The 144,179-nt window shown below is 35.4% G+C and overlaps 3 protein-coding genes and 1 pseudogene across 4 annotated transcripts; 2 read left to right on the top strand and 2 right to left on the bottom strand.

Annotated features, from left to right (window-relative positions):
• Positions 1 to 5,160: 5,160 nt before the first annotated feature.
• LOC122048216 (protein TRACHEARY ELEMENT DIFFERENTIATION-RELATED 7A-like) lies at positions 5,161 to 5,742 on the bottom strand. Its single transcript, XM_042609809.1, has one exon. The coding sequence runs from the start codon at positions 5,740 to 5,742 to the stop codon at positions 5,161 to 5,163; it is 582 nt and encodes a 193-aa protein (XP_042465743.1).
• Positions 5,743 to 41,778: 36,036 nt separating this feature from the next.
• On the top strand, positions 41,779 to 63,119 carry LOC122045523. Its single transcript, XM_042605772.1, has 12 exons — positions 41,779 to 42,776; positions 42,995 to 43,329; positions 52,975 to 53,052; positions 53,180 to 53,282; positions 53,817 to 53,905; positions 54,228 to 54,339; positions 61,068 to 61,121; positions 61,242 to 61,290; positions 61,958 to 62,076; positions 62,171 to 62,283; positions 62,361 to 62,734; positions 62,859 to 63,119. Exons 1-11 carry the CDS (start codon positions 42,396 to 42,398, stop codon positions 62,692 to 62,694), a joined length of 1,767 nt encoding a protein of 588 aa, XP_042461706.1. The 5' UTR covers positions 41,779 to 42,395; the 3' UTR covers positions 62,695 to 62,734; positions 62,859 to 63,119.
• Positions 63,120 to 69,233: 6,114 nt separating this feature from the next.
• On the top strand, positions 69,234 to 113,940 carry LOC122045524 (symplekin-like). 2 transcript variants are annotated; one of them, XM_042605774.1, is made up of 28 exons: positions 69,234 to 69,644; positions 70,769 to 70,928; positions 75,092 to 75,184; positions 75,524 to 75,623; positions 75,757 to 75,919; positions 79,395 to 79,569; positions 79,789 to 79,917; positions 80,004 to 80,606; positions 80,715 to 81,317; positions 82,352 to 82,420; positions 83,704 to 83,814; positions 83,915 to 84,160; positions 85,086 to 85,133; positions 85,343 to 85,483; positions 88,460 to 88,612; positions 88,723 to 88,785; positions 88,877 to 88,984; positions 89,081 to 89,164; positions 89,305 to 89,352; positions 89,761 to 89,835; positions 97,612 to 97,707; positions 97,804 to 97,884; positions 97,958 to 98,029; positions 99,714 to 99,758; positions 106,396 to 106,479; positions 106,555 to 106,658; positions 113,223 to 113,326; positions 113,426 to 113,940. In XM_042605774.1, the coding sequence occupies exons 1-28, from the start codon at positions 69,529 to 69,531 to the stop codon at positions 113,440 to 113,442; spliced, it is 3,891 nt and encodes a 1,296-aa protein (XP_042461708.1). In that variant the 5' UTR covers positions 69,234 to 69,528; the 3' UTR covers positions 113,443 to 113,940. The 2 variants fall into 2 exon arrangements, with proteins under 2 accessions (XP_042461708.1, XP_042461709.1); XM_042605775.1 differs by lacking the exons at positions 106,396 to 106,479; positions 106,555 to 106,658; positions 113,223 to 113,326; positions 113,426 to 113,940 and adding an exon at positions 101,793 to 101,984.
• LOC122045525 lies at positions 90,549 to 94,255 on the bottom strand (annotated as a pseudogene).
• Positions 113,941 to 144,179: the final 30,239 nt, after the last annotated feature.

Consider the following 144,179-nt stretch of genomic DNA (forward strand, 5'->3'; position numbering starts at 1 on the left):
CACCTCACCCGGCGGTCCGTCTGACTCAGCTTCCGGACGGGATAAAATAACATTCTCGAATAAAGTTTGTGAACTATGTTCATAATTAAAAAATCTCACTTCCACATGGTAAATAATTAAAAAAACTTTTAAAATGAACAAACAGTCTTATTTTATCCGGCCTAATAATTAATCAAACAAGTTTAGAATTAAAAAATTTTCAAATAATACAACAAACTTGAACTGAGAGTCTAATAATATCTAAACAAATTAAGTTAAAGTCAAACTTGAATAAAACTCAAGTTTATCCAAAAAAAAAAAAAATCAAACGAAACTTAAACATTCATTTTAATGACTTAATTTATTTTAGGCTCGGTGATCAATTTGGTTGGCTATTTTACCAAACAAACTTGAATACCATGAAACTTGACTCGACTTAGCTCATTTACAACCCTATCAATATTTCTAAATCTCTTAGAACATACACTTCAGCTCCCCTAATACATAATTTACCTTAAATTTTATGTAAAAAATCTTTACATCATCATTCCCTAAATATTAAAATATCATTTAATTTGGGAGAAAGAAAAAATAAAGGAAATGGATTGGGTAATGAAAAATAGATATTAGAAAAAAAAAATTTAAAAATGGAAGGGAGAGAAGAAAATAATAAAAAAAATAAAGACAATGGAAATTTTAAGATGATTGATGTAGTATGTATTGAAAAATGATTGTCTAAATTTAATAAAGTGGATGATTTATTGTAAATTTTAGAGATATTATAGAGAAATTGATATGGATTCTCTTATGCTCATAATTGTTAGACTCGTACAAATACAAGTCTAATACTTATGTGGATTTTGTGTGTGTGTGATTAAATCACTAGGCTAAATTAATGGTTTAAGGTTTTTGGTATACCAAACATTATGTGATCTAATTAAGAAAAGGCTTTTGGTATTCTTAACGGTATGAAATTAATGGGTAGAGACTCTTGGGCTCTTGGGTTTTAATGGGAACCCTATTGGAATAGTATATAAAGGGCTTTTGTGGTTATGGTCCCCAAGATATCAAACCGTATTGGCACCCTAACTCTTATCAATCCCATCATTGAAAGAGAACCATTAGAGTCGTCCGGTGGTTTGATTGAGGAAGACCAACAACCTCTCCTATAGTATAATTAATCGCTTTCACGATAAATTCAAGTATGTGTTATTGTTGTTTATTCTAACAATTTTGGCATGATTTAGATCTTGGTGTTGTTCTTGGTTTAGAACATATTAAACGCAGTTGGTTTAACAATTGGTATCAGAGTAATAAATCGTGCTTAGGTTGTTAGATTTATTCTACATATGTTGAATTCTTCGCCTATTCCGAATTTGGGTAATTAATATGTGTTGATTTAGGTTCATGTTTATATGAATATATTTGTGTATGTTCATTCATATTTATGTTGACGGTTGAAACAAAATGTTTTGATTCATAAAACACTTCAGAAATTTCATCCGTTGTGTTTCTGGATGACTTTATTTTGGGATCACGCACTAGCCAAGACGTTCAGGAAATGTTTACGCTGCGGCGCTGATTTATGCGTGTCTTGTATTTCAAATTATATTAATTACAATAACATGTTGCCAAAGTAGCCTCTGTTATATAAATTGATCTAATTTGAAATATGAAGATGTGTATATTTATTATTCATGCGGATAATAATCGACCCAAAGGAAGACTATTATTTGCCGAATAATACATATGCGAGTGGTAATGAGCGTGTGACAGTTGTAAAAGTTTTACTCATGTGGATAGTAGTCGATCCAAAGAAAGACTATTATTTGATCGAGATTATTGTCAATGCTTTGATTACTACGTGGAGAGTACTGCTCGCAAATTAATATTATTGCCCAAAGTTTAAATATTAATGTTGTGTTTAGTATCTTGTTTAATTGGGCCCACCTTTATGCTATTAGATTATGTCTAACATAATATATTAATTGTGAGTTTATATATTTTATTTTTGTTATGAATTCAGTTACTGCGGTTGCCTCACATATATCTACAAATTTGAACTCGATCCCTATGCTGAATGGGTCGAACTTTAAGGCTTGGAAAGAGAACGTGGAAATCGTTCTAGGATGCATAGATCTAGACCTTGCATTACGGACCGAAAACCCCACTGCAACTCCGGAAGACCCTAATACGGTCAATATAGAAAAGTGGGAACGGTCTAACCGCATGAGTCTTATGATCATTAGGCGTTCCATTCCAGAATCTTTTCGGGGCTCTATGACTGAGAACAGTGATGTCAAGAAGTTTCTCGCTCAAATTGAGACTTACTTTGCCAAAAATGATAAATCGAAAGCAAGTAGTTTTCTAAATTCACTCATTTCCATGAAGTATCAAGGCAAGGGGAATGTTAGGGAGTACATTATGGAAATGTCTCATCTCGCTGAAAACTTAAGGAATTTGAGATCGAGATTAAGGAAAATCTTCTCGTCCATTTGGTTCTTATCACTCTTCCTGCACAATTTAATCAGTTCAAAATAAGTTATAATACTCAGAAGGAAAAAATGGAGTATTAATGAGCTGATTTCTCAGTGTGTGCAAGAAGAAGATAGGCTTAAGCGAGAGAAGACTGAAAGTGCTTACTTGGCATCTACTTCTCATAATAAGAAGAGAAAGAAACTCGAGTATGTTGATAAATTTACATCTGACCAGAATAAGGGAAAGAAACAGGATAAGGAATTTCAATGTTTATTAGTAATGTTCACAATATATTTGATAGCCTCCGGACTATCCAGTCCTCACTTTGAGTTTCATTGAAATTCTTGGTCGGACCAACGCCTACTGTTCCCTCAATCAAGAACACGTTCTCACTGGATCTCTCCTCCAATTGCTTACCTCCATTTACCAATCGCAAACTTCCTTGTTGATGTCAGGTCCCTTGATCCACCATGACTTCCTATCATATCTCAATCAATATGAACTTTAGCTAGTTATCAACCCAATTGGACTTCCTTCTGCCATATCTCAACCAACCTGGACTTCCTTTTGCTAGATTTCAATTAATCTGGACTTCGTGCCAGCTATCAACCTAGCTGGACTTCAGTCTGGTGTTTCAGTCCTCTAGACCCATCAAGTCATGTACACTTGGTAAAAGTTTAGACAAGCAACACATCTAACTTTAGCCTATTTGTCATACATCAAAACTTGATTATTAGTGCAATCTGCACCAACACATGCTATGTGGCACTGCATCCGAACCTCAGGGGTATGACTAGGAAGTACTTTAACGATTACAAAGATGGGGATACGAGTAACCATGCTAAGGATGAAGAACTAGCAAAAAAAGTTTAGGGATTTAAGCAAGAAGATGGTTAAAGCCAATGAGTAAAGAATATTCAAGGCAAGAGGATAAGCAGTATCTACCAAGATCCTTTAAGTTCATGCAATAAAATATAGTCGAGAGAAGTAGTTTTGAATGTCTCCTAATTAAAATTTCTTTGTGTGCTAGCAATTATGTTTGTTTTGGAAGTGTAAGGATAATAATTTATATACTTATCGTTGTTTATTTAATCATATGTTGTTAATTGAAGTATATTTGATTTTCATTCATCTTCTATTTGTCTTTAGTATTAAAAGATAACAATTTAAAACCATTGCAAAAGTATTGTCTACTATGCTTAAAGACAACAATTTTTAAATGTTGCGAAATTGTTATCTTTGGTATTAAAAGATAACGGTTTAAAACTATTATTGTTGAGTGCACTTTTAACAATAGTGTTAATTACAACAGTTTTTAAATGGCAAAGATAACGAATTTTATTCGTTGTCTATGGTAGTTTTTGTTGTAGTATTTACTACAATGGGGTAGAGATCAATTTTTGATAGGCGCATGCCTTTAAGGAAAAAAACTCCTCCTACCTCCTAAGTTATTTGGTGGTTGGGTATAAGATAATCCTTTGATTTACCTCCTTTTACATAACCTGGAAATGGATTATGAGGGGCATCTAAGATGAGCATAATCACCTTTTGTTACCATGTAAATTATTTTATATATCTATATGTAAATTTTATAGATCCTCACAATTTTAAAAAGTTTTGGGATTTCAAATCTTACTATTTTATTTAGAATATGCACCTTTTACTAACTAATTTTAGTGAAGTCTAAAATAAAATTATGTTAATGTCCTTTTTTCACACCGAAAATAATTTCAATGTTTATTAGTAATGTTCACAGATGTATCAATCAGGGATCTAGAATTTAAGACTCAGTTGCGATGTATTATTAGAAATTTTTCTTATTAATCAATCAGTGATCTAGAGTTCGAGATTTAGCTTCGGCGTATTATTGAGAATTTTTCTTATTAATCAATCAAAGATTTAGAGTTCGAAATTCAGCTGTAGTATATTATTGAGAAATTTTCTTATTAATCAATTAAAAATCTAGAGTTCTCTTTAGTCTTATAACTTAGAATTTGTAACACTGAGAAACTTTTAAAAATACCGTGGGCCGACGATATTAAAAAAATATACTTTTTCTAGTTTTTTTTTTGCTAAGATTAAATATATTATTAAATTAATTTTTTATAAGGGGAGTTTATTATAGTAATTTATTACTGAGATTCTCGAGTGTCAATTGAGTATTGTATTATTGTATAAATTTAACGCACCCTTATTTAATTTACGGATGACCTTTTAATTAAAAAGTATATAAAGGGCTACCTTTTAGTTAAAGAATATAAAGGGCTAGCTCACTTAAGATCGTGGCGTTATTCGACTCCAATAACATCACAAAGAAGCTCTCCTTTCCAAATTCACTATACGAACAAAGCACGGACCTATTAAAGGTACTCAATTCCGAAAATTAATTCTGCACATGTCCGAAAAATCTTCTCCGCTCTTTAGTCATTTCACGGTCGAACAAATCTCCTCCATTTTCTAGTATTGACATCGATTGTAATCACTTCACATGATCCAAAATCCACGTTTATTGCTATTAAAGGAACTCAATTCTTTTAATAATACATAGTAGTATTGTTAAAACAGCACACACTTATTCTCATTATTCATTCCAATATTGGATCAAACACATGCACACAAACTCACTCAACTTATTAGAGGATCAACCATTCGCCGATAGATGTCTGTCTTGTAGCTTCAGCATCCACCGTTTCTGTCCTCCGACTAACCGATCGCACGGCTGGAACCGCGTGAAGTTTTACCAACGTCGGACGCCGCCTCCTTTTTGAACCTTTCGTGTAACTGCTGCCCATCCACATGACCCTCCACGTCCGCCGCCAGCCCTTCCCTCGTCGCCTTCTTCTTCTTCTTCTTCTTTCTGTTATGCAGGAAACAGAACACGGCCACCGCAAGGAACGCGAGGAGGAAGAGGCCGCCAAGGGTGGCCACCACCACGATGACCACGGTGTGGTTTGGGCTTGGCGGAGGCGGCGGAACTAGCAGTGCAACTGGAGCGGGCGGCGGGGGGCTTCGTCTTTGAGGCGGGGGCGTCTGTCGCGGAGGCGGTGGTGCCTTCACACTCGGAGGCGGTGGGGGGCTTGGTGGTGGCAGCGGCCATGGCTCTAAATCGGAGACGGCGGTGACAGTTTGGGAGTGGGAGCCTGAGGCGGCTGAGGGCTCCCTCTCGACGGAGGCGGTGGGTTCACGATGGGAGTGGGAGGCAGGGGGGTTTTTTTGACGGGGCGCTGGAGGCGGTGTCGTGGGTGGTTGCCTTGAGGAGGGTGGAGGAGGAAATCGGAAGGCCATAATATATATTGATCGTTTGGGAAGGGGCTTGCGATGAGGAGAGACGATTGCCCGAGGTGGTGTTTATAGTAGTAGCTAGGGTGGGTGATCAAATTGTTGGTGTTGACAAGAAGAATATTTTTATGGATCAGGAGATCAATTGTGACAAGATCGTTATCACAATCCAATCATAATTCTATATGATTCATTCCTTAATTCATAAAAATATGGATAGGAGATCTTTCTTGAGAAGGTGGTTTCATGCAGCTCATGACTTGGCTCCCATTCCAAGGCTTTTGAGCCATGCTATTGCTTCCATCAATGTACATACAACCAATATAATCATCACCATCGATTATCACTTTGTCACTTCTGAGTAAAGATAATTATTTGCTTGAGACTCTTCTCTTCTTCCTTTTACTCATTTGCCAAGCGACCACGTAGTATCTTCATCACTGACATTTTAGAGCTACATTTCACACGCAGTTTCATATTCTTCAAGTGCCACACTGCACTTGGAACTTGATGAATATTTTTTTTTCATTCATAAAGTTACTAAATTATTTTATCAAATTTCAAGTTAGAAACATTTCTTTTCATTGAAGCGACACTAACCAGTAGTGTATTCTATATGTTATTCATATATTATGAAAATAATTTATTTTTTATTAGAAAACATAAATATTAATTATTAAAATAAAATATATGTATATATTACTACAATACTTGCTCTGATTTGAGATAGTTGACTAATAAATTATCGGTGAGTTGGTGTCGATATTGACTTTGTCGTCATTCACCTTGATGCGACGAGGATTGATTGTATTCTCCATCAGAGCCTGAGAGAGAGCACTAGAAAGAGAGAGTTAGAATAATAATGATCGAAAGTTTTCTAGCATAGTCATTTCGATGTTTAATTAAGAGGCAGAAAGAAGGGGAAGATAAATAGTAATCTAGGGTTTGTGGATGTGTGCATGTGCGCCTGTGCACCCATAGAATCGAGCGACCTTAGTACTGCAGCAAATAGCTATCGAATTCGTTGATTCACACATGAATACCGAAAGCAACTATCGAATCCGTTAGTTCACATGAATACTGGAAGCAATCTTCTAAACATGTTGATTTATGCACGAATATCAAAAAATAAACATTTAAAAACTACTCCAAGTTTAGGAGAAAAGAACTGCGTGGTCGAATTAGTATTGATCAAAGCTATCTCTAACAATGACCCAAACAATTATTTATATAGATTTTAGACCTTAAGATTCAAATAAAAGAAAGAAATACCTTAATTCTTATCTTGTAAAGAAAGAAGATAAATTCTTTGAGAAAAAATTAACAGAAATTGAAATTAATATAACATCATGCTAATATAGATTTCAACCCTAAATATATAATGGAAAGAAATATTGATAGAAAAAAAACTCTAAACATACTAACAATAAAAAAAATCCTAAACAAGACTTAAAAATTTAAAAATATAAAGAAAATAAATTAAAAATATTCTTATGTTTCCGCATCATTCATCCTCAAATTTAGAATAGTATCATATGATAACCTAAGAGAAAAATCAACTGACACTAAATTGATAAAATTTACCAATAATTATTGCACTTTTACTGATCCTTTTTTAACAACTTGATAAAGAAAACTACCATGGGATGTCGCTCCAACTCCAATCCTCCTATCTTGTCCTACCAACAACCTCCTGTTCCTATTAGTTAGTCTTCCAGATTTATTATAATATTCAAAACTCAACCTTAATGCTCCAAGCTCAAGGAGGTGTGTCACTCCAGCCCCCCATAAAATCAACCAGAACTGCTAATTCCATGCGCGCTCTTTTAGGATCCGTTCTTTGTTCTGACAATGAACGAATCAGTTGGAAACCAGAAGAATGGCCTTCAACCCTATAGTTCAAGGCTGGTGCAGTTTCAGTTGCAACTGAAGTCAAAACCTTTTGCTCCAAATTACAAGAATTTGAGTTGATATGGTATACTGTGAGTAGCTCGAAAGGTAATATGGGATCAATAGTTAAAATGATATGGTAGTTAAAGTCAAAGTCTAGGTATACGTATCCGAACGAACTACCTCTCAAAAGTAAGATTCTGCATAAACCCGGGTAGCCACAGAGTCGGATGGGCATACAGGGCTCTTCTCGCCATGTTCTTATGCAAGTCTCTCAGTATACAGTCGGTCGGACTCTAGAGTCGGCCGGGCATACGGAGCTTAGCTCCCTACTTCTCCTATGTAAGTCTTGTTAGGATGTATACTAAAAATCTAGCTTTTGTATAAATATTTATAAGAATCATATTGGTCAAAGGTCTACATTTATATGCTAAGTGTAGTTGTTCAATTAATTTATATTGTAGATAACATGGTGTGTGGTGTCACACACAGAAGATCATGTTATCAGTTCCTTATAAGTTATAAATAGTAACTCACGACTAAAATGGATAGGAACAACCCATTGGAATAGTCGTAGTGTAATTTGATATTAGTTTATCTTGACTATAAAATTAACTAGTACACTCTGAGTATATTGAGCAGGACCATTTGAGGTAGTTTCTTTTTATACTGACTGAATAAAAGAACAAGACCTTTGTTATTATGGAAGTGTGTGTTCTTAATCCCGATATAATAACAAACACATATATTTAGTTTGACATTTACCTCGACCAAACCTATGGTCGGTCGATTGTGAGGTGAGTAAGACACCCCTTAAACTTAGTCGGTTATTGAATGATTGGACATGCTGGCTTCCCGATTCAAGAGTGAAGCATTAAACTCCCGATGTTAGACCGACTTAAAGGACCGTCACTCTTCTTCTGAACGGCTTGTAATCCGATCGGGTTGGCATTAAGAGCCTTAGCACTAAGCAAATAACAAAGCCAAATAGGGAATACCTACGTTATCTTAACTTTGGCCACCACATCATCCCCAAGATCTGTCCGTTACATCCCATATCAATATCATTTAAGAGAACCCAGCTAATAGTATCATTAAAACTCAAAGGAATTCGATATTTTTAATTGTATTTTGTATATCATAATAATAATTTTAATTTAGTTTAAATAATTTTAATTGATTTAATAAAATATATTTTTAATATAACCGTGTTGAATATATAATAATTTTAATAAAAAATAAAAAAAAATACTCTCTCCTCTGGGGTAATAATTTTTGTCTCATTAATCATTCTGCCTCTTTGCTTTTTCTTCTCTCCACAGTTTCTCCTGCTAGGGCATTTTCGACACTCCAACAAAGTTACGAGTTTTCCCCTCCCCGTCATTTCCTCCCTATCCAATTACTCTACCATCGTTCACCAATGCCCGGCGTACGTTTCCTATTCAATCTATTTACTAATGCTCATTTTATAATAATATATATTATTTATTAGATAAATAAAATTTTACTATTTAAATACACATTCTCTACGTATATAATTGAATCTTAAACTTGTTTATTAAATGTTCACAATATGATTCATAATATGAGAAAAGTTATCATTAAATTATAACTAGTGAGCATCTCTACACATGAATATATTAAAATAATCCCTAGTCGTTGAATTCATGAGTTCGGGCATCATCGATTTTGTGAAACTAGCACGTGTTATATTCTTTGATTTATCCAAACAGCTGTTTCTCACTAGTATGAGATATTGGGATGTCAAGAGTTAAACGTAATAATGCTAATTATGATAACTAGTTTATTGGAGTGACTTACTATGAGACTTCATAGAGTTCTCTACATATATGTCAATAAAGATCTCATTGATGCTCGAGTGCAAGTTTTCTTCGACTTGAGATATTCAAGTCACCTTTGTTATGAAAACTTATACTTTGACATCTTAAGCAAGCATCTCCTTGGAGGTGTGACCCCAGGATGATTGAGTATAAGTTAAAGTGCCCGAAGGTATTTAAATAACTAATAAAAGATTCACCGCTCTTTACAAGGATACGTATATCCTATGATTATTTATCAGAATTATTACTCAAAGTCTTTGACCAAAGCATTACATGTTAAGAGTTTGGACACGTGTATGAGTAATTTGAATCTGTATGACGAGGAAGTATTACTTAGGTTGATATGACTTAGTTACTCTAGTGGGGACTAACAAATAAACCATGTCCTAAACTAAATGGGTATAAGACAAGTAAAAGAAACGACATACGACTCATTGTAGCTGTTGAAAGGTTCAGAAATCAACCGTTAATTATTCGGTTAAATGAGAATTATGATATACTACTAGATGTCACTCATGATATTTTCATAATTAATGATTAATTATGGACGACTAATATAAATCGAGAACCTATTGGATCACATGCATAATAAATATATTCAAAAGAGTTAAATGAGTTTAATAATTAAATTATTAAATTAAGAGACATTAAGTTTGGTTGGGTAAATATAAAAGATATTTTAGAAGTATGGATGAATCATGTTTTTAAATATAAGATGAATTTTTTTAGTTTAATTATAAATTAAATTAGTTTAATTATAAATTAAAAAGACTTAATTATTGAACTAAGTGATTTAATTTATGAGATAGTGAATACGGATCCAAATCGAGTAGAGTAGATTGAATAAATGGATGGGTGAGATATAAGTTGAATTTTAGAATTAAATTGAGTTTTAGATTTAATATTTCTTTTTCCTGATTCTTTATCTCTCCTCCTTTTAATTATCTTCCGTCGTTTTCACGAAGAAAACAGGGCAATTTACCAAAGGATGTACATGGTATAATGTATTTACCAAAAGACGCATTACAGTTTTGTATTTACCAAAAGGCGCAGATAAGTGATGTGTAATACCCAATATACTCCTCCCGCCAATCTCCTTTGTTCAGCCGTCATTTCCCAAGCATCCGAACCACTTTTTGACTTTAATTTAAAAAAAATAATTTCGATCGTTTTTCTACCTCCCTCCAAATCGTGCATGGCTCGGTGTTGTTCGTAACACTGCAAGTGCAGCTCCAATTCTGTGGAGAAATCTTCCCTCTTGTGAAACCCTAGGTTAGTGACGTCGAGTCTTTCTCAAGCGGTGGCATCAAGCATTTCGGTGCTTAAAAACAGGACTGTTCGCGAGAAACCAGGGAAGGGTTCTAGGGTTTAGGTGAATCATCTTGTCTCATAATGGCGCAAAGAAGTTGATCGGGTGTATCATCATCCTCTCCACATCAATTAGCTGTAAAGGTATAAAGTTACAAACTCTGTGATTTTGAGAAGCTGAACGAGTCTGATAAAAAAATTTTAATTTGTATAAAATGTAGGGTTCAGTTGATGTTGGACAGAAACTGCATTGGAACAGTGCCCTAAGTCACTTTAAAAGTTTTTTTCAAACATCCACGAAGAAAGGAATGCATCAAGGGTCTGTTATTTTACATGACCGACATATTGCACTGATAAAACAGTTGTTGGAGCAATCTGGGTAGCCTAGGTTTTGATGTTTGGGCAAATGTTTAAGTTAGGTTTATTGTTGTATTTGATATGCATTGTGAGTGTGCAGGATACAGGTACAACAAGGAAAGTCCAAGGGTGAGTCTTGGCGGTGTAAGTCCAAGCATATAGTCTTGGCAACGTAAGTCCAAGTGTGATCTTGGCAAAGGAGGAAAGTCCAAGGATGAGTCTTGGCGGTGTAAGTCCAAGCATGTAGTCTTGGCAACGTAAGTCCAAGTGTGACTTGGCAATGGATGAAGTCCCGGAGGCACGACCTCTTGGCAAAGGAAGACCCGACAACAATGACAAGGCCGATGGAAGCTCCATAAGGCAAGAGGTGAAGGATGGGGAGGCATCCGAGGGGCGCAAGGCTGATGGAGGAGGCTAGAAGGCTAGGTCTAGGTTGGTCGGGCGAGAACGAGTGCTGAGTGAATGTACTCGGGGTAAAATCTCAAAATTAGGGTTTACTGTAGCAGTACTGTAGCGTACTGTAGCAGTACTATAGCAGTCGACTGGTGGTTTCATCAGTCGACTGGTGCAGTCGACTGGTGCAATCGACTGGTAGCGAACAGAGGGTTGGTATCGAGCCGTTGGGTTGCAACGGTCGAATTTCCACGAAGGGCAGTCGACTGCATGTTTTGGCAGTCGACTGGTAGGCGGGGTTTTCTAACCCGTGACCTATATAACCAAGCATTAGAAGCTTGGTTGAAGTTGACGAAATTAGTGGTGGTTAACCCTAATTAGAGTCTCCAAGTGCCCAAGTGATCTAGCGTGCTTGTACGAGGTTGTGGCGAGGTTTCTCCACCCACAAGGAGCTACGCGAGCTAGCCGGAAGTTCTCCGGGGAATCATCCACCGACGGATCGGGATCGTCCACCTTACGGATAGCCGTGGAGTAGGAGCTTTATCTCCGAACCACGTTAAATCAACGTGTTAGGTTTGCTTTCTATTGTTAGTGTTTATCTTGTATTTCCGCTGTGCACACTAACCATTGTAGGAAGCAACGATTTGGGTGAGACGCTATTCACCCCCCCCCCTCTAGTGGACGTCAAGGTCCCAACAAGTGGTATCAGAGCAAGGTGAGCTCTTGTTGGACTAATCGCCAAGAGAGCGGCTAGAGGAAGAAGATGGAGTCGGAGGGACCTCTCGGATGGGACATCCGAATCCCACCTCCATACGAGCACGAGGACTTCGACTATTGTAGGAAGTGCATGGAGATGTGGTTCCAAATGAATTGGGACCAATGGATTGCGTTGGAGGAACCGTTTAAAACTCCAACGGACAAGAAGGGAAAACATCTCCGACGTCGATATTGGACCAAGGAGCAAAGGGAGCAATCGGAGACGGACAAGGAGGTAATTAAAATTTTAATTAATTTATTACCTCTTAACGCGATATTGAATGTAGGTGAATACGAGAACGCGAGTGACCTTTGGAAAAAGGTAATTGCGCTTCATGAGAGTCCTACACCAATCCAAGGAGAGGAGGAGCCCAAGGAGAATGACTCATTGGTCCAAGAAGAGAAGGATCAATCGAATGTTGACACGAGCTCAACATCCAAGGAGGAGAAGGAAGATGAGGAGGTATCATCCACATCTTCAAGGGAGGAAGAAGTGGAGCCGTCCACATCTTCAAGTGAAGAGGAAGAAGAGCAATCCAAGGAAGAGGAGATCTTGGAAGCTCAACCCTCCACCTCAACTACCAATAAGAGCACAAAGGACCACATCAAATGTTTTGAGTGTGGTAAGATGGGACACTACAAGAGTAGGTGTCCTTCGCTCAAGAAGGTAAAGGAGGTAAACCCTAAACTCACTAAAGTTAATTTAGAAACTAATGTGAGTTGTAGGAAGAAGAAGAAGGAGAAGAAGCACATTAGGTGTTTCACGTGTGGTGAGTGGGGACACTACCACACAAAGTGCCCAAGGAGAGGAGAGCTCAAGAAATTGGCGCACTTGAAGAAGTGGGAGAAGAAGTGGAGGAAGAATGGAGGCTTATGTCAAGGGGAGCTCCAAAGGTAAAGGGTAAGGTAAACCCTAATTTGAATTTAAGTTCAAATTCAAATTCCTCCATGCATGTTAAAAATAATATGAATTATTTTCCCATGCATATTTATGGATTTAGATATAATGATAGGAATAGGGTTAATGTAGGTGATAACCCTAGGAAATCATTTTCAAATGATAGACCTAAAAGGAAACAACCTATCTTGCCTAAGGAGAAGAAGGTGGTTGAAAACCTAGGCATTAATCCCAAGAAAGGGAGACATATGCCTAGGAAGGTGGGTAGGTCTAGGGATGCCCAAGGTGGACATGTTGACTTTAGGGTTAGAACCCTAGAATTGGAAAATCAAGCCTTGAAGATAAAGCTTGAGGAAATGGAGAAAATCCTAGAGAGGTTCATTATTGGACCTAAAGGACTTGACATATATTTGGGTGGTCAAAGACCCAAAAATGTCAAATTAGGTCCCTCCAAGACCAAAAGGAGGTCAAGTGCTAAGGTAGCACATGACATTGGTAAGAGAGGTGTGACCAAAGACAAGGGAGAGTCATCCAAGGCCAATAAGAAGGAATATGCTAGGGTGACATATAATTATGGCAAGGATGGGATGCCCAAGGTTAAGGACAAGAAGAAATTAACCAAAGACAATGTGTCTAAGGTTAAGAATGTGAGTTTTGTAGGCCAAGTATCACCCGAGGTGCACCGAAGTGGCCTAGCCATAGTGGATGAGTCACCAAGGGATGTGACTAAGGTTAAGATTCCTAAGGTTAGGAAGAGCCTTTGGGACCCATGGTAGATGGGTTATCAAATGTGCCAAGTGGTTAGGAGACGAACTTAAGTCTTTAACATAGTGGGTTGGCACAATTGAGTTGAGTTTCATGCATAGAAATATGAATTGGGTTCATATTGCATGAAAATTAGTTTTTGATGTATAGATGCCATATAAACTAATGCTAGTGATGCATTATGGTTTAGTATGGGCAGATACATCAAGAGGAAGCCAAAACTAGGACTTTAGGTCAAGGTTTAATTGAACCATTTAGCTAGTTTTGAATTTTATGCCAATCTTGGGATCTGTGATAGATATATTTTTATATATTTTTTCCCAAATATATATTGATATAATAGACCTCTCCACAAAATTTAGAGATTTTTGGAGGTCTGTGGAATTTCTGGCGCATTTCTGAAGTTGGCCAGAAAAGGTTGATTTTTTCATGAATAGTGTACCAGTCGACTGGTAACACTGTTCACGAGCACAGAATGTCTCTGTAAGCTCGTTTTCATGGGGGCAGTCGACTGGTACTTCTTGCAGTCGACTGATACGGTCTGAAAATGTTTTTCAAGCATTAGAAAATGACCAAAAGAGTGGTGAACATATATGTAATCTTATGGGGGATTAATACATGATGTTTATGGTCATTAGAGGTCAAAGAGTCCAATAATTGGGATATTGTTGGAGCTCTTTTTGATGTATGGCAAAGGGGGAGAAGTTTAGGTTTAAGTGGGAAACTTACATACCTTTGCAAGAAATCCTAGCTCAAGGGGGAGCTTAGGTGAAGGGGGAGCGATTGCTCATTTATTAGCAAAGGGGGAGAAGTTTACTTTTGCAATAAATCCTAGTTCAAGGGGGAGCTTAGGTGAAGGGGGAGCCTAGGATTAGGTTCCATGATTTATGCATGTGTAGATTACATATATTTATTTGCATATGTATTGCTATATTGTTTCCCTAACTTAAACGGGTTGTCAAACATCAAAAAGGGGGAGATTGTTGGAGCAATCTGGGTAGCCTAGGTTTTGATGTTTGGGCAAATGTTTAAGTTATGTTTATTGTTGTATTTGATATGCATTGTGAGTGTGCAGGATACAGGTACAACAAGGAAAGTCCAAGGGTGAGTCTTGGCGGTGTAAGTCCAAGCATGTAGTCTTGGCAACGTAAGTCTAAGTGTGATCTTGGCAAAGGAGGAAAGTCCAAGGATGAGTCTTGGCGGTGTAAGTCCAAGCATGTAGTCTTGGCAACGTAAGTCCAAGTGTGACTTGGCAATGGATGAAGTCCCGGAGGCACGACCTCTTGGCAAAGGAAGACCCGACAACAATGACAAGGCCGATGGAAGCTCCATAAGGCAAGACGTGAAGGATGAGGAGGCATCCGAGGGACGCAAGGCTGATGGAGGAGGCTAGAAGGCTAGGTCTAGGTTGGTCGGGCGAGAACGAGTGCTGAGTGAATGTACTCAGGGTAAAATCTCAAAATTAGGATTTACTGTAGCAGTACTGTAGCAGTACTGTAGCAGTCGACTGGTGGTTTCATCAGTCGACTGGTGCAGTCGACTGGTAGCGAACAGAGGGTTGGTATAGAGCCGTTGGGTTGCAACGGTCGAATTTCCACGAAGGGCAGTCGACTGCATGTTTTGGCAGTCGACTGCATGTTTTGGCAGTCGACTGGTAGGCGGGGTTTTCTAACCCGTGGCCTATATAACCAAGCATTAGAAGTTTGGTTGAAGTTGACGAAATTAGTGGTGGTTAACCCTAATTAGAGTCTCCAAGTGCCCAAGTGATCTAGCGTGCTTGTACGAGGTTGTGGCGAGGTTTCTCCACCCACAAGGAGCTACGCGAGCTAGCCGGAAGTTCTCCGGGGAATCATCCACCGACGGATCGGGATCGTCCACCTTACGGACAGCCGTGGAGTAGGAGCTTTATCTCCGAACCACGTTAAATCAACGTGTTAGGTTTGCTTTCTATTGTTAGTGTTTATCTTGTATTTCCGCTGTGCACACTAACCATTGTAGGAAGCGACGATTTGGGTGAGACGCTATTCACCCCCCCTCTAGCGGACGTCAAGGTCCCAACAACAGTCACCCTTTAGTATTTTTTTGGGCATACAAGATATGCAGCACATCCATGAGATTTTGGTCAATATATTTCAAAATTGGGATTCAAGTAGTGAAACCTTTAGATTCTCAGGTACAATATATAATTTCGTATTTTAATCACAAAGTAGTTGTATGGTAAAATTAAATCTTTTGCTAAACGTGGGACTGATACGATATCACACCAAGGTCAACGTTGGGCCTGATACAATGTCATATCAGGCCCAACGTGGGCCTGTAACGATACAATAGCAGGCCTAACATGTGCTTTGTTAAAGTGTATACTAAAATCCTAGCTTTTGTATAAACATTTATTTAGAAATAAAGAATCACAGTGGTCAATATCTATATTTATTTGTTAAATGTAATTTGTTCAATTAATTTATATAGTAGACAACATGGTGTGTGGTGTCACACACAGAAGATCATGTTGTCGGTTCTTTATAAATTATAAACAGTTGCTCGCGACTAAGATGGAAAGGAACAAACTGTTGAAGTAGTCGTAGTGTAATTAAGTATTAGTTTTTCTTAACTAATAAATTACACTGATACACTCCAAGTGTATTGAGTAGGACCATTTTAGAAAAGTTCTTTATGTACTGACTTTATAAAAGAACTACACCTTAGTTGTTATGGAAGTGTGTGCTCTAGATCCTAATATAATAACAAACACATATATTTAGTATTTATTTCTTTGACTTGTCAATGGGTGAGATTTAACTCGATAAGTCAATAAGCCCGATAAGTTGGGAAATGATATTACTTATAGTGTGTGTTATTAATTATAGAAGGAATCTGTGTCTTAGTTATCTAGGTTGAGAATGTCCTCAAGAGGAGCTTATAAGGATTGTCATGTTAAACCCTGCAGGTGGACTTAGTCCGACATGACAATGAAGTTGAGTGGTACTACTCTTGGAGGTAGATATTAATTAAGTGAGTTGTCAGTAACTTACTTAATTAGTGGACATTCGTTATCTTAAACACAGGGAGACTAACACACTCATGATAAGAATGAGCCCATAATGTAATTTGGGATTGGTGCGGTAGTGCGATAATAACTCTCTAGTGGAATGAGTTATTATCGATGAACTTGAGTTGTGTGTTCGGGGCGAACACGGGATACTTGAGCTCATCGGAAGGCCAAAACCAATTTCTCCTCTAGGTCCCTGTTGTACCCTCATTAAAGTCTTAAGTCCATCCAAATATAAGCTCATCTTGGTGTCCAAGAAGGGGGTCGGCCCAATGCTTGGTGACCAAGCAAGGGTCGGCCACATTATCCTCTTAAGGGGTCAGCCCCTTGCTTGGTGCCCAAGCAAGAGGGGGCCGGTCACATTAATTCAAACAAGAAGGGGTATTTTGAATTTTTAAAATCTTCTCTTTGTAGAAAACTACAAGTTTTAAAAGAGAGATTTTAAATTTAAAAACATTTCTTATTTGAATTAGGTCACATGTTTTAAAAGAAAGTTTAAAAGTTTTAAAACTTTCCTTTTTTAACCATCCTCATGGTTTAGGAAAAAAAAAGAGAAGTTTTAAAATTTAAATTTTCTATCACCATGTTAAAAAAGGAAATATTATAAGAGAAGTTTTAAATTTTAAAACATGGTTTTAATTTTTAAAATTTTCCTTTTTTAACTCCTACTTTAGGAAATTGAAAGAGAGCTTGTAAAATTTTATAAAAAAAAATATATTTCCTTCCTTGTAGGGGTCGACCACCCTTGCTTGGTGCCCAAGCAAGGGGGCCTGCCAATAGGATTAAATCATCGTCCAATCAAATTAAAACTAATCCATGATTGGTGATTGATTCAATCAAGAGGAAAGAAAAGGAAAAATAAAAAGGAAAAAGGAAAAACATGAGGAAGATTTTAATTTTTTGTAAAAAGTTTTTCCTTATTTGCCTTGGGTAAGTATTATAAAAGAAGGGGAGGAGAGGCTTCATGGGTTAATGAATTTTTTTTTCTCTCTCTAGTCTCCTCCTTAGGGTCGGCCCCTAGCTCTTTATCATGCTAGGGCCGACCACATGTTGCTTGTGGTTCTTTTAAGTGGCCGAATACAAGAAGGAGGAGAAGGAGAAGGAGAAGAAGAAGAAGAAGAAGAAGAAGAAGAAGGAGGAGGAGGAGGCATCTAATTCTAGTCTCTTGCTTGTGCTCTCTCATGATGACTGGATCTCTCCCCTTCCCTTTCCCTTGCTCTCTTTGATTCCTAAATTGGTGATGGCGGCCGAATTTTAGAGGAGGAAGAAGAAAGCTTTTGGGTGGTGTTCATCTTGGAGGATTGTCTCCCACACGACATCCAAGGTGAGACGAGGAATACTGCAGAAGATCTCGAGGTCATTAACATACAAAGAGAATGTATAATTAGCAATTATTTTTCGCATCATGCTAGTTATTTCTTTTTGTAAGAATTCCAAACACAAGAGGCATTAGATCTAGTATTTCGAATTAGTTTTTCGAATTTGTATTTTCTTTGTTTTCAAATTTGTGATTCGATTGTTGTTTTTGGTTAACCTAGAGTTATTTAAGGAAATTAAATATTAGTTTTCCTTAAAAAGCTTTGTCTAGGCGGTGGTGGTTGCTCCCATATCCAAGGAGGCCATGTGCCTTGCCATGCAGTCCTAGAAGCCAATTTTGAAAATTAATATTTAATGGAATTAATAACATAGGTGGATTTGAATCAATAGTGTTAAGTTCCGCTTGCGATTCAAATCTAAACCATTAAGAACAGATAAATTAAATTTGGAATCAATGATGTTAAGTTACGTCTGCGATTCCTAATTTAACTTCTAAAGAATACAATAGGTTATTTAAGGAAAGGTTCGACACTTGTACAAAAAATTTTGTACAGTGGAATAGGTACGTTTTCCTAGGACTAACCAACAATTGGTATCAGAGCTAGGGTTTGCGTCTGTGTGTTTAGAATTCAAATAGGTTATGCACATGTCATACATAATTTAGGCAAGATAATAGTAGGATGTGCTAACATTTTGGTTGCAGGCTCCAACTATTATGGCTTATAGATGTTGTGTGCGATTGGACCCTTGGACATGTCAAGGGCATTATTGTGTGTGCGCGTGATTGTATGTATCAAATACAGCAGGAGCTGTATTATTTTTAAGATTTTATTTTTGTTCGATCTAGAATACATGTACATTCCTTTATGGAATATAGGATCGATATTTGTAAAATTCTATTTTTGTCGTGGATCGGATGCTTGCGAGGCGTGGTACTTTTGAAGCACCAGAGGCACAGCGGAATAAGAAGCAAGATGGATGCGACGTCTCGACCCGATGGCAGTGGCTAAAGATGGCAGCAACTAGGGTTGAAGCATACTGAAGACAGTGATGGAAAAGGCCATAATAATTGAAAAAATAATTTCCATATTTATTGCTTTTATTTACTGTGATGTGTATGTATGCATGTGATGTATGCTAGGATAGTTAAAATTCCTCACTTTAAATAACTAAGTGGGAGAGGGATTTATTTTAATAAATTTCACGGTCTCCATTACTGGTTTGTAAGTGATGCAAACAAACTTGCACGTTGGCTCTGAGTGCCTTCCTCCATATCAGATGAGTTTGTTTGCGGATCACTAGATCAAACTTCCATTTAGGATGACTATAGGAAATTAATTAAGAGAGGGTGATCTTCCCCATCGGAAGGGGCACAATCTTATTAATGGACTTAGTGTCAAGTAATGGTATACACTTAGGCACATCTAATAGTATCCTCCCCATCGGAGTCACTGTTATTATTTGTGTGACCAAAAGAAAACCAACTATTAATTTGTTAAAAAAATAAGTTGACAAGATAATAAAATTAAAACCCCTTCTTACAAATGTCGAGTTTTTGTATACGTCCACACTATCGTGACATACAAAATTCACAGTGTATGAGGTAATTTTATTTGTCAGGATGACAAGAAAATAAAATTAATGGGAAAAACTCTTCTTATAAATGTTTGGTTTTGTATACGTCCACACTATCGTGGCATACAAAATTCACGGTGTTTGAGGTAATTTTATTTGTCATAAAGATTTATTGACAAGATAATTAATGGGTAAAACCCTCCTCTTACAAATGTTCGAATTTGTATACGTCCACACTATCGTGGCATGTAAAATTTCCTGAGTTTGAGGTGTTGGTGAATTTAAATAATATTGTTTGAGGAATCAATATTAATTTAAATTCAAAGTTTTGACCAAAATATTTGATCAAAGATAGACCAACTATTAATTTTATTTGTCATGAAGTTAGGATGACGAGATAATAAAATTAATGGACAAAATCTCCTTTTTGAATTTGTATACGTCCACACTATCGTGGCATATAAAATTCACGGGGATTTTAAAGTGTTGGTCTTGACCAAATATTTTATGATTCTTAGGATGTTAATCCTCTAGTTGTTATACTATAGAAAAGACTTAGTAGTCCCAATTATAATGATAGGACTTGGACATTAAGGTAGACTGTCCTCTTAGAACTGAGAACAATATAGGTGTATTTAATTCATTAGTTATCGAAACATGTTTAGTGGTGTTATCTACCAGTACCTGGAGTGTAGATACAGATGCCACTAATCATGTCTGTAATTCATTGCAGGGTTCCAGGAAACCTGACAGCTATATGAAAAGGGGAACACCGTCTACATGGGCACTACTGCAAAAGTAGCAATTGTTGCAGTGAGAGATGTTTATCCTCTGATAGGAATAAAATATGGATTTTCAAAAATTGTCTTTACGTACTAAGTTTAGAAAGAACCTGATTTCGGTTTCTAAACTATTAAAGAATAGATATTCTATCTATTTTGATAACAAACTTGTTATCAAGAAAAATAAGGAAGTTATCTGTTCTGGTACGTTGGTTGACAATTTATAATCCAATAACTCCCACAATGTAATAAATGGAAATTAATAACACATTTTCTAACTTTAATAAGAGAAAGTAACCTTCGAAAATGAACCAATCATATTTTTGGCATCTAAGGCTAGGTTATATTAACTTGAGTAGGATTCAAAGGATAATAACCAATGAACTCTTGGGTTCATTGGTAGTGGAAATCTTTCCAACCTGCGAGTCTTACTTGGAAGGAAAAATAACCAAGAAGCTTTTAAGTCTAAGAGGTATGGAGCCAAAGATATATTGGAATTGGTTCATTCTGATTTGTGTAGACCTTTGACTATCCAGTCAAGAGATTGTTTCGAATATTTCGTCTCTTTTATAGATGGCTATTCGAGATAAGGATACATTTACTTGACGCGCCACAATTCTAAGTGCTTTGATTAATTCAAAGAGTACTAGGCTGATGTGGAGTAACGTCAAAGTAAAAGTATCAAAACATTACAGTGAAATCGCAATAACGAGTACCTCTTAGGGGAGTTTAGGAGTCACTTATCAGAAGACGGGATTTAATCCCAACTAACTGCACCTGGTACACCCCAACAGAATGGTGTAGTAGAAAGAAGGTATAAGGCTCTTATGGAATAATTAGATCGATGATGAGTTATTCAGAAAATTACCAAATTTGTTTTAAAGATATATACTGGAAACGGAAGTGAACATAGTACCTTCTAAGTCAGAACTCTCTACTCCCATTGAATTGCAGAATGAGCGTAAGTCTAGTCTGAAGCATATTCGGATTTGGGTGGTCTTGCACATGAGAGACACTAATAAGTTAGACATGAGTTCACTTGTTTGTGAGTTATCCTAGAAAAATGAAAAGAGGTTTATAGTCCTTAAAATCGGAAGGTCATTGTTGGCACCAATGCCCGATTTTAGAAAATGACTATACTATGAACCACAAGCCCATGAGTAAAAATTGTTCTTAAGAAAATTAAAGGACACGTCTAATCTAGTACCAACTATACAAGATGAAATATCACAAGAAACTGCAACACGTATCACAAATGATACACAATTGCAGAAAGTGCCTCTTCGTGGTGGGAGGGTTGTTAAGCAACCTAAAAGATTAATGTTTTGGGAGAGTCTTTGGACTTGATCCCTGGTGGACATGAACCTGATCTCCGAACATATGACGAAGCACTCCAAGATAAAGATGCAGCATCTTTGCAAAGAGCAATAAATACAGAATTAGAATATATGTATTCTAATAGAGTCTGGGAGCTTATAAAATCACCAAATGGTGTAAAAGCCATTGGGTGAAAATAAGTCTACAATAGGAAAAGAGGGATAGACAGAAAAGTAGAAACTTTCAAAGCAAGGCTTGTAGTCATGCTTAAGTCTATTTGGATTCTTTTATCTATTACTTCTCATATAGACTATGAGATTTGGCAAGTGGATGTCAAGACAGCTTTTCTTAATGGAAGTCGTGAAAAAAACATCAATATATAGCAACCAGAATGGTTCATTGCAAAGAGCAAAGAGCATTTTGTGTGCAAGCTCAATCAGTTTATGGACTGAAGTAAAGCTTCAAGGTCTTGGAACATCCGGTTTAATAAAGTAATCTAGACCTATGGATTTATTTAATAACCGAATGAGTCTTGTGAAGTGTGATGGAAACGTGGTGGTATTTCTTGTACTATACACAGATAACATTTTTGGTAGTTGGAAACAATATCAAAGTGTTGTCAGAAGTAAGGGTATGGTTGTCCAAATAATTCGATATGAAGGACTTGGGAGAATGTATATATTCTTGGGATCAAAGGGATCACAAGAAAAGAATATTTTACTTATCCCAAGCTTCATATATCGAAACAATTCTTGCTCGTTTTAAGCATGCAAAACTCCAAGAAAGGTTTCTTACTTTTTCAGCATGGAGTAGCTTTATCTAATGAGATGTCTCCGAAGACATCAAAGGAGATAGAGGAAATGAAGGCAGTTCTTTATGTTTCGGCTGTCGGAAGCCTAATGTATGTTATGCACGAGATCAGAAATCTATTTTGTCGAGGGCATAGTTAGCAGATATCAAAGTAACCCTGGACAAGGACATTGGACTGCGGTAAAGCATATGTTGAAGTACCTTAGAGGCACTTGAGATTATATGCTAGCTTACAAGGCAGTTAATTTGATCCCTGTGGGTTGCACGGATTTTGACTTCCAATCAGATAGGGACAATAATAAGTCGACCTCAGGGTTTTGTGTTTACTTTAGGAGGTGAAGTCATAACTATGGAAGAGTGATAAGCAAAGGTGTTTTTTCGGACTCCATCATAGAAGCTGAGTAAGTGGCAACCTCTGAGGTAGTCATAGAAGTTGTATGACTCAGATACTTTATGATGGACTTAGACATGTTTTCTGGTTTGCCCAAAAATTATTACAATTTATTGTAATAATAATGGTGCAGTAGCAAACTCGAAAAAACCATAAATCCATAAGGTAAGTAAACACAATAAAGCGCAAGTATCACCCAATACGAGAAATCGTATAAACGAGGAGAAGTTGTTGCCGCCTAGAATGCATCAGGTGATGACCTGTAGATCCTTTCACTAAGGTCCTTAAGGCAAAAGCTTTTGATGGACATGTTGAAGGGTTGGGAATCAGATGTATGACAACATTTATGACAGCATAGTCTTTTAGTATAAGTGGGAGATTGTTAGAGTGTATACTAAAAGCCTAGCTTTTGTATAAACATTTATTTAGAAATAAAGAATCACAGTGGTCAATATCTATATTTATTTGTTAAATGTAATTTGTTCAATTAATTTATATAGTATACAACATGGTGTGTGGTGTCACACACAGAAGATCATGTTGTCAGTTCTTTATAAATTATAAATAGTTGCTCGCGACTAAGATGGAAAGGAACAAACCGTTGAAGTAGTCGTAGTGTAATTAAGTATTAGTTTTTCTTAACTAATAAATTACATTGATACACTCCAAGTGTATTGAGTAGGACCATTTTAGGAAAGTTCTTTATGTACTGACTTTATAAAAGAACTACACCTTAGTTGTTATGGAAGTGTGTGCTCTTAATCCTAATATAATAACAAACACATATATTTAGTATCTATTTCTTTGACTTGTCAATGGGTGAGATTTAACTCGATAAGTCAATAAGCCCGATAAGTTGGGAAATGATATTACTTATAGTGTGTGTTGTTGATTATAGAAGGAATCTGTGTCCTAGTTATCTAGGTTGAGAATGTCCCCAAGAGGAGCTCATAAGGATTGTCATGTTAAACCCTGCAGGTGGACTTAGTCCGACATGACAATGAAGTTGAGTGGTACTACTCTTGGAGGTAGATATTAATTAAGTGAGTTGTCAGTAACTTACTTAATTAGTGGACATTCGTTATCTTAAACACAGGGAGACTAACACACTCATGATAAGAAAGTACCCATAATGTAATTTGGGATTGGTGCGGTAGTGCGATAATAACTCTCTAGTGGAATGAGTTATTATCGATGAACTTGAGTTGTGTGTTCGGGGCGAACACGGGATACTTGAGCTCATCGGAAGGCCAAAATTAATTTCTCCTCTAGGTCCCTGTCGTAGCCTCATTAAAGTCTTAAGTCCATCCAAATATAAGCTCATCTTGGTGTCCAAGAAGGAGGTCGGCCCAATGCTTGGTGACCAAGCAAGGGCCGGCCACATTATCTCTTAAGGGGTCGGCCCCTTGCTTAGTGCCCAAGCAAGAGGGGGTCGACCACATTAATTCAAATAAGGAGGGGTGTTTTGAATTTTTAAAATCTTCTCTTTGTAGAAAACTACAAGTTTTAAAAGAGAGATTTTAAATTTAAAAACTTTCCTTATTTGAATTAGGCCACATGTTTTAAAAGAAAGTTTAAAAGTTTTAAAACTTTCCTTTTTTAACCATCCTCATGGTTTAGGAAAAAAAGAAGAGAAGTTTTAAAATTTAAATTTTCTATCACCATGTTAAAAAAGGAAATATTATAAGAAAAATTTTAAATTTTAAAACATGGTTTTAATTTTTAAAACTTTCCTTTTTTAACTCCTACTTTAGGAAATTGAAAGAGAGCTTTTAAAATTTTATAAGAGGATTTCTTCTTGTAAAATTTTATAAAAAAAATTATATTTCCTTCCTTGTAGGGGCCGACCACCCTTGCTTGGTGCCCAAGCAAGGGGTCGGCCAATAGGATTAAATCATCATCAAATCAAATTAATACTAATCCATGATTGGTGATTGATTCAATCAAGAGGAAAGAAAAGGAAAAATAAAAAGGAAAAAGGAAAAACATGAGGAAGATTTTAATTTTTTGTAAAAAATTTTTCCTTATTTGCCTTGGGCAAGTATTATAAAAGAAGGGGAGGAGAGGCTTCATGGGTTAATGAATTTTTTTTTTCTTCTCTCTAGTCTCCTCCTTAGGGTCGACCCCTAGCTCTTTATCATGCTAGGGCCGGCCACATGTTGCTTGTGGTTCTTTTAAGTGGTCGGATACAAGAAGGAGGAGAAGGAGAAGAAGAAGGAGGAGGAGGAGGAGGAGGAGGCATCTAATTCTAGTCTCTTGCTTGTGCTATCTCATGATGGTCGGATCTCTCCCCTTCCCTTTCCCTTGCTCTCTTTGATTCCTAAATTGGTGATGGTGGCCAGATTTTAGAGGAGGAAGAAGAAAGCTTTTGGGTGGTGTTCATCTTAGAGGATCGTCGCCCACACGACGTCCAAGGCGAGGCGAGGAATACGGCAGAAGATCTCGAGGTCATTAGCATATAAAGAGAAGGTATAATTAGCAATTATTTTCCGCATCATGCTAGTTATTTCTTTTTGTAAGAATTCCAAACACAAGAGGCATTAGATCTAGTATTTCGAATTAGTTTTTCAAATTTGTGTTTTCTTTGTTTTCGAATTTATGATTCGATTGTTCTTTTTGGTTAACCTAGAGTTATTTAAGGAAATTAAATATTAGTTTTCCTTAAAAGGCTTTGTCTAGGCGGTGGTGGTTGCTCCCATATCCAAGGAGGCCATGTGCATTGCCATGCAGTCCTAGAAGCCAATTTTGGAAATTAATATTTAATGGAATTAATAACATAGGTGGATTTGAATCAATAGTGTTAAGTTCCGCTTGCGATTCAAATCTAAACCATTAAGAATAGATAAATTAAATTTGGAATCAATGATGTTAAGTTCCGTCTGCGATTCCTAATTTAACTTCTAAAGAACACAATAGGTTAGTTAAGGAAAGGTTCGACACTTGTACAAAAAATTTTGTACAGTGAAACCGGTACATTTTCCTAGGACTAACCAACATGCTTGATATGACATCGTATTATGTCCACGGTGTTCCTAATACTTTTGTATTTGTTCGTAGAAGTCAAATAATCATTTAACTTGGTCAGGGGTTCCGGTTGGCTTCACAAAAAGAGACGTTTCATTGCTGCTTGGTATTGCAGACCGAGGAGCTTCAATTCCGATGAATTCTACTAAAGCATCTGGTGATCTCTTTCTAACATACTTCTCCAGCAAAAAAGAAGCTACTAGATCAAGAATTAAGGAGTTACTTAAATTTTATGGCAATCGCGTTGAAGGAGAAGATGATGTTTTATTATTTTACAAATTCTATATTTTGTATATATTTGTTTGTGTTTTATTTTCTTCTAGTACATATAAGGTCCCTCTATGTCTCATAGATATAGTAGATGATTTTGAGAATCTTGCTAGATTCAACTGGGTTGAAGCCATCCATGAATTTATGGCTCCACAATTACCTAAGATTAGGAACATATTTTTATCAACTGCGACAAAACATTCTAACACTAACTTCCCTTACCTAAAGGGGTTTGCTGGTCTTTTAGCAGTAAGTGTATAATTTATGTGAAATTTATTAATATTTTGTGGACATTTATCAATAGTTAACACTTGTGATGGTGAATCAAGCATGGTTTTTGGAGCATGTTCCAATCTAAAAACCATACAAAATAAAAGGAGCAAGAATAAATAAGTGAAGGAATATTCCTTCACATATTAGTAAGGTGAGGGAATTGTTTGATCAAGTCTCATCTGAAGAGGTAAATTTTGAATACTTTGACACTATAGTTTGGTTAAAAACTCTTGTTTTAACATGTATTTTAATATTCTTACAGGTTGTCATAGACCTAATCCCTACCCAATATGAAAATTCATTGTTTGAGAACCTTGTTGGCTTTGATGACAGTCCACATGCAATGGAGACATCACAAATTGAAGTCACTGAAGGAAGCCAAATTATTAAGGGGTGTTGTAATTACATTATTCAAGCTAACAGAATTAAAGAGCTTACAAGGGAAAACATGCAATTGAACGAGAGGGTGAAAGAATTACTTAAAATAGTTGAAAGTAAAGGCATGGAATCTCAATATAGCAAGCCTATAAACGATCCTTAATTTGAACCTGTAGGTGTTACAACAAGAAGGAGGAGAGGACGTGACAGAAGTCGCTATGATTACAGGGATACTCCAATTGATAGTCCATTGTGGCTCAAAACTTTACCTAAGAGGCAGTGTAGAAATATACATATAAGTGAGCTTGCGGAGAAAGTTTCAAGTCAAGGAGAAGGGAAAAAAGTGGTAAAAGAACCTGATGTTGTGGGGAAGGGGAAAGGAAAAATTGATGTGGATGAAATGAAAGAAGAAAGAAATATTGTAGAATTGATGGAAGACAAATCTGATGAAGAGGCATAGAAGGATGCAGATATGTTTGTCAAATATGACAAAATGAGGAAACAAGCCATTGCTATAAGACGATATCTGCAAATTTAATTTTAATTGGTTAGATTTAATAGATTATATAAATGCCTTTTATGTTTATGCGCATAGTATGTAAAGAAGCAATTTAAGACTTCCAAGAAAAAAAACAAGGCCAAGAGGTGGCGTACTTGTTAAAAGCGTTGGAGAAACTAAAGTATGTGAATTACATAGTTGATAAGTCAAGACAATTATATGTTTCTCTAATTACATAGTTGATGTATGGTTCTCAAAATTAATTTTGTAAAAATAATCATTGATTTGTTTAATATGTAGGGTTACAAATGATTTAGTTTGGGATGAACGACCCTTTTGTTTAAATGTGTATTCCCTATTATCTGGTGTGAATGGAGAAATGTTAACAAGAGGGGGTGTAATCGACACGTATTGTAAAATTCTATTTAGGGGGGCAATCTCGTCTGGAAGGGCATACAACAAGTCTATATATTGTTCAACATTCTTCATAGTAAGGAATTCTCTAGTAAAAATTAGAATTTATTTTATATCTTGGTTATGTATGTATGACTTTGCATATTTGTAGTCATTAATGAAATCATCAAGTAAGTTTGCCTTCCAGCACCTGATAAAGACAGATAGAGGAGATGAAGAGGTTAGGTATATTTTTATACCTTTGTGCAGTGATAATGCACACTTCCACTTGCTAATGGTGGACACCAAATCAATGACGTTCAATCAGTACAATTCTCTAGCAAGTGGAAGTAAATACAAATATGAATTTGAAGCAGCGGTGAGCATCCAATATTTATGTGTATGTTTGTATTCTAATATAAATGCTAGTTGATGGAAAATGTAAATTTCCTGTTCAATCTTACATGTATCAGATTTTAAAATCTATAGTCGTGACCACATTGCTGCTATTGATTCAAAATTTGAAAGACATTATCCGTTCAATAAATGGGTGTCTCGTATAATAGAATGTCCACAACAACAAGCCAGATAAGTTGAGCACAGAGTGTGAATAGAACATATTGATAACAAATATTGACAATTAAAATGGTGTTGTTATTTACAGCGTTGACTATGACTTCTTTGTGATGCAATACATTCGATGTCTCCTATACGATATGAAGATAGACTTCACACAAGGAGACATGAAAAAGATTAGAATTGATGTAATGGTATCAATTTTGAGGGATAAATTTTTTAAAACATTAGATTAAATATTCATAGTCTTGTAAAGCAAAAACTTGTAGAGAATGTAAATGAAGTTACGCAGTGTAGGTAGTTTTATATGTTTGTATATAGTCTTTGTTGTTTAATACAGTGTTATGTATTATATGAGAAGAGTATAAACTGCCACTGGGATATTAATTATATTGCATAGAGATTAGTCAAATATAAGTCACAATATCCTGTGACATCCAAATTGCGATGCTGGTGCTTATCAGTGAAAAGAGAGATAATGTATATAAGTTGTACTGCACACTATATCTATCTTGTCAAAACTAAAAACATGGTAACTGTTGGGATTGTTTAGAAAATCAAATAGGCTCGGACTAACACTCGGTTTCAAGAGCATAAGGTAGGCTTTGAAATTTGAATTAGGCATGTAATTATGGAACAACAAAGAAAATTAAGTTATGAGAAAAAAAAATTGGTTCTTAGTCCTGAAACTGCAAGAAACACATGGTGTTCCAAATGATGGACCCACTGATGGACCTAAACACCTCTGATTGTACTCATTTCAGTTTGAGTGGGATTCTAGAATTCCAAGGACCCATCGGTGCTAGCCAATCATGGTTTAAAGCTCCATAAGTGTGGTGGCAAGTGATGGAAAAAAAAATCAGGCACCGTTGGGCCTGATATGCTTGAATATCAGGCCCAACGTGGGCCTGGTATGGTATCCTTTCTTAGAAATTGATACTATCTCCCCCTTTCTATAAACTTAAAATATGCTACCATGCTCCTTATCAAAAAATCAAAAAAATAAAATTAGAAGGTGCTACCATAGGGTTTAAGTCTATAGCATGGCCATGGCCATAAGTGGAATATGTGTCAAGTGGCACAGAGTCATACCTTCTAATCCATGGGGTATAAATTTTGTTTGACACCATATATACCATATCCCCACCAAGACCTTCACAGGGGACTTGATTTCATGTAATTCCAAGTAGGGGATGGTCATCAGTGGGTTTTGGTCAAAACCCACTTATGGGCCTAGACACATCTGATTGTACTCATTTCAATTGAAGTGGGATTCTGGAATTCCAAGGACTCCATCGGTGCTAGCAAATCAAGATTTAAAGCTCCATAGGTGTGGTGGCAAGTGATGGAAAAAAAATCAAGCACCGTTGGGTCTGATATGCTTGAATATCAGGCCCAACGTGGGCCTGATATGGTATCCTATCTTAAAAATTGATACTATCTCCCCCTTTCTGTAAACTCAAAATGTGCTACCATCCTCCTTATCAAAAAATCAAAAAATAAAATTAGAAGGTGCTACCATAGGGTTTAAGTCTATAGCATGGCCATGACCATAAGTGGATTGTGTGCCAATTGGCACAGAGTCATACCTTCTAATCCATGGTCTATAAATTCTGTTTGACACCATATATATCATCTCCCCACCAAGACCTTCACAGAGGACTTGATTTCAGGTAAATCCAAGTAGGGGAGGGCCATCAGTGGGTTTTGGTCAAAATCCACTGATGGACCTAGACACCTCTAATTGTACCCATTTCAGTTGGAGTGAGATTCTGGAATTCCAAGGACTCCATCGGTGCTAGTAAATCAAGGTTTAAAGCTCCATAGGTGTGGTGGCAAGTAATGGAAAAAAAATCAGGCACCGTTGGCCCTGGTATGCTTGAATATCAGGCCCAACGTGGGCCTGATATGAGAGCATATCAGGCCCAACGTGGTCTGGTATGGTATCCCTTCTTAAAAAATGATACTATCTCCCCCTTTCTATAAACTCAAAATGTGCTACCATGCTCCTTATCAAAAAATAAAAATAAAATAAAATTAGAAGGTGCTACCATAGGGTTTAAGTCTATAGTATGGTCATGTCCATAAGTGGAATATGTGTCAAGTGGCACGGAGCCATACCTTCTAATTCATAGGGTATAAATTTTGTTTGACATCATATATACCATCTCCCCACCAAGATCTTCACAGGGGACTTGATTTCATGTAATTCCAAGTAGGGGAGGGTCATCAGTGGGTTTCGGTCAAAACCCACTAATGGACCTAGACACCTCTGATTGTACCCATTTCAGTTAGAGTGGGATTCTGGAATTCTAAGGACTCCATCGGTGCTATCAAATCAAGGTTTAAAGCTCCATAGGTGTGGTGGCAAGTGATGGAAAAAAAAATCAGGCACTGTTGGGCCTGATATGAGAGCATATCAGGCCCAACGTGGGCCTGGTATGGTATCCTTTCTTAGAAATTGATACTATCTCCCCCTTTCTATAAACTCAAAATATGCTACCATGCTCCTTATCAAAAAATCAAAAAAATAAAATTAGAAGGCGCTACCATAGGGTTTAAGTCTATAGCATGGTCATGGCCATAAGTGGAATATGTGTCAAGTGGCACGGAGCCATACCTTCTAATCCATGGGGTATAAATTCTGTTTGACACCATATATACCATCTCCCCACCAAGACCTTCATAGGGGACTTGATTTCATGTAATTCCAAGTAGGGGATGGTCATCAGTGGGTTTTGGTCAAAAATCACTGATGGACCTAGACACCTCTAATTATACCCATTTCAGTTGAAGTGGGATTCTAAAATTCCAAGGACTCCATCGGTGCTAGCAAATCAAGGTTTAAAGCTCCATAGGTGTGGTGGCAAGTGATGGGAAAAAAATCAGGCACCGTTGGGCCTGATATGCTTGAATATCAGGCCCAACGTGGGCCTGGTATCATATCCTTTCTTAAAAATTGATACTATCTCCCCCTTTCTATAAACTCAAAATGTGCTACCATGCTCCTTATCAAAAAAAATTTTAAAAAAATTAGAAGGTGCTACCATAGGGTTTAAGTCTATAGCATGGCCATGGCCATAAGTGGAATATGTGTCAAGTGGCACGGAGCCATACCTTCTAATCCATGGGGTATAAATTCTGTTTGACACCATATATACCATCTCCCCACCAAGACCTTCACAGGGGACTTGATTTCATGTAATTCCAAGTAGGGGATGGCCATCAGTGGATTTTGGTCAAAACCCACTGATGGACCTAGACACCTCTGATTGTACCCATTTCAGTTGAAGTGGGATTCTGGAATTCCAAGGACTCCATCGGTGCTAGCAAATCAAGGTTTAAAGCTCCATAGGTGTGGTGGCAAGTGATGGGAAAAAAATCAGACACCGTTGGGCCTGATATGCTTGAATATCAGGCCCAACGTGGGCCTGGTATGGTATCCTTTCTTAAAAATTGATACTATCTCCCCCTTTCTATAAACTCAAAATGTGCTACCATGCTCCTTATCAAAAAATTTAAAAAAAAATTAGAAGGTGCTACCATAGGGTTTAAGTCTATAGCATGGCCATGGCCATAAGTGGAATATTTGCCAAGTGGCACGGAGTCATACCTTCTAATCCAAGGGGTATAAATTCTGTTTGACACCATATATATCATCTCCCCACCAAGACCTTCACAGGGGACTTGATTTCATGTAATTTCAAGTAGGGGATGGCCATCAATGGGCTTTGGTCAAAACCAACTGATGGACCTAGACACCTCTGATTGTACCCATTTCAGTTGGAGTGGGATTAGGGAATTCCAAGGACTCCATCAGTGCTAGCAAATCAAGGTTTAAAGCTCCATTGGTGTGGTGGCAAGTGATGGAAAAAAAATTAGGCACAGTTGGGCCTGATATGCTTGAATATCAGGCCCAACGTGGGCCTGATATGAGAGCATATCAGGCCCAACGTGGGCCTGGTATGGTATCCTTTCTTAAAAATTGATACTATCTCCCCCTTTCTATAAACTCAAAATGTGCTACCATGCTCCTTATCAAAAAATCAAAAAAATAAAATTATAAGGTGCTACCATAGGGTTTAAGTCTATAGCATAACCATGACCATAAGTGGAATATATGCCAACTGGCACGAAGCCATAACTTCTAATCCATGGTGTATAAATTCTGTTTGACACCGTATATACCATCTTCCCACCAAGACCTTCACAGGGGACTTGATTTCAGGTAAATCCAAGTAGGGGAGGGCCATCAATGGGTTTTGGTCAAAACCCACTGATGGACCTAGACACCTCTTATTGTACCCATTTTAGTTGGAGTGGGATTCTGGAATTCCAAGGACTCCATCGGTGCTAGCAAATTAAGGTTTAAAGCTCCATAGGTGTGGTGGCAAGTGATGGAAAAAAAATCAAGCACCGTTGGGCCTGATATGCTTGAATATCAGGCCCAACGTGGGCCTGGTATGGTATCATTTCTTAAAAATTGATACTATCTCCCCCTTTCTATAAACTCAAAATGTGCTACCATGCTCCTTATCAAAAAAATCAAAAAAAATAAAATTAGAAGGTACTACCATAGGGTTTAAGTCTATAGCATGACCATGGCCATAAGTGGAATATGTGCCAACTGGCACGGAGGCATAACTTCTAATCCATGGGGTATAAATTCTGTTTGACACCGTATATACCATCTCCCCACCAAGACCTTCACAGGGGACTTGATTTCTGCTAAATCCAAGTAGGGGAGGGCCATCAGTGGATTTTGGTTAAAATCCACTGATGGACTAGACACCTCTGATTGTACCCATTTCAGTTCAAGTGGGATTCTGGAATTCCAAGGACTCCATTGGTGCTAGTAAATCAAGGTTTAAAGCTTCATAAGTGTGGTAGCAAGTGATGGAAAAAAAATCAGGCACCGTTGGGCCTGATATGCTTGAATATCAGGCCCAACGTGGGGCCTGATATTAAAGAGTATTATTTCAAAATAATAATAATTAATCTTACAAATAAATCGAGTAGATTAAATTTAAAATAAAATAATGTGATATCAGGCCCTAGTTTCAATCTGCAAAAGCGCACACTCTCCTGCTTCGGTCGTCTTCTTCTTCTTGAAGTCATTCTACGCAGCTCCGTTCGAGGCGTGACTCTACCTTCACCGACGTTCGAGAAGCAGTTTCGTACGTAGCTCGGTTGCTCATTTAGCTAGTTATTCTTTCTATAACGGTTTAACCTAGGGTTTGTGTTACTGTTATGGGCATGTTAGAATAAAAGCATAGTCGTTATTACGGGATCTAAGAGTTATTTTTCTGGTGTGTTATACAGTAGCTTGGTTCGCAATGGCAACAAAAGAAGCGTCGACAAGTGTGAGTGCTAATCGACCAAAATATCCAAGTTATCTCAACAGAGGAAGAACTAAAAGAATGAACTGGAAAAGTACCACTTGTCACTTCAGAAAATTTATCTCTTCTGTTAACTCGACTACAGAACAAGAACAGAAGATTCGAGGCACACCTTTTTCGTGGATCCTCGACCTCCCTGATAGTTCTTTTGTAAGAGCTCAGGTACAAAATATGTTTGATAATTGGGATCATGAGGAAAAAAAAATTATCTTCCATGGGAAGAAGCTCAAATTTACAAAGGTAGATGTGAGACTAATTCTTGGTCTACCCGACAATGGAGAGATAGTTCGTCTCAATTTAAATGAGGCTTCCAGCGCACTATACATGGAGTTTTTTCGAGATTCGGATTGTTCTGCCAAACATTTGGAGAAACTGATTATGAAGTCAAGATCAAATGACAAGCTCTACTGTTAGCTGTATATCCTGTATTTTTTTGCAACTGTTCTGTTTTGTGGTAGTAGCAGTGTTCTCAGAATACCTGTGCTCTCCCTAATTGACTGTGTAGATGATTTTGACAACTTAGCTAGGTTTAATTTGTGCAATGTAGTATACAGTTTCATGCCTCAATAATTAGACTCCATTGGCTTGGAGCTTACATTAAGACCAAAACCACAGGTTGCTGATGCAATGCCCAAAGCCCCCTTTCTCAAGGGGTTTCCAAATATTTTGGATGTAAGTCCGATTACATATATCATGATATTTGTAAATATTATGAATTATTTTTATAATCATATTGTAGGTATGGGTGTGTGAGCACATCAGGATTATTGATCCAGACCATCCAGAAAAATGCCAAAAATACTATGGTGGAGGTGGCCTAACTATCATGTTGACACAGTAAAAAAAATGACAGACCGTGTAACTGCAGATAAAATTTTAATAGATTTAATTCTAACAGAATCAGAGTTGGATTTACTACCAAATCGGGCTCAGCCAACTAAGTCTCTTGAGATGGTTGCCCAAGGAACTTTACAGCAAGCTGAAGAAGGTCTACTACAGTGTGACGATACGGTAGATTGTATTTTGTGCAAGGAAAAGAGAGAAACAATTGAAAGTTTAAAGCAAGACTTACATAAAGCTACTAAGAGTTTGGAGGAAGCTAATAAAAATCTGGCAACGGTGATAAAAGAAAAGGATAGTCTAGTAGTAGCAAAGGATATTGTGATTGCTGATATGGAATCTATGCTTAAAGAAAAGGATCAACAAATAAGTGAACTGCGTAAGGAACGAGATACGAGTGGCACCAAGGCTGACACTATAAATTCTGACGTGGATAACAGAATTTTAAATGTAAAAGGCAAAATCATCGCCGATGCCGAAAATAAGATTAAAGAGCTCCAACAAGTCATAGAAAGCAAGGTATCAGGGGAGCCAAGAGCATCAGAAGGCATAGACCCTAATCTGCCTAGACTTCCAACTAATTTTCGGGTAGGCTCCAAAAGAAAGAGAACTCAGAGAAGTTTGATATCCGAATGTACAAAAAAAAAGGCAAACAGCTTGTTCTTACTATCGAACCGGATGCTCCTGCACCATCAAAGACCGAAGATACAAGTTCATCACAAATAGAACAAAAATGTTATGAACTTAATAAGGTCAAAACCAAAATATTGAAGGTACGGTCGAGAGTAGATAAGTTGTTATTTTATAATCCTTAATGACATAGTAGTATTTTAATTATCTCAGCAAGCGAAGACATTTTTTAAAAAGAGTAAAGATAGTGTGATACCCGATGCATTATTGAAGCTCACTCAGTTAAGGTAACGTAGTTGCCAGCCTAAATACTTAAACCACATGTCAACGAAGGATTATTATTGGAGTTTAATGATATTTATTATACTTTTAATTTATTAAATACCATTGACTGTATCCTTGTGTGTAGGGTGACAGTGCAATCAATATGGATAAATGATAATTTCTCTTTAGATATGCAATCTTTTTTGACAATATTTGATTTGACGCAATACACCAATGGGGATTGTATAAATATTTATTGGAATATTCTTGCTAATGAAGCCAAAAACTCTAACTCACCGTACCACCCATCCATATTTTGTAGGGTTGGATTCCGAGTATGTCCCTTATCTCATTGTAAATTGTTTATAATATATATTGGATGCAGTCACCTAAATAGCTCTATTATTTGCATAGGACTTGTTTGGAATGATGCACGTGGATGCATTTAAACAAACTGCAAAAACTGATGAGGACAAGGACATTAGATATATTTTTTGATCTCTAAATAACCAAGATGATCATTGGCATCTAATGGTCATGGACCTGGAGAAATATCAAATAATTCATTATAACTCTCTTGGCACCACAGAAAATTACACTGCTATTTTTAATCAAACTGTAAGTAACAAATTTCTTATATCCAATAATCATTGTTTATGTATTAATTACTATGGTTTGATATTTGTATGTGTTGTTTTTTAAGGAGCTAAACTGGTCATACTATCACATATTGCATAAAGGTTTAGCACCTTTCTTCGGGAGAGAGTATAAAACGATTCAAGTTAATGGCCTCACACAAAGCAAATCATAAGTATTTGTGTATGTTCTATAATAATTGGATTTGACTTTTTTATGATGGATTATGCTTTTGTTTTGTAGGTTGGATTGTGCTTTTTTTTATAATGTGCTACACAGAGAGTTTGATGTTCCAGAGATCTGCAGACTTTGTACAAGCTGATATGAGAGCTTATAGATTTAGACTTGGATATAAAATCATGTATGACAAAAACTTTAAACTGTAGATACTGAACAATTGTAATATACTATTCTTGTGTTTGTGTAAATTAAAATTATGGTGAATCAATTTATTTTATTTTAATTTCTTTTTTGATAAGGAGCATGGTAGCACATTTTGAGTTTATAGAAAGGGGGAGATAGTATCAATTTTTAAGAAAGGATAACATACCGGGCCCAACAGTGCCTGATTTTTTTTCCATCACTTGCCACCACACCTATGGAGCTTTAAACCTTGATTTGCTAGCACCGATGGAGTCCTTGGAATTCCAGAATCCCACTCCAACTGAAATGGGTACAATCAGAGGTGTCTAGGTCCATCAGTGGGTTTTGACCAAAACCCACTGATGGCCCTCCCCTACTTGGATTTACCTGAAATCAAGTCCCCTGTGAAGGTCTTGGTGGGGAGATGGTATATACAGTGTCAAACAGAATTTATACACCATGGATTAGAAGGTATGGCTCCGTGCCACTTGGCACATATTCCACTTATGGTCATGGTCATACTATAGACTTAAACCCTATGGTAGCACCTTCTAATTTTATTTTTTTTATTTTTTGATAAGGAGCATGATAGCACATTTTGAGTTTATAGAAAGGGGGAGATAGTATCAATTTTTAAGAAAGAATACCATACCAGACCCACGTTGGGTCTGATATGCTCTCATATCAAGCTCACGTTGGGCCTGATATTCAAGCATATCAGGCCCAACGGTGCCTGATTTTTTTTTCCCATCACTTGCCACCACACCTATGGAGCTTTAAACCTTGATTTGCTAGCACTGATGGAGTCCTTGGAATTCCATAATCCCACTCCAACTGAAATGGATACAATCAAAGGTGTCTAGGTCCATCAGTGGATTTTGACCAAAACTCACTTATGACCCTCCCCTACTTGGAATTACATGAAATCAAGTCCCCTGTGAAGGGCTTGGTGGGGAGATGATATATATGGTGTCAAACAAAATTTATACCCTATGGATTAGAAGTTATGCCTCCGTGCCACTTGGCACATATTCCACTTATGGCCATGGCCATGCTATAGACTTAAACCCTATGGTAGCACCTTCTAATTTTTTTTTTTTTATTTTTTGATAAGGAGCATGGTAGCACATTTTGAGTTTATATAAAGGGGGAGATAGTATCAATTTTTAAGAAAGGATACCATACCAGGCCCACGTTGGGCCTGATATTCAAGCATATCATGCCCAACGGTGCTTGATTTTTTTTTCCAACACTTGCCACCATACCTATGGAGCTTTAAACCATGATTGGCTAGCACCGATGGAGCCCTTGGAATTCCAGAATCCCACCTGAATGAAATGAGTACAATCAGAGTTGTCTAGGTCCATCAGTGGGTTTTGACCAAAACCCACTAATGGCCCTCCCCTACTTGGATTTACCTAAAATCAAGTCCCCTGTGAAAGTCTTGGTAGGGAGATGGTATATATGGTGTCAAACAGAATTTATACCCCATGGATTAGAAGTTATGCCTCCGTGCCAGTTGGCACGGAACAGTGTCCTGTTTTCTTTTTCAATGACCGAGAACCACTGTCCAATCTTATTTTTCAAGGATGACTGCAATCCCTTTGTCTGAGTTTTACCTCATTTAAATTTCAAGACATATTTACATGACTTTGATATTACAAACCCCTTCCTGTTAAATTGAAATGCAGAGAGATACTAAACCTATTATAATTCTGAATATTCACAACTGGTATCGCATTTTTTTTTACCCAATCGAGATATGGTGTGAAGTATTAATTCTGCCTTGCAGGTGATGGTTTACACTTCTCATACCTGCAATAACACTGTATCATAAAATAAATACTGCATAAAACGATATAACAGAAATATCCCTTTCCAAAACTGTTTTTCTTACATTCCTATGTATGTATTGCATACAAAATATATGGATCAACTCCTCCAATTTACAATTAAGTCAAGAACCAGGGGATGGCGACATTCTACAAGTCCTCCGATTATGACCCAATTGTTTGCACCTGCTGCATTTGACTTTTACCTTTCCATTATGTTTTGACTCGATCCTTGCCTTCTTTCACCTACCCGGCTGCACAAGGCTACGGGGACATAGAACTATAATGTTGTTTACTCCCCTAAGCCAAAATTCCTTGCTTCTACAGGGGTAAATACGATCCATGTATGTCGTATTCTAATTTTGTGAATGAAAATAATGTTCACAATATGGGAGTGTATCCATGTTCCGGTGAATGATGACGGTAATTACATGTGAGCAAGGCAATCTTGAAATTTGAAACTCCCTGCAGTTACAATATTTTCTCTCCAAATCAACAATGTATGAAGTGTCTCATGTCTCTACTTCCATTTCAGATTGAGAGTAGGGTTGGTCTTTATATCGTCTAGCTTTCTCCCTCCTTGATTCCATTTCTTTGGTAGCATGATGTGTCAATGCAACATACAATTTCGACACTTCCTCCCTACGGTTAAAGAACCATTGAGTAACCTTTCTTTTGGTATTATCAATTAACCTATTTATAGGAAGTTCACGCGTCTCCTTGAACAAAACATTTAAACTCTCTACATAATTGGTTGTTAGCATTGTGTACCTTCTGCCACTAAAGTGTGCATTATCCCATCTTTTAGGGTCAATGTTCTGAAGCCACTTATGAGCATCTGGATGTTTTTCAAGCATGGACTGCATTATGAGATCAAATTGGAGTATTGTGTTTGCTCGAGCTGCTGCCCAAAACAAGCCTAAACCTGACCTACTGCCAGTATCTGTTACCATATTGCAAGACATGTGGTGGCAACAAAAAGTATGATAGGCGGTAGGGTAGACTTTTCTATCTCCTGATATAATGTCGCGATGTCTATCTGATACTATACTCATTAACTCTGGATCAACATCAAGAATCTCTTCGTATGATCCAAAAACCACTCCTATGCAGACCCACATTCAACTTCAACAATTCCAAAGGCTACTGGGAGGACATTGTCATTAGCATCAATTGATGTAGCCATCAACAACACACCCGGATATTTGCCTCTTAGGTGTGTGACATCAATTCCAATCAATTTATGAAGATAAGACCTGAATACTCTTCTACAAGCTCCAAATCCCCAAAAACAACGTTGGAATTGATTATCCCCATTCCTGTGTAGTGCACATATGTTTCAGGATCCCTGACTCTTAACTCACGCAGATATAGTGGAAGATCTCTATATGCTTGGTCATAATCTTCAACGACTTTCTTCATCGCTTTCTCTCGAGCTATGTATGCTTTTCTGTATGATATGGTCACTCCAAACCTAGCTTTTATATCTGCTATAATCATACTTGGCTTGTATTGTTCATCAGCAAGAAATTGCTCTTCAACAAAAGAAGTTTCAAAGGATGAAGAGCATGCTTGATGATCAGCACTTTCCCTAATGGTGCCACATTGGTGTTCCTTTATATATTTCGTAACAATGAACTCTACATCCCCCCCGGGCAACTACTCTCCATTTACACGGTTGATTGAAGCAGACGACTTTTACTTTATTTTTCCGAGTGTCAACTGGGTTATATCTCATATGTTTAACCATGGCATGTTTCACAGGTGCATTCTTGAAAACCTTGTCGAAAAGGAAAAATTTGTCCAACAAAAAATTCATGCTCATCTGTTGCCTGTTCAATTGGCCTTTGGAGCAATCGAGAATTTAGAATATATGGATCATCAGCTATTGAGAACTCCTCCTCTAAGTCACTGTACTGCTCTGGAGATATTTCATATTGTTCAATCTGCATATCATCAGCTAAGAATTCTTGTACATCTGTATTACATTGCAATTCCTCTCCAATTCGGTTATAATACCCTTCCTCCTCACTCCAAGTAGGCTCAAAGTAATCAGCAAGTGTTGTACAGGGATTCAGAACTTCATCTTCTTGAATACTAGCTTCTTCATTTAGATCAAATGTGAAATTACTGCTTCTATTTCTATTTGTGTTAGACACACAACTATACTGCGAAGATGATGGAATATTTGTTCTGGACACTTCTACATTAGCTCCATTTCTAATGTTTGAATTTGTATCAAGTGTATTCCATATCTCAGAGAGAATTTCTTCGATTATATGATCACCCCTGATAAATAAATTCCAAACTAATTAAGTCAATTTTCAACTACATAATCAAGTGATGTAATAGGAAGGGTTGCGCGAGGAAAAGATCTATATGATGTAAAAGCAAACTTTTAACCAAAGATCGCGTTGGGCCTGATATAGATGATATCAGGCCCACGTCGATATCAGGCCTCTACTGAAGTAGACAATTCTTATAAATTAGGACCACCACTGACTAAACTTTTAACCCGAAATAAAAAATGGTTAGCCAAACTTAACTATCAACCTCAGAAACTAATAAGACTTAAATCGATTAAGTATTCTATTACATCATATTGCAGGTGTTGTTGAATATTTATTCCCCACACAACCTAAATAAACCATAGCAACCATTTTTTCCACCACCCTTTGTTACAATACTGTAATTACAATAATAAATCTATACATACATGTCTAAATCTTTAAATCATTTTATTTACCATCACTACCCTAATTTACAGTAATAAATCTATATATGCATGTCTAAATCTTTAAATGTATTCTTCTACTAATTTCCCTCTTGCAAGACATTTGTCCTTCTTGGCTGACGTTCTTAACTGCAGTTGTCCTTTGGTCTCCTCTTGAAACTCTTACGCCAATATCCCAAAAACCTAACTGGTCTATTGCAATCCTGCCAACCAGCACGAGCAGTAATGGTAAGTGCAGGGTTCATATTTCTTTCGTGTTTATAAAACCACGCAGAGGGATGGAGGGAGTGAGACGGTGAGATGATGTGTATCCGAACCACAAATTAATTTTCAATTCGATTTGTGTCTTGGATACTTGGAAAATGATGACTGAAACATGTGGTTGTCAGTAGTCAGAAAGATAATTTGATAATTGAATTTATTAAACTGTGCCTTTTGATAAATACGAATCGCTCCTTTTGATAAATACAAAAATGCAAGCAACCCTTTTGGTAAATTGCCGAAGAAAACAAGACAAAGAGAACAGAGAGAAGAAAGAAAGGGTTTCTTCTTTGCTACTGCCACCGACGCGAACCCAAACGGATTTCGCCGCCGCCGCCCTTACTCTCCGTCCAGTCTCTGCTCCGGTCAGAGGAGGCACCGCCGGCCATATCTGCTGCTCCGGCATCCTTCCTTGGCCGCTAGATCCGGCCAAAATCGTCACTGCCCAAAGGTGCCTGCCGCCTCTATTGTGCCGACGAAGCCCCGCGAATTTTCCTATCTCCTTCCACGGCCCTTGGTCCTCGAGCAGAGTTCGCATCTTCCTCGAATTTTCCTGGTTCGGAACAGGGATTGAAGCCCGAAGCGACAGCCTCCCATCGCGGGCTGAGAAGAAGCCTCAGAAGCACGGCCTGCTCTCCTCTCCGGTTCTCCAACAGCAATCTTGATTTCAGCGATCTCCCTTGGTTCGGAAAAGGGATTAAAGTTCACAGTGGCCTCCTCTCCTGTCGATTTGAGCAGAATCTGCAGCGTTTAGTTTGGCTCCCACATCGTCCCTTGTTCCGCTTCCACTACGCACGGAAAAATAACTGTATTCTTCATAGCTGAGCTCTGTCACGGAATGGGAAGAGCTCGCCGATCCTCCTCACGGTCGTTTTCATCTGACAGCGAGAGCGCCGATAAGACTGAGAAAAGAAGTAAGGAGAAAGAGACGAGTAGGTCAAGCCGTCACAAGGAGAGCAGTGGACAAAAAAAGAAAAGACACTCCAAGTCCGAGAGAAGGCGGGATCATGAGGAGCGTCGGGGAAAGCGAAGGGATAGGAAGAAGTTGGAGAAGAGGCATAAGAGTCGGAGGGAAAAGGATGGCAGTGACGATTCAGATTATTCTCATTTTTCATCTTCTTATTCCGGTGAGGATTCCGACTCTCAATCGTCCAGACCTGAAGCAATTGCTCGCCTCTTCCTTCAGAAATTTCCGAATGCTGCAGATGATCTAAAACAGGTGCGAACAAGTATTTTTTTTATGCAATTTTCATCTTCCCTATGAGCTGGGTACCTGGATTACCCAAAAAAACCAACTCGCCTGTTATCTTTTTAAAAGTAGAAAATCGCTATTTATACATTTCAAAATGAGAAAACATTTTTCTTATGTGTAAGATTGTTTTGCACTATGCTAAATATGTGCGTGTGTTGCAACTGTTTTCCTTCTTTTTGTTGTAGCTTCTTCACATGATCGACAGTGGACAAGGTGTTGATGTAGGAGGAATTTCAGATAAGTCACTGGTGAAACTTCTAAGACGTCTTTTCCAATCTTTAAATCTAAAAAAAAATGATTACGGTGTTTATTTGTTGCGTCGAAAAGGCATTCCAACTTTAGATATTGTTGGTCCAATACTATGCCCATATTTGAAAACTGGAGATAGTCTGCATCCTGTGTCCAAAGAACCACATACTCAAGTGTCTTCACCATCTGAACATTCACCTAAGGACCAAGCTGAAAATGACACAAACCTAAATGAGTTACAAGATGAAGGACCAACACCTGGAAGAAGAAGGTGAGATACTGTAGATTTTGAAGGTTTCATGTTTATAGCTTCTTATGAGTTGATTTTCTGCTTTTTCCCTAGTCGTTCCTTCTAGTTTCTAGTCATCTTGTATATTGAATTTTTTTTTCTTCCCAGTAACTGTGTGAACTGGTAATCTTCTTTGGCAGGTTCAATTATCATTGTATGCCTTGTCACTATCATTTTTTATAGCAACAAGGAGTTCAATGATAATTGAATTTGTTTATGCTCCATTGTTAAAGAAAAAAGAAAAAACTTCATTGTGCCTAGTTTATCTTGCTACTTTATATACTCGTCAATAATCTTTGGTTGACATGGTAAGAGAAAATATCACTATTTTGATAAACACTGTTTACAAAAAAAAAATCCAAAGATCAAGAATATAATATAGCTCTAGATTTAGGAAAACTAACTTGGAGATCCTAGACAGTAAAAAAAACATGGAAAAAGGATATTCACTGTTTAGATGCACCATTAGACAAATATGAAATTGAAAATGAACTTATGAGAAGCCATGTAATAAGATACCTAACATCATCTATATGCATAGGATCGTAACAACATTTTTCATATATTTACACTATCTATGGGGGCAAAGCATTCAGGATTATCATAAATAATGGAAGTTACACAAATGTAGCTTCTACAAAATCAGTCACCATAATGCAACTCAAATGAAAGCGTCATCTAAATCCTTATAAATTTGTGTTGGTAGATCAAATATAATTACTAATGTAAAAATAGAGAGATGTTTGGTCCCTATGTAATTACAGTTAGTATGGTGTTACATTATCCCTATGAATGCTGCCCATGTGATCCTCGGTAGATCATGGTTGTTTCCATCATATACGATGAAAGGGAAAATACAGACACGCTTAATCCTACCAAATGAAACTAAAGCCACAAATAACAAAGTAAATCTTTCATTTTGTCTCACTAAACAATACCGAAAAGGAAACAAAAGAATCTAGGTGGAATGCCAAGCCCCCAATTAACAACATAGGATGTTGTGCCCTCATGGAGTCATCTATCCCTTTACAATGATTTCAAAGTTATTAAAAAAGTCACTTCGTGACTTACCTTATCCTTAACCTGTGAGAGTGATGATGGGAATCTTAGCATCACAAGAGATAACTCTACCTTGCTTAATCATTTCTCTAGCGAGATCAAGGACCTCTTAAGCCTAGTACTTAACCCCTAAAACAGCCTACGAATAACATGTTCTCTTTATATAGAACACTAACTATATAATTGCAAAGAAAATTTTCATTTTAGTGATCCTGAGACTGATGTTTTTTAAGTGAGCCTCCTGAAGAGGTACCTGTGAATACACCACTTTTGGCCTTTGGGGCACGTTCAACATGCCATTAATCATGATTCCTTTGTCTACTTTTATCCACTACACTAAGAGCCCTAATATTGTGCATAAGAGAGATAAATGCAATACTAGGAGAAGAATTTCAATAATTAATGATTATTAAAAACTGCATGCTAAAGCACCCTGTAGGCTTAAAGAGCAGCACATAAATTATACCTATGTTCATTCCACTATTCCTTTGTGAGAAAAATTGGTTCAAATTCATATTTATTTAAAAAATTTTCATTTTTTTACAAAGTATTTGGTGCCTTGTTGGTAGACATTCTACCCTCAACTTTTACATGTTGACTTTTCCATGGACACTAGGGCTATATTGGAGATGTAGAGAGTGGTTTTGTATCATGGTTAGCTGCCGTGTTTCCTTATACATTAGAATGGACAATAAAAATGAAAGTAGAGGTCAGAAGCATAGTGAAGAGGCAATTATTCCTCACTCATTTGAAAGTTTGAGAAAAAATAAATAAACTTACTTCCTTAATATCAAAACTAAGATGGTACTACAATAACTTTTAACTGATTGGAAAAAACGTCTAAAGTGAAGATGTATACCACTCGCCGGTAGTTAAGATATCCTTGTTGGGGGAGAAAGATGCAAGTTAGAAAATTTATATTATTCTTTAAATTTATAGACTTCATAAGGATTTTTTTTTCTGTGTTGTTAAAGGCGCGTTCGAGGCGTGAGGCGCACAAGGCACGGAAAAGTGCATTTTTCCACGCAGGCGAGCGCTGTTTATTAGGTGCATGCCTGGGCGCGCCTAGGGCGTCTTTGAACCTCAACTGAGGCGCGATCGAGGTGCTTCTCGTGAACAATTTTTGGATTTTTAACCCAAAAAAACATTTCATTTGGTTTGGAATTAGGGCATGGAGAAGAAAAAGATAAAAGGAAAGAAGAAAAGAACGCAAGAAGAAGAAACCTGAACCTGAGCCTACCTGGAGCATTTTCGTCCACTGCCGTCATTGACTAAGTTGTGCCGCCGTACCCCGGTATGTGTTTTTTTCCTCTTTTTTTTTTTTTGTTTTTCTGTTCTTTTTCTTCTGTTATCTTCTTCTTATCTTCTTCTCTTATCTTCTTTTCTTCGTTTTCAGTTTTTCTTCTTTTCTTCTTCTTCTTCTTCGTCTTTTCTTCTTTTTTTTCTTCTTACTGAGTTGCTAGTTCGTGTTCTTGTTGTTGTCTGGTTTTGTTTTTTTCTTGTTTTTTCATTTTTTTTGTCTTGTTTTTCTATTACTGGTACAATGTTGATTTTATTTTATTTTTAATTTTTCAGACTATTTTTTTTGTTCAATTATCATGAAAGGTAATAGTGATGCTCCAACATATGCATCAAAAATCTGACATGGAATTATTTTCAAAGAGTTGATCCGGATAACAAAAATGATTTAATTTATAACTTTTGTCAAAAAGTTATAAAAGGGGGTATCTATCGTGCAAAACAACATTTTGTTGGGGGGTTTCAAAATACTATGACTTGCAAAAGATGTTCGCCTCATGTACGTGAAGAAATTAAAAATTTCATTGAGAAAAAGACAGAGAAATGTAATCCTTCTAAACTTGCGACATATGACTTTGAGGATGTAGACCCTCTTGTTGATATTGATATGAATGATATTGGAGTTAAAGCTATGCCGCCTATAAGTACAAGTATAAATTCTAGATCAGTGAATATACAAAAAAAAAAAAGTCAAGACAAATAAGTCCAATGGATACGTATTTTGCTCCTAATGTGCAAAAAATTGTTAAAAGTAGAAAGGGTAAAAAGAGGCAAACTACGATAAATGAGGCATACAAGAAATAAGTGAGGGAAAAAGCTTGTATGGTCATAACTGAGTGGATGTGTGATGCGGCAATTACTTTTAATGTCATTAACTATTCAAGCTTCAAAAGGATGTTGGACTTGGTTGGCTAATATGGTGTGGGTCTAAAAGGACCTAGTTATCATGAGGTGTGAGTTCCTTTTTTAAAAAAGGTTGTTGATAGTGTGACAAATGATTACATTAAGCCGTGTAAAACAGAATGAGCCAAGTATGGTTGTAGTTTGATGACAAAATGGGTGAACAGACAAAAGGCGGAGAACATTGATTAATTTTTTTAATGAATTCTCCTAAAGGTTCAGTTTTCATCGAATCGGTTGATGCTTCTGATTATGCAAAGGTCAATTGCTTGATCGATTTGTGGAACGTGTAGGAGAAGTAAATGTTGTTCAAGTTGTTACGGATAATGTAAGTAACAATGTGCTTGCTGGTAAGAATCTATTTAATTCTTTCTTATCAATATGCTTTTTCTTATATATTTTAAACTTATCTAGTTTTCTAGCTTCTTGTGTATGAAAATTATTAGAAGTAAAAAGGCCACACTTGTATTGGACTCCTTGTGCTCACTGCGTCGACTTGATCTTAGAAGATATTGGGAAATTGCCTGATTTTAAAGCAACATTGAAGAAGACAATGAGTATAAATACCTACATTTATGTTCACCTAGGCATGGTAAATATGTTGAGGCAATTCACAAGACAAAAAGAGCTTTGTCATGCAGGTGTCACAAGATTTGCTACTTCTTTTCTCACTCTTGAAAGGATGCCCTACAGAAGTAAAATTTAAAAAAAAATGTTCATTTCAAAGGATTAAACAAAAAGGAAATGGGCAAAAGAAGTTGCAGGGAAGAAGGTAGCTAAAATCATCATGACACTTAGATTTTGGAGCAGTGTTGTGCATATTTTAAAGATATATGATCCTTAAGTCCGTGTTCTGAGACTGGTTGATGGCAAAAGAAAATCTGCAATGGGCTATATTTATAAGGCTATGGATAGGGCAAAAGAAATAATTATAAAGGTCTTTGAGGAGAAAGAAGAGAAATACAAAGAAGTGTTTGAGATCATTGATAAGAGACAGGAATGCCAACTTCATCGGCCTCTGCATGCTGCAAGACATTATTTGAATCCAGAATATTTTTATTCATACATGGATTTAAATATCTGTGGAGAAGTGGTGAATAGTTTGTTTGAAACTATAGAGAGATTGGTTTCAAGCGTTGCTGAGCAAGATAAAATCACTACCCAACTCTCTATATATCGAAAGGCAGAAGGACTATTTTGGAGGAATGTGACAATTGGACATAGAAGAGCATTATCTCCAGCAGAATGATGGGGCTGTTACGGAGCAAATACCCCAAAATTGTAAAAGTTTGCTATTAAAGTGCTTACCTTCACTTGTAGTGCTTTCGGTTGTGAGCTCAATTAGAGTGTATTTGAGCAGGTATGTAATAAATATAAATGTATAATACTATTAGTATGTTACTTTTATAAGTAGAAAATATTCTTTGCTATTTTATTATACTTATTGTGATTTTTGACATTTTGTAGATTCACAGCAAAAAATGAATAGGTTAGCTCAGCAGCGTTTAAATATTTGGTATTTGTGAAATACAATCATGCTTTAAAACTTCGATATGAAACACGTGATCAGATTGACCCCATCTCTTTGACAGATATTGATGACAGTAATGAATGGTTGATGGATAGATGTATGGAGAAAGTGATAATAAAGAAGATGAGTTGATTTTTGAAGGTGATGATTTGACATGAGATCTCGTTGCTAGGGCTAGTGGAGCTGAAGAGCTTGAATATTGTACTAGAGGAAAAAACATTGCATCCATAACCTCTAGTTCACATGCTAGGCTTAAACAAGTCAAGAAGGGAAATACATCTTCCTCTATGAGACACTTATCTCTAAGACTTAGAGATAAAGAAGATGAAGAAGAAGAAGAAGAAATTGAATATGAAGAAGATGAAGATAAAGAAGAAGAAGAATACAATGAGGATGATCTTGAGCTTGATGATTAATCTGACTTATTACGTTTGTTTTGATGAACTTCGTTAGTTTAGATTAGAAAGTTGAAACTTGAAAGTTTGAAACTTTTATTAATTTTATCATAGTGTTGTTTTGCTTGTCATATTATGTGTCTTATGGCTAGTGGTTTGATATTTGTGTGTGGAATATTAATAGTTATCATATTTGATATATTATATGAGTGTGTTAATAGTTTAGTAATCAACCTTATGTTCAAGAGGCGCACGCCTCGGGGGTGCCTCGGGCTCGCCTCGCACCTCTAACACTGAATGTAGCAATGAAACTCAAGTTCAAAAAGAGAAATTTCTCGAGAAGTTAACATGAGGCATTGGATCTCGTAACAACTCCAACCCAAAGACACTTGGGAGAAAAGTCAAATAAATCGTATCCTAAATAAAGTTATCCCAAAAATATTCTCTTTTCCTAAACAAGACAATTCCCAATTTTAAAACTACCTTAAATAATATAAGGATCTACAAAAGCAAATCAGTATTGTTAGAGGTGCGAGGTGCAAAGAGCTCCTAGAGCCCAAGGTGTGAGGCGAACCCAAGGCGCGCGCCTCTTGAACATGAGGTTGATTACTAAACTATTAACACACTCATATAATATGTCAAATATGATAACTATTAATATTCCACATATACAAATATCAAACCACTAGCCATAAGACACATAATATGACAAGCAAAACAACATCATGATAAAATTAATAAAAGTTTCAAACTTTCAAGTTTCAACTTTCTAATCTAAACTAACAAAGTTCATCAAAACAAATATAATAAGTCAAATTAATCATCAAGCTCAAGATCATGCTCATTATATTCTTCTTTATCTTCATCTTCTTCAAATTTAATTTCTTCTTCTTCATCTCTAAGTCTTAGAGATGAGTGTCTCATAGAGGAAGATGTATTTCCCTTCTTGACTTGTTTAGTCCTAGCATGTGAACTAGAGTCCATAGATGCAATGTTTTTTCCTCTAGTACAATATTCAAGCTCTTCAACTCCATTAGCCCTAGCAACGACATCCCATGTCAAATCATCACCTTCAAAAATCAACTCATCTTCTTCATTATCACTTTCTCCATCCATTCTACCAATCAACTATTCATTATTGTCATCAATATCTATCAAAAAGATGAGGTCAATTTGATCACATGCATCATACCGAAGTTATAAGGCACGATTGTATTTCACAAATACCAAATCATTTAAGCACTGTTGAGCTAGCCTATTCCTTTTTTTATTTTTTTTGCTGTGAGTCTACAAAATGTCAAAAATCACAATAAGTATAATGAAATAGCGAAGGATATTTTCTACTTATAAAAGTAACATACTAATAGTATTATACATTTATATTTATTACATATCTGCTCAAATACACTCTAATTGCACTCATAGCCGGAAACACTACAAGTGAGGCTAAGCACTTTAATAGCAAGCTTTTGCAATTCTGGGGTATTTGCTCCGTAGCATTCCCACCATTCTGCTGGAGATAATGCTCTTCTATGTCTGATTGTCACATTCCTCCCAAATAGTCCTTTTGCCTTTGGATATATAGAGAGCTGGGTAGTGATTTTATCTTGCTCAACAACGCTTGAAACCAATCTCTCTATAGTTTCAAACAAACCATTCACCACTTCTCCATAGATATTTGAATTCGTGTATGAATAAAAATATTCTGGATTCAAATAATGTGTATGTAGAGGTCGATGAAGTTGGCATTCTCATCTCTTATCAATGATCTCAAACACTTCTTTATATTTCTCTTCTTTCTCCTCAAAGACCTTCATAATTGTTTCTTTTGCCCTATCCATAGCCTCGTAAATATAGTTTATTACAGGTTTTCTTTCGCTATCAACCAGTCTCAGAACATGGACTAAAGGGTCATATATCTTTAAAATATGCACAACATTGCTCCAAAATCTAGGTGTCATGATGATTTTAGCTATTTACTCTCTGTCCAATCCTTTAAAATGAATATTTTTTTTAAATTTTGCTTCTGTAGGTGCATCCTTTCAAGAGTGAGAAAAGTAGTAGCAAATCTTGTGACACTCATCCAACAAAGCTCTTTTTGTCTTGTGCATTGCCTCAACATATTTACCATGTCCGGGCAATCCAATATCTTCTAAGATCAAGTTGACGCAGTGAGCAACACAAGGAGTCCAATATAACTGTGGCTTTTTTTGCTTCTAATAATTTTCCTACAAAAGAAGTTAGAAAACTAGATAAGTTCAACATATATAAGAAAAAAAATATTGATAAGAAAGAATTAAATAGATTCTTACCAGCAAGCACATTGTTACTTGCATTATCCGTAATAACTTGAACAACATTTGCTTCTCCTAAACGTAGCACAAATTGATCGAGCAACTAAAATATTTTCTTTCCAATTTTTGCATAATTAGAAGCATCAACCGATTTGAAAAAAAACTGAACCTTTAGGAGAATTCACTAAAAAAATTAATTAATATCCCTTTTGTCTGTCTACCCATCTGCCATCAAATTACAATCATATTTGGCCCATTCCGTTTAACACGACTTAATGTAATCATTTGTCAAACTATCAACAATCTTTTTTAGAAAAGGAACCCGCACTTCATGATAACTAGGTCCTTTTAGACCTACACCATATTAGTTAACCAAGTCCAACATCCTTTTGAAGTTTGAATAGTTAACGACATTAAAAGGAATTGTCGCATCATACATCCACTCAGTTATGGCCATACAAGTTTTTTCCCTCAATTATTTCTTGTATGCCTCATTTATCATAGTTTACCTCTCTTTTCCCTTTCTACTTTCAATATTTTTTTTTTTGCACATTAGGAACAAAATATGAATCCATTGGACCTATTTGTTTTGACCCTTTTTTTTTTTTTTCATTTTCACTGATCTAGAACTTGTACTTGTATTTATAGGCAGCATAGTTTTAACTCCAATATCATTCATATCAATATCATCACCGAGAGGGTCTACATCTTCAAAGTCCAATGTCATAAATTTAGAAGGATTATTTTTCTACGTCTTTTTCTCTATGAAAATTTTAATTTCTTCACGTACATGAGGCGGACATCTTTTGCTAGTCGTAGTATTTTGAAGCCCTACAACAAGATGTTGTTTTGCACGATAGATACCCCCTTTTGTAACTTTTTGACAAAAGTTACAAATCAAATCATTTTTGTCATTCGGATTAACTCTTTAAAAATAATTTCATGTCGAATCGTTTGATGCATATGTTGAAGTGTCACTACTACCTTCCATGATAATTGAACAATAAAATAGCCTGAAAAATCAAAAACAAAATAAAATCAACACTGTATCCACAATAGAAAAACAGGATAAAAAAAAATGAAAAACAGGAAAAAAAAACAAAACCGGACAGCAACAAGAATATGAACCAGCAATTCAGCAAGAAGAAAAGAGGAAGATACTAGAACAAAAGAAGAAAAACTGAAAACGAAGAAAATAAGATAATAGAAGAAGAACATAACAGAAGAAAACGAAGAAGAGAAGAAGAAAAACGAAAAAAAACACATACTTGGGTACGACTGCGCGACTCAGGCAACGACGGCGGCAGACATAAATTCTCCGGGTAGGCTCGGGTTCAGGTTTCTTCTTCTTGCATTCTTTTCTTCTTACCTTTTACTTTTTCTTCTCCGTGCCCTAATTCCAAACCAAATGAAATATTTTTTTTTTATTTAAAAAATCCAGAAATTGTTCACGAGGCGTGCCTCGATCGTGCCTCAGTTGAGATGCAAAGGCGCCCAGGCATGCCTCGCATGGAAAAAGGCGCTTTTCCTAGCGCCTTGTGCGCCTCATGCCTCGGGTGCACCTCAGGCGCCCCTTTAACAACATAGGCTACATCACATATAGGTAGACTACAGTTCATTTTAATTGGACAGACTGCAATTTTTGGCTATCTTGACTAGCTCTACGTTGTACTATTGGTTGTTTCTAGTTTAATGTCACTTTTCTTTTCCATGTTTTATTTTAAATGTGTTTCTCCATTTGTATATCTATTGGCACGTATGCATTATGAACAATTCATAGTTATGTAACCTATATTTATACAGCATTTATCATATGGTGATATAGGAGTCAGTTGTGTTGACCTTTCTATGTTTTATCCTTCATAAACCGTCTTCTATTGTGAGAGTTTAACTAAATAGGGATAAGTAGCATGCTGTTGAAGAATGAGCATAATAAGGTTGTTCATTTAACATGCCTTCTATATGCAAAGTTATCATGGAAATTGGCATTTGCCAGGCATTTTGAGGAAGGTTACATGTTACATGCCACTCACATGTAATGCTAGCACTTGTTTCATATGTACAAAAGTCAAATTAAGTTGCATCAATATTTTTCCAATCCAAATTTTATGTTGTGTAATTTGATAATGGTGATGAGATCTGTTTGCAGATTGATTGGACCTGAAATGCCATCTCGAGAAGTATTGGCTGCTGCTGCTGAGTTGACAGAGGCAGAATGTTTGCTAAGGTTCTTTAACACTAGTCTCTAATTTCTGCAGCAGTTTCCTTTAGCTTGCCCTTGTGGGTAGCTAGTCTGTTGAAGAAAACCAACAATGTAATTGCAAGTTCGTTTGATACTTTTTTAAAATGCCCAGGGAAGCTGAGCTGGACATTGACAGTGAATTGCTCATTGGCCCCCCTCCTCCCGCCATAGTTTCGGAAGCTGCATCTGCAAATGAAGCTGAACGCTTTGAGGAGGTATACACATTTTATGCTATGTTCTGTTGATTCTGCTCATACTGCTTTACCAACATGCCATTGGTCAATGAATGCAAGTGTTTCAGCTGAGCTTCTTGAACATGAATCTGGTTTGATTTTTTAAAATGGGTTAAGTGAAATGACATGCTACTTGTCTTTGAATTTGGTTTATCATCTTTGCTGAGTTCTTTGTCAGGTAAATAAATTTTTAATTCTGCTTAAATTGATGAATATTGATGAATATGATCTCAAAATTCTTTGAAGCTATAGTCTATCACTAAACACTGTTTTACCTATGGAGATTTGTTTTAATATCCTGATTTTGTTTGAATAAGGTAATTCTCATAGTCTGGCTCTTGGACTTGCTAAGATGTTTCACAATTTGATAAGTGGTAGTCAACAATAGTTTTGTGTGTGAATGTTATTAGTTTACTTGTTTCATAAAGTATCAAAATTCTTCTTTTCTCTCAGAGAGTTAGCTTGCATAGTATCCTGAATTTGTGCAGTAACGCTGTGATAATGCGTGTTGTTCAGGTAGCTCGGATTGTCGGTGCTGATGTTGATAAACCATATGACATTCTTGGAGTCAATTGGAAGATGTCATCTGAAAATATCAAGAAAAGGTTAGAAACCTTGTTCAACGTCCACACATTCTTCAATGTTCTAAATGAGAAAAATTGTTGGATGTCTCTTTTGTCACTTTCAAGTTTACTACTTCTCTGAGATTCTCCCTTTGTGGACTTCATAAAAAGGAAGTTAAGATTGTTCTCTTATAACACATACTTATTACAAATTTTATAAGATCAATGACCAGTATTGTAAAAGTAAAATACAATATTCTCTCTGACGGCAACTTACCTGTCTATTTCCTTATTGGCTATGCTATCTTATTGTTGTCTAGACTGATTTTCAACCTCAGAAGCATCTAATGCATCTATTTTCTAGATACTGGAAGTTATCTCTTTTGGTGCATCCGGACAAATGTACTCACCCTCAAGCACACCAAGCATTTGTGTTATTGAACCAAGCATTCAAAGATTTACAGGATCCTGACAAGGTAGGTCTGATTATGTTACAGTAGCCATTGAAGAACTATTCCAAAGTCCAAACACCCTAAAGCAATTATTTTATCTGCAAAATGCACTGTATTAGGTTCTAGTTTGATGCAAGCCAAACGAAATACAATAGAACCGATTCAGAATCAAAATTGGATCAGTTTGGTTGAAGGTTTTATATTCAAACCATCTATTATTATGTCAAATATAGAAAAAAAAAATCACATTCGGTTTAGTTTACCATGTGATGACATTATTGCTGAACGAATTTGTAGAAATCAGGATCCACTTTCCTATTGTTGTTGCTGGTGGCAGTGGTCTAATACAATTATTCTGGATTGGATGGCATAATAGCAGGCTGACTTCGGCAAGGAATGAAGAGGTGTTCTACAGTTTTTAGACTAAGCATATGTTGGATATACTGGATATGCATTGATGATGGAAGAGCTTTCACCAGCAATGGTCTGTTATCAAGCACTGTAGGGTTTGAATATGTGCCCTAGAGTTTTACTTGGCCTCTATTTATCTGCCTCAAAAACAAGGGAATGGAATTTAATTCCATGTTGGAAGTCGTGGTTGGTTATTGTTTCAAACAAGTTGCATGGAATAGTAAGGGGGCGTTTGGTACGCGCGTTTTCCATTTTCATTTTCTGGAAAACGCGCGTTTTCTGAAAAACGGTGTTTGGTTTGCGTTTTTCGCGCGCGTTTTCTAAAAAATTGGCTATCGTTCTCTAGAAAAACAGAGAATGACAAAAAGTCGTTTTCTGTTTTCTAGAAAACGCGCGTTTTCCAGAAAATGAAAATGAAAACGGTGCAAACCAAACGCACCCTAATAATCTTCCATCTCCCATCAATTACCTAGAGGAAGAGGGAAAGAGAGAAATAAAAAGATAAGCAATTCACGAAGATTCTTATTTGATTGCCTTTCTTTCCTTGTTTGATCACTTCGCCAAAACCCACTTGAGCTTCCTCTCGTTGTTCTAGTCGGCAACTACATGGTATTGAACCTCCATTAAATCCACTCGACTCAAGTAATGCTTGACCTCCCTCATCATTGACAGCATGTTTTAAGCTCAACAAGGACTCTTGCAAGTTCCTTCTCATAGATGATGAGCTTCAAGCTCCATGAGGATTTTGGTGTGTTTCCTCCCATTAGTGACAAGCTTTGAGCTTCATGAGGACTCCCACAAGCTATTATATTCATTGGCAACAAGCTTCAAAATAGTGAGTACTATTGTGATCTTTACGACAATGAACTCCTTCAAGGACTCCTATGAGTTCCATCTTCACTCACAAGCTGTGAGCATAGGGTCATTTTTGCCTTTTGGTGGTTTGTTATCTCGTGATCGGTGGAATCATCTAGACAAAAGTAAAACACCTTATTTTTACCTACACGGAATCAATGAGCAAATCTCTTGTTGTAATTTCAATAAGGAATGAAATCTCGAGCCGTGCCGCCCGAAACGGACGGTTTTTACCATTCCGACTCGGGACCGACACCGCACGCACAACAATTTCGCGTGCGTCAGACGGGCGCAACAGAAGGAAGAAGAAGAAGAAGGAAGAAAGAAGAAAAATGAATCAATTTGGGGATGAAGACCTACCTCGAATCATCGGTGCGAAGCGGCAGCTGCAGCGGTTGCGGTGAGGCGGCGGCGGCGATGGCTGCGGTGAGGCGGCGGCGAGTGCAAAAATCGCGATGGGATAGGTTGAGAAAACATTAGGGTTTATTAAAACTTTTAAATAAAACTATTATATTTTATATATAATTTCTAATTTCTAATTAATTATTATATAAATTATAGTTTTATATTATATAAATTAATAATTAATTAAAGAAACGGTTAATTAATTGATCTAATTAAAATATATAATTTTATAATTTTATTATTTTATTTAAATTATAAAAAAAATTAAAGTAAAAAATAGATAATTTAAAATAATTTTAAAAACAAACTTTAAAATAATTTTGAAAATTTATAATAATTTTAAAATTTTATAAATAATTCTAAAAAAAATAATTGTTAAAAAAATATATATATAAATAAATGTTTTAAAATAAATTTGATTTTATGTATATATATATATATAATATTATTTAGAATATTTATAAACTATAATTATATAATTATTATATATATTATGATTTTTGTTAATTTATATAATTATTATAGATAATATTTTTTTTATCTTAGAATCAATTTGAGATTTGAAATAATAAATATTATAATACTTATCTTCTCTATTTTTAGATTCTTAGTTCCTAAACATATTTTTATTGATATAAATGTCTAATTTTATTTTAGAAGTTTTTACATATATGGTCAAGTTACATAACATTAATACAACAACCTCTATATATATATATATATATATATATATATATATATATATATATAATCAAGTATCGAAATCGTATTGGCACGGCACGATACGATACCGAAACCTCGGCACAGGTCGAGATTTTAAACCTTTATTTCAATATGAATAAACAAAGGAAAATGCCTCATAATTTATGCATTTTCATGGAATTAAGTTGCTTTTGTGCAAGTAAAAACAGCATTGGTTACCTAGGCCATTAAACCTCTTAATAATGCCTCTTGACGTGTTTTAAATTTTTTGAATATTTGTAAAAAAAATATGAAGGGGAGCCTTGGCGCAACGGTAAAGTTGTTGCCATGTGACCAAAAGGTCACGGATTCGAATCCTGGAAACAGTCTCTTGCAAAAAGCAGGGTAAGGTTGCATACTATGGATCCTTCCCCGTGACCTCGCATGACGGGAGCTTCGTGCACCGGGCTGCCCTTTGAATATTTGTAAAATATCTTCATTGTCAAAATTATAAATACAAAATCATTAAATACATCTCGGTATAGGTGATCAAATAATCATTCATGTGTTTATCTTCCAATTGGTTATGTTGTTAGGACTATAAGGCATATGTGGCTAGATAGTTAGAGGGGGTGAATAACATTTAACTTGCAAAATATGCTATGCTAATGCTTTAGCAAGGTCAACTACAAATTATTCATGCAATTGAAATAAAATAAGCAAGCATAAGAACGCTAACAACATGATTTAATGTTGTTTGAAAGAATCATTCCTACTCCACAACATATGACTCTTTGACGAGTCACTCTCTAAAGCTCACTAGTTTTTTTTCCTTTGCGGACTTCTTCTAGAGGTAGAGAAACATCTTATAATCTCTGCTACAAATAATTGAAACTTGGAAGTTTAAGGATAAGTAGGGGTGTCAATTTGGGTGGGTCGGGTTCAGGTCAGATTGAATTTTTTTTAAAAAAAATCTTAACCCGAACCTGAATCCGAATACAACCCGAAACTCCTAAACTCGAACTCGACCCGAATAACCTGATTCAAAACGACTTTTTTTAGTTATTTTCTCTATAATTCTTTACTTTTTATCTCAATACTCCATATTAAAATTGATATTAATATACATAAAAGCATCTTAATTTTCAAAATAAAATTTGATTTAACCTCAAAAAATCCACTAAACCCTAAATTTGGGTCAACCCGGGTCAATTTGAATCCGATTCAAAAATTTTCAACCTGAAACCCCTTCAACCCAAATTCGAAAATCCCTTATCCGAACTTGATTTTTTTTGGGTTGACTCGGGTTGGGTTTATTTTTGACACTCCTAAGAATAAGATTATATAAAGAGCTCTTAGAATAATAAGAACAATAAGCTTAAATGTCATCTATCGAACTCTCCGCGTGCTTCTCCTTTAATAGCCTTCAAACATATTCGACTTCACTTTCTGCTATAGTGTTCTGTTGTCAAGGATTAGTTGACTTTTGTCAACCGCTTGGGGATTCAATCTATCGGCTATTTCAATTAACTGGTTTCTACCATTAGTCGACTTCCACTATAAGTTGACTTGTTCCATAGAGCTTATAGGTTATTCGATCATTGTCTCACTGGATCATTTGAGTCATACAATTGAGCTCCCCTTGAATTGAGCTCTCTTATTCTTCTTCCTCGGATCTTGTTAAGACAACTCTATTATTGTTGACACTGAGGAGGGCTACAAGAGTTCTATTCTTGACTTCCTCTTCCTTTGATGAGGAGGTATCATCTAAGTTGCATTTTGCACCTTATTCTTCATCCTAAGTTGCTTAGCACTTTCTTTATCCCAAGTTGCTTCTAGCACTTTCTTCTTCTTCTCCCAAGTTGCTTTTAGCACATTTTTCTTCTGCTCAACCATAGACTTCTCCCTTTCCTTTCCTTCCATTAACTTTGGACATTGGTCTCTTATATAGCCTTTCTCTTGGCAATTATAGCATCTAACCTTCCCCTTGCTTCTCTTTGTCTGTCATTTTCCTTACATTGCTCTTGCCAAGATTCAATTTATGGAAATATTTACCTACTTATGTAGACTTTTTTATTGTTATCGGGTAAAGATGAGGATTCCAATAATAACATGAGCAGAGTATTTTCTTCTTCTTTTTCTTCCCCCTTTTGTTTCCAAGATTATGTTCATTGGTTATTTGTTTGAATCAACTAAGTAGTCGACTGAATCCATACATTCAACTTTAGTTGATTGGATTGTTGACTATGACCATCCTAATAGTCAAATGCCTAAGTTGAGAACTAGCTTCTCCTATATACAATCTCTCAACTCACACTTTAGAGTTTATCGTGCAGTTCCTCTTTGACCACAAGGTCGTTTCCCATTAAGTCACCAAATCCTTGGATGCACTAAACCAACCCTCATCTTGCTCTATGTGTCATCCTTCACTCTTCACTTGCGTAGTTTGAGACACCTGGCTGAGTTGCATTTCGATGCTCTTCGTTCTGTAGCCCTTGGATGTCCCATGACATGCTTCTTCGATCTCTAACGAACTTCGAGCCAATTTTCAAGCTTTGCCACACCAAGTCTCTATGTGTTTTTTCAATCAAGTCCCTACATGACTTTGTACACATATCAGATACAAATGCAATTTTAATTCAAACTATTTGCCCAAACATCAAAATCTATCATTGAGCCTCATCACTTAGGGCATGATTGCATAACTATGCATTAGTAGATTTTCACACTATTGTCAAAATACTCTTTCCACAGTTGCTATAACAATAGGTAAAATAATCAGTAAATTTATAAGTATATAAACTGAAAGGATCAAGAAAGTGTCTCTTTCTCCTAATCAATGAAAGATCACTTAGTTCTTTAAGAAGTAAGTATATTGCATGTGAAGAGTAACATTTTGAGTTAGCTGTTCAATGCCATGTAATAAAAGATCTCTTTAATAGAATTCAATAAGTCATTTGAGTTTCCGCTTATCAAAAGTTGAAAATGCATTTTACAAAAAAAAAAAAAAGTTGATTAAGAAAAGCTGAAAATTCAATGTTAATATAAACAAGCTATAACACAAGTAGCTTATTTTTGTTTTGGTGAACCTTCACAACAAAGATGAGATGCAATGAGCCATCCTTTGTGAAGACAAGCTGCAGTTGAGGCTTCCTCTGCAAAGATGAAACATGAGTCTTCCTTGAGGAATGGAGGCAAGGTTGTGATTCGGTGAGGTAGGTAGATCTTCTTCTTTTTCTCTTATGGCTTTGTCCATGGACCCATATTGGAGCTAGCATGGCTAGTATGCCACCAACATGTCTTGTTTCTGCCAAAGGTTTAATTGTTAGAGAGAATGGTTTGAATTAATGGGTAAGGATCAAGGTTCAAAATCTTGAGCTGTATTGAAGTTTCAATCTTTGACTGGGACGGTACTGTTTTGGTATTGTGCCGATGTTTTGATGCATGGTGCCGGTAATGGATTAGAGTTGAAGAAGGAAGAAGATGAAGTGTATGAAGGAGACATTGTTTGTGCGTGTATCATGCCGGATGAAACGGTCAAAATATATCATGTTGGTAAACTATTGAAACTTGATACCTCTCAACACAGACAATGTTTCCTTCTTTTGTTTCATCTTCTTTTAACCTTCAATTTGTTACCGGCACCATGCATTAGAACGTTGGCACGATATTGAAATAGTTTTTTTTCTAGTCAAAGGCCAAAACTACGGCATTGCTTGAGATTTTGAACCTTGGTGCCGAGTGATATCTAGTTTCGGTGATTTACTAGAACGATATATTTCAACCGTTTTGCCTTAGCATGATATGCAATTCAAACCGCAGTGAGGATGGCTAGTGTTTGTGTGAGCAATGCATTTGAAAATGCATGATCTCATTGGATTCAATAGAGAAAGAACCATATCATTATGAAAGAGGATAAGGAGAAGAAATTGTTAAGAATTAAACTGTCTAGCACATCTTGACGTGTCATGGCAGAAAGGTTCAGCTGTTGTAGTGCTTTGACATGGTTTTGGTAAATTCTCTCCCACATGCAAAATACCAAAATGCCATAAATTTAGAATGGTATCAACCTAGCACTGCACTGTAAAATGAATGTATAGTTAATTTATTGTTATGCCACATCTAAGCTTTATGCAATTATCTCCTAAATATCTGTTATGTTGCATGTAAATTTAATTTATTGTTCATCTGACATCTGTGTAAACATTTCGTTAAAACAGAATTACAATATCTATTTTGTTCATGCCTTATTGTTTTGCATGAGGTGAATATTAGAATGGCAATTTGTCACATATAAGTCTTTGTTTATTAAAGAAGCCTATACTTCTTAAGAATTGGACTTTCAGCAATTTCTTCTGAGATTATGAATATCATTATGTTACATCATTTATTCTTTGCAGCGTAAGAGCCTTGATGATAAGATTAAAAAGAGAGAGGAAGAAGAGGAGATGAAGGTATTTCTAATTTCTTATTCTCATTATGTTCTTGTTTGTTCATTATAAGATTGTATATTGTTCCGATGCTTAGGTTGATTAGGATGAATAATTTCTTGAATTTTCTATACATTGATGCAGGTGGAATTGCGAGCACTACGTGAAGCTGCTGAGTGGAGGAAATCACAAGGCTATTATCTTCTTTTTTTTACTTATCAATATCCATATCACTAAAGAAATTGTCCATTAAATGACAGCCTTTTTAGTTAATTAGTTTAATAATTTTTTCATCATAATTTTGTGCTCTATAATTGAGGCCGGATATATGCCTAGTTATTTGTTATAGAATCAATATTTTGCACTTGTTCTTTTTATGTTTCAGTTTTGTTTAGCATCTGACATGTTTGCAGATGTTTATTATTCTTCAACCATAGGCCTGTGCTGAAAATTAAGTCAACATAAATTTACCACCTGGTTTTGTGTTTGCTTTTCTTTGGAGTTTACTACAAACTGAATTGAACCGAATACCTTTAGAAACTGAGGAAAAAACTCAAACCAAAACCTTTTGGTTTAGTTTTGCTTAATTCAGTTTCAACTATTTCTTTTCAATATTAGCTTTTGTATCTTCCTAATTTTTTTTCTAGAAACACTATAATTATAAAATCAATTAAGAAATAGTAAAATTCATTCTTATAGTTTGGTTTGAATGTTTTTTTTGTGGTAGCTGTTGGTTTATAATTCACTTCCTTACAAGAGATATTCCTTGTCTTGACTATCTGGGTAGTTATCCATGATTATTTTGTACAATTGTCTTATTTGGCAATTCATAAAATCATCTCAATCATTTCTATTAGCAGGGATATCAATGGAAGGTGATGATGAACTTCTTGCTATGCCTATGGCACCCATAAATCAGGATGAGCGGGAACCATCAAAAAGGGAAGAATGGATGACAACATTACCTCCTGAAAGAAAAGTATGGACCTTATTTTTGATATCCTATGACTTATTGTGTTTCAATTGCCTGCTTCTTTAAAATGCATCTCTTTACTTGTTTGTTTCTTCAACAGCCAGGAATGACTATGCAATCAACTTCATTTAGTAGGACCACTAAAGAGGGCCGAGGTGATACTAGCGCTTGGACTGACAACCCCCTTGACAAGGCTCAAAAGGCAAAGCAGAAGTAAGTCATCCCACAAGATTGCCAAAGCCTTGATATTATTCATCATTCACAATTGCTAATGATATTCTTCATTTTAGTTATTTGGAAGCTTATAATAAAGCCAAGACTCTCGGCGATGTTGAGGGTGAAAAGGAAAGAAAGACGAAGGATGCTGACTTAGTTGACAAATATAATGCTTCAAAACGTTCGGTATCACTGGTGCAAAAACACAGAGAGGAGAGTTCTCGTCCAAAAAAGAAAGTAAAGCGTCCAGAGAAAGATGAATGGGAAGGTCAGCATCCTTGGAAACCTTGGGACCGTGAGAAAGATTTGACTGCTGGGCGGAAGAAGGTCAACTTTGATGCTGACAATATGTCACAAGGATTGTCTTCTCGCTTCTCATCTGGATCAGTGCAGAGGAATTTCTTATAAGGAGTCCCGTTAACCCCAAAAGGCTCATCTTATTATTCAGGTAATGCCTTAAGTTTAATAGGTTTTGTGAATTCTCTTGTAACGAGGTTTACAAGGCCCAGAAACTGCTTGATCTATGTTCGGCAAATGCAAAAGCTTTCATCTTGTGGACTCTTCCATTCCAGATTTTGAAGACATTTGGATGAGGAATTAGATCTCTGAACTGAAATTTTACTCGAGAGTTCTGCGTGTACTTGTTTCTCAGTATCCGGATTGCAAGAATACGAAGGCAAGATAAATTAATTCTCTGGTGTATATTTTTCAAGTTGAATCCTCCATGTCAGCAAGTTCAGATCATATGTTCTTTGTACTTGCACGATGCTTGTAACTACATAAATCTACATGTAAAATCATATTAATTAAAAAAAAAGTGAATTAAGATTTAATTTGGCAAGTGTTTCAGGATGATGGTCATCCAAATAAATTGAATTGGCAAACTCTAACTAGTGTCAGCATAAATTGATTCATATGCAAACTGATGAGATATATATAATTCATCGTTTTATAGATTTTTATTCCCCCCTAAAGCAGTAGTTAAAATTCTGATTACTACTAATTTCTTATTATAGATAAATTTAGAGTATTATACTTTAAATAATATCCTGAATCTAGGAATTTTTTATATTTACAAAACATACATATAACATGCACGCAAAAATATTATTGAAAAAATTTATCAAACAAAAAAATTATTTGTTTATGAGCATATGGATAACATGAAGTTGAAACAAATGAAGACATGGATGGGGTCATAGTCGAACATAGTTTTTATTGAGCTGAGGGTGCCTCTAACTTCAAACTTAATCTTATAAATCTCGATCTTTATCAACTCTGAAGCCCTCAGTTTTTATCTACACAAGGGTACCTTCAAACACTCTGAGGTGCCTCCAATATTCCGAGACGTCTCTAACGTTCTCCAGGGTACCTCTACGCCACGAAACTTTATTTATAAACTTTATCTCCTTAAGGACACCTTTGACCTATCCGGGGCGCCTCCACTTGAGCTTTGAGGCACCTCCCTGTAACTTCTAGGTGCCTCAGACATTGTTCATTTTAGGCTAATTTTTGTCATTCAATCCTGCAGGTTTATGTTAGTCTAATAACAAACAAATAACTTATAAAAAAAGTTAGTATATTTATAAAATAATTATTAATTAGATCATATCTTTCTAAGACCAGGATCTAGTTATAATCTCAGCTTAGACATCCAAAATGACTCTAAGCTAGATCACGCCTATAGCCCCACTGGGACTCATCCTCATTAAATCACTCTCTTCTAATAACTTACCTTCACTTAACATTTGCAGTCACTTGACTTGTCTCTTGATTCACCAGGACTTCCTGCCAATTGTCAAGTCCACAGATCCAACTGGACTTCAGCAACTGTTAGGTCATGCTGACCCAGTTAGACTTCTTGTCAGATATCAGGTCATACCTTGACCTATTTGAACTTTGTGTCAGTTATCAGGTCCTCTAGATCCGTCAATTTCTACACACTCGGTAATGAGGTTAGACAAACATAATATTTACTTTTAATCCATTTATTATTTATCAAAACCTAAGTTTGACCATTGGTGCTAACTGTATCAACAGTTTGAAAATTTTTGATATTAAGTAAGTTAATAACCTTTCATACTAGGCTCTAGGTACTTATTTTAATCCATATAATATCTTTTTCAATTTGAATACATGGTTAGGATATTCTAAGTCTTTAAATCCAAGTGATTTACCTACATATACTTTTTTTTTATAAAACCATTTAAGAATGTAAACTTAATGTCCATTTGATATAACTTGAATCGTTTATGTGTTGCATAAGCTTACAACAATTTAATAGATTCAAGTCTAGCTACTGATGTATAGATTTTATCATAATTTAGGTCTTCTACTTGACTAAAATCTCAAGCTACTAAATGAGCGCTTTATTTCTCATGACATTTCTTTTATCATCTAATTTATTTTAGAAAATTCTTTTAGTATCTATAATAGCTTTGTCTTTTGTTAGAGGTATTAGGTCTCAGACATGACTTTGTTTAAATTGAATTAGTTCTTTCTTGCGTTGCTATTATTCAATTAAGATCAAGCAATGCTTCATCTATAATTTTGGATTCAAGAGTTGATATTAGTGCAACTTGACTTGTATTTCTATAAAGTGATCTTGCTCTAACTCCTTGATTGAGATCACCCAATATTTGATCAGTTGGATAACTTGGGTTGATCCTAGATGTTTTTATAATTTGATTATAGTCTTCTTCTTCTTGTTAATTTTGTTTTTACCTTATTTCATCTAGATTGTTTCTTGTTTCCCTTAAGTCTCCCCCTAAGCTATTGGTTAGTTCATTAAAGCTTATTTCTTAATGTAATTCAGATTTTTTTTAGTGTTATTATCTTCATCAAAAGTCACATTAGTGGGTTTGCCAACTTTAAATGTATTTTTATTATATATTCTACTAGTTGTTGAATATCCAATAAAAATATCTTCATTTGACTTAGCTGTGAATTTTCCTAGATAATCCTTAATGTTTAATATATGTGCTTTACACAAAAAAATTAATAAATATTTTAATGATGGAATTTTATGATCATAAAATTCATATGGTGTTTTATTTTGAGTTTTATTAATTATAACTCTATTTTGTATATAACATAATGTACTTATTGTGTTGGTCCAAAATTAATTAGGTAATTGAACATTATTTAGCATGGTTCGTTCCACTTCCGATAATGTTTTATTTTTCTTTCTATAATTCCATTTTATTGATGTGCTTTTGGACTTAAAAACTCATGATGGTATCTATTTTTTAGACAATATTTATTAAACCTATATATAATTTTCAAATTCTCCTCCATGCTCACTTCTAATTCTTTTAATCTTTATGTCTTTTTCATTTTCTACTAATTTGCATAACTTAATAAATTAGTCAAATATTCCATCTTTATGTTTTAGAAATTTTACCCATATAAACCTAAAGAAGTCATTAATTATTACTAAACAATATTGATTACCATTTAATGGCTTAGTTCCATGTGTATCAATAATTCTAATTATAGTAGTTCATGAATTGAACTTGTTCAATGTTGATTAGTTAGTTTATTTGTTGATTTAGTTTGTTTTCCTTGTTGACAAATATTACAAACTTTGTTTTACGATTTTTTTAATGGCTAGTCATTCTTACTTAATCTTGATACATTTCTAAAGTGAGTGTAAGGTAGTCTATTGTACCACAACTAAATTTCCTCTTACTGTGTCAAAAGACACTTAAGTGAGGAGCTAAGCAGATTAATGGTATAGATGTTGTTTTGTCAATTTTTTTAAAGCTATATCAAAGCCTTTAATTAAACATTCGTTAAAGTGAAATTCTATTATATATCCAATATCACACAATTGACTAATATTAAGTAAATTGAAATCAAATTTATTAATAAGCAAATTTTATGAATAATAAAATTCAACTTAGGTTCAATATTACCTAACCTAATTACCTTTAAGTTTTCTATTGTTTTTGAAGGTTACTGATCTTAAGTAGTTCTTGAGTTTTAACTGTAGGGATCTAGTGCGCTAAACACACGAAAAGCACAGTGAAAATTTTACTAGATCCTCTTCAAAAGATCCATGCGAAGGAAAAACTATCATATACTAAGCTTAATTAGAGGGTTATACCTTTGCTGCATGCCCTTCACAATCCTGGCGGCAACGTTTCTTTAGATATAGATCTCAGTGTGATCAAGCGGTCACACCTCTACGGTATCCACACAAACAAGCCTTCATTTGTCTCATAAACTCACGAAGTGGAGAAGAAAACCACCTAAGGTTGTATAAGCAACCAAGAAAGGAGGTTTTGGTGGAGGAAGAAGAAGAGAAGAAGACCAAAAATGAACACCTTTGTTCACTTTAAGTTATGGCCGAAAATCAATGAATCACGCCTTTGGTACTCTCATGGAATATCAAAAGTCCTTGTGTCTTTTGATCTTCCTTCATGAATTCAATTTATGAAGAGCCTCTTAATCTCTTTCATGAATTGACTAGTTATCTTTCATGAAGAGTCTTTTTGTTTTCCTTCTAGAATTCAAATCAACATTTGAAATGATCATTTTCGAAATTAACCTTTCATCTTCCATGGTGAATTCAAGTTCACCCACTCATTGATTCTCATGGAATTTCAAATTCAATGAATCACTATTTCATTAATTCGAATTGACTCAATGAGTCTAGTTTGAATTATACTCAATCTAATAATTGGATCCAATTGAGTCTAACTCAATAAGTCAAATTCATATTAGACTTAATCCAATTAATATATCTCCAAATCTACTTGTTCTTTGTGTGTGACCCAATAGATTTTCATAATGTTGGAAATGTATCCAAATCAATATTTAAATACATAAGCAATGAATGACATCTAGTAAGACATCATTGTTACCCAAGTGACGAGAATGTCGAGATTCAATATAACATTTCCATATCTATTATCTTGTATGACTTGGCTATTCTATTCTTAATATCTAGATTGATCAATGAGACATAGAACGTGTCATTCTCTTATCAATCTTTGTGTTTCTTGATTTCTAAGTAGACACACTTAATTAAATAAGCTCAATATCACATATTGACTTATTTGAGCATGACTATGCTCTCTTGTGTCCTACAAATCAAGGGGTCTATAGATATCACTTCCGTCGTATGGAAGGGATAGATCTCATCTATATCACTCACATTCTTCCGCATAAGTTATTGCATACCCAGTGATCGGCTGTATAGTCCACCTTGTTGTATGTGACGTTTGCCGATACCAAAGTATATAACACCTTATGTAGAGAACCGTAGTTACTTTAAGTCTAAGGACTATTGATACTAATAGTCACATGAGAATGTTATAACACTCATATAATGATCCATGAAACATTCTCATGGTGGGTCATTCAGTATAAATTCTCTAATATATACCCATGTGTCAACCTGGTATCTCATATTCATGACTTGTGAGATTAAGTCATCCGTTGACCTACATACTAGTCTCATCGCATTAATATTATCCTTGTATATTAATACTTGACTAGGAATAATTAAGAATAGTGTTCTATGTATATCTACAATGTCTCACTATCAATTCAATAAATTGATATATTGTAGACTAGAACCTACTACCCTAGGACATTACTATACTTATTCATTCGACACTGAACTGAAATAAATATAATGACCAATTTTACCTTTTATTAGTAATGAAATATGATATAAAAGGAGTCCTTTACAATCATGTCATAATTAGTACTAGGGCTAATACTAACATTAACTTTGTAATTGTGGCAATCCTCTCAATGGTTATCCCATGTGATGTGGACTGGCGGCCGACATTCGCTTGCATGACGTAATCATGCAGCGTGGTGGCTGTCACACCCTATGTCGGTGGTTCGTACGAACTGTGACCTAATGCGCAGTGGCTGCCGCATGCCGCCTTGCTATTGCTTGCAGCCACTGCATTGGTCTCAGCTTTGATTGTCTTGGCCATTGCTGTAGTGTCGTGGCCATCGCAGTCTTGGATAAGTTTTTTTTTTTCACTGTAAGTTGCATATGTCCAATTAAACTTTATTATTTTTCAAAAAATATTTACTGTTTTATTAATAAAGTTATTTTTTAACATGATATTATTATTACAATATTATATATATATTTTTTCTGGACGTGCATACAACTTGATGTTTGATTGAAGTAGCAATAAAATCTGGTTGTCTAGGTTCTTAATTTTCGATATAGTTTCATCCCAATTAGTCTTTTAATATAATATATATTTTTGGAGAATGATTAACTCAAATTTGCATTATAAAAAATGTTGATATCTTTTCATAAAATACAGAAAATATGTTTATAAACCGTAGTTGAATGTGACATAAAAAATAATATGCAAACTGAACTTTAGTGTATTTATTATTTATAAACTGAACTTTATAATTATTTATCACAAAAAAAAGGTCATTTTTTAATTACTCGTTTCTGGCTTTGTCGAACATAGGTACAACTATGCATGAGATGAGGTAACATAAACAATTAGTTTATGAACTAATAGATATTGGTGAACAATAATGTCAAACATTGACCTCACACCGCCCAAGATGCCTTGCCAAAGATGTAGTACTAGAGCTCAGTAGCTAAAACTTCAATTAAGAAATTAAAAAAAAGAAACAATCTAAGAAAATCTAAAAACTATTTGGGATGAGTTACTTTTATATTTTATAGTATCTATTAAATTTATATAATTTGTAAGTCATATACTAGTTTTAAAAAATTTATATACTTTATTTTAAATTTCTTTTAATATTTTTTTAAAATTATAATTTATATGAAAATTATTATATGACTTTATTTAGGCATCTCCATTAAATAATGGTCTTATGTATCTATTTTTTTAAATTTTTTTTATAAAAAGACTGTTGCTTTAATTTTTTTTATAGATTTTACTTTATACAAAACGCAACTGGATAACTGGACGAGCCTGCAAGAATACCCACGGATTGAACCCAGTCCCAATCGCTCGGCCTCCGCCTCCGCCAATTTAAAGACCCGTCCCATCTTCGCCTTCCGCCATTCTCCCTCTCTTGCCTTCTCCTTCCCCACGCGATCCATATCTCCCTCGCTGGCCCTTCTTCTTCCTCCACGGGGGAAAGCCGAACCACCTTGACATCGATCGACGCGGCCAAACCCTAGAAGCCGCCCGACGAAGCGGCAGCCACACCGTGTCCCCTTCCGTCGGTGGAACCGTTTTAGGGTTCTATTTTGAGGCTCGGTGCGTACCACCCATGGCCACCGAAGACGGTGGTGGGATGGCCGAAGGTTTTGAGGCTTCAGTTGAGGGACGGGATGCCCTGCCCGAAATCGGTGTTGCGGTGGCCAGAGATTCCCTTAGAGCTATCGAGTAAGATGTCGCGGTTTCCCCTTTTGTTTATTTTTTGTCCACGGTACTCTGTGAGTGTCTATAATCGGATTTCGGTTTGAAGCCGTGGGTAATGATTAAATTGTTGAAAAAACTCTAGGGATTGTGGCCGAAATCTGGTTGTCATGATAGAAAAATATATTACTTTTGAACCCTTTCATACCTATTTATCCCCTAAAATAACTTCTTGATGTGATGCATATGTGTAGTTTTATTTGGTGTTTCCCTTCCCTAACAACCTAAGTTTTGCTCTAAAGTTACATTCAAGAAGTTTAGATCCATTTATTTTGATACACACACACACAAACGCCACGTCGAATTATATTTGCTGTGTTGCTGATCATGGGAGAATATTGGATATTGGATATGTCAACTTAAACATTTTCACAAATTGCCCAATTCTTCTACATTCTATTTATCCATTTTTTGTAATAAAATGGAATTATTTGAGGTGAATTTAGTGGCAAGGTCTTGGAAGGAAAGTCCTGGTGCATTAGCCATATCTAGACCTTGTCTTAATGAGGTTCTGATTCATAGGTTCAATAACAAGAATAACAACCCGTGAGTTCTAACTAATTGGAGTCTACATGAATCTTGTATCCTGAATCTGTGGCTATATGCTTTTACATAATTCAAATTTAACTGCTCAAGTGAAAATATATTGTTGGGACCTTAGTTGAACCAAATTCTGTTCCATGTATGTTTTTTGGGTTGCCCTAGAGTTTATTTTACTTGTTGAAACCATAGATTTGCTGCCTCTTATACATTGCTGGTTGATCGTGTGACTGATTTAGTAAAGGCTATACTGGTTGCAAGAAAATTTTCCAAGTTTCCATGATGTTTGTCAGCCAATTAATTAATTGCTTGTTTTGAAGTTGATGCAATTGAGAATTCTATTGTGGTTTGTTTAGCATGTCAAGTTTTGATATTTGATTTGCCAGCCAATGAATGTGTTGCCATTGCAACAAGAGTGGTATTGCAATCACCTTAATGTACTTTGTTTGTCTTTCAGTTTGACGTTTTGAAGAAATAGCAATTTACTATTTGAATTCTCAATTCAATTTTCTTACTCTTTTAGGTACTAACAAGTTAGTTGAATTTGACAGGCTGTTGAAGGATCTAGGTTCCAAAGTGTCAGAAGAGTTAACTGTTCTGATGCCAAACCTGTTGACAACTTTGAGACATCCAGATTTGTTTGTTGTTAAACAGTCAATTTCTAGTGGGACGGCTTTGTTTGGTGCTGTTTTAGAAGAAATTGCACTCCAGGTGCTATTTGTAGAACAATTATACTACTACTAGAATCTTACGAAATTGTTCATGTAAATTTGAACCATCTTTGTTGTTTTGGTAATAACACTTGATTATTAGATGGTCACTCCTTGTCTAATTTTATGCTTCCATCCAGTATGTGTTTGCTACCACATTTGTGATGAGATTATTTGTCTTGGAATTTGACTGAAGAAAGGTTGGCTGACCATCAAGTCTATGTGAGTGTTACATTTTAAAAAGATACATTGTTGTATCTCAACCACGACTTTTACAAGCAGTTTCAAGCAGTAGGCGTTTGACTCACTACATAGTGTCAAGGTGGAGGCCTAGGCTATCCTTATTTTAAATAATTTTAAAATAAAATAGATTGATATAATGAAGTGGATTAGTCAATCAAAATCGAAATAAGTTTACAATGACAAGTAAACAACGCCAATAAGTGAACGCATAACAACGAAACATATAATATTTCACATGGCTATGAACATAGTTACACAAAACATATAAGTATATAACAATGTGTATCCAATCAAACAAGTTATCATAAATATAAATTCATAATTCTATATTGGCACAATGCAAGAAAGCATATAACAATATGACAAAATAAACAAGAAAGTTAAATTAGTGTTATGCTATAATATGATAACAAGTGTCATGAATCTTTATCACAATCTAAGTCTAGTCTCTCTAGGTGGAGAAAAACTATCAAAAAAGTTAAAATAAACTTAATGAACCCTCATAAACTTCGCCTTTGTACTGCTTAGACTACTTTTTCGAACAACTGCTTAAAGGGGACTGCTTGTTCACTAGGCAAAGTTGTTCCCTACTTAGATGGCTCTTTAGAATCATAATCTTAGACTGTTCTTTGGAACCATGATTTGAACATTATTCTTGAAACAACGTTGTTGCTAGTTGACATATTTCTATATTCATTCTACACCAAATTCTTTGACCACTAAAAGCTGATGTTTTATCATGCCAATCCCACTAATCTTTTTGTTTTTTCCCTTTTATGCTTTTATGGGGCATTGCAAGTCATCATAAAGAGAAGTGAAATTGTGATTCTACAAATTATCCTATATACAACTTCAAAATGACTACACAATCATCTAATATTGATAGTCATTTACTGAGGGATACACCTAAATGATGTTGAGCATGAGAATCAATACATTTTGTCATTGAATACATGCATTACAAGTTTAGACTTCATAATGTCGTTGATTTTGTCATTGAACTTGTTATAAGATAAGACTATTTCCTAATATTAGTCGATAGTTGCTTCACCAGAAGAATCAGGGTTTCACTTTAATTCATAATGATAACAGTGAGGAGGGAGGGTATTAGATATAACTCTAGCATGCTTGCACTTTGAATCAGTGGCTTTGCGTGTGTGTAAATCTCCTTACACTTGATGTAGTGTTTTGCAATTTCCTGAATCCACAAAATGCAGTAATTCAATCTCTCAATAAATTTATATCTTCATGCAATTTGGAATTCAGATTCAAAAGAAAATTGAGGCCCTCTAGTTTTGTTGACTGGACAATAAAAAAGTATTGTTGTTGTTTGTTCCATGATTAGAATTTTCTGTTGATATTTTTTTTAGGTTTTATCACTTTAACTGCTTATGTTTTAGTTTTGTTACAAAAATTGAAGCTTTGCTCTCGCATGCCTAGAACATACCAGTTCCTTGATCTTTGTGCAGATCCTATAATTTGGGGCTGTCTTTTCTAATATGAAAGTTCTGTGCTTATTTACATATTCTGCAATCTCAATTTAGATTCCATTAGTTAAGTCATAAGAAACTATTTTTAATGGTTTGCAATTGCTTCTTGGATCCTTCTCAACTGTTGAGTTTCATAATGATTCTACTAGATTATTATCCTTTGAAAGTGTTGGACCTCTTACTACTATTAGATAAAGCCTGGAATAAGTGGCATCTGTTTTTTCATCTTATTTTCTTTTTAAATTGAATAAGTGCTTCTGTGCCATGAAAAAATATCAAGCATACTCTAATCATTGTGTGTTCTTGTTATTATGGTAAAAGGTTTGTGTTATAACTTCATCATGCTATTTAGTGCAAGAGTTCTTATTTTGGCTGTCTAGAATATATGTAATGTTGGACTTAGGCCAGTCTAAGTCACCCTATCACGCACAAGGGCGAGTGTCAGTATAGATTTATTTCCTTAACTGCTTAAACTTTTGAGCATAATGCAGGGTATATAGAAAGATACTCGAATTAATAACCTTATTGTTCTCCAAAGTTGCCTTCCTTATTGAAAGGAGAAACAACTTCGTGTTGATGTTGGTGTAGGTTACTTAGTAGAATGCTTTTGTCAATATTTGGAACTTAGGTTGAAAGTAATCTGTTTATCTAGTTTCTTATGACAGTAGTCACTGTTTTAAGACCTGGAAGTTTCAGCAATGCTGAACCAGCTGTAGGTTAAAATCTGTGATTTTGTGTGGAAAAGGATTGTTGGTACTGAGCAGTTTCTGATAATACAGTTTTTTTTTTTAAAAATGGAATACCAAATATTGTGTCATCAAATAGCTAGTGTTGTAATTCCTTTGTTAACCAATGTTGTTATGACTTTTTATTTACTTAAACCAAATGTGGAGTAAGTATATCTAATCTTGAGACAGAACATTGATTACAAGTTGAAATTGTCATGATCTAAAATGTCCCTGTTCAAGCCACATAAATGATCATGTAAGCAAATCAACCACATATAGATAGGCAATCAACACATGTAGTTTAAAATTTACTTGGTTTTTCTTAACACAAATTTAACTAAACCAAATTAACTTTAAAACTGGAGCTACCTTGTTAAGTAGTTTTTAACTTGTAAGCTAACTTAAAAGTTATTTTGTAAGAGGCAAATACTTTCAGATATCGATACAAATATTTTTTAATATTCTAATGTTGACTGCATATGCCTTCGCATATTGTGCATGTGCTATGTTGTGGGTCAACCACATACTGCTTCATCTAATGTTCTTTTGGGAGTCGATGACTATTTTGTTTCCATGATCAACACATATAATATGACTTCTTCCCTAGTACATCTACCTTTTTGATATTTAATAAATATTTCTGTTTATTCTGTGTTTTTGGTTGCAATTGTTAAATTCCTATTGATGCCACAAGGAATGAAACTGAGTCTGATCATAGTATGCAGTTATATTTCTTCTTCAATATGGATTATTGACTACTACAACTATGTGCCAATTCGTAACTTTTTTTTTCAATAAAAATTCTTGTGTTTCTGGCTCTTAAATCATTTTCTAGTGTACGTAGTATGTCAGTTTGGAGTAAATTACATAGGCTGTTTAGGTTATCAATAATGGCGTTTGGCAAGTGTGATTTACATCTACCCACTTGCATCTGATTGACCTACAGAATTGTGTTATTGGTACATGGCAGACATTGCTCTAGCATAGAAATGGATCATGACTATTACCTATCTTGTAGATGGGCTTTTACTTAGTTTTTCAATCCTTGATATTAGGAACAAATTACCAGATGCATTCCGTTGCACAAAGTGGGTGCCTATAACAAAATACAACAACAATAAACTGGGAGTCCAAAGTATTTAGGGTCTTGCTTGAAGTCTATGTGAGACTTTTGCTGGCGATATCTAGTACTGGCCTGGCTTTATGACAATTATAGTGAATAACATGTCAATGTTCATGAGATTGTTGACATAGTTTTACAATGCTCATGACATAGTTTTATATTTAGAGGCTAATGCATCCCTTCACCTTTTCCATTCATGCTGAAGGTTGACATTAACAGTGTTGAAATGTTGCTAGAGTGTATATTTACTAGCTGTTACCTTCTGATCGTTTTGCACTTATGGCATAATGCTATTCAACATATCAATTTTAACTGAAGGCATACATATCAACTACTGGAACAATCTTTTGCACCATTTGATTATACAATGGTGAAAGTTTTTTCTTTTTTATTATTCTTTAGTTTTTAATTGTGTTTTGAGTATTTGAGAACATCATTTACCATTTTTTGGAGGCTTTTGCTAGTTTTCATCTTCTTTCTCTGCTCTATTGCAATTTATGATAAATTTGTTAGTTTGTTTTTTATTTCCTATTTTCCTTATTCATACTTTTATCATTGACACTGTTTCACTACTTTCCAGTTGCATGGTTCTGGTAAAATTGAGCATTGGCTTGAAGAGCTATGGTCTTGGATGGTCAGATTCAAGGACTCAGTCTCTGCAATTTTGATGGAGGTATCCTTCTATTTCTGAACTCTCCTGAGCTATTCTTTTGAATTATGGAAGTCAATGTTTTTACATAATACTTGGCAATTTCCTTTTGATTCAATTTAAATGCACATGTTTACTAGCATCTAGATTTTTAAGATCATGTGAGTTTTCATTGAACTTAATTAATTTTGCTTCATCAAAGAATACATGTTACATTGCCTAATGCACCACTGAATTTGATAATTGGAATTAATACTCTTACTATTTCCCTTTTTTTCCCCATTCTTTCTTCTCTCCTTTTTGTGTGATAATATCCTACTGGAATTTCTTTTGATTGACACTTCTTGGTCATTTTTCTTGTAGCCTGGATCTATTGGAATCAAGATGCCTGCTCTAAAATTTATAGAAGCTTGTATTTTGTATTTTACACCTTGTGAGGATAATGGAGTATCTTCTACTGAAGGTAACTTGTCAGATTCTGCATTCATCTACATTCCATTTCCAACTTTTCTTGGTTCTCTTCTTTGTAAAAATTCACGAGGAAATCTGTAATGTTTGGTACTGATACAAGGATATTCTTTCAATATGTTTCTCAGGAAAATTCATGAGATTTAATGTTTCACATTTGTCAAGCAATAATTCAATTCTCAATCCAGCTGTTCTGGAAACTGAAGCAGATAGAGCTCTTGACTTTCTTCTTGATGTTTTGCTGTCGGCTAATACCTTCTGTGGTTCTTTTGTCATTGCTGTAATTAACATGTAAGAGTTATATCAGTATTGTATCCACACTGTCTTATGTTTATACCGACTGCTGTCACGAATGATATATTCAAATCCTGCAAAAATTATATTTCATTCTGTTTATGGAATTTGTATATTGGTGTGACAAGACATACTCATGATTGCTGGCAGTAAGTGTTTGTTGCTCATCTAAATTTTGAATTTAATTATTCTTTTTGTCCTTTTGATGCGAGTACATTTATGCTCGAACGATAATATAGTTTTGAATGAATGCTGGGTAAGTAGATAGACAACATAATACTTTAGACAATCAATGATATTATGGACAGTTGTGATGGATAATCATGGGTTTGAACTGAAGGATGAAAGATTGCGATGTAGTGTATTCCTTCTGCAATACATTGTTTAGTAATGTTGTAACTTGAGATATCTGACTTGACTTTCTGTATTGAATGAGTTTGCATTTACTTAAAGAGAACAGATCGTGAATTTTTTTGATAATGTATAAACCATTAATTTTTAATGTCCTTTGAATACCTGATTTATCAAACTGGTTGTATGCATGGTTTGAAATTTCATACCATGCCGAGTGAAATAGTTGCATCAATTACCACAATTCGATACAATTCGGCACAAACAATGTCTCCTGTGTCATTATGTTAATTATGTCAATCAATATTGTTTCATGTCAATACTTCACACCCCTTGACATGTTGAAACGTAGATTTAAATGAATTGAAATAATATTGTTATATTTTTTATAACTTATTTCCATATAAGATAATGTCAAAATGTACCACTTCAGAAAATAGAGTTTGAATTTAAGAATATAGTTGTCTTGTCTTCTTCTTTTTCTTTATCTCTTTCCTCCTTCCACATCTAATTTTCTACCGGCATCATATACTGAAATGTTGCTATGATATTAAAACAGTATGTTCCTCGTTCCAATTAAAGACCGAAATTTCGACATGGTTCGAGATTTTGAGCCTTGGTTGTATGAACCATGTGATTGATCAATGAACTTTCAACATGACATACAATGCTCCAATATGGCATTGCTACATGTATCCACCGAGTTTCATCAAATATTACCATTGGGTAGTAGTTTTCATAAAAACATTAGTTACCCAAACCAAATCATTTTTTTTATCTTTATAATTCAGTGAAGAGGGAGATATTAAAGAGTATATGAAATAGTCTACTTACATATACAACCACATAATATTTTTACTGCATGCTGTTTAAACCTAATTCCTTGATCTGTTTTCGAGAGCAAGTTTTTACATTTAATCATCAGTTATAACATTTGACCTTGAGATCACGGGTTTTGAGCGGAGAATATAATTGACTCAATGTGGTCCGACCCTTCTCTGGGACCCTGCATTTGTAGGAACTTCGTGCACCGGGCTGCCCTTTCTTAATCATCAGTTATAACATTTGGAAAACCCTAAAATGGTTTGTTTGCGACAATTAACTTATTCTGCCTATGTTCTGTAATCTGAATGCAAATTGCTTTCCTCTAATACATCTTCTTATCGCTAGCATCTTCTCTAGGCTTATTCAATCTAGGCTTATTCAATTGATATTCCAAACTCGATACATTTTTCTTGCTTTTGTCTAAATTCCAGCCACTCGATGAATACGGGTCCCTTTACTTTGGGAACAAGAAAAGAAGAAGCAAAGATGTATGGTTGGAATGGAATGCAACCTATAGTTTTGTTTCTCTTTGCATTAAGGGTCTCAACAACTATTCATTCTTACTTGTTAAGTAATGACTATACTCGTTAGGTGTTGGACATCATGTTTATTATGTTTTTCATTCTCAAGAATCATAATTTTTAAGTGTCTATTTTTTGTTGTCCAATGAAAAGTCAACTTGTGAAATTTGAGGCATAATTTTTTTGTGATTCTGCATTCTTTTCCATTAAAACTCTTTGACTTATTGACCATATGCGATAAAAGTTTGAGAAATATCATCTTTACTTTCTTTGTGGGAAAAGTTTGACCCTATGTTCTGCTTGTCCTGAGAAGTGAGAACTACTCCAGCCATCAAGGACTACCTCGGCAGTCATCTTGTCACCATCTTTTCATTCTATTTTAATGAGCTCTCCCAATTTTCAAAAGTTAATTAAGAAACTGCGTACATCCTATTTGTATAACTTGATATAATTGTTGTAGTTACAACAAACTTGCAACATCTTAGAAGAATTTAAGGGCAATGATGACTCATGAGAGGATAAACTTAGAATGCAAAAGTAGTGAAAACCTTGGTTTGAAATTTTGTATCGTGTTGGGCGATATGGTAGAATGTATCGTTTGGTAAGTTATTGAAATTCGATATTACATGAACTCGATACTACATGATAGTCACAACTCACAAATAATTTATCCCGTGTCGCTGTATCAATTATGCTCATGAGTATTGTGTCATTGTTACATTTAACAACTCTTTACATGCTACAGAACACATTAAGATGAATTAAAATAATATTTGTTATTTTTTGTAGCACTTATTATACAATACAACATCAAAATTGTATAATTTCAGATGAGACAAAAAGTTCGAGGTTAGGAATATAGTTGTGTTCTTTTCATCTCCTTTCTCCTTTATCTTTCAATTCTTTATCAATACCTTGTCGAAACATACTAAAGCAATATCGTTATAGTGAAAACCCGAAAGTTTGGAGTTTGAGATTTTGAACCTTGGTGATACCATAGTGGCATTTCATGCTAGGGCTTGATAAGTATTAATTACTAAGGTGTGTGGATGTGTTTAAAATTTGTGTGGTTATGGCATATTTGATTTTGTAGTCTTTATGTGATAGTGGGATAAAGCTTTGTTGTTGTTGTTGTTATGACATATTTGATTTGTGATTGGTTATGGACTTGCCTTCAGACAGCAATCACTCCAAGGCGACCTACAAATGGATCTAGATGATAAACATATCACATCATCAAGTGTGGAAACATAGGGTTAAAGAGTTCTAGATCGAGATATAACCTCCAGGGTCTTAAATGGTTTGGGAGGGATAACCAAAGAGCAACAGAAACACAGCTTCATTTGGGTCCTTGTACAGAGCTGACCATTTTCACATCCCTATTCATGAATTAACACTCATAAATCTCTGATCTCATTCCTATTCTCTCTGTTCCTGAAGACAAGTACCAATCTGTGACATGATGGGACAATCAAATGATTTAGTGAACCTAATTGTCCAGTGTTTAAATTTGTTTCTAAGTCTGCCGTCTAATACTTTTTGTAAGTCATCAAAGAGATTAACGATTTCAGTTTGCATCTAGAGACTTTTACTAATCAATTTTGTTTAATGGTCATTTTTACTCTTATTTAACCATGCTTTTAAAGTTTCATTTACGTCAGTGTATATATATTCCTTTATTGGTAGTTTTTTCCCCAAGTCTTCTTGTTTGTGCGATGCTAATGGAGTTCTGTACTTGAAATTTTTCTTGAACATTTTTTTTTAATGTTTGGCAGTCTTGCAACAATTGTAAAGAGAAGACCTCTTCGATACAAAGTTATTCTCTCTGCTTTGATTTCTTTGAATCCTAATTTTGAATCCCAAAAAGGAGGTCATGCTTCAAGTATACGATACTCTCTGAGGACTGCTTTTGTAGGATTTCTACGGTGCAATCACCCATTTTTCACTGAGGTAAAGTCCTGTGCTTATTCCTTGTGTATTGATGTGTTTTTTTTTCCCTTTTTATATTAAGGTACATCCTGTTCTAAGTTATTTATAGTCTTTCTTACCATACAGCTAAATAATTGGATAAGCGGATTTGTCCCTGGTTGATGTTCAGATTGTTATAGATCTTCATTTTACAAATATTCATTGAACTTTTCCATAATCTATTTATTCTGTTAAATTCAGTCAAAAGAGAAGATAATCAGAGCACTGCATGCAATAATCCCGGGTGAATCAGTTGATCAAATTGTACGTCAAGTTGAGCGAATGTCGAGAACTATGGACCGTGTATCCCATGAAATTCGATCCAATAAGGTAATGAAAATAGTTCTGCCTTCATCAACTAAATCATAATTGATATGGATATTAGAAAGATTTATTCTATTCTTTATTTGTTCTAGGGAGAGTCACCAGCTGTTCAAGATTTCCAAATTGGGGATCAGATTAGGAGCAAGATATCACGACTCCCTAGTGATGCTCCTTTTGAGGAGTTGCCTTCTAAGAGAATACGATTTGAGGTACCATCAAACATGGCACAGTCTACACAAATGACATCTGCTTTGCCAGATGATAATGATGATGGAAATGGTGATTATTCATCAAGCACTTCTCTAGTGGATGGTGACTCATCAGCTGCTGCAAAGATGATTTCAATGATTGGTGCTCTCCTGGCTGAGGGGAAAAGAGGGGCTGAATCTCTTGAGCTTCTTGTCTCTAATATTCATGCTGACCTTATGGCCGATATAGTTATAGAAACTATGAAGCATCTACCTAAGAACTTAATGGTAGTATCGGTCTGGCACAATAATGCACCATTAAATGAAGAGATTCCCTCTTCCAGTTTTTCTTCACAGGTCGTGCCAACCACAACAAGTGTTTCTGTGCCAATTCCTTCATTATCTCCTGAATTGGCATCCAATGCTGTTGGGGCAAATGGAGTTGGCACTCCTGATACGTCTCCGGTATCTAACCTTGCTGCTGAAGTTAGGAGGGATCCCAGGAGGGTATAATTATCTTCTATTCTTTGTATTGATATTTTCCTTGTTCTGTTTGTTGTTAGGCAAGATCTGGAAACTTGATAGTTGATTCACTAATATTCTATTCATCTATAGGATCCTCGTCGTCTTGATCCACGTCGGCCAGGGCCAGTTGGAAGTCTACACTCTGCACCCTTAAACTCAGAGAGTAGTAGTGATGTGCAGCCTGGGCCATCTCAGGACTCTAGTAAAGCTGTTCCTACTGCAGAAGCCATCATTGCTGAACAATCTTCTATGCCATTGGCTTCTAAAACTGAGGTGGAGCCTTTTGAAATACCGGATACTAAGGGAATGGGCAAAATGCAATCATTAGAAACTTCAGAGGATCAGGACATGGCTTTGGAGCAAACCTCAGATGTCCATACCCCAGCTAGCTCAACTAGTGAACAAGCTGTTGAAGAACAGCTGGCAGCATCTACGCCATCAGATGTTACTGCTAATGATGATGTTAATCTGCCAGAATCCGATGAATTTGTATCTGCTGATATTAACTCATTGGGTCCTGAAGAGAATTTTCATAATTTGATTGCACATCCACCTCTATTTGAATTGATAGATGAACAGAAAACCAATCTGCACAGGTTGGCAGTTACACGGATTATTGAAGATTATAAGAAAATCCATGTCACAGGATCTAGTCAAGCATGCCTTCCATTGCTTGCTCGTCTGATTGCACATGTAAGAACAATCCTGTCTAATTGTTTTGACTTTTGTGCATTTTTATGCAGTCTGTTAGTTGTTAAATTTTCTTCTGTTGGATGCAATCCATGTCAGAACAATCCTGTCAATTTTTCACTGTTCTTACTACTTTTGCTATTATATCAATTATAATCGATATATAGAATCTAGATCATGGATTACAAGCTTGTTCCTTGCTGGTTGGCATGGGTGAAACTTCTTGTTCCACTAATTGACTGGCATGCGAAACAGCTCAATACAACGGAACCATTCTCCAACATTGAATTGAACATGAGGCGAGCTTTATGGCTGAATCAAACATGAGGCGAGCTTTTGGAGAACACGAAGAGAGCTTCTACCATCTCTATGCTATCTATCAGCATTGATTCCAGCCTTCCTCTGTGCTGTCTCCGTGCTTTTTATCTTTGTGCCTGTCTTCCAATATGGATTCAGGTTTCCTCTAGGACATTTCCAATGTTGACTTGACATGTTGTCCTTCTTGCCCTCTCCACATACGTTTCACCTCTTTCCCAGTTCTTCTCTGCTCTTCTTCTATGATTTGTCACACCACCCACAACAACATCCAACATTCACTATACATCTTGTTTTGGTTGGGGATTCAAATCTTGATTTCGAACTTTGATGTAGATTACTTTTTCTTTAGTACATTCGGCCATTTCCATGGTGTGATTTGAAGGGTAGAGTATTTTCTTGTCAGTTCATTTGTACTAACTTGTTGCAGTAGTTAGGCAATTTTTTTACCTTTTTAAGTGTCAACACTCCTGGTATTATGTTTGTATTTTATTTGTATAACTACATTAATGCTTTCCCAATTATGGTTTATGTTTTATATTTTCTGCCTGATCAAATGCCATTTTCTTTTTTGCTTCTTAAGGGAAAGTGTGAACAACTTCACCTCTTCCTCGAAACATTCTAATTCTGATCTGCTACTTATTGTTATGAAATGTTATCATCTATGCTTAATTCTTACATAAGATGACTTGTTGTTGGTGCTCTTATGTTCTTTTTCGCAGACTGGGGTTGATGAGGACATTCTTAAGTTTTTAGAAGAACATATTGTATTGGATTATCCTCATCATAAGGTACTTTTTCTACTTTTATTCTGTGTTTTCAGTTTAGTTTAAAGCAATGCAACATAACATAGATAAACCAATTATTTCTAGTTAGGTCTTCATTCATGGAATTAGAAAGCCACATGCTATGTGCATCTTATCACTTTGAATGCTTCTAAATAAGATGCCTTTATTTATTACTATTAAAGAGTATGATGATTTGTTCATTAATTTGGAAGTTTTATTATTTGGCACTTATGCCTTCAACTTGTTATGGTTGGTGATGCAATTCAACTATGGTGCTATGCCTTTGTGCATATTATTTTGTCCATTAGATAGATCTTTCTTTGTGATTGTAGATAAATGAACCATTACGGTTCTTCTCATCATTGTCATTGTTGTTCAGGATTTTATTTTCAAATGCTTTAGTGAGGCTATTTAGAAGGGGAGCCTTGGTATAACGGTATAGTTGTTGCCATGTGATCTAGTAGTCATAGGTTCAAGTCGTGAAAACAACCACTTACAATGCAGGGTAAGGTTGCATACAATAGACCTTTCCTTGAGAGTTCATATTGGTGGGAGCTTCGTGCACTGAGTTCCCTTTTTTAGTGAGGTTGTTTGTCAATTCATATGCCTTTGTAAAAAATGATAACTTGATTCTAACTCTCTGTTTATTTTAAGTTTTCTAATAAATTTATATATGCTTTCCTTGTAGTAAACATCCAAAAAGCACACAAGATATAGAAAATGCGATGATGATAATATCGTTGACTTAGTTTAGAAGGCAGCAATTTAGATGTTTCTCATGATTAACGAATCATGACTGAACAGGGAATTGCCCAGATATCTACCAAGTTAGCTGATATCTTTTGCTATAAGATAGACAACCATATGGTGTTGACATGTATGTACCTATTAATAAGAATGCTAGCTTGGATTGTTGGACTTTAAGGGTTGTTTCTTTCTGATAAGTTTCATTTCTTCCCATGATAGTGTTGGGAAGGGACATTGATTTTTGAGTTCTTAGTATTTACCTTAATAAAGAAGGGGAGCCTTGGCGTAACGGTAAAGTTGTTGCTTTGTGACCTAAAGGTCATGGGTTCGAATCTTGGAAATAACTTCTTGCAAAAAGTAGGGTAAGATTGCGTACAATGGATCTTTCCCCGAGACCTGCATGGCGGGAGCTTTGTGCACTTGGCTGCCCTTTTTTTATTTAGTATTTACCTTAATAAACATCAATAAATGAATATTTCTTTCCCCTTTTTAATGTTGTCATATATGTTTGTTTTTTTGTTGCAACTTTACCTTTGCAGGGGCATGAGCTTGCAATGCATGTCCTTTATTACCTGCAAGCAATAGTAATTTCCAAGGCAGACAATTGTTCCTCAGCAGCAAGTAGTTATGAGAAATTTCTTCTGGGAATTGTAAGCATATGCCCAATGACACGAATATTTGTTTTTCAAAAGCAGAATTAACTCTTGTTATATTAAACATTTCTCTTTTGGTTGCCTATTGCATTGGCAGGCAAAGGCATTGTTGGATTCCTTGCCAGCTACAGATAAGTCCTTCAGTAAACTGCTTGTTGAAGCTCCAATACTGCCCGATTCTTCATTGAAATTGTTGGAGGGGTTGTGCCATTCAAATTGTAATGAGCACCGTTTGGAGGAAACACTTGATGGTGATCGTGTCACTCAAGGTCTTGTTGCAACATGGAGTTTAATTTTGGGACGCCCTTCTTATAGAGAAGCTTGCTTGGATATTGCCCTGAAGGTTTGTCTTTACCGTAGTAAAAGATTGTGAAAGAGAACAAGAATTGATATGCTAAGAAAACCTAGATTATCAAGGCACTTTCTACTTGATGATGTTTTGTGAGTGAACTTATTTCACATTCTCTTTACTCTTGGAGAATCAAGTAGTATGTCATATTACTGATTTTGCTCCTAAAACAATGAACTAAAATAACAAACAACAAAGGAAAATTTTTAGAGTCACTAATCATATTTCATTATGATCATGTATTTAGTTTGGCAATTAATTTCACAGATGAGAAATATGTGTGGGTTATATTTCGGGATGACAATGGCTATCCAATAATCCAGTATTGATGGGTTTGGGTGTGTTTTGAGTTGTGGAGGGAATTATTCATCAGATAACCCTTGATAGCCCCTCCACCTATATGAAGGAATAAGAATATTCGGGATACCATAATACTCTGTAACGTGGATGCCCAATTATGCTTAATAATCAAATTTCAAAATTTCTTGGTTGGTTGGTATCTACATATATTTCTCAATTAAGTTAGGTACCCGAGTGTCTGGGTACCCTTTTATCATCCAAAATAAGTATTTAAATGAGTTTAATTGGGTGAAGTTTTAGCAAATTCCCAAAACTGTGGGTACCTAATCCACTCGTATCCCTAGTTATATCATTTTATTCATGATAAATTTATTCAAAAAAATTAACGGTGTCATAAATGAGTTCTTCCTACATGTCATTCCTTTTGTGAATATTTATTGTCTGGGTAAGAAACAAGATGAAAACCTTTGTTCTTACAAAGAAGCTTCAAATATGCAAAACATTAACAATTTTCTGAATTTTGTGATTAAGTAGATACATTCTAAAGAGAATTCACATCTTTATTCCTGGGTTCATTGATATCCAATGCTTTGTCTAATGTACTTTTGTTTGAATGCAGTGTGCTGTTCATCCTCAAGAAGAAGTTAGAGCCAAAGCTATTCGATTGGTATGTATTTTTAGAATTCTTGAAGTTGTTCTTAGCAGTGGAATCTGAAATTCCTGCCAACATTTTCCATACTTGGTTTATCCTTTTTTTTCTTGATGATATATAGTTGCAAGTCTTTATGCCAATTCTGCTTTTGTTTTCCTAAATGTCGTGTGTCAATCATGACAGGTTTCATTGATACTAACACTGCTCTATCATTCTATGCTTAGGTTGCAAACAAGCTTTATCTGCTGAACTATGCTTCAGATAGTATTGAACAGTTTGCTATGCGAATGCTACTGTTTGTCGTTGAGCAGCAAAATTTTGAGGAGGATATCAATGCTCAAAACTCTAGTGACCAACAAACAGAAGTAATTTTATCATTCCACTCTCAGAGCTTTGACTATTTCCTTTATATTTGACTATTCATTATAACTGTTAAAATTTTTCTTTTTTATACTCATTGTGTATGTTTTCACTAGTTGTCTTCAGTTTATTTCTAGGACTACTAAACATTTATCATTCCTTACAGCTTTATTCCCCTTTTCACAATTTTCGCATGCTTGTTTGTATTCTCTGACATGTTTCATAATTAATCATGTTGCTCACTGATCAGTTCCTGTTAGTTAAACCATCTTTGGTGCTTCTCTAGTAAGTATGCTCTTGTAGTAGAATGTTAGTTACCATATTGACTGTACTTGGTATGCTGTCTTTTTGAAGGTATTGCCTCCTATCATTCTGACAGACCAGGGTGTTTAGTTTGCTTAATCCTGACAAGAATGTTAGATCACCCATAGATAAATAATGGCGTTTAGTTTTATATTTGTAAGCGTCTGACCAGTCATTTAGTCGTTTCTCTGCAGAACATGGCTAGGTGATTATTACCCACAGAGAGATTTAATTTTGCTTGACATCATTCACCAAACAGGATGCTTCAATTTGAATGTTGAAATTGCTTGTCAATTTATGAAAGCGTAACAGAGGAAAAAAAATTTGATGTTTAATTTATATATATATATATTTTCCATTTTTTGATATCCTAAAGAATATAAGTGAATTTTAACAATTTACCATTGTATTATCTTAAAACATTTAGACACTTTAATATATAATATTAATAAATGTATAAACAATGCAATATATTTCTTGTTGTATGTTTATATAGCAAGTAGCAACAAATAAAAGGGTAGTCAGTGTACGAAGCACCCGCAAATATGACGTCCCAAGGAAGGTCGGACCACATTGAGTCTATTGTATGTAACTTACTTTGCATTGCCAGAGGCTATTTTCGCAGTTCGAACCCATGACCACAAGGTCACACAACAACAATTTTACTATTGCACCAAGGCTCCCCTTCTAGCCCATAGCAATTCATATAGTTGAAATATTAATATAAGATGGATGACCAATGTGAATGTTAAAAAGAAATCGTTAGTCAGGAATTAAAATAAGATTTTTTTCTCAAATAGTAGCAAAAATGATTTTTTACAAAAGTACGAAGCTTTAAATGTCTAAGTAAATAAAAGTATACCCTATCTAATCAAAGTTGTTGGGACTAAGATTATATATAGGAATAGTGAGGTAGTGTAGGAACAAATTGCAAGTTGCTAAGCTCCTAGTTGGTTTTCGATTCTATTTAGGATCTTGGTCATTGGTCTTTTTGAGTTACACGATTATAAGATCCTAAGGTTCAAATCACAATTCTTGAATATCATGCTTTCATGTCTCTTTGCCAAGAACAAAATCCAGGTTGAAAATGGAGGAGAAGGGGGCAGAAGAGGAGCATTATAATGAGATAGAGGTGGAGGCGGAAATCTTGATGAGGATCACGACTCATGCAAGTAGAGGATTGCTGCTTGCGGCTTGTTCGCTCTAAACTTCCCTAACTACAATTGTGTTTTAGAAGATGCTCACAATTAGAGACTTCTTGCATATAAGACAATCTGCATAGAAGACTTGCTTACTGGGAGTATCGAGGGTTCTTGTGTGCTTATTGGTGGTCTACATGAAAAATATTGCCTGTCTACCCTGTGTCTTGGAAGGAGAAGCAACGAAATATGTTCATGAATATGAAATCATTGCTCTCCTAAAAATGAGCAGGTAATAAGGCATCTATCTGATCCCATGAGGCTCTAGGTGGCTTAGGATTCATAACATCCTTTCCATGTGAGTTTCAATCGGTCCTGACCCCATGAGTCAAACATAAAATTTTGGAGCTCATGAAGCATAGTTCTTTCCTTTTGTTTCTTTGTCATAATTGTTATGGGGCAAGAAAGATCCAATAGAACAATTCTAGGAGGTATCGAAGAGAGACTGACAATGACTGTTAGAAGATTTCTATCAGAAGCTACTTAAAGTTAGGGACAGCTGTTGGAAGAGGTTGTGAGGATTAAGATATATCACTGGAAGAGACCGTGTGCAGACGAGTGCCACTTAGAAGGAAATTTTGCATAGGTTTCTAAGAGGTGATGGCACATGAAGGAAAACTCACGAGGAACTTCACATGAGGTGGATATGGAGACCTTGTATTGAGGAGCATTGTACAAAGTGCTGGAGTTAAGGAGCGTCACACAGAAAAGGTGTGGCTAAGAGTGTTTTCGGGTGATTATGTGGAGGACTATCAAGTGGAGTTGGATGGGTCGTGAAAGATATATCAGAGACAAAGCAGCTTATGATATTTGTGCGTGGTTCCGGAAATGGGTCACAATTCACATGAGGGAGATGAAAATCACAGAGATTCTGGTACCCACTTATGAGTAATGGAAAATTATTTAGGGTTACTTACCCTAGTTTGTACTTTCTACCTGCATTTATTTGCATCATTGTACCTTTGCAATTTGCACATACCATGTGGTATTCATAGTTAGGTCCTTGAGTCCGCAAATAAAAGTAACCAGGTCAATACTTTATATTTCATGTGCAGCACCAGATTCGTTGCTTGACTGCTTCACAAGCTGCAAAAGTTGAGAATTTATGTGCTATCAGGGAGACTTTAATGCCATTTCTACACAGGACACTAAGCTCTATTTCCTTGGATTAACCAAATAATGGAAAAGGAAAGAAAATACAGGCCAATATTCAAACTGCTCACCCGCAATTACTTTACATCTTTTCAATACTTGTTTTAATAAGATTAATCATCTTGGTTGCTTAATGATGCTTCTCACTATCACAATTGAGACCAGAAGAAATAGTTTACTTGAAGCATGGACATTTGTTGTTGGTTGTTATTAGTTTTGTCTGTTGACATTGCATTATTAGTATATTGGTTTCTAGTATTGCCTTGGACTTTAGATTCATGTTGGTGCTTCTAATTGATATAAAACTATTATCAAATGATTTGTCAGGACACACTTGTTGGTGGCCCCAGGCCTTCAGAGCCTGCTTCTTCTGAGAGTGAAAATAATAAGGATAACCAAGCTTCTGAAATGAAGGTTCCAGCATTATCTTTGTCACAAGCACAACAGAAAACATCCTTATTCTTTGCTCTTTGCTCAAAGGTCTGTGTATAAAACTGTCCTTATTGATGGTGTTTGAAATTAGGAAGACTCATTATTTGAAGAACATCAACTAACTGTTCCTTTCGTACTTTCTCTTCTTTGTGTGGCAGAAACCAAGTCTTCTCCAATTTGTATTCGACATTTATGGGAGGGCTCCAAAGGCTGTCAAGCAGGTATTTTGCCACTCCTTGCCATGTTTTTGTTTAAATTGTATTTGGAAAGTTTAAATAGTTATTAATGATGACAAAAAATTGCTACATGCAGTCTATTCATCAACACATTCCATTCATTGTAAAGAATCTTAGTACATATTCTGAGCTATTGAAATTAATATCTGATCCATCAGAAGGAAGTAAAAATCTAATAGTTCTGGTATGTGAGTTTTCTGATGAACATTATTTCTATTATAAGTTGATTGTTATCGTGCAATTACTTGTATCGTTATGGTTATATTAACATTGGGCTAAGGTCTTGGAAACTCTGACTGAAGAGGCAACACCTTCATCTGAGTTAATTGCTGCAGTCAAACATCTTTATGAGACTAAACTGAAGGTTGTAGCTTCTTTACTTTTAAATCTTTGTTATTGCATCAAATTTTGTTTGATTGTCAAATATATGGAATAATGATATGACACTAGCTCTTTTTTTGATGGTTATGAATTTTTCTAACATCCTGTCTATTTTTCCTCCAGGATGCGGTCATTCTCATTCCAATGCTGTCTTCTTTTTCAAAGGATGAGGTCTTATTACATTTTTTTGTCTTCTTTTGATTTGGAGTTTCATCAAAAAAGAAATATACCTTAAATTTTCTTGACATTTTGTCAAGTTTATTGCTTGTTAGAATGGAAAGCCATCTTGTTCTAAGTTTTTATATTATAGGTTAGTACTTAGTATAAGGGGAAATCAGTTGTTACATACCCTGAACTTTCTATGTGGTTCAATGTCTATTAATGGTAATGGTGATTAATTCATTTCATTAGGACCAGAAGGAGCTACAATTTGTTCTATTAGTTTCTTCTTCTTTACCAGTTTAGGCATATGGTTTTATATGAGGGCTGATATAGCTGAGATATGGTCAAAGATTTCATTACAAGAGGATGCACCCGTGGTCTTACTGAATGATCTAACATTTGCGTGTTTGCACGTAGGTGCTGCCTATTTTTCCACGTCTAGTTGATCTTCCCTTGGAGAAATTTCAAGCTGCATTAGCTCGCATTTTGCAGGTATATGCTATTGCTTTGTTATCTAAATATAAGCTCTCTTTGCATACACATTCCAAAACAATTTATATCTTTACCATAGTTTAAACCATGATTTAAAAACTCGACCCGCACTGAGGTTTCGGTCCTGGATCGGAATGACGCATCATGCTGATATGATTTTGGTATTTTTTTAAATATTAAATATATTAACTAAAAATAAAAATTTAATCTAAATATTTAAAAAGTATTTTTTTAATATATATATATATACATATTAAATTAATAGGATAATTTTATTAGGGTTTAATTAAGCCTATTTAAATTAGGAGTTGATTGAAATTATTAATATAAGTTATTTAATTAAGCCCTAATCCCTAAGTTTTACCTTCACCCACTCACCCACGACCTGCTCTACATCGCTAGAGATCGCTGCGCTCGTGTGACACCTCCGCTGCAACCACGGGGCTCGCAGTGGTCACTGAGGCATTGCGCAGGCTCCGCGGCCTTGATATTCAAAAGTGTTGATTATTGGATTTGACAAAAATATGCTTTTATACAATTGAGTTTAACAAAGATATAATTTGATCCGATTTTTAAAGGAGTAAGTCTTTCTAGTGTAATGTTCTTAGCTACTTTCAAACTGAAGATATCACAATATAGTTTGTCGAAAAGAGTGACAAATTGTAAAGGGTTGTAGAGAAAAATATTTAGGTTCCAATGTCTATTGATATGGCAAAAAGTCAATATCGCTAAGTCCATATTACTTTAATAGATGATTTCAAGGAGATGACTTGTAACTTTATAAGCTTTATAGTATCTTTCTGCACTGGAGTTATGGACTCGGATTGTAATGGTGAGTTTTGATATCTTGACATGGCAACACCTCACATTCCGAGATCAATTAAAATGAATGTAAGTTCTATAATCCCCATATAAGTTATTTACCTTTAAATATAAGCCAATTGCAATTAGAAAGATATTTAATTAAAATTTTTTAGCAACAACTTATAAAAGTATAACAAACATCTTATCTAATCATCTTGCTTTATTAATATCAAATGACTATTGTGTATTTGATGACAACACTAGTTCTTTTAACATTCTAATGAGATGAGCCAAACAAAATTTCAAGCCTCAAATTAACTAATGTTCCTAGGATATTTGGCATTAAAATTAATTTTTCGACCTCTATAAACATATCTTGCTTAACTAAGACTTGAGCTAGCACAATTGAAATTGGAATATGGATGCATCCTGGTGCCTTTGGCTTCAACATCACGCCAGACAGGATAGCGATTATCCGCTGACAAGAAGGGGATCTAAGGAGAAGGCAAGAAGAGATAACTGTCGTCTTATAGATTTTTCCAAAAAAAAAAAGAAAATATTATTTAATATCCGAGGATTATTCCTCAAACAGCTAAACATATGTTTATATAGACTCCAATCTTAAGACCCAAACAAACGAAAGAAATCCTAACATATAGATTCCAATTCCTATCTTGTAAAGAAAGGAAAGAAATTCTAAAAAAAAGAAAAAATTATTAACTGACTTACAATCCTAAAATTTTTAAACAGACTCAAAATATAAAAATACAAAAAGATAGAAAAATACCTAAAATATCTTGAATATTAGAAAAATAAAAATTACTAAAAATAATAATAACAATATTCGGATCCTCCTGTATCGGTTGAAAGAACTCATCTTTGAGTTAGTGTCAGGTGGTAGTCTAGGAAGATCATCTGGTCTCAACATGGTAAAATCTACTAGTAGTTGCTGGACTTTGATAATCCTCGATGACTCAGATTCAACTTATTTCCAAACTGGAGAAGCTACATTGTGTTATCCTCGCCATCTCTTTGTACGCACCGCTGTGATCATCAAGAAGTCCCTCATCGCCACGTAGTTCCCGTTGAGCGCCTCCAGAATCGTGCGCAGGTACTTGCCCTGCACCTCCACCAGAGACAGGATCCCCTCCACCTCCTTCTGCTTCGCATAAAGTGCGCTGTCGGCTTGCTGTTGCAGCGTAAAGAAGTTGGCCTCCGCGATCACATGTAGTCCTCCGCTTGCTTCTCTTGAACCTTAATTTTGTAGTCGACAGTGGCTCTGCTAAGGAGCTTGGCCTTGAGCTTCTTCGTTTGGCGGGAAGCATTCTTCTTCTCCACCTCGAGCTACAACTCGAAGTCCCTGATGGTGATGGCTTTGGCAGCCTCGACGTCGGCCACCTTGGTCAGACGAAACCCCTTCGCCTTCTTCACGGCGAGCTGTGCATTGGCGGTCGCAACCTCCGCCTCTCGCTCGGCTTGGAACAACCTAACTTCGGTCAGGACCTTGACCTTCGCATCAATCTTGGCAGCATTCTACCGTGTCCTATTGTCGCACTCCTTGGAGCCTATCTCGCTCTTCATTCTTGCTTCCATGACGTTGACCTTGGCCTAGTTGGTTGCCTCCTGTTGCATCTTCTAGCCGAGGTATGAGAAGTACTCGTGGTCCTTGATGTCGATGAGCGAATTGGAACACTTCTTGCTTGAATATCTTCGTCCTCTTGAAGATCTCCTCCATGGTCATGGATACTTCGTTAGCATCACACTTTGTCTGATTAAAAACAATTGTTTTCCCACCCTTCAAGTCACTTAGAATAGTGCGTTTTGAAGTTGCAGTTGTTGATATGGTATAAAGTTTAATGCCTTCTGCTAGCTTCTCATATTGGTCTATCTCCTCTTCTTTAGGGTTTTCCGCAATTTGCAACGTATCAGGTTCAACACCTTCTTATGGGTGATTGTCTTGTTGTTGTGCACCATCAAGCAATGTAGTTTTTGCAATGAACATCCTCATCCACTTTGTCATTTAATTGTTTAGCACTTGATAAGTTCGAGCTTGAAATAGAGCCTTTCATAGGACAGTTAATATCCTGAGCGCCACCAATAGATTTATCTGATTCTATCATTGACTTCTTGGAAATCAACAAACTCTCACGAATGATTAAAGTCTTAGGGCCATCACCAGAAAGTATCTCGTCAGTTTCTTCTTCCAAATCATCTTTGAATCCGTCAAGCTCATCTTGGGTGTTGAAGCTTCGTTCTCCATGACAAAACCTAATCGTCCTTAACCTTAAGGTCCTTTGAACGAAGTTTGAGTGTACCCAAAAGGAAGAAAGTGGTCTTTCATGTTTTTCTTTATTTTCTCCCAATCCTTGATCTTGGCTTTGCCCCGTTTGTCTCGTGAGCGCCGCAAGTGCTCCCACCACGCCAATGCTTGACCTTGAGTCTGATGGCAATTAACTTCACCTTCATTTGATATGGAACTTGCTTATAGTCGAAGATCTGCTCCACTTATTGATCCAATCAATTAAATTCTCTGTTATACCAAAAAAAAAAAGATCAATTCGACATCCAAGGTCTCCATGTCTATCCTCTCGATTACGTACCTCACAATCTTCATGATTTCGCTTCGCTAGATGCTAGGTTAAATCTGCAATTTGTCTCTGTAAATTCTCAATTTCGTTCTAGGTGCTATGACCATGGTGCGAGGCTTCCTCAGGAACATGCCTGACACGACCACGACGACCTTCCATTCGATCTAATGCTCAACTCTTTCAATTAGAACCTACCAGCTCTGATACCAACGGACGCCAAATAGGATAGCGATTATCTTTTGGGCTTAAGAGAAGGGGGTTTGAGGAGAAGGCAAGAAAAGATAACCGTCATCTTCCAAATTTTTCCAAAAAAAGGAAATATTATTTAATAACCAAGGATTATTCCTCAAACAGCTAAACATATGTTTATATACACTCCAACCCTAAGATCCAAAGAAAGAAAAAAAATCCTAACATATATCCTGCAATTGCTATCTTGTAAAGAAAGGAAAAAAATTCTAAAATAAAGAAAAAATTATTAACAGACTCACAATTCTAAAATTCTTAAACGGATTCAAAATACAAAATACAAAAAGATAGAAATTATCAAAAATACCTTGAATACCAAAAAAAATAAAAATGATCAAAAATAATAATAAAAATCTTCGGATCCTCCTACATCAACTTCTTAATGATGCTATTGGTACTTTTCCTCTTTCCATCTCCTTTGTATGACAAACAAAATGAGACAATCTTCTTGTCTCAGCCGGTATCAGCCAAGACAACCTCTATCTTGGTTGGTCCCACTACAACTGTATTGGCATTGGCAAGCAGTGACATTTACTGGTTTACTCATGCTGACACAATACAAGTAAGGGTTGATAGCCAGATGATGTGGATTGAACTGGATGATACTGATTGACTTCAAACTGTTCTTAATAATGTTCTATTGTTTACTCAAGAGAGGATAAAGAGAATATTGAAAGAGTGACAATGATTTCTCTTCTTTTAATATTACAATGGTTAACAAAATTGGTACCAATATCAGGTTCAAGTAATAAAAAAAATGAAGTATCTATCATATCAGATTGGTCAAATTTGAAATCTGAAAAAAAAATCCAAGGGGAAAAATAAAATAATTTCATACATGAGATAACAAATAATGTTGCATATTTATTTTTTAGATTATTAAATATCACATATTAGATATGATACAAAGTATAATTTTTAAAATTAGAATAGTAATAGTAACATATAATGAATTATCATAATATCAACAATATCATGTTGTTATCATTATCACTTTACATCAATAACAGTGTCTTATTATCAATTTTAGGTTAATAACATCTATCTAATAGTATTTAGTTTAAACTTATTGATCTTCTTGAGACCATTGAGTTTTTTTTGGAAATGTCAGATGGTCTATGCTCGTACTAGTTTAGTTGAACTGAAGCAATCAATTCATTTTGACAGCCATAAGTTTATAATCACTTGAGACTGATAAAAGTGTTGCAAATAAAAAAGATATTGTACTTCCAAACTCCTGAGTGGGTAGATTTTTGGAGATTGAATTAGATTATCATTTTACTTTGAGAGAGAAAATATTGTCAACTATAGCTGAGAGAAGAGAGACCTTGGAAGAGGCTAACAATAATTGTCTCACATAAAGCACATGTAGTGTTCTAAATGGCCCTTGAGGTGGCCGCCTAGGTGTCGTCTAGGCAGGAGGCGGGCATCAACCGCACCGTCTATGCCTGAGGCGTTGCTTTAGGCGGTAACTCACCTCCTTTTGCCACCGTCGTGCATGGTTGCTGTTGTTTGGCAACCATGGCGCATCTGGACACGTTGCCTAGGCCCGACAACGAGTCCTGATGCGCTACGCAAGGCCGGAAGCATTGCCCGAGCTCAGTGATAGGTAACCCGGGCCTAACGATGAATGGGCGCGTCACACGGGCCCGACAAAGTGTCCGGACGCGTTGCGCGGTCCCAGCGATGCGTTGGACTGGTCGCCCGACTTAAATAGGGTATACGGATAAGTTGTAAGTTAGGGTTTAATTAAATAACTTTAGATTAATAATTTTAATTAACTCCTAGCTATGATTGGGATAATTTAGATAGACTTAATTAAAGCCTAATAAAATTATCCCATTAATTTAATATATTTAAAAAAATTATATTTTTTATTTTTAAATATTTAGATTAAATTTTAATTTTTAATTAATATATTTTCTTAAAAGTAAATATTATAAAGAATAATGATTATTTATAATATTATGTATAAAAAATAGTAAAAAAATTCAACCGCCTAGGCGATTGACCGCCTACTGCCATCACATGATATCAAAAGAAAAATAAAATAGGAAGATGATATAGTAAAAGAATCAAGAGATTTTCATACGTGAGGTAAGGAGGAGAGAGGCACTTTACATGCATATTGTGAAGAATAAATACTTTAAATTGTTAATGTGTTATTTGATTTCACCTTTTAAAAAAAATCTTTCTGGTAACATTTTCTCAAGTTCGTCCCCTCTTATGAGTACCTGCCACTTTTTCTTTCCTTAAAATCATAGAATTGTCTCTTATTTTGTACTGCCCAAATTATCCCTATTAATTTTTTCTAATCATGTATGCCTTGTTTACGTCCTTTGGATGTGAGCTCTAGTGGTCCTAAAACCTTGTACAGGGTGAGGTTAGGACAGCTGTAGATGTGGGTGAGCACATATGGGGTCTTTGTGGTCATAGGGGAGCTTGGGGGTTTTACACTATAATATGAACTTACTTTGAGTGGTTAAGCTAGAGGTAGCATGGTGGTTTGATTGCCAGATTTGCTTGAATAGGGGTTTCCTTCTCTGTTAGCGATGCTGTAATGCAATGATGGAGCAAACTTAACCTTCATCTTTTGCTTTTACTTGTAATTAACCAATTGATTCAAGCAGGGTGGACGCCAATTAGAGAAATATACATAGAAAGATGAGAAAGAAAAGTGGTGCCGATTTGGATAAGGGATGCATTCAGCTGGTGATCCAAGGGCATGAAGCCATTAAATCTAGTGAGGAGGTAACACAATGGAGGAAAAATGGTAGCCATGTCAAAAGAGGTTGTGCTAATTAGGTAAGGGAAGTATGGCACAGAGAAGCTGAAGACATATTCTATCATCTCAAACTCAGACCTAAGAATACTGATAAAAACAAAACATTAACTAGACTATCCTAACCCTGATAGGGCTGAGAAATAGAAAATTGTATTATTAATAGATAGATAGATTGAATTGATTGTATTAATTAATTAAATGAATAAATAGTTAATTTATATAATTATTATTAATATAAAATAATATCTTGTATTAATTATTATTATTATTATTATTATTATTATTATAGATACTTCCATTTTAATTTAAATTATTGATATATCAATTCTATTTAAATAAAACTATTTTTAATTATTTTTTCTAACAATATTAAATTATTCAATAATTGAGAACTTATAATAAATCAATATACAACTTATTTATATATATATATATATCTTATAGGGCTGAGAAATAGAAAATTGTATTATTAATAGATAGATAGATTGAATTGATTGTATGGTAGCCCTATTACTCAATATTCCACACAGAACAAACTATTCTAACTATTAACTTACAAACAAGATGGGAAATTGTTTGCAATAAGGTTCTTTTCCTTTGAATTTAGATAATGGCTATAAACTCTAATAGGAGCTCTATGAGCTTTCTTTGTGGTGCACCCATTTAAATATTGGCTCTTCATGCACATTCAACCTTTTGCTTCTCACAGGATATAATATTTTGATAAATATAGGAATCATTATGAGTCTTTGTTTCTAGATTAGCATAATTATCTTTGATTAGGGTTCTAATTTTTTGGTTCTGATTTCCAAAGAAAAGACTTTCACATACAAGTTATCTTCCTTTTGTTTTATTTCCAAGGGATTGGTTATTATTCTTTTATGCATTCAAAGAGTTAGTTAGATTAGTCTTTTATCTTTATAAAAAACATTCTTCCTTGGAAGGTGTTTTTTCTTCTTGGTCTGGAGGAAATGCTCGATGGCACCAAGGTTTTAAAAGGTGATATTAGATGGGAGTAGGCGAATCAATTACATAGTTCGTATGGGGTTAGTGGAAGCATATGTGGTCAGGAGTAAAAAATATTTAAAATAATAGTTAAATTTATATAAACATTATAACTTATCAACATATATATCCAATAAAATATATTAATCAATCAAAGCTAGTTTACATTAACTAGTAAATCACAAACAAACAAGTGATATGGAAACACTTATAGTTCACCATTTTTCATTGTAAAGAAACACATAACACAGTTTTATTTTCCTTGAAAGTGGTTTGTTGATTCGAACATTCAGAGAAGAAATATAACATTTGGCAACTAACTAGAAGCTCTGTTGGAACTCTTAGGGATCTGCACATACTGGTCCTGCATTAACCCCTGCCGAAGTATTGATCGCAATTCATAATATTAACCCTCAGAGAGATGGTGTTGCGCTTAAGAAGGCCAGTGAAGCCATCTCTCTTTTCATATATTATTCTAGAATGTTGCTTTTATTGAGATTAAATTTATTTTTTGATTGGATACTTTTTTGTCTTCAGATAACGGATGCTTGCACAGCATGTTTTGAGCAGCGTATAGTTTTCACTCAGCATGTTATAGCAAAATCATTGAACCATTTGGTATGCAGGAATATAATGTGTCATATTTTAGGTTTGATTCCATAGTCTGCGCTAATCAACTTTCCTGACTCAGGTTGAGCAAGTGCCCCTACCTCTTCTTTTCATGAGAACTGTTATTCAAGCAATTGATGCTTTTCCACCTCTGGTAATTATTAATTTATCTTTTGTTGTTTTACTCATTAATATTGTTATATATTCGTGGCCATAACTCAAAGGCTTGAATAAACAAAATCAAATTAAAACTAAAAATTATTTAACTACATCCAATAAAACCAAAACAAAATTTAAATTAAAACCTAATAACAGAATTTTGAATTATTTTTCACTACATTACATCTTCAAGTTTTATTTAGATTATATCAAGCGAAATAGATTTAGGTTTTATCATGAAAAATCAAAAGGATATTTAATACTCATTTTTTTTATCAATGCTCGTGAATAAATTCCCAAAAAAATTACATAAACTCATAGAAACCCATAGAAATATATTCATTTCAAATAAAATTACATTCTAAACAATGAAATCCTTTTGGGCCTTCTAATTTGAAATTGCTCTTATTTTGTAGAATTGGAAAGTAAAATATACTTCAATTTATAGAGCACCAAGGAAATTTTCATTTTCTTGTTTAATTGAATGCCTATTTGCAAAGAAAAGAAGCATAAAAAATTACAAATGACTAAAGTTAAAACTTAAAATTTAATTGGTTGCAGATATTTTTAACTCTAAAGACTGAGGTGATCAAATTAATCCACAAATGTAAAGTGAAAAACAAATATTAATTAACAAATTGATTAATTATAACAACTTAGAATAAAAAATTTAAGTAAATCATGTTATTGTTAATGATTCAATTAAATCAGTATTGAGATTGTACAAGCACATGATATGGTACCAAAACTGTATTGGTCGAGTCAGATATTGAAACTTCAACACACCAAGATATGATAACAAAATTGTACCTTTCTGGTTAGAGATTGAAACTCTTGCATGATACGAGATTCTAAAACTTGGATATAAATTGTACCAACCATGGTGACAATATTGGTCCTAATGGTCAAAACACTGCATTTCTAATATTGTGAATGATCACTTCCACACCCATTGCCACCTATCTGCATCACTTGAAAACTTTGCACAAATTAATAATCTCAACTTATGATGAACAATTGAACATTATAAACTGCCTCCTACTTCACTTCTCAAAACGAAATGAAAGGCTAAAACATGGGTGATTATATTGCTGTTTAAAAGCATCTTGAATATCTTAATGCATCATTTATCACATTTAATCCTCGAGCTACTAGTCCACCTTATATTGTAGAGAAAATTGTTTGTCTTTCCTATCTCCTTGACTGACCAAATTTAAACAATCCAATTTCAATTTAGAGAATCCCTAACCTTCTTTCTTCCATACTTGTGGACAATTGCAAATATGGTGGTTCTTTCATATTCACTATTGAACATGTATATTATATATGTACTCGAGATGCAGGATTACCTTTTGTTTTTTTGCTTATGTATTCTTAGTGGTATTTGTGGTGTGTTAATCTTGTGAGTAATAATCATTCTGCAATTAGTGGTATTTGTGGTGTGTTAATCTTGTGAGTAATAATCATTCTGCAATTGTCAGTATAATTTTATATTATGTTACACTAAATTGGGTTTATTATGTCCTAGATGTCCTCTTCTTTATCCTCTCTCCTCGATTCTTCATTTTGCAGTGCTTTTCTTCTCTTCTCCTCTATACCCTGGAAGTGAATTTCTCAGTTAATTGATTGTGAATGTGAAATGTATGATCTCAAGACTTGCTGTTTTGCTCCACATGCAGGTTGATTTTGTTATGAGTATACTTTCAAAACTAGTGACACAGCAGGTATTAAATTGTTTTTGTTTCACCATTGAAGATGTATGATATATTTTTCGTTTATATGCTCCGTTCCCATTGTTTTATATGTATGCAAACTTTTAAAATAAGTATCCATAATACATATGTATGCCAAGATAATATGCAGTCAATGTTAATTAATAAAATAAATACTTATGAGGATAGAAAATCATTAACATATAATTAAGTCTTTAATTGGTCCTTATAAGTCTTAAAGTCAAATTTATGTTGAGGAAAAAATTAGGTTCCACCTTATTAGGAACCAAGCAGCCTCTCTACTTTTATATATTATTGATTAATAGGAAATATGTAAGTATCTCTACCTTTTTAAGAACTCTACAAATTTATATCTAACTTTCTAAGATTCCCTCTTAAGCTAGTTCGAATATATTGTAGAGACCAATTTATTACATATATACTCAATGAAAATATCCAGGGAATGACAGGTGACGAGAGGATTGATCTAGCCTGAGATGTCCGTGGAATGACACATGGAGAGACGACATATCCTTCTTGAAACCTATGCAAAAGATTGCTCCAACTTGAGATTTCTGCAGAATGATGCACACACACAACTAATCATATCTAAGATCCATAGAATGATGCACGTAGATGCCATTGCATTGTCAACTAGAAACAAAGATACACAAAAATGATGCACATGTAAGGGCACAATTGATGGTGATGATGCACATAAAGGCAGGGAAAACAATGTACTAGAAATTAGGCCTAAATTTGTCCTAATAGAGCTCAAATTGGGTTCAGTATTGGTTTCATAAATCTAGCCCAACTATCCTTAGGGGAGAGAGTATGCAGGATAAATTATGTCAGTGAGAGAGGCAACATTGTTGTATGTCCTTGCGAATCAAGCAGGCTGTTTGATCACGGTCAGGAGCAGTTGAGCAACATGGCGTTATAGTGGCTCACAGAGGCATGCAAAATAGAAAACTAAGGGTGTGTTGGTGCAGGTGAAGGCACACAAAGGGTTGTCATGGGGTGGACGACATGAAATGTTCAAATGACGACGTGTAGATGGAGATTACTTTGACTAAGTTGAGACACATGGAGAGAGGAGCTTGTTAGCTGAGATATCCTTGTACGTGAAGTAGCATGAAGGTACATGAATGGATGCATACGATTGAGAATGAAGCTGGAGTGGCCAATTTGGCGATGCGGAGTAGAGTGCTTATGATTGTGCAAAGAGTAGTTAAGCAAGGGAGGAGGCATTTCTTATACTAATTTGAGGGAAAAATTGATTTCCTTAGGAATTCTAGATAACGTTCTCTACCTTTATATATTATTTGTCGAATAGATGATATTACAGATAATCCCTTAACCCTGCATATTTTTGCCTATATCTAACTCCCAAACAACTTATGTGCAATAGCGAGCCTAAAAATTTATGTTCAACAGTGAGGGTGCATTGTCTGGAAAATTTTCCCCAAATTTATGTGCAACGGTGAGGGTGCACCATCTGGAAAATTTTCCCCTTCGATGAGGATATAATGAATGATAAGAAGCAATTTTATACTAAAAATATACTGTGGTGTAAAATATTGCAAGTAGTCAACCTATGGAGTAAGGTGCTCTTGTAATTTCACTGATCCTAATCTTTTTTACTGATACAATGAGGTTAGTTTGCCATTTCTGAAGTCATTGTTTTGGAAATATCTATTTAGGTTGAATTAAAGAGATTATTAATTTTAATTGTTCTAATTTCTGGGAAGGAATTACTTATTTGTTATGCCCGTTTTATTTACTAGTTTTTCTTCTAATTTCTGTGCATTGATGTATCAATAAGTGAACAAAATCCATCCCACTGGTTTGATCTTGTCTCTGTATGTAGTTTAATCATTACAAGCAATGATGCTCATACTGGACACAAATTGCCATCTCTTACAGTTGCAAATTTTGAAACCACTGTTTCCCTATTAAGATGTGATGTTTTAACTATTTAGTTTTCCTGTTTTATGATAACTTTTTATCTTCTCAAGCACCCACACCCTTGTTTGTCCTAAACAGACAACAACCAAACCTTATCCCACTAGGCGAGGTCGACTTGTTTGTCCTCAAATTGATCTAAATTTAAAACTTGCTTCCCTTCCTATACACTTAATGGAAGAACTTGATCATATAAATGTATTTCCAATTCAAGGTAAACACCAACCTATTCTTTTCTTTTCTTATCATGTCAGATAATTTTTTATTTTTTATTTTTGCTTTGTGTTTAATGCTTGTAATATCTGAAGTACATGATTGCTCACTTATTTGGTTTTTTTCATTGCAATTACCATGTCTCATGATCAAAACATTGTTTAGCGAAGATATACTAACACAAAAAATATAACTATGAAAATTTAAGGTAAAGCAGGCGGTTCCTGTTTAGGCTATAAAAGAGTAGTATCTAGCCAAGTTCCATTGCGTTCAAGCCTTGCTTATTAAAAAGCACAATTGAACTAGAGCAGTGTTCATTACCAACTGAGCTCAGACGTTGATTAAGGCTTCATTTTAAAATGGTTGTAAACCTTAATCATTTATTTAGCTCAAGTAGAGTTAAGCTTGGGTAATAATTAAGCTTAAATCCATTTAGAGGGGCCTGTCTTGCTAGTTGACTGTAAATATGCCAATTAATTGCAAATAAAGTTAAAATTTAGGATTTGTTTATAGACTTAAATTAATTTGTATAAAACTCAGGACAAAAATCGAAAGGGCACTGTTTATTTTCATTATCTTCAAAACAACACCCTATTTTAAAAACAAGATCAAAAGGGTGACCCATCCTATTTCCCATCATGAAAATACCCTTATTCTCCATCTCAAAAATATCCTTATTCTAGCACCGATGGAATAGTTTTGGCTAAATTTGCTATAACATGGTCAAAATTATTGCAAGTAATTTTGGTTAAAATTGTTTTAACATTAGTCATTACAACTATTCCAACTTGGTCAAAATTGGTCCAACTTGGTTAAAACTCGTCAAAGAGAGTGTTGTAGTATTTTTTGGCTAAACATGCTACAATGTGGAGTAATTTGGATAAAAAACTACTATAACATAAATTACTACAACACGGAGTAGTTGACTATGGAGTAGTTGGCCAAAACTATTATAAATTAGAGCAATTTAGGGCAAAGCTGCTCCATATTAGAGTGCTTTATGTTGGAGTTTTGATTAAAGTTGCTATAACATGGAGCAATTTTAGCAAAACTGCTCTATGTTGTAGTCGTTTGGTCAAAGTTGCTCCATTTGTAGCTATTGGCCAAAGCTGCTACAACCAACATTTGAGGTGTCGACTGTCGACCCATGCTGCTCGAAATGGATGGATTTTTAGATCTCGACTTTCAAACATTCCAATCCAAACCTAACCAAAGTACAAAGGAATACCTCCTGCAATATTTACTAAAGAGAAAGAAAAAGACAAAATTCCTATTTTTAAGGGAGGAGTCAAAATTCACTTGATGCAATTGATAAGCAAGAACATAATGATAGTGATGAAACATCATCACCTTCTGACATTGTAGTTCTATGAGAAGTTCAAAATCCACTCAATGTTGGACATGTGAGCAAGGTTACACATGCATCTCAAGATAATGCTCACGACATGTGAGCAAGGTTACACACATGCATCTCAAGATAATGATCATAGAGCTAGAATATTAAGAGTCAATATCAACCTCGATATAAGTGTGACAAACGAAGGGAAGCCCATGATTAACGAGATATGCGGGAGAGTTTAGCTGAGATTGATTCTGATCGAAGTTTATAATACTCACAACCTCTTTATTATCGCTCTGATGCTCTGATGCATCTTATGGTGGGACATATGTTTATCCGTATCGTGTGCTTGTACCAGTTTTGATTCCAATAGTGTCAGTTCAAGTCCAACTTCTAATGGTGAATTGAGACATGCCGATGAACATGCGGAGAAATCATTATAAATATTACATGTCGTGGATAATTATTTAATTTTGGTGTTGGAGAATTATAGGGTTGATCTAACTAGGATGTTGCAAGAACCAATGCTTCCATCTGATTCACAACACTCCTTTTGAGATTAAAAAGATAATATACTATGATTTATCAATTTCAATTCGAGTCAATGATATATTAATTTTCGTAAAGAAAAAATATATTAATTTATTTTTGTTTAACAATCATAAATTGTTCAATAGTTGAAACCTTATATAAAATCAATATAAAAATTATTTTTAAATAAAAAATACACAACAAACACATGAAGGGGAGCATTTATGCAACAATAAAGTTGTTGTCGTGTGATCTAGTGATCACTGGTTCTAGTTGCGAAAAGAGCCTCTTGCAATGTAGGGTAAAGCTACATACAATAGAACCTTTCTCGGGACCCCATATTGGTGCTACATTGGTGGGAGTTCATGTATCGGACAACCTTTTTTATACACCGTAAACACATTTATCTAATAATTACTATATATACACACATACACACACACTAGAGATTTTATTAATAAGTCAAAGCCATCCTACTCTCTTCTCTTTACTAGATAATACATAATTCTATATTATCCATGGTTTAAAATCTCAATCTGTGCAGAGGTTTTAGTCCTAGGATGGAACAATACCATGGCAACATAGTTTCGGTATTTTTAAATATAAAATATATTAATAAAAAATAAAAAATTTTATTTACATATTTTTTTTCATAAAAATGAGATAATTTTATTAAGTTTTAATTAAACCTATTTAAATTATCCCAATCATAGTTGATTAAAATTATTAACCTAAAGTTTTAATTAAACCTAAGCCCTACCCCTTGTTCCCTTGTTCCGTGCTACACATTGCAGGCGACCTCCCTCTATGTCGCGCAGGCCTGACGACTCTTGCCCGCACGACACCTCCGGACGCATCGTAGGGCCTGTGCGACACCTTCAGACGCGTCGTCGAGCCCACATGATGCGTCTGGGCAGGTCTGTGGGATGTGTCTGGATGCCTCCAAGCCCGACTACATGTCCTCAGGGCCTTGGGGCATGCTAACACCTGTTCCGGTCCGCGGGCAGAACCAAATGTTTCGCCCATATCGGGTGGAACAAAACGAGATTTGAAGCCATGATATTATCTACATTTGTAAACCAGATTGACAATTTTAAATATTTTTGAAATACATTAAATTACAAGAATAATTTGAAGTTGTGGGAATTTGATACATCTACATAAATATAATATAAGAAATATCCATAATCATCCATATAACAATTTGAAGTTGAAGACCCATCTTCATAACATGTAAGTTCTCATACTCAATCTCTCTTCAATAAAAATTCAAGTGATTATGACTATTTTATTATATGCGGTAATAATAAAAATATAAATTTTGAATTTATATCTTTATCTGCTGTAAAATTTAATAGATGTCAAACATTTTAAGAGAAAATATTGAAATATGAATTCAACAATAGTGAGCATTTATAACAATCAAATATTAATAAAAATAGTTTTTTAATTTATATATATTTATATTTAAAAAATTAAAAAGTATCAAAATTGACCAAAATTTTAAACCTTGGCTACAACAACTAAAATCAGTGTACTTTTAGGATGGAAAATAGAATGGGGTGCCCTTTTGATATATATATATATATAAAAGACATTTTTTACAATAACGAAAATAAGGGAAGCCCTTTTGATTTTTTCCCTAAAACCTATATATGGTTATATTACTTCACAAACTAACTCCTCGAGTACTTAATTGTAGATGCATTAAATATATGTTTTACCCAAATACTTCTAAGATATAGGAGAGTTTTGGCGCAACAATAAAGTTGCTGCCGTGCGACTTTGTGATCACAGGTTCGAATAACAAAAATAACCTCTTGCAATGTGGGATAAGACTGCGTACAATAGACCCTTTCTTGGGACCTTACATTGGCGGGATCTTCGTAAACTGTTCTGCCCTTGTTTTACTTCTAAGATATATTTGTGCATTAAAAGAATTACATTGAGTTTTGGAATATATTCTACCTTATGGCAATTAGATTTCACAAACACTAAATATTATTGGAGAACTCAAAAGCGGTTGAGGCATTGTAGCCCCCATGAGGTTGGTCAAGCCTTAAATCTCTAAATTGAGACCTCGTCTTTTTTATTATAATTGAATTTAAAAATAATTACTTTATTTAGCATTAACAATGTACTCATTGAAGTCATCAAATCCAAGGATGACAATCTTTGGTATCGCCATGGAATCAAATTCTGCATGTACAATAACTTGCATGATACAATTGCTATATTAAAATTATATAACAAGTTGTTATGATCTACATAGATAAGAGAACTATAACATTAGTTCAGTAAATTCACCACAAGCTTAAGCCTAAGTTAATAATAGCTCACTTATTCATGCTTGTACAACTTGTTTATTAGTCCACAATATCCATGTGGCTCTAAACTAGGATGCCTCCATCCTTGTAACAGACATCCTAGCAAATTCTTATAGATATTATTTTGCTTTAACTACTCTCTCGGTGGTTTCTACCCTGTCACTCATAACAGACAATTTTCATGGTTTGTTTGGTTAATGATTTGTCTACTGGTTAGCCAAAGCCTACCTATAACATTTCATTCTTTTTTTTTTCCATTTGTTTTTTCATGCAGATATGGAAGATGCCAAAATTATGGGTGGGATTTCTGAAATGTGCTGCACAGACACAACCACGTTCTTTTAATGTTCTACTTCAGGTCTATTAATTCCCCATTCAAATTATATCCTTATTTCCTTTTAGTATTCTACTTATTTCAAATTACTTCTAACAGTTGCCATCACCCCACCTTGAGAGTGCTTTAAATCGGCATCCTCAATTACGAACTCCACTTTCTGCATATGCCAATCAACCAAACTTGAGGACCTCATTACCGAGGTACTTACATTTCTTACGCACTTATGATGATTCCTCATGAAAATTTGTACTGCGTTATCATTGTGATATAGATTTTCATCCCAAATTCTCAGTATGCACACTTTGATAGTCAAACTTTTAACGAATTTAGTTTTAAATAGCTGAGCATCTACAAATTCTAACTTAGAGCATCTACATAGTTGGGAAAGGAATTCTTTGCACATCTGCTTATCAATTATCTTGACTAAGATGCCAGCTGCACTATTCTTATAAGCGCACACTTAGGGATCCTTTCATGTTCTGAGGATGCTTTTGGCAAAATTAATCTTGGACATAAATCAAATTATAATCGGGCATAAATCAAATTACATTTGGATATCAAGTAATGATATGCTAAAAATCTATTCTGATATTTTCTGTATGACTAAGCTTGTCAAATTTTTGGTTGACAAAGTCGAATATCCTTTATTAATAGATAAATAAGAAATAAATTCATTAAACAATGCTCATCTTAGAAGATTTCGACATGATTTACTAGAAACAGGATAATAGGTTTACAACTACAATATTTTTCCACAAATAATTTTGGTCCATTATAATATAAGGGTTACATTAAAAAAAACTCTATATGCAAACTAATATTTTTAAAATGAATTCTCATTAAAAAAAAACAATATTGACTTATCCTCGTTGAGAACATCGATGGTCAACTCGTCGGTGATTGTATGCTGAGGTTGACAATTGTGTTGATCACCTGACCACATTGGTCTTGCTAAACTTTTGCGAGGGGAAGATGAGGCTAGAATGACGGTCAGGGTTCCCTGGCGCACACCCTGACGCTTAAGTAAGTCCTCGGAGGAGAGATGGAAGATGCATAAAGGAATTAGGGGTTGATGCGGTTATGTACGTGTACCTTTTCTTATAAGGGTCGACTTCCTTTTATAGGATCATGAATATCCACCATGTTGCCCCCGCGGGCTGGATCAACCGGTTAAGGCGTGGCATCCTTGCACAATGAGTCGTAGGGTCGAAGGTCCACGGACGCGCACTAGCATTCACCGCTGATTTACCTCCTCCTAGGATCCCTGTGGGGCCAGGCCTAGGGGGCCGCTAGGCGGCGGAACCCGCCTTTTTTGCACAATGAATATCCACCATGTTCTGCTTGTGTCCCTAGTTTCTTGCGATCGTTTCCACGTTTCCGGAAATAAATGATCATTACCGCCCATTTATTTCGGAGTGAATAGCTGTGTGTTTCCATTTGCCTCGCGATAACGACTGCGTTATCCACTCCAATAAATAACAATTCGTCGCTTTAATTCTTGATAGCTAGGGCCGTTTAGGTCTAGCCGGGATGTACGAAACCCAAGTCATGAGTCGGAAGTTAGGAGTCGGGAATGATTGGGACCAGAGTACTCTTGCTGTTGACTTTTGACTGCCATCTTGGCAAGATTATTGACTTCTTCAGTCACATGGCCTTCCCTGATTACCCCTATGTCATCGACTATTAAAAATTAGCACGGATTCTATTAAAAAAGGTTATTAAATATGGATAAAAAGGTTATTAAATATGGAACCAACATCCAAGATGAGATTCCTTAGAAATCCAATTGGGTAGAGTTTTTATTTTACACAAATTTCATCACTTGTCTATTAGAATTGAAGAGATGGACACACAATAGATGCAATGGAAATTAAAAGTCTACAATCTAAACATTCGCTAAAAGTATCCATATTTAGCATCTCTAGGTTGATAAATTTCACAAAGATCCCTTTGAGTTTCTAATATGCTTACATTTTGGCAAAAGATAAAACAAATACCATGATGTTCAGTGCAGACCCATGCTGCCTTATCATTTCAATACGGGACCAATACCAATATCTGACCAGAAAACCTGTGTTGATCATATTGCATGGGATTCCTGTGGTTGACTTTTGGTTTTCTCATGTATTTGTAGCTGACAGAATACTACAGATTGAATCACTCAATTCTTTCTGTCAATGATGCAAGTGGGGGCCAAGGGGCTAGAAAAGGCTCGTTGTCAGCTGCCATGTTCTAAGAGTCTCAACAATTTGGTACAAGTAGCAGCAGGTGTTTGATCCCTTGGCTTCTGGGTAACAACTTATTGAGGGTGGGAGATGTGATCAAAGGATGGAGCCTCAGAGGAGGTGGTCATCAGTCCAATCACAACTGCTTTAGGAGAGGAGAAAATGAGCAATTGTGAGAATGAGAGAGAAAGGGGGAATTTAGCATTATTATTTAATATCAGTTTTAGTTAAATTTATATATGTATATATATACATTACTTATAATTATAATAACTTTACTTATATTATAACAGTTTTAATTATAACAATGTTTTGACTACTCTAAAGGTTATATATATATCAATTATAATAATATAATAATTATATCAGTTAATAATTCTTATATAATTGTAATTCTTATATATATATCAGTGTTATAATTAATTAACTAATTAAATTGATATAAATTAATTAATATATCAGTGGTGTGTAATTTTGTTGATTTATTTATTTACTGCATGTTGAGCCCATGAGTGACACAAAAGAAAGTTGTATATGTTAAAGTGAAAGAATAAGTCTAACTTAGAGTTAGAATGAATTAGACCTAAATCAATTAAAGTTAAATTAAACAACTAATTTACAATCATTCTCATTTAATTCAAGTTTATTTGAACTATGATTTATCGAACTTAAAATTAATTTAAAAATTTTAGAAAACAATCTCAATTTTTTTTAAGTTAAAAAAAAAGGGCAGCCCCGTGCACGAAGCTTCCGCCATGCGGGGTCCCAGGGAAGGATCCATTGTACGCAGCCTTACCCTGCTTTCTGCAAGAGGTTGTTTCTAGGATTCGAATCCGTGACCTTTTGGTCACATGACAACAACTTTACCTATGCGCCAAGACTCCCATTCTAATTTTTTTATAATTTAAAAATAATTTTTAAAAATGTTAAAATCTTTTTAATAATTTTAATTTCTAAATTAATTTAGATATTCTAATCCATGAATTATTGTAAATTTAAGATACTCTTTACAACAATATATAATTCCAAAAATATAATTTTACAGGTTTCAAATAAGTTTTAAAAGGTTAGGAATTTATATATCAAAATGCTATATATATATATATAATTTTAAAAATAATGAATAATTTTTAAAATTATCCTTAAACTCAAAGAATTTTAGAAGTTTTAGAAATTTTTAGATAACTTTGAGAGTTATTTCATTTCAACAAATAATATAGTATGGTGTCCAACATTCAAATGTATAGTCTTAGTATTTAACCCCTGATTTGCGTATCTAGATGAACAACTTGAGAGCAACATATATGAATTTTCTGTCATGCAATAAGTAATAAGATGTATGTAGAATTATGCTAATGTGCCTGATAGGACTTATGCGTCTCATATATATATCCTGATGGATAGTGTAGTTCAAGAGATAAGTATAGAACATATAGTGCAATGATGTGAACTTTAAGAGGGTTGGAGACCTATTGGAGCAAGAGCATCTAACATTGTTTTGCACTCCATATGCAAGACACTGCATTGATTTGATGATATCAAATATGAGTAAACTCGATATAGTGAATACAGTAATGAAAAGAGGATAATCATTAACAAAATTCCTTCATGATCATAGTTCACCAATTAATGAGAATTTTTTGGTTGGTAGATTCTTCAATTAGTAGCAACTAGGTTTGCAAATCACTTTCTTTTGCTAAAGTTGTCTTAGGAAAAAAATTGATTGAAGATCATGATCGCTTTTTGAGGATTAGAAAGCCTCTCGGTGCTTTAGCATCTCTAAAGTTATTGAGGTACAAAATATTATTATAATATGTGCTAGATTTTAGTACTGTACTATATATAATTTTATGACTATAAAGTCCATGTATGTTCTTCTACACAAACTTGACATGGACAAGAAGCTATAAATGAACAATGTTTATCATTTAATTCATGAAGCAAAAATGGAAATTAAAGGATGCCTATATTGGTCAATTAAATGAGAAAAGATGTTCATTTGGAAATATGAATTCTCAGAAGATATCTTCAGGTGGCTATGCAAGAAATTAGTCAACTTTCTTTGAATGATCTAATGATGGATTATTGGAGTGCATTCGAGGTTGAGAATTCATTAGCTGATGAAGTAGAGATCCATTGCAACCATCTCAATTCCTTGCCTAACATATTGAAAAAAATGCAAGTTGCAAGAGATGTTGATGCGGAAGATGATTATGATTAAGCTTTGGGGATTGACCAAAAATCAACTAAATGCAATTAATGAGGAAGATTATGATGAGAGTGATGAAATATCGTTTCCTTTTGAACTTTCTGTTCAATAAGAAGTTTGATATGGTGATAGCGATCTCGATAGAATTGTAACTATTGATGGAGATGATGGTGGTGATGCACTTGGTGATTGTGAAACTTCTGCCCCCCTGACTCTAACGCTTGAGCCTTGTACATGTGAGTAAGCTGATAAACATGCAACTCAGGATGATGATCATGGCAATAACACTATTAAGAGTTAGTATCAATGGCGATATAAGGGTGGTAGTCAAAATATTCTAATTATCAAGATATACAAGAGTTTTTCTAAGATTTATTCTGATGAGGCTTAGCATACTCTTAGCCTTATTATTTAGCTCTCATGCATAATGTTTGGGGATATGTATATCCTTATCCTTGTATCATTCCAATTTAGATGATGTCAATTTAAGTTGAAGTCCAACTCTCAATGGGGAAAATGGAGACATATAATAGACATAACATAAAACTTATTTTTTAAAAAATAAATAAAAATAGATAAACATGATTATTATTATTATTATTATTATTATCTCAATAAGTCAAATTCATCATCCACTTATGCTTTTACCATGCAATATGAATATTTATCTACATTTTAAAACAAATTTAGATGACACTTTTGTATATTCTCGAAACAAAAATTACATTAAATTTCAACAATAATTTGAAGTTAAGAGATGCAGATAAATGCAACATAAACAATGTTCATAATCATCAAAATTCCTTTTTTTTTTATTTCTAATCATTCTAGAAATGCAGGTTCTCGAATTCCATGCTTGTACAATAAAATTTCAAGTGATGAGTGATTAAGACTATTTCATTATGTGTAATAATAATAAAATTATAGATTTTGAATTTATCCCTCATTGATAGTTGCTGCAAACTCACAAGGTAATATTAAAATATGAACTCAACTATAAACACCTGAATATGAAAGTTATAATATAAACTCAATAGTGAACATTTACAGAAAATATTAATGAAAATATTTTTAATTAATATTTCCAATTTAAAAAGAAAAAGAATATTGAAATCGCATTAGCAGAACATGATACAGTATGTTTCCGGTCTAAGATTGAAACCCTTGGCTTTAATTGAACCTTGACTATATATAAATTACCCATCTCCCAGCCTTATTGTGAATTGCGAACAAGAAAGAATTTTACAGCCACATACAGACACAAAGAGGAATGCATCAGCAACTAACAACATTTAATGGAGGGTAGAATGGGAAGATAAGTACAAAGTAGTGCCGTAACATGGGCCACAATGATGCTTTCAATGCTATTGCTGTCGTCATGATTTTTTGTGTTAAACAAAGGTTTTATTCAGTGCACAGGGCCTATTTTTTTTTCCATCATAGGTTAATGTGGCATCTAAAACTAACCTTGAGTGCTTGTTTTTTTTTTTGGGATTATTTTTTATCTCAAGTAAGATTGTAAATGATTTGTGTTTTTTTAGCCTTAATACGCTCAAGATATGAAAGTGACCTATTTTATCAAGGTAATTTTATGTATATTTCAATGAGAGTCCTAAGATGGATGCACAAGATTACTAGAAATTATAAAAGTTAAAATACTATTGATTAGAAGCAATTAAGTGTAGCTCAAATAAAGAATAACATGAGAGAAATATATTAATATGATTTCAATCTATACAATAAATCATTGTGAAGATGCAAGAGCCTAATGTTATTAAGATTATGGTTTAAAATATTGTTCCTTATTGGGGTTTTCGTCCATCCAGATTATTATCGTTTTGGCACCTTACTATGCCTATACTCATCATGCTTTATCATGCATCAAGCTTTGTCAAAATAAATTTAGATTACTTTTACTCCTTTACTCTCTTTCAATTTAATTTATTTACTTCTAAAAAAAATTATAACAATTACATAGGCAAATGGAATATAACATAATAGAAATATTCTGTGTCAATACTCAACATGATTCGACTTATGATGAAATGTGCCAAGATAGATTCAAATGAATTTTACTTAAACTTATTTATTTTAGAAATTACAATATAGGAATTAGACATTTAATTTAATTAAAATTTTAGAGGAACAAATTATAAAAAATAATATTCAAAGTTCAAACCCTATGCATCCCTGATTTCAAAACGTGTAGCTGACCAAATAATTATGACAAACAAACCCAGATTGATGGAGAATGATAGTAAAAAAATATTACAAAGGACATGCTACATTTTCATTCTGATTTTATTTTTGTTATATAACTTTATGAGCAGGCAAACCCTTAAGTTGCTGGGTCTTCTTGATGAAACACAAGATGATACAAGGTCATCTGTTCCCACAACATTACAGGCTCCTGAAACAAAATCTTCCATTCATGGTACAGCACTTACATGATAACCAGAAATAATTCTTGATGACCCACCCCTGAGGATAACCCTTCCTTTCGGCCTGTGCTGACTGAAAGATTCATGGGCAGTGGCCTCCAACTCTTGACCCAGTATGTTGCCGGAGAGAGAAACAAGCATGCAAAGAAATACGCCTAGCAATCAGAATGTACATTTGGGGGCAAGGAACAATATACAATAGTACCTAGTTCACTCACCAATACAAGATTCTCCAGTTTCAATAGAGATATAACACTCTGAAGTTGTAGATGAATCATAGCTGTATTCTAATGCCAAAAATTTGTTGTTCATCCTGATTTCCACTTTGTCCTTCAGGCGTATGTTGCTGGTTAGTTCAGATGCCCCAAAGTCCTCTGCCTCTTTCGGTCCATACATTTTTTTATCCATTTTCTTGTTCTTCAATGCAACCCATATTGTTGCATTGCATGTTGTATATTGTAATTTATGTTGGTTCCTTTTTAGCGAGTTAGTTGAGAAGAGAGCTTGTTTTTTAGTCCTTATCTTTTGTTACATGGTCAACGGGACAGTCACTTTGTTGTTCATTATTAATTTTTAGGTAATTATAAAATACTCAAGGTTTAGCAAATCTTTTTAAAAATATTCTTTATTAAGGTTAAAACACACCTTTCTAAGATTTAATTCTAATTAATCCTTCTATTTTTTTTTTAGTTAATTCTCTTGTGATCGAACAGTTCCACAATGATCGCAATCCACGAACATGGATGAGTCCAGGCCATTGGGTTTTGAAATAGCATCAATTCTATGGTTGAGGAATTTGATTATTGAATCTAGATAACTCCTTGGCGGCCCATAATTTTATTATGAATGGTTTAAAATTAATTTTTATAACCAATTGATTGGATAGAAACTTGGATAGTTATTTCAAGTACACCATTATAAATTAATTTTTTATGTAAATAAGAAATTAATGTTCAACACTGTTCAAGTAACTGAGTGGTTCGGTTTGATTGGATGTTGGTATTGATTTGAACATGACTATGTTTCATGGATGTGAATGCAAACTAAGGGGCAATAGCAGTTAATCAAAGTCAAATCTTAGTTGCCGTGTACGATTTTTCTTCAGTGAGATGATGGTACACTGGAAGGATTTTTCTGTAGTAAGATGGCAATTCTCAGAAATTGCATGTTCTGGCGACATGTTATCGAAATCTTGAGTTCTCTTCTTCCACTCCTTTCTATAAGGTTCCAAGGATTAAACTTCATGGAGACTCAAAATTCAAAATGTTTAACCTCATCTTTACCTTAAACTTTGTATTACAGAAACATTAGGGTATTATGCTCATCTTTACCTTAAATTCTTTTCAAAGAGCTGACTCGTTGCAAGACAAAATTAAGTTAATTAGTAGCAATAATCCTATAACATAAAGATGGGTCGATGAATGGTTAACTTAAGAACGTTAAATTGATGGGTCATCTGTTAGGAGTGATTTTTAATTTATCCTGATAGTTGATGAAAATTTTTTATAGGGTTGAACCGACCATTTTAGGATTAATTGACATAAATTTAATATTTAGTGTCAATTAAAAAAAAATTTAATGACATAAATTGTTATGCATGCTCGACCATTTCTATGAGGCGCAATGGCCTTAAAAGATCTTCGTCACAAGCAACATTACATGAGTGTTATCCATTTGACTAATGTGACAAAGGTGATTCGTTTGCTCCTAGCGCCTCCGTCAATCCGTCTCTAGTTTAACACGAAGGAGGTAAATCACGGATAGTTATCCATTTTATATTAAAATCAAAGATTATTTAATATAAAAAATAGTTTGTTTTTCCAAAATTTCAAAACTTTTTCCAAATGGAGAATATGATTTTTTGGGGGGGTGTCAATTCATGCACCATCAAGAAAACAAGGTTGAACATCTCATTTATTTAATTCTTATTTATTATTTTAATCCATTCATAAATTGGACAGCTAATTAAATGTGAGCCATGGAACCTCTTTCTTTAATTTATGACTATCACGATCCGATTAGTTGAGAAATAAACAGTTAGTTGTTATTGGATTATTTAAGTCAACGTACGTGTTTGACTTTTACTCTTCAAATCATTTCACTAAATATATTAATTATGCAAAAAAAAAATAGAAGGACGTCCATATAAAAAATATTTTTTTATTTAACTACAGTTATAATAATTTTAGCTCAAATAACAACATGGAACAACTCTACTCAAAGTAATTTTAATTTAATCAAAACTATTCTAATAGTTAGTCAAAATTAATTTAATATTAATTAAAATTTCTTAACTTAATTAAAATTATTCTAATATTGTTGGAATAATTTTGACAAAATTATATAATATTTTTGATTTTTGTTTTTTTTTTGCAATCTTGCCAACAGTAGTCTCTACATTTTTTCTATCATTTTGTTTTTTTTAATAATTAATTTAGTTGGATCTTTCCGTAATATTTTAAATGTAATTCCACGCTTGACTTAGCATTCAAATGCAAATACCATCTTTGATAACGACAAAATGTGCCCTCAATAACATCAAGACCGGTGGAAGCATTAATTATAATTATAATTTATGAGGGAGTATTAAAATACTTAAATATAATAAACTCAAGGAACTATCTAGTGGCTTTTAGAAAATCTTTGACTATAATAATGAATAACGTATTCTAGAGTGTAGTTAGCTGTCCAGCTGAATCATAAGTTTTGAGTAGGGTTGGGAGGGTGTAAGTTTAAAATGTTTGTATTCAATCATGAGCTTTGGATAAGAATGTTCCTAGTAATCATGATTTTTAATTAATTAGTTGAAGTAGATTTGGAGAATCGAGTAGTCAATTGGAGGGGTCCATTGGCTCCACCACGATTTAACAATATTCAAGGTTTTATGATTATGAAGTGAAGGTTTTCTCTAGAAGCTCTTTATTTATAATTTTATAAATATTTGTATAAAGTTTCTCGGCCAATAATAAATGATATCTTTTCTGGGTAGTTTTTGGGATAGGGCGCCATGGAATAAGAACATGATTATAAATCATATAAAATTGTATTGTTAGTATTTTATTTTATATTATTTATATTATATTTTTACAGTGATCTTAACCCACATGCATGATCCCTTTCCCTCTTGTCAATGGGGCCAACCATAATTATCCTTTTCCATAATAATTTATGATAGACATTAAAATTACAAATTTGTTGATGTACTTAGCGCGCATATATATATATATATATATATATATATATATATATATATATATATATATATATATATATAAAATATTTTATTGGATATCTGATCTCCTATAAAAGGTTACTGTGCTAGAGCAAATACTCCATATGATTTACCCCATTGTAGAGAGTGTGGAGCTGTCCTAGAAGGACCATTAAAATGATGACTTTATCTTTTCTTCAATAAAACTACAATTTTAATATAGATCTCTAGACCTAACCAACTTACTATAACTTAATATCAAACATTATAATCATATCATTTGATGAATCATAACGGAGGAAATAAGATTCCCCAACACCATTTTTTTATGTCTATAATATCTAGATTAGGGTTGAAATTGTAACAACCCAATTTTTCTCATTTTGAGTCCTAATAGTACTTAAAAATATTTAGAAATGCTTTATAAAAATTCTAGAGATTTTTAGAAATTTTTAGAGTATTTTTATGCAATTTTTGAAGTTCGTTTGATATTTTTACCAAAAGAAACAAGTTGTAAAAAAATAAAAAAAATTAGCCGAAATTTGAACCTGCAACCTCCAGCCGAACCAAACCTTAAGCAAATCCAGCTAACCAAGTGGTCAAGCAAGCAATTCTGTTTAGAAAATGTAGCAAAATTTATTTAAGATAGTTAATAGAATATTGGATTATAAAAGGGATAAGTTGATGTTGGATTTGTCTGTTTAGAAAAGGTAGCGAATTTATTTAAGATAGTTAATAGAATATTGGATTATAAAAGGGATAAGTTGATGTTGGATTTGTTTGTTTAGAAAAGGTAGCGAATTTATTTAAGATAGTTAACAGAATATTGGATTATAAAAGGGATAAGTTGATGTTGGATTTGTCTGTTTAGAAAAGGTAGCGATTTTATTTAAGATAGTTAACAGAAATATTAAATTATAAAAAGGGAGAACTTAGGGATTATTTTCCAAAACCTAAACCTCTCCTCTCCTTTTCTCTCCCGACGTCACAACGTCTCCTGTTTGGGCGAAGGAAAAAAGGGGGGGATCTAGGGTTCCTCTCCGGCGGCCGACCAAGGGAGATTTCCGGGAGATCTTCACATGGTTGTGATCCTCTCGTCAAGGGGAACCCGTGAGCACGAAGGAGGGGTCGAAGCTTGCAATTCCCGTAAACCCTAGAAGTTTTCTTTCCGGTTGTAAGCCCAAGTATGCAAAGGTAAGTGCTTCTCACCTGCAGTAGGAGTAGTTTCGGACCTTTGTTCTTCTTGAATTCGAAGCATGAGAAGCACTTATAGTGCATATTTTTAATTAAGCCTATAGTGCAGATTTTAATTAAGCTTATAGTGCAGATTTTTATGTAGGCTTATAATGCAGATTTTAATTAAGTTTGTAGTGCAGATTTTTAATTAAGCCTATAGTGCAGATTTTAATTAAGCTTATAATGCAGATTTTTATGTAAGCTTATAGTGCAGATTTTAATTAAGCTTATAGTGCAGATTTTAATTAAGCTTATGTTGCAGATTTTAATTAAGCCTATAGTGCAGATTTTTAATTAAGCTTATAGTGAAGATTTTTAATTAAGCTTATAGTGCAGATTTTAATTAAGCTTATAATGCAGATTTTAATTAAGCTTATAGTGCAGATTTTTATGTAAGCTTATAGTGCAGATTTTAATTAAGCTTGTAGTGTAGATTTCTTAGACCTTAAAATGCAGATTTCTTTAGAGCAGATTTATTTAGAGCTTGTAGTGCAGATTTTTTAAGAGCTTATGGTGCAGATTTCTTTAAAGTTTATAGTGCAGATTTTTGGTGGAACTTGTAGTGCAGATTTTTGGTGGAATTTATAGTGACAGATTTTTGGTGGAACTTGTAGTGCATATTTTTGGTGGAACTTATAGTGCAGTTTTTTAAAGAAAAAGATTATAGTGCAGTTTGGTTAAATATTATAGTGCAGAATTTATGTTTGCATAGTATGCAGAAATAGTGTAGCATAGAATGCAGAATCTTGATTAGTATAGTATGCAGAATTTTGATTAGCATAGTATGCAGATTTTTGTTTATGCATTTCAAAGTTAGAATTTGTTTAAACATTTCAGTTTTTAAAGAAGTTTTCTTTTATTAGTGGTATTAACAAGTATAAGAAAGATAAAGAAAAGAAAGAAAAAGGCCAAGGCCTTAAGTAGATCCCAAAGTCAAGACTTTAGGGATTTTGGCACACAAGGTGCTCGTTAAAATGCCAAGGCATTTAAAGAAGAAGTAATTAAGATAATAAGATATTTTACTTTGAAGAGGCTAGTACCCGACTTCCGAGGTTGTCGTTAAACAAATCCAGGTGTCCAATTCCGAGGTCCTGACCCTGGTAGACCGAGGTATGCTTTTTTAGGATTGGTGGCTTGCTACCCCAACCTATTAGGGAACGCGCATAAGATGGTACTAAGCCTGGGCCGAAGAAGAAAGTTGATTATTATTTTGAAGTATTATAAGTATAAGCTTTTGAACAAGTAAAATAAGTTTCACATAAGTATAAAAGTATAAGTTTTAAACAAGTGGAATAAAAGAATAAGTTTAGAACAAATGAAATAAGTTTCATTTTGTTTTAAATTAGCAAGTTTAGTTTTCTTTTATGCTAGCATGTTATTTAGATTAGCTTACTGATCTTTGCTAATTAGAAGAGCATGAGTAGCTTTACATGTTTAACATTTCAGCCTGTTTGATTCCTTTACTATTGGATGAACATGAGTAGTCTTCAGTAAGCATTCGGTTAGTTCATGTTATAGATATATGTACATGCATATCGAGTTTTTATGAGTTAGATAGCGCTTACTAAGCAATTTTACTTATAGTTGCATTTCCTCTTACTGCATATAAAGGAAAGGAAAAGTTATAGCAAAGGAAGGTGACAAGGAGGTACGGATGGATGTGTGATGCCTGGACTATAGAAGCCTTGGGATTTAGCATAAGAATTTATTAAGATTGCCATTTATTAACAAAGAGTTGAGTAGAATGTATTAGATGAGTCATTTAGTCCTCCGCTGCTAGTTAATTGTAAGTTTTGAGTTCTCCGAGAGTTTTAGGAATTACTATCAACATGTGTGCAATGTTAGTTAAGATAAGTTAGTAGTCCAGTAGCGCTCCGCCCTCACAGACTAGTAGTGAGGAGGGTGGGGTGTTACAGAAATAACCTTTCATTATGGGAGTTCCCAAAAAAATGATTCATTTGCAATTATGTGTTTTACCAAATTTAAGAATTTTATAACTCCCTACATTTCTAGCCCATTCAATAATGATAGACGCATATCATATTTCCGTCAACCATTTTGATACCGTTGGTATCTAGCATACATTTTGATATCTAGCCTATGCCAAGTACATAGGACACACCTACATCACTCAATCGATTGGTCAAGATTGCTGAATAGGTTGATTGTATGAGCTCGAGTAGGTTGTGTGCACCAAATGTATGCCTGAGCCCAAGCTTGAGTGAGAGCAACTTGAGTCCGAATGGGCTGAGCTCCCATGTAGGTGAGTGGTTGAGCACCTTGGGTCCCAAGTGGTTGATCTCTCTGATGTGCGTATTTCATGCATGATTTTAGTATTATTTTGGATGCATTTTGTTTCATCACATGAGCAGATTTTGTATGCTTGCATTTTCTTTTTATTGTTTTCACATTTTTTGTTCGAAGATACGCTCTTTGTGCTTTTTAATTGATAGGACACAAAATTAGAGCTAAATTTGAGTTTATAAGCCTTGGAACGTGAATTCAAAGCAAGGAACAAGCTCTTACAACCTTATCCCATGACACAAGTGTATTCATCCACTTGAATATAGAAGAAAAATGGAGGAACAATGGAATCCACAACTTCCGACATGCCCAAATTGTGCCCATGGGTACGACCATGTTGCTTGTTGTCCTATGGAGGGCTAAAATAGTAGAGCAAACTTATAGAAGTTATAATTTTTGACTCAAGTTGAAACACGAGGCATATAATATATTAAATTGAAGATAATTCAAAGATTTACAAGTTTTATTCGGATGGAACCGGTAAAAATCCAATTTAAAGGCCCAAAAATGATGTTTGTGGCATGGTGGTAGCTCCTCAACAATTTAGGAAAGCTTCAATGAATTTGAAAGACTTTGGAAATTATAAAAGAACCCATTTTGCTTGCATAATCTAGGATTTGAAGGTTCTTCCCTCTCTAGGAGGAGGATTTTTCCCATGATAGGGAACTCTAGGAGAGCAACATTAAGGAACCGTCGAAGTTTTTGTCCAACCTAGAGCTTGGAGTTTCTTTCGAAGACACCAGCAATAATACGGCTAAGCTTTCTTTTCTCTTTCCTCTTTCCTCTTTGATTTGAGTTATATGATGTCTTCTTCTCTATCCTTATGTTGTAATTCTATTTTTATGGAGAAGTACTCTAGATTCTAGAATGAGGGAGTAGCCTGATGTATTATTAACATTTGTTTTCTATTTCTATTTGCGTTTCTTTATCGCATGATATGTTTATCCATGATTAAGCTTTATTGCACATACATGATTATGAAACTAACGGTGCATCTTCATATCCCATGGGATACGAGGAAGGACAAAAGGTGAACCTAAATTTCTAACCCATAAAGATTGAGATGTGAGGGGTTGGTTATAAAAGTAGTTCAAAACCTCACGAGGGGCACCATTTTTTTATCACATAGCGTAATGGGTTTACCTCGATTTAGTGTAACAATGTAAGGAATAGAACCTAGAGGATCATGGGGCATCACGATAGGAGTCTCCTTGAGAAAGTGTTTGATTTAGTGTAACAACGTTTGGGTAGACGCGTCAGTATAATTCCAAAAGTCTATACCGGTATCTCGGGATAGACCACCTGCATACATATAAACATTGAGATAAGAAAGTAAATAGTATTTAGAGTGTTAACAATTATCGTGGCTAATTTGAAATCTTAGAATCATTTCCCCAAATATGGATTTCTCCTTTCACTTCTCGTGTGTTCTTGATTCATTTTTTTTTTTTTTTACTCTTGCGATTTGTGATTTTCTAGACAATCTACTTCATGATTCTGACTGATAGTCGATTTTGCTATCTTTGTAGGATTAGTCTTTTTATTATTTGTAGACAACCATGTACTTATAATTTTCTTCCATTAAATTTTTGATGCCCTTACAAGGGATGGTGTCAAAATCAATATTAATTCAATTGAGATTTACTTAATCTAGATTTTTCCCCGTATTTGCTATTTTTATTTATTCTCTCTTCTTTCATTTTATTTTGTTTTATTTTCTCTTTCTTTCAATTTTTTTCTTTTCTTTGTTTTGGCAGCTTTTTTCCTTTCCTTTTATTTTCTCGTTCTCTTATTTCCTTTTTCTTCTTGCAATCATTTTTTTTCTTTTTGCTTTTCTTTTTCCATTTTTACTTTTTACTGCTAGATTTGATCCAGCCCTTTTTTAGGCGGACACATTTTCCTTATATGCATGATAGATACTCTAACTCAAAAATTTTATGAATCTAATATTGTGAATTTTTTTAACTATTATTATGAGATTTATGATGCAATATATCATACAACCAATAATTATAGCAGATCATGCAACTTAGAAATTTTGATGAAAAATTTCTTTAAATAAATTTTGAAGACAACATGAAGTTACTATGGACACCCGTGCACCATCAGATATTCAATAAAACATTAATGACTAAAGATCAAGGAAGGAGTCTATGGTAAGACCTTCTGATACTCAAATCAGTATAATTTCCTTGCAAGTGGAAGAAGAATAGTAGTGGATGTGCGAATGAAGGTCTGAAATGCGAAAATTACGTACCTTACGAACGGAGAGCACCTCCTTTTTATATCACCTCTCACAATCTCCGTGATCATGAGGTGACTTCATGCATCATAGTTTGTTAGGTTGTTCCGCAAAGAACTTCTGAGGAATCTTTTTTGTACCCACAGATGTACATCTTCTGTTGTTTATAACTTAAACGTTTTTTGAAGTCAATAGAGTAGGATGTTATTATAGATGAATCACTGGTGGGAAATAAGATAGCCTCCGAAGGACGTTCCAAAGGAATATTCCCCGACAACTATGACAGACTGTAAAAATGTTGTTTGTTGCTTGTCCGCTGAATGTATCCCGGCTAGTTCGCAAGTCTGGTTGTATTGCTTGCCATTATATCAATCTGCTATGTCATATGTTAAATGCTGTAGAGATCTATTCAGAGACTAATATAGTACCCACAGTATGTCAAAGCTTCATTTAAAAAGTAATATGATAGATCATGTATGTTAGTGTTGGATCGTGAATTTCGATAGAGGGGGGGGGGGGGGTGAATATCGATTTAAAAAATTTCGTAAGAGTTTACGTAGCGGAAAAAGAATAAGAAAGAAAAGAGCAAGGCTAACACAAGTTCTTTTTACTTGGCTCGGAGCCTGTGTCGACTCCTACTCTAAGGCTCGTACTCGTTGAATACTTTCGTTGGGCAATCCACTAGCAATTCGAAAGTTAGATTATAAATTAAGTACAAGATTGCTAATAAGGAAAATTACCGACAATAAAAAATAGTACAGAAAAAGAAAGCTTGTCGGAGATCGCGGCGTCACAGAAGCACAAGGGAGCAGATTGTCAGTTCTGAGTTGTTGTTGGAGCTCCGCCTTTGACCCTCCTTATATAGAAGGCTCGGGGCGCCTGGAACCTTCAGGACGCCTTGACCATGACGTAGTTGACCCAACTAGGAGGCTCCACATGTCGACGTCATGTTAGGGGATAAACTTGCCTCCGGGCACCCGGATCCCTTTCGGGCGCCCGTACCATCTTTCTCCAGAAAAGTCCTTCTCCTGCAAGACAAGGTTAGTCCGAGGTAAATATATAATGAATATCCTACAAAACAATGTATTAGCACAGTTTATAAATTCAACATAAAGAGTATAACTTAGATTCCATCTTTCCGAGACCGAAATCTAGTCAAGATCTCGACTTAGAGTTCCGAAATGGTTCTAAGTCAGATCGGCGCCTAAGTTCCCTTCCCGGGAATGCATCCTCACAGTCACTCCCTTCCAGTGACTTACATTTACTCACCTGCCAGACGTCCGATCAACCCTTCGACCCGTCTGGACTTCTCGCCAGCTATCCGGTCAGCCCGTCGACCTAGCTGGACTTCGTGCCAAATGTCCGGTCAGCCCTTCGACCCATTTGGACTTCGTGCCAAGCGTCCGGTCAGCCCGTCGACCCGCTTGGACTTCGTGCCAGCTATCCGGTCGGTCCGTTGACCTAGCTGGGCTTTGTGCCAAACATTCGGTCAGCCCGTCGACTTGTCTGGACTTCGCCTGCACACTCGATCAGAGTGTTAGACAATGACAAACCTAACTTAACCTAATTTGTCATTCATCAAACCTGAGTTAGACTGTTAGTGCTAACCGCACCAACAATCTCCCCCTTGTTGATGGAATGACAACTTGGTTAAGTTAGTGAAAAGTATGAAAAAAAAACATGATTTTTAAGGTTTAAGTTAGTTTTTAAATTTGACATTTTGTTGCTCTAACTTAACCACCTATCCCTCCCCCTTTGGCATTCATCAAATAAGGACATAAGTCAAGCAATCAATAATACATAATACTGACAAAGTAAAAATTGTAAGAAATGATGTCAAGTTTGTTGGATCGTGATCGTTCGATAGAGGGGGGGGGGGGGGGGAATGTCGATTACAAAAATTTGTCGAGAGTAAGCACAACGGAAAAGTAAAACAATGCTAACACAGAACCTTTGTACTTGGTTCGAAGCCTGTGTCGACTCCTACTCCAAGACCCGTACTCGTTGAGTACTTTCGTTGGGCAATCACTATCAATTCGAAAAATGGAATTACAAATTTAGTACAAGAATGATAGCAAACAAAATACCGACAAAATGAAAAGAATTAAATTGAAGAGAGCGCTTTGTCGGAGTGGCCTCGCGGCGTTGTAGGAGCACAATAGAGCAGTTTGAGAGATTTTAGTTGTTGTGATGAGCTCTGCCTTTGACCCTCCTTATATAGGAGGCTCGGGGTGCCCCGGATCTCTTCCGGGCACCCTGGTGTGACGTGGCAACCCAACCAGTGAGCTCCATGTGTCTACGCCGCGAAATGGATAATATTTGCCTCCGGGCGCCCGGATCCCTTCCGGGCGCCCGGACTTCCTTTCCCCAAAAAGTCCTTTTCCTGCAAGACAAGGTTAGTCCGAGGTAAATATATAATGTGTAACCTGCAAAACAAAGTGTTAGCACAGTTTATAAGTTCAACATAAAGAGTATGACTTAGATTCCGTCTTTCCGAGACCGGAATCTAGTCACGATCTCGACTTAGATATCCGAAATGGATCTAAGCCGGATCGACGCCTAATGTTCCCTTCCCGAGAACGGGTCCTCACAGTCACTTCCTTCTAGTGACTTACCTTTACTCACCTGCCAAACGTCCGGTCAGCCCTTCGACCCGTCTAAACTTCTCGCCAGCTATCCGGTCAGCCCGTCGACCTAGCTGGACTTCGTGCCAAGCGTCCGGTCAGCTCGTCAACCCGCTTGGACTTCGTGCCAAATATCCGGTCAGCCTGTCGACCCATTTGGACTTCGTGCCAAGCGTCCGGTCAGCCCGTTGATTCGCTTGGACTTCGTGCCAGACATCCGGTCAGTCCGTCGACCTGTCTGGACTTCGCCTGCACACCGGTCAGAGTGTTAGATAACGACAAACCTAACTTAACCTAATTTGTCATTCATCAAAACTTGAGTTGGACCGTTAGTGCTAACTGCACCAACAATCTCCCCCTTTTTGATGGAATGACAACCTGGTTAAGTTAGTGAAAAAGATATGCAAAAACCAAGCATGATTTTTAAGGTTTAAGTTAGTTTTTAATTTTTAAATTTGACATTTTGTTGCTCTAACTTAACCTAACCACCTATCCCTTCCCCTTTGGCATTCATCAAATAAGGACATAAGTCAAGTAAGCAACAATACAGAGTAACAAAAGAAATTGTAAGAAATGATGTCAAGTCAACTTGGGGGAGTTTCAAATTTCACCATATAGTAACTTAGTATATTTTGAGTAATTTTTTAAAGATAATTTTTGCAAAATTAGATGAACTTGCCAACTCAAAGAGAAAGTTTTTAAAAGTCAATATTCAAGTATAAGTTTAGGGAAGTTAAACATAAATGTTTAAGTTTTAAATTTCATGAAATTAAATTTTCAAACATGAGTTTTTAAAACCAAAGTTTCAGGACTAAAAAAAACTTTTCAAAACTAATTAAAACTGAGTTTTATAAGATCTAATTTAAACCCTTAGTTTTGTAAAAGCTAGTATTTAAAAATAGAGTTGTATAAAAAAATATTCAAACATAAGTTTTAAACAATTTCAACACTAAGTTTGAAAAATATGCTTTTCAAAACTGATTAAGATTTTTCAACATTAAGTTGTGTAAAAGCTTCAATTTTCAAAACCTTGGTTTATAAAATTCAATCTCAAAACTGATAAAAAACATTTGAGAAAAGACATTATTTTTAAAGTGGAGAAAATAATTTTGGTGCTAATTGTGAAAGTAGGTTGATTTAATCCTCCCCCTAAACTTGACATTCAAAATAGCTGTTTAACCAATTAGGTACTTACTGACTATCAGAAGATAGCAACTTTCACTTGGTTAGTTAAGTTAAGTGCATTGTGATCAGTTAGTGTTTGACTAAACTAAATAACTTAACTTGATTAATATATGTTTGGTATTTAACGCCCAGACTTATATCGATACACTGACATAAGCATCTTAAGTCCAGGCAACTGACCTATGTATCTCACCCCTTTCTATGTTTGGCAATCACAAGCAAGGTAAAACTAGGGTGTTGGTGAGATGCTCAAATGCTAATCCTAGGGGAACATGATTTCTAAAGGATTGACCTAGTCTAAGGCTAAAAATCTTTTTGAAATTCTACAAATAAGAAAGTTTTGAAAAATAATTTTAACCTAGGATTTGAAACAATTATTTTTGAAAACAATTTTGAAAATCCTAGTCTATTAAACATATCCCTAATTTTTTACGTAGATTGCTAAATTCACTTTCATGGAGTGGTTTTGTGAATATATCTGCTAAATTTGACTTGGACTCAATGTATTTGAGTTCAATGTCACATTTAGTAACATGATCCCTGATAAAGTGATGCCTAATTTCAATGTGTTTAGTTCGGGAATGATGCACTAGATTTTTTGTTAGGTTAATTGAATTAATATTATCAATTAAAATTTTTACATTTGTAAGGTTTAAGTTAAAATCTTTTAGGGTGTGTATCATCCATAATAATTGTGCAACGCACTCTCCTATAGCTATATATTCTAACTCGGTTGTGGATAGAGCAACACAGTGTTGCTTTCTACTAAACCAGCTGACAAGTGATGGACCCAGTAGTTGACACCCACCACTTGTGCTTTTGCGGTCTAATTTGCACCCGGCATAATCAGAGTCAGAATATCCTAACAATTCAAAGTTATTGGTTCTGGGATACCAAATTCCTACATTTGTTGTTCCTTTAAGGTATCTAAAGATTCTTTTGACTTGAGTCAAATGAGATTCTTTAGCACAAGTTTGGTATCTAGCACACATACTAACTGCAAATAAAATATCTGGTCGACTTGCAGTTAAGTATAGTAGGCTACCTATGGCACTCCTATAGTATTTTAAATCAACTGGCTTTCCATTGGGGTCATTATCTAAGACTGTGTTCACTGCCATAGGTGTTTTTATCTCTTTAGTATTTTCCATTCCAAATCTCTTAAGTAATTCCTTAGTGTATTTTTGTTGAAAAATGTAATTTCCTTCATTTGTTTGTTTGATTTGTAATCCTAAAAAATAGGTTAATTTACCTACTAGACTCATTTCAAACTCGTGTTCCATTAGGCTTGTAAATTCATCTAAAAATTCTGAATTTGTTGAACCAAAGATTATATCATCTACGTAGATTTGGGCTATAAAAATATCTTCTTTTATTAACTTGACAAATAAGGTAGGGTCAATTTGACCTTGGTTGAACCCTTTAGAGATTAGGTAAGAAGTTAGTTTTTCATACCATGCCCTAGGTGCCTGTTTAAGTCCATATAAAACCTTTTTTTAATTTGTAGACATAGTTAGAGTGTTCTAGATTTTCAAACCTAGGTGGTTATCCTACGTAGACTTCTTCTTTTATTAGTCCATTTAAGAACGCAGATTTAACATCCATTTGATATAATCTGAACCCTTTGTGGGCTGCATAGCTAAGTAACATTCTAATGGACTCTAATATGACTACCGGGGCATAAGTCTCATCATAGTCAAGTCCTTCTACTTGACTAAACCCTTTAGCAACTAGTCTGGCTTTATTTCTAGTAATTTCCCTAGTTTCACTTAGTTTGTTTCTAAATACCCATTTTGTTTCTATTACTTTCTTGCTTTTGGGTGGTGGTACTAAGTCTTAAACTTCATTAGGCTCAAATTGAGCTAGTTCTTCTTGCATAGCTATGACCCAGTCTGGGTCAAGTAGGGATTCAGCTATGGTTTTGGGTTCAATTTTTTAGATTAATGATATTTGGCTTAGATTTCTAAAGGATGACCTAGTTTGAACCCTTAGATCTTGGTCACCAATTATTTGGTCAGTTGGATGATTAGGGTTGACTCTTATAGTTCTAGGATGTTGATTCTCTTAAGGTTGATCTTCTTCTTCATGATTTAGGGGTTGGTTGGTTCCTTCAGAATTGTTTTCTTGAATAAATTCAATTGGTTGTAGTTGAGTTTGTTCTAGGTTTTCATTGGATTCTTCAAATTTCACATTGGTAGTCTCTTCAATCCTTAGGGTAACCTTATTATAAACTCTGTAGCCCCTTCTATTTAGGGAGTAACCTACAAAAATTTCATTTTCTACTTTTGAAGTGAATTTTCTTAAATGTTCTCTTGTGTTTAGGATGAAGACTGGGCACCCAAATACTCTAAAATATTTTATATTAGGTTGTTTGTTATAGTAAATTTCAAAAGGGGGTTTATTGTGTGTTTTATTTAGTGTTGTTCTATTTTGCACATAGCAAGCTGTGCTGGCAGCTTCTGCCCAAAAATGTTTAGGTAGATTATATTCATTTAGCATAATTCTGGAAGCTTCAAGTAGGGTTCTATTTTTTCTTTCTACAATTTCATTTTGTTGGGGGGGGGGTTTTCAGACACTGGACTTAGTACAAAACCTTGGTCTAACTGGTTAGGATCCATAAAGGGTAGCTTCGGTCAGTTCACTTAGCTAAATGCACCAGGTCGAAGCCATATCTTCCTAGACATGCATAGACTAAGCTTCCCTAACGTACTATCATCCAAAACTTCACCAGTACCATTTTTCAAGTTAAACTTGAACCCTTTTTAACTAGTCCTAATTACCCTGTCGGGTAGGTTGGTTAGGGTTACCCTGTCGGGTAGGTTAGTTTTGGAGGTGCCAGTTATTCTGGAGCCCCCCCTGAATTAATGGTCATTAATTTAATTTTTAGTTCTAGGTTTATGTCTATTTCTTTTATAATTATACTTTACTTAGTGATAGTTTAAATTTTGGTGAGTTCTAATATATTTAGATATTGTTTTTTTTGGTTTAGGTTTGTATTCTGGTTTTTGATTTGGTTTATTTGACTTTACGTAATATATTTTATCTTTAGGGATATAATATTGGTTAGGTCCTATTTGCGTGGTTAAACACACTTTCGGAACCCAGGCTTTATTCGTTGGTTTGTATTGGGTTATTAATGATTTAAAAGTTTTATTTGAGTTCGACTTATATCCGAGTCCAATTTTATTGTAACATGCTTTTTGATTATTTAGGATTAAGTCTAAATTTTTTGATCTGGTAATAAATTTTTCTAACATATTTTTTAAATTATCAATTTCTAATTTTAATGATGAATTCTCCTCCTCAAGTGTTAGATCTTGAGTTGGTTTATTATTTACAACTTGTTCCTTGAGGATTTGATTTTCCTCGAGGAGCAATTTGTTTTCATTTTCTAATTTAACTAACTTATTATTTAAGCAAGAAATAATTTTAAAAAACTTTCGGTTTAAGGTTAGGAATACCTCTTCGAAACCTTCGGAAACGAGTACGGACTCGTGGCTCGATTCGGGTTCAGACCCGTCTTCCGATTTGTCTTCCGACTCTGCTTCGCGGGCCATCAGCGCGAGGTGGCTCTGGTGCTTATGATCTTTTGCTTCCAATTCGTCCGAGGAGGAGTCGTCCCACGTCACTTTGAGGGCCTTCTTTTTGACCGGTTTCGATTTGTCGATCTTCAGTCTTGGGCACTTGTTCTTGTAGTGCCCATTGTTGTTGCATCTGAAGCATGTCACGTTCCTCGTATCGGTTGGCGAACTAATCTTTTGTAGATCCTTCTTGTTGAAGCTTCTCTTTCTCCTGGTGAACATCTTCCTTACCAGGTTCACCAGGTGTTCTTCATCTTCAGAGCTCTGGTCAGAGTCTTCTTCAGGTTCAGGCTTGTTCTTCTTGGAGGAACCTGCATATAAAGCAATTCCTTTCTCGGCTCCAGCGTTAGTCTGCTCATGTAACTCCAATTCACAAAACAGTTCATCTAATTTAAGCTTAGTTAAATTCTTAGAAATTTTGTAGGCATCCACTATGGATGCCCACAAACTATTACGTGGAAATGCGTTTAACGCATACCTGATTAGGTCTCTGTTGTCCATCTGGTGGCCTATTGCGTGGAGCCCGTTGAGGATATCCTTGATCCTCGTGTGCAGCTGACTCGCTGTTTCTCCTTCCTGCATTTTTATATTAAATATTTTATTTAACAATAAATCCCTTTTTGTTACTTTAGCGTCGCTAGTTCCTTCGTGCAGCTCGATCAGTTTATCCCATAGCTCTTTAGTGTTCTGATGCGGTCCGACCCGGTTCAGCTCTTCTCTTGTTAAACCGCATTGTGTTGATCGCCTTGTTCTCCGTTGATGCCTTCTTCTTTATGTCTGATTGTTGGAGTGTATACTGAAAGCCTAAGCTTTGTAAATATTCATTATGAATAAAGAATCACATTCGGTCAAATTGTCTACATTTAGTTGTAGTTGTTCAATTAATTTATATTGTAGATAACATAGTATGTGGTGTCATATAAAAAAGATAATGTTATCAGTACCTTATAAATTATAAACAGTAGCTCACGACCAAAATGGAAAGGAACAAACCATTAGAAGGTCGTAGTGTAATTAGGTATTAGTTTATCTTGACTATATAATTACACTAGTACACTCAGAGTGTATTGAGTAGGACCTTTTGAGGTCGTTTCTTTTATACTGACTTTATAAAGGAACAAAGACCTCAGTTATTATGGAAGTGTGTGCTCTTAATCCTAATATAATAACAAGCACATATATTTGATATTTTTTTCTTTAATTTATCAATGGGTGAGATTTAGTTCGATGAATCAATAAACTCGATAAGTTGGGAAATGGTATCACTTATAGTGTGTGTTGTTGATTATAGAAGGAAACTGTGTCCTAGAGATACTAGGTTGATAATGTCCTCAAGAGGAGCTCATAAGGATTGTCATGTTAAACCCTGCAGGTGGACTTAGTCCGACATGATGATAAGGTTGAGTGGTACTACTCTTGGACTAAGATATTAATTAAATGAGTTGTCAGTAACTCATTTAATTAGTGGACATTCGATATCTTAAACACGGGGAGACTAACACACTCATAATAAGAAGGAGCCCAAAAATGTAATTTGGGATTGGTGCGGTAGTTCAATAATAGTTCTCTAGTGGAATGAATTATTATTGATAAATTAAGTTGTGTGTTCGGGGCGAACACGGGATGCTTAATTTTATCGGGAGACCAAAACCAATTTCTCCTCTCGGTCCCTATCGTAGCCTTTTATTTATAGAGTACTATACCCACCTATACCCACCTTCTATACCCACCAATAGGGGGCCGGCCAAGCTAGCTTGGGAACCAAGCTAGGGCCGACCTAGGTATAAATTGGGGTGGCCGGCCCTAGCTTGAACCCAAGCTAGTGGGGGTCGACCAAATTAAATTAAAAAAGAATTTTAATTTTAATTTTTATTATGTGGAAGAAATAATTTATTAAAGAGAATTAAAATTAAAATATCTCTCTTGTAAAAGATCTATAAAAGATTAAAGAAAGAGATTAGATCTCTTTCCTTATTTGTAGATTGGTGAGATATTTTATTTTCTCTTTAAAATTATCCACATGTTGATAAAATTAAAATTATAGAAATTTCTTTTTATCAACCATGAAGAGATTTTTAAAGAGAAATTCTAATTTTAAAATTTCCGGAAACAAATTAGGAAGTTTTAATTGTTGATTAAAACTTGTCTAATTTATCTCTTTTAATGTGGCCGGCCATTAGAGATTAATTGGGGGAATTTTATTTTATTTTTCTCAATTAAATCATGTCAAGGGAATTAAGGAAATTTTATTGTAATTAAATTTCCTAATTTGCCTAGGCTAAGGAATATAAAAGAAGGTGTGAGGGTGCCTTCATGGGACAACCTCTATTATTTCTCTCCCTCTTTTATTCCTTGGAGTGGCCGGCCATCCTCTTCCTCTCTCCCTCTTTGTGGTGGCCGAAACTCTCAAAGGCTTGGAGCTCTTGTGGCGGCCGGATACTACTTGGAGAAGAAGAAGAAGAAGAAGGAGAGAAAGCTAGCATCTCTTGGAGCTTGGTTGGTGTTTTGTTCTTCATCCTTGGTTAAGCTTTTTGTGGCCGAACCTAGCTAGGAGGAGAAGAAGGTGGTTGGTGGTTTCTCATCTCGGAAGATCGTTGCCCACACAACGTCCGAGGTTAGAAGAGGGATACGGTAGAAGATCAAGAGGTCTTTCTAAAAGGTATAACTAGTAATTTTTCTTTCCGCATCATACTAGTTATTTTTGGAAATAATACCAAATACAAGAGGCTTACGATTCTAGAATTTCGAATATATTTTTCAATGTTGTGTTCTTTTATTTTTTCTTTTCCTTGTGATTTGATTGTTCTTTTCGGTTAACCTAAAGTTATTTTAGGAAATTAAATATTAGCTTTCTATAAAAGGTTTTGTCTAGTCGGTGGTGGTTGCTCCCATATCCAAGAAGGCCATGTGCCTCGCCACGTCAGTACTGGGAACCGATTATGGAAATTAATATTTAATGAAATTAATAACTTAAGGTGATTTGTGTCGAACGTGTTAAGTTCCGCAGGAGATCCAAGTCAAAACCTAAAAGAACAAATAAATTAAGTTTTGGATCAAACGTGTTAAGTTCCGCAGGCGATCCAAAATTTAATTTAAAAGAACACATGGTAGCTAGGAAAAGGTTCAGACCTTTGTACAAAATTTTTGTACAGTGGAACCTCTAGGCTTTCCGAGTAGCAACCAACACTGATGTCCATTGTTCAGGATCCAGTAGATTCCCGGAGCTGTCAACTGGCGGTTTGTAAGCTTTTGTGATGCTCAACCACTGGTCGAAATCTATTTTGAGATAAACCTCCATCCGCTTCTTCCAATACAGGAAATTATCCCTGTTGAAAAGGGGAGGTTGCACTGTGCTGAAGCCTTCGATCTGCGACATTTTAATCTGCACAAAAAAAAAACAAATAGAGAGGTTCCAAGACTTGGTCTTGGATTAGTAGTGCGGGAAGAATTAAATAAAAATAACTAAATTGGTGTTGCACTAATTTAGATTTAATTACGACGGAAGGAGATTTCCAAAAAGGTAATAATACCAGTTTGGAATTATACAAAAAACTGAAATCCAAAAGCAAGAAAAAAAATCTAAAAAATAGATCACCCCCTTGTCTGATTGGTGGTTGCACTAAATCAGGGCGGTACTTGCTCTGATACCACTTGTTGGATCGTGATCGTTCGATAGGGGGGGTGAATATCGATTACAAAAATTCGTCGAGAGTAAGCACAGCGGAAAAGTAAAATAATGCTAACACAGAACCTTTTTACGTGGTTCGGAGCCTGTGTCGACTCCTACTCCAAGGCCCGTACTTGTTGAGTACTTTCGTTGGGCAATCACTATCAATTCAAAAAATGAAATTACAAATTTAGTACAAGAATTGATAGAAAAGAAAATACCGACAAAATGGAAAGAATTAAATTGAAGAGAGCGCTTTGTCGGAGTGGCCTCGTGGTGTTGCAGGAGCACAGTAGAGCAGTCTGAGAGATTTTAGTTGTTGTGCTGAGCTCCTCCTTTGACCCTCCTTATATAGGAGGCTCGGGGCGCCTCGGATCCCTTCCGAGCGCCCTGGTGTGACGTGGCCGACCCAACCAGTGAGCTCCACGTGTCTACGCCGCGAACTGGATAATATTTGCCTTCGGGCGCCCGGATCCCTTCCAGGCGCTCAGACCTCCTTTCTCCAAAAAGTCTTTCTCCTGCAAGACAAGGTTAGTCCGAGGCAAATATATAATGTGTAACCTGCAAAACAAAGTGTTATCACAGTTTATAAGTTCAACATAAAGAGTATGACTTAGATTCCGTCTTTCCGAGACCGGAATCTAGTCACGATCTCGACTTAGATATCCGAAATGGATCTTAGCCGGATCGACGCCTAATGTTCCCTTCCTGGGAACGTGTCCTCACAGTCACTCCCTTCCAGTGACTTACCTTTACTCACCTGCTAGACGTCCGGTCAACCCTTCGACCCGTCTGGACTTCTCGCCAGCTATCCGATCAGCCCGTCGACCTAGTTGGACTTCGTGCCAAGCGTCCAGTCAGCCCGTCGACCCGCTTGGACTTCGTGCCAAATGTCCGATTAGCCCGTCAACCCATTTAGACTTCGTACCAAGAGTCCGGTCAGCCCGTCGACCCGCTTGGACTTCGTGCCAGACATCCGGTCAACCCGTCGACTTGTCTGGACTTCGCCTGCACACTCGGTCAAAGTGTTAGATAACGACTAACTTAACTTAACCTAATTTGTCATTCATCAAAACCTGAGTTAGACTGTTAGTGCTAACTGCACCAACAAAGTTAACTTGGGGGAGTTTAAGTTTTAAGACATAGTAATTTTGAAAAATAGCTAATTCAGCAACATAACTTAGTATTTGGTACATTTTGAGTAATTTTTAAAGAAAATTTTTGCAAAATTAAATGAATTTGCAAACTCAAAGTGAATTTTCTAAAAAAAAATTTTAAAGGCTAATTTTCAAGTATAAGTGTAGGAAAGCTAAGTTTAGATAGTCTAATTTTCAAACATAAGTGTTTAAGTTTCAAATTTCAATATCAAAATTTTAAAATTTTCAAAATAAATTTCAACTTTGAAACACTTTGCAAACATGAGTTTTCAAAACCAAAGTTTCAAGATCAAGGTTTAAATTTTTAAAATAAGTTGCAACTTTGAAACACTTTTTAAACATGAGTTTTGAAAACCAAAATTTCAAGATCAAGGTTTAAATTTTCAAAATAAGTTTTAGCTTTGAAACACTTTTCAAACATGAGTTTTCAAAACCAAAATTTCAAAACTAAGTTTGAAAAATCTACAAATTAAACTGAGTTTGCAAAAGATTGAATTTTCAAAATCTTAGTTTATAAAATTCAATTTAAAAGCTTCGTTTTATAAAAGCTAGTTTTCAAAAATAGATATATCAAATTAGATTTCTAAAGCTCAGATTTAAAAAGGAATTTTAAGAGAGGACATTATTTTTAAAAGCGGAGAAAATAATTTTGGTGCTAAGTGTAAAAAAAATGATTTAATCCTCCCCCTAAACCTGACATTCAAAATAGTTGTCTAACCAATTTGGTACTTACTAACTATCAGAAGATAACAACTTTTACTTGGTTAGTCTAGTTAAGTGCATTGTAATTAGTTAGTGTTTGACTAAACTGAGTAACTTAATTTGATCAATATATGTTTGGTATTTAACGCCCAGACTTATATTGATGCACTGATATAAGCATCTTAAGTCCAGGCAACTGGCATATGCATCTCACCCCTCTCTATGTTTGTCAATCACAAGCAAGGTAAACCTAGGGTGTTGGTGAGATGCTCAAGTTCTAGTCCTAGGGGAACATGATTTCTAGGGGATTGACCTAGTCTAAGGTTAAAACCTTTTTGAAATTCTAAAAATAGGAAATTTTGAAAACATAAAAGTATTTTGCTTTAGAATTTGAAAATAACCATTTTGAAAATAGTTTTAAAATTCCTAGTCTATAAGACAAGTCAGAATCAATTATATTAAGAGATACCAAAGTAGGTGAATTCCAAGATGTCATAACTCAAGGTCAAGGTACAATGATAAAATATACATAATGGTCAGGATGTCTATCATGAAGAAGAGGAGGGGTGTGATCCGGGTGGTCTGGTTCTGAAGGAACGGAACATCTCGATCAACTCAGCGTGACGAGTCCGGGTATCGTCGCGGGAACTAGATAGATCGTGTCGAAGATCTGCGATATCCTGGCGCACTTCTTATCGTAGGTCCGAGATGTCCTGTCTCACGTCTCATCTCAGGTCCGAGACCTCTTGCTGAAGAGTCGTCATGGATAGCTCGAGTCCAACAACTCGATCTCCTAGAGTGTGCTGTGCAGGACGGGGTGCTTGGCCTGGTGGTGGGGCTGGTGCCGGTGCTGGAGTGTCATCGCCGAACAATGCAACCATAAACTCATCATGCTTTGCTGCCTCCTGGGCATCTGGGTCTGGCCGGTGCTGTGCCCCCCTCCACCAAGACATGACGCCATCATCCTCATCTACGTGGACACCTGTTAATGAGAAACTCCTAGATCCTATGACGTCGAACTCAGTCATGGCCCGAACATTACCTCGGGTGACGTTAATATGGCGGTGAGCAAAATATGCCGTCAAGATATGACAATATGACATATGAACTCGAGCGCTGGTGACATATCCAGCTGCGTAGATAATGGTCTGAAATATATGTAGACTAATATCTATATCTAGTCTATGGCAGAGTGCGTACAACAGAAAGGAGTGGAATGGACGCATCATCGCTATGTCCTGAGTGGATAGTGGTAAAATGCAATAAACTAAGACCCTATACAGTGCATAGTCATGAACTCGAAGGGCAACTGACCTAAACATAGTGACGGTGGGTATACACTCCTCTCCGAAAAAATACGAATAAATCATATCCAGGGTGATGTGTGAGTAGGGATCACCAAATGGTAGATCCCTAGGGGGTTAACACTGAAAACGACACGTAGATGGTCGTAATCCTAAGAAGTCCTGGATAATGGTAGGGGATAGTGTCATATCTGTACCAGCTACCCTAGTGACGTAAGTGAGATCATCTACCCTTACTAAGTTATTATAGAACTCAGCACATAAATCTATGTTTACTGAATTGGTACAGTAAACAAGGTTCCTTAAGTTATAGTGGCTAATCACTTCTATAACTGGAACACAAGAACGTAGGAAGAAAGCGTTATCTAGACACTTAGTCCTAATTGCTACATAACTGGTTGACTCAAACTTAATCCTAAGTTCGTCGGTGGGAAACCTAGGATCTATGCTAGCAGTCGAGGGCCCAGCACCAGATCTAGAACGTTTTCTACATTATAAAAAAATATTTTTAAGTAACCAGCAAACTAGCATGCAACAAATTAAATATTTAGACAAGGGGAAGGAATTTTACCATGAGCCATCGTAAAATATTATTTAGAAATGATGACCTCGGTTGATTTACAGCAGCGTGTTAACCGAATGAAAATTTTGAATTTAATCGCTCTCGCAGTGAAGTTCGGTTAGAACTTGGCGAGAGTGAAAGAGATGAGGTGCAAAGGTAGGGGGCGCCCGCTGCCCCTCTTATATAGAGTGGTCCGGGCGCCTGGGTACCTCCCGGGCGGCCGCGATCAAGTGGGGCAGGGCGCCCGGAGTCCCTTCCGGGCGCCCCGAGTCAGTATACCAGCGGCGCTCGCCCCTGATTTTTGACTCGTTTTTTTTAAGGAATTTTTGAAAATGAATTTTAAGTAAACAAAAAGGATTTTTGAAAGAGTTTTTTATTTTGAGTAACCAAAAATTTAAGTATCAATTAAAAAAAAAAATTTAAAAAATGATTAAGTTTAATTTTAAAAAGAATTTTTAAGTTTTTTAAAAAATTAAGTTTAATTTTAAAATAAACTTTTAAGAGAAAACTAAGTTTTAAAAATAACTTTTTTAAGTTTAAAAATAATTTAAGTTAAAATAAATTTTTAAGTAAAAAAAATTTAAGTTTAATTTTTAACATAAAGTTTTAAGTAAAAAAAAATTTAAGTTTAATTTTTAACATAAATTTTAAGTTAAAAAAAATTTAAGTTTAATTTTAAAATTTTTTTTTTTGGTTAAAAAAAATTTAAGTTTAACTTTTAAAATAAATTTTAGGTTAAAAAAATTAAGTTTAATTTAAAATAAAATTTTAAGTTAAAAAAAAATTATTTAAATTTTAAAATAAACTTTTAAGTAAAAAAAATTAGGTTTAATTTTAAAAATAAAATTTTAAGTTTAAAAAAATTAAGTTTAAATTTAAAAATAATTTTTTTTAAGTTAAAACAATTAAGTTTAATTTTTAAAATAAAATTTTAAGTTAAAAAAAATTAAGTTTAATTTTAAAATAATTTTTTCAGTTAAAAAATTAAGTTTAATTTTAAAAATAAATTTTTAAGTTAAAAAAATTAAGTTTAATTTTAAAATAAAATTTTAAGTTAAAAAACATTATAATTAATTTTAAAATAAATTTTTAAGTTAAAACAAATTTTAAGTTAATTTTTGAGTTAAAAAGGTTTAAAATAAATTTAATTTTTAGTTTAATTTTAATATTAACTTTTATTTTTTTAAATTTTAATTATTAATTTAATTTAATTTTAATTTCATTTAAGTCCTTAGTCATCTCACCCGTTCTATGTTTTCAATGAGGGAATCCTATAATTTTGTGAGATGAATTAGGTTCAATTTTAGGGTTATTTTTAACTTGTGTTAGATTCATGTTTAGCTTTGGGTTAAACAAATAGACGTTCTCTGGATAAATTTCTGGGCTATGGTGAGTCACTTGGACATTATTAGAGTAACCATGCCTTCGATGTTTTCCAAATAGTCCTATCCACTGGACTTAGTACAAAACCTTGGTCTAACTGGTTAGGATTCGTAGAGGGTAGCTTCGGTCAGTTCCACTTAGCCAAATGCACTAGGTCGAAGCCATATCTTCCTAGACATGCAAAACTTCACCAGTACCATAACGTACTATCATCCAAAACTTCACCAGTACCATTTTTCAAGTTAAACTTAAACCCCTTTTAACTAGTCCTAATTACTCTGTCGGGTAGGTTGGTTAGGGTTACCCTGTCGGGTAGGTTAGTTTTGGAGGTGCCAGCTATTCTGGAGCCTCCCCCTGAATTATTGGCCGTTAATTTAATTTTTAGTTCTAGATTTATGTCTATTTCTTTTATAGTTATAATTTACTTGGTGATAGTCCAAGTTTTGGTGAGTTTTAAAATATTCAGATTTTGAATTTTTTGGTTTAGGTTTTTGATTTGGTTTATTTGACTTTACATAATATATTTTATCTTTAGGTATGTAATATTTGTTAAGTCCTACTGGCGTGGTCAAACACACTTTCGGAACCCAGGCTTTACTCGTTGGTTTGTGTTGGGTTATTAATGATTTAAAAGTTTTATTTGAGTTTGACTTATATCCGAGTCTGGTTTTATTATAACATGCTTTTTGATTATTTAAAATTAGATCTTGTTGTAAATTTTTCTAACATTTCTTTTAAGTTATTAATTTCTAATTTTAGTGATAAATTTTCCTCCTCAAGTGTTAAATCTTGAGTTGGATTATCATTTATAATTTGTTCCTTGAGGTTTTGATTCTCCTCAAGGAGTGATTTGTTTTCACTTTCTAATTTATCTAATTTTCTATTTAAGCAAGAAATAATTTTAAAAAACTTTCGATTTAAGGTTAGGAATACCTCTTCGGAACCTTCGGAAACGAGTACGGACTCGTGGCTCGATTCGGGTTCGGACCCGTCTTCCGATTTGTCTTCCGACTCTGCTTTGCGGGCCATCAGTACGAGGTGGCTCTGGTGCTTCTGATCTTAGGCCTTCGATTCGTCCGAGGAGGAGTCGTCCCACGTCGCTTTGAGGGCCTTCTTTTTGGTTGACTTCATTTTGTCGATCTTCAGTCTTAGACACTCGTTCTTGTAGTGCCCCTTTTTGTTGCATCCGAAGCATGTTATGTTCCTCGAATCGGCTGGAGAACTGATCTTTTGTAGATCCTTCTTGCTGAAGCTTCTCTTCCTCCTGGTGAACATCTTCCTTACCAGGTTCACCAGGTGCTCTTCATCTCCAGAGCTCTGGTCAGAGTCTTCTTCAGGTTCAGGCTTGTTCTTCTTGGAGGAACCTGCAAATAAAGCAACACCTTTCTTGGCTCCAGCGTTAGTCTGCTCATGTAACTCCAATTCACAAAACAATTTATCTAATTTAAGTTTAGTTAAATTCTTAGAAATTTTGTAGGCATCCACGATGGATGCCCACACTATTGCATGGAAACGCGTTTAATGCATACCTGATTAGGTCTCTGTTGTCCATCTGGTGGCCTATCGCGTGGAGCCCGTTGAGGATATCCTTGATCCTTGTGTGCAGCTGACTCGCTGTTTCTTCTTCCTGCATTTTTATATTAAATATTTTATTTAATAATAAATCCCTTTATGTTACCTTAGCGTCGCTAGTTCTTTCGTGCAGCTCGATCAACTTATCCCATAGCTCTTTCACGTTCTGATGCAGTTCGACCCGGTTCAGCTCTTCCCTTGTCAGTCCGCATTGCAGCGTGTTGATCGCCTTGTTTTCCGTCGATGCTTTCTTCTTTATGTCTGCCGTCCATTGTTCTGGATCAAGCAGATTTCCGGAGTTGTCAACTAGCGGTTTGTAGGCTTTTGTGACGCTAAGCCATTAGTCGAAATCCGTCTTGAGATACACCTCCATCCGCTTCTTCCAGTACGGGAAATCATCCCCGTTGAATTGGAGAGGTCGCATTGTGCTGAAGCCCTCAAGCTGTGACATTTTAATCTACACACAAGAGAGTAGCGACAAAAAAGAAAATTCCAAGTCTTGGTCTTGGATTTAGTAGTGCGGGAGGGAATAGAATTAATAAAGAAAACTAAATTGGTGTTGCACCAATTTAGATTAACTGCAATGGAAAAATTTCTAAAAAGGTAATAATACTAGTTTGGAATTATATGAAAAAACTGAAAGTCGAAAGAAGAGAAAAAAAAGAAAAAAAATTTAAGACAGATCACCCCTTGTCTGATTGGTGGTTGCACCAAATCAGAGCGGTACTTGCTTTGATACCACTTGTTGGATCGTGAATTTCGATAGGGGGGGGGTGAATATTGATTTGAAAAATTTCGTAAGAGTTTATGCAGCGGAAAAAGAATAAGAAAGAAAAGAGCAAGGCTAACACAAGTTCTTTTTACTTGGTTCGAAGCCTGTGTCGACTCCTACTCCAAGGCCCGTACTCGTTGACTACTTTCATTGGGCAATCCACTAGCAATTCGAAAGTTCCATTACAAATTAAGTACAAGATTGCTAATAAGGAAAATTACCGACAATAAAAAATAGGACAGAAAAAGAAAGCTTGTTGGAGATCGCGGCGTTGCAGGAGCACAAGGGAGCAGATTGTCAGTTCTGAGTTGTTGTTGGAGCTCCGCCTTTGTGTTGGGTTTTTCGGGCCGCGAAAATCGCTTTTCGCGTCGCGGAAACCCCGAATCACCCAAAACCGTAGGATCCGTGCAAGGAAAAATTTTGAAAACACAAGTACGAGTTATAAACTACGATCTACAGTAGATCTACAAAAGAAAACACTTTATACCTTTGATGCGTACCCTCGCAAATCCCGCTCGTCCAAGGTACGTGTCGGATCTCCAAAGTATCAAGGTAGATACTTCTCTAGTGATATCCACACGAACAAGGAGTGCTCTCTAGCACTCAAGGATGGAGAAGAGAGCCCCAAGTGTGCTAGCACTTTCTAGGGCTCTCGGGTAGGATTTAAAAGGAAGAAAAGAAAGGATGCAAAAGGAATGTCTTACACTCAAGAAGTAGTATCCCTCCTTTGTGACCTTCACTCTTCCTTTGCTCTTGGAACTCACTCAACCACCTTAATCTTCCCTTGGAACCCACGGCAACAACAAGAGAAGAGGAGGAAGAAAACTAGGAAGAAGATGACACCATTACCACACATCAATTCACACTAAATGAAAACAATTCACTCTTTAGTGTGGCCGGCCACACACATAACTCCCTCATTTAATGTGGCCGGCCACATTAAATGGAATGGGAAGTGTTGTAACCTCCATGAGGTGGCATGTGATGTGGCAAGGATGAGTCATCCTTATGATGTGGCAACACATCAAGTCAAACTTGATGTTTCAACTTCTACTTGGTCAAGTCAAACTTGACCAATTGTCTTCCTTGTTGAGTTAAATCCAACCTTTGACTCAAGTCAATTTTAATTTAATGAATCTCAATTCATTAATATAAATTGACTCAATGAATCAAATCTAAATTAGACTCATTCAACTATTGAATCTAATTGAGTCTAACTCAATAAGTCTAATTTGAATCCAATTGGTTCATCATATGAACCCAATCCAATTGGTTCATCATATGAACCCAATCTCCATCCACTTGTTCTTTGTGTGTGACCCAATAGGTTCTTGTAACGTTGGCAATGTTTCTAAACTCCTTTAGAAACATAAGCAATGAGCGGCATCTAGCAATACATCATTGCTACCCAAGTTACAAGAAATGTTTAGATCCAACATCACCTTGTGACTACTAATTGTGACTCCTCACAATATGTGACATTGTCCTTCTATCCTAGACATCAAGATTGATCAATATGAGGCATAGACCGTGCCATCCTCTAATCAATCTAAATCTTGAACTCCAAGTAGACTCACTCGATCAAATGAGCTCAACATCTAATGTTGACTCATTTGGGCATGGCCATGCACTTCGTGGTCTAACTCTATCAAGAATATTGATGTCTCTCCCGTCATATGGGAGGGATAGATCCCATCTACATCACTCACATCCCTCTGCATAATTTGTTACATACCCAGTAATCGCCTTTATAGTCCACCCTGTTACGGGTGACGTTTGACGAAACCAAAGTACATAACTCCTTATGTAGGGATCCATGGTGACTTCAGGTCTAAGGACTAATAGTCATACTAATAGCCACATGAGAAAGTATATGACACTCATATAACGATCCATGATACTTTGTCATGGCGGGTCATTCAGTATACATTCTCCAATGTATACCCATGTGTCAGCTTGATATCTCTATATCCATGACTTGTGAGATCAAGTCATCGAGCTGACCTACATGCTAGTCTTATTGCATTAACATTGTCCCTGAATGTTAATACTCGACTAGGAATGATTTAGAGTAGTGTTCCTTATATCATCTCACTATCAATTCAACTAATCGATTGATATAGGTATGAACCTTCTACTCAAGGACGCTATTATACTTAGTCTATTTGACACTAATATAAATAAGTATAATAACCAAACAAATGCCTTTATTAATATACAAGAATATGATACAATGAGTCCATACAATCATCAAATGATTGGCTCTAGGGCTCTAACTAACACTTTGACCCTCCTTATAAGAGGCTCGGGGCGCCTGGAACCTTCAGGGCGCCTCGACCATGACGTAGCCGACCCAACCAGGAGGCTCCACGTGTCGACGTCGCGTCAGGGGATAAAACTTGCCTCCGGGCGCCCGGATCCCTTCCGGGCGCCCGAACCACCTTTCTCCAGAAAAGTCCTTCTCCTGCAAGACAAGGTTAGTCCGAGGCAAATATATAATGAATATCCTGTAAAACAACATATTAGCACAGTTTATAAATTCAACATAAAGAGTATGACTTAGATTCCGTCTTTCCGAGATCGGAATCTAGTCAAGATCTCGACTTAGAGTTCCGAAATGGTTCTAAGTCGGATCGGTGCCTAAGTTCCCTTCCCGGGAACGCGTCCTCATAATCACTCCCTTCTAGTGACTTACCTTTACTCACCTGCCAGACGTCTGGTCAACCCTCCGACACGTCTGGACTTCTCGTCAGCTATCCGGTCAGCCCGTCGACCTAGCTGGACTTCGTGCCAAATGTCCGGTCATCCCTTCGACCCATTTGGACTTCGTGCCAAGCGTTCGGTCAGCCCGTCGACCCGCTTGGACTTCGTGCCAGCTATCCGGTCGGCCCGTTGACCTAGCTGGGCTTCGTGCCAGACATTCGGTCAGCCCGTCGACCTGTCTGGACTTTGCCTGCACACTCGATCAGAGTGTTAGACAACGACAAACCTAACTTAAGCTAATTTGTCATTATCAAAACCTGAGTTAGACCGTTAGTGCTAACTACACCAACAGTTAGAACTTTATTTTAGGGGCAATATGACATTAGGTAACTTAAACACGATCGACTATGCCCGACTGAGCAGATATGTAGAGTTTCCTAAGGATAAGTACCTTGAAGTTCATCTGGTTTTTACCTGAATGGGCATACACCAATACCTTTATGTTCAATCGGCCTTTGTTCGGCCGATCTTATACTAAGAGCTTTATAAAACTAAGTGTTTTTAAATCCGCCCGGTTTTTACACGGCCGGGCAATACACAAAGAGCTTTATGTTCGATCGGCCTTTGTTCGGCCGGTCTAA

This window comes from Zingiber officinale, chromosome 2B (assembly GCF_018446385.1).
Source record: "Zingiber officinale cultivar Zhangliang chromosome 2B, Zo_v1.1, whole genome shotgun sequence".
Lineage (NCBI taxonomy): Eukaryota > Viridiplantae > Streptophyta > Magnoliopsida > Zingiberales > Zingiberaceae > Zingiber > Zingiber officinale.

Bases quoted from the DNA above. Each gene is read 5' to 3' on its own strand.
- LOC122048216 (XM_042609809.1), bottom strand. From the start codon at position 5,742: ATGGCCTTCCGATTTCCTCCTCCACCCTCCTCAAGGCAACCACCCACG.
- LOC122045523 (XM_042605772.1), top strand. From the start codon at position 42,396: ATGGGAAGAGCTCGCCGATCCTCCTCACGGTCGTTTTCATCTGACAGC. The intron at 53,053-53,179 runs GTTCTTTAACAC...TAAAATGCCCAG, and splicing joins GAGGCAGAATGTTTGCTAAG to GGAAGCTGAGCTGGACATTG. The intron at 61,291-61,957 runs GCTATTATCTTC...TTCTATTAGCAG, and splicing joins TGAGTGGAGGAAATCACAAG to GGATATCAATGGAAGGTGAT.
- LOC122045524 (XM_042605774.1), top strand. From the start codon at position 69,529: ATGGCCACCGAAGACGGTGGTGGGATGGCCGAAGGTTTTGAGGCTTCA. The intron at 75,920-79,394 runs GTAAGAGTTATA...AATGTTTGGCAG, and splicing joins GTCATTGCTGTAATTAACAT to TCTTGCAACAATTGTAAAGA. The intron at 83,815-83,914 runs GTAAGCATATGC...TTGCATTGGCAG, and splicing joins AGAAATTTCTTCTGGGAATT to GCAAAGGCATTGTTGGATTC.